The 144179-nt window shown below is 41.0% G+C and overlaps 2 protein-coding genes across 10 annotated transcripts; one reads left to right on the top strand and one right to left on the bottom strand.

Annotated features, from left to right (window-relative positions):
- Positions 1 to 55958: 55958 nt before the first annotated feature.
- Positions 55959 to 74470, bottom strand: MFAP3 (microfibril associated protein 3). 4 transcript variants are annotated; one of them, XM_054487873.2, is made up of 3 exons: positions 74416 to 74470; positions 63392 to 63852; positions 55959 to 60468 (listed from the first exon to the last, which is right to left on the bottom strand). In XM_054487873.2, exons 2-3 carry the CDS (start codon positions 63684 to 63686, stop codon positions 59675 to 59677), a joined length of 1089 nt encoding a protein of 362 aa, XP_054343848.1. In that variant the 5' UTR covers positions 63687 to 63852; positions 74416 to 74470; the 3' UTR covers positions 55959 to 59674. The 4 variants fall into 4 exon arrangements, with proteins under 4 accessions (XP_054343848.1, XP_063521366.1, XP_054343849.1 ...); XM_063665296.1 differs by lacking the exon at positions 74416 to 74470 and adding an exon at positions 74125 to 74366; XM_054487874.2 differs by lacking the exon at positions 74416 to 74470 and adding an exon at positions 70979 to 72229.
- An 11-nt stretch (positions 74471 to 74481) lies between these two features.
- On the top strand, positions 74482 to 129681 carry FAM114A2 (family with sequence similarity 114 member A2). Of its 6 annotated transcripts, none has more exons than XM_054487869.2 (15): positions 74482 to 74570; positions 74992 to 75133; positions 78458 to 78681; positions 79047 to 79146; positions 79543 to 79635; positions 83857 to 83948; positions 85159 to 85293; positions 86107 to 86265; positions 86931 to 87054; positions 108651 to 108730; positions 117012 to 117134; positions 117588 to 117727; positions 124308 to 124380; positions 127207 to 127260; positions 129076 to 129681. In XM_054487869.2, exons 3-15 carry the CDS (start codon positions 78472 to 78474, stop codon positions 129208 to 129210), a joined length of 1518 nt encoding a protein of 505 aa, XP_054343844.1. In that variant the 5' UTR covers positions 74482 to 74570; positions 74992 to 75133; positions 78458 to 78471; the 3' UTR covers positions 129211 to 129681. The 6 variants fall into 6 exon arrangements, with proteins under 6 accessions (XP_054343844.1, XP_054343843.1, XP_063521364.1 ...); XM_063665294.1 differs by having other exon boundaries at positions 74504 to 74570; positions 74992 to 75115; XM_063665295.1 differs by having other exon boundaries at positions 74504 to 74570; positions 74992 to 76699.
- The last annotated feature ends 14498 nt before the right edge of the window (positions 129682 to 144179 follow it).

Raw genomic sequence — 144179 nt, 5'->3', positions numbered from 1 at the left:
AAATCACTATGAAATATGTATCTATTCTCCTGTGGATGAATGTTGGGGTTATTTCCACGGAGCATGCTCATAATCACTAGGATATACTGTCACTCAGGTATGGGTGGGATTCCCTGAGTCTTCTGAGAGATTTGCATCCTTAGCACGTGGGCTGAATGGTATCACCGAATGTATTAGTTTCTGATTGCTGCTGTAACAAATTACTGCACACTCTGTAGCTTAAAACAACACAAATGTGTCATCCAACAGCTCTGGAGGTCAGAAGTCTAAAATGGGTCAGCAGGGCTACAACCCCTTCTGGAAGTTCTAGGGGAAAAATCTCTTTCCTTGTCTATTCTAGATTCTGGAGGCCTCCTGCATCACTCCAACCTCTGCTTCTGTCATCACATCTTCTCTTATTCTGACACCTCTATCTACCTGTTATCAGAACATTGTGATTACATTGGGACTATCCAGACAATCCAGGACAATCTCCCCATCTCAATATCCTTAATCATATCTGCAAAGTCCTTTTTGCCACATAAGATAACATATTCACAAGTGATGGGAATTATTAATAGACCATGGATGGCTTTGTGGGATCATTATTCTGCCCATCACACTGGACTATCTACTAAGTAAGGAATCTTGATGTAATGAACAGAGCCCTGGGGTGGGAATCAGGAGCCTGGGGTTTCAGGGTGGACTCTGCGTTGAGTCACAGTGTGACCTAGGGTGATCCCTCACCTCTCTGGGCTTTGGATAGATATAAAATGAAAAGCTGGACCAGATGATCCATCCCAAAGGTGCCTTCCAATCTCCACTTTATAGGATTCTACAGACAAGCTTTAGGCTTGGAGTTCTACCCAGCCACACTTTTTTTTAACTGCACGTGCTCATGTCTTTCCATCCTCAGGGAAAAGGGAGTGTGCCTCCTGAGAAGATCAGAGAGGCTTACAGCATGTCACCCCCTTCCTCTCTCTTTCTCTTCCTTTCCATCATATGGCCTCTGGGCCTTTCATCCAGAATGTCTTTGAAACTTTGGTATTGTCTTGCCAGTTACCTCAGGTCATACCCTCCCACTTTCAATCTTCCTTTAAGTAGAAGTTTAAAAACCCAATTTGAAAAAAAATAGAAATTATTGCCCACATCATTTCAAGGGCTGGGCTGATCAAGTAGCTCCTTTAGGAGGCAGAGTGCAAAGCTCTCAGGAAGAAGTAACAGAGATGCCCTGATTACTCAGTTCTGATATAAGCACACCTGTTCTTTAGTTTGCATTTGAGGGCTGTTCAAGCCAAGGACTCCCAATAGCTATTGAAAAGAGAAAGTGGGAAACCAAATTGTTTCCTTTTTTTCCCCAAACTGGAAGCCTGCTTTGTTGGAAAGTGAACCAGCAGCTTGTTGGGCCTCCACATTTTCCAGGAGCCAAGCAGTTGATCTTTCCTAGCTGAAATCTTGTGGCTGATCACCTCCTCCATCCATGCTTTCATTGATATAATCATTTATTAGCATCCACATATTCAGAATTATTCAGCACATGCTAGTTAGTGCATGTGTTTGAAGTCAGATATTCATTCGATAAATGCTTTTTAGACATCTATTATATGTTGGGTGCTGTGCCCAGCACTGGGGACAAAATAATAAGCAAAACAGACAAGGGGCCTGGCCTCATGGAGCTTGTACTGATGGAGGAGACATATGGTAATCACATAATCCCACAAAACATGGAATTACAGACTGTGGTAAATGCCATGAAGGAGAAACTAGGGAAGCTGTGAGAGCTGATTACAAGAGGGTATGACATGGTTTAGGGGTTGGGAGAGTCTGCCTTGGGGAAAACCTTTTGAGCCAAGATCTGAAGATCTAAAACCACAATTAACTGGGTGAAGAAGGGCATGTGATGCTACAAGGCAAACTGCTCAGGGAAAGGCCCCAACGCAGAAGGAAGCTGAAAATATTGAGGGCTTTGAAGAAAAGCAGAGAGTGAGTGAGAAGGGTGGGGAAGGAACACAAAATGGAAAGTTTTGGATTTATTTTACTTTATTATTTTTTCTGAGACAAGATCTTGCTCTGTCATCCAAGCTGGAGTGCAGTTATACAACCATGGCTCACTGCAGCTTTGACCTTCCAGCCTCAGGTAATCCTCCCACCTCAGTCTCCCAAGTAGCTGTGACTACAGGTGCATGCCACCACGCCTGGCTAATTTTTAATTTTTTTTTTAGAGATGGGGTCTCCCTATGTGGCCCAGGCTGGTCTCAAACTCCTGTGCTCAAGCAATCCTCCCACCTTGGACTCCCAATATGCTGGGCATGAGCCCAGGCATAAGCCACTGTGCCCTGCCTGAATTTCCTAATTCTGCTATAAAGTCTGTGAACAAGTTAACTTTCAGTGTTCTCATCCATAAAATGGGTACAATAATTCCTTCCTTGCAGGGTGGCAGAAGAACTTACTGAGATAAAGTATGCAAAGTGCTTGGCCCTGAACCTGGTCTACGACAATCTTTGAATAAATGGTAGCAATTAGTTTATGACTGTGTGCAAGGTGCGCTGTTGCTGAGACGTGGGGAGGAGAGATGAATCAGATTGGATCCACGCCTTTGAGCAGCTTCTAATACAATCAGGGAGATCAGCAATAGCTAGTCCATCAGTGTGCTATCAGAGTTTGTCTGCTGAGTGTATTGTGGGAGTCAGGCTCAGAGAAGGGAGTTCTGATCCTGTGGGGAGTCAGGAAAGACTGGTTGGAGGAAGAGGCATCTGACTCACACAATAAACATGAAGCATGCATGGAAAGCAAAGAACATCTTCCTTTCCTTCCTGCAGGAAACCAGGGAGCATCTTTGCCTCGCTGGGAGCATCTGGGAAGCAGAGAGAGAAACAGCTGTGTTCCCTGCCCTCCTGTCGAAGTGCAGGAACTCAGAGGTGTCACTTCTCTTATTAATCCAGCTGTGAGCATTTTTTAGGCCAGCTGTCCCCCCATCCCTGAACCCCTGAGGAATGAGGTGCAGAGCCTCCAAACAATATCATTAAAATGCTTCCCAGGAAGAGACTGAAGCCCAGCGGGTGAGAAGCTGACAGCAGCACTGAGCCATGCCGGTGGAGATAGAGGCTGAGGCTGAGGTGGGAAGTGTCTCCTGTCTGGCTCTGCACCCACTAGTGAGCCAACCTTGCACACATCCCCTCACCTCTGGGCCTTGGTTTTCTCATCAGTAAAGTGAAGATTGACCTAGATGACCTAGGATGATATTTGTTTCCCTGACATTCTATGTTTTTAAAAGGAAACTATGAAATGGCTACACTATCCCCGTGCTAAGATTTTGGGGACCATTTTTTCTGATATAGAAGAAAATTGTAATGGAGGCAATTCCCCAGGTAATTCTGGCTCCCTCAGAAACCTCTTTATATGCAAAATCTGCACAATTGCAAGCTCAGTTTGATTGGGAGCCTAGACTATACCTGACTAGCTAATTCACTTCACTTCCTCTTCCTAAATGTAGCCCTTGCGTTGATATTTCTAAGAAATATGTGATCATGGGCAAGTCATTTAACCTTTCCAAGTCTCTCCTTCTTAAAATGAAGACATTCAACTAAATCATCTTTTTGTAGCCCCTTTGGCTCTCATTTTCTTTGCTCCTGTTTATTCATGGCTTTGATCCTTCTGCAGCTTACTTATCTCCAGGAACAAGTGAGATATGGAAAAAGCAACCCAGGTGGGCTACTGTCTCCCTAAATCTCCTGTCGTGATCTGAATAAAATCATGTGTTTAATGGTGCCTTTCACAGACCAGCAGAATAGCAAAGTACTTTATAAGCACAGGCTTTCAGGCAGGCAGCCTGGGATCACATCTGGTCTCTACCACTTACTAGCTGTGTGGCCTTGAACAAGTACCAATCAATGTGAAGTATGTGTAAGTTTCCTTATCTGTAAAATGGGAATTAGGATGGCCTATTGCTGTCCTAATGAGAGTTAACTGCATATTGCTTAGAGTTGTTAGGAGGATTAAATATGTAGTGTTTTCCAGGAAATTTCTATCTGCTGTAAGAGAAAACATATTTTTCTGATAAACGTGCAACTGACTCTTGGTTAGGGAAATAGGGAGTGGTAGGGATTGTAGCCAAGTAGAGAGTGTATATTCCCTCCAAATAGGGTGGCTTACTCCAGTGACTATAATGTCGTAGGTCCCAGTGTTGCCAGGTCTGATTTTTTTTCACAGGAAACCTGGATTTGTATGTGAAATTGCCTGAATTTTATACATTGGCTTGTATTTTTTTTAATACTATGCAGGACAAATTAAAACACAGCTGTGACCAGGATGTGGCCTGCAGTTTGCCAGTTTGTAACCTTTAATAAGTGCTCAATGAGTGGTAGGAAAAACGTTGATCATCTAATTTAGCTCTCTCAACAACTCCATTTTACAGATATGGAAATTGAGGCCAAGGCTAAGAGACGTGAGATGAGTTCCCCAATGTTACATGGCTGGATTATATTAGAGCCAGGATTTTAACACAGGTCTTTGGACTCCCAGTCTGGTGCTCTTTTTGCTAAGCTACAAGAATCCTTCTGGAAGATCACAGCCTTGATGCTAAGCTGCCTGGAACTGTCTAGAAGCCTCGTGGGAACTCAGGGACTGGAGACACAACTCTCCTCACCTCTTTTCCACATATTTTCCTACAGTACTTGCAGATAACAGTGGTTTGAGGTCATCCACAGACCCTCAACCTATGTGCCTACATGTAATATCTGCAGCTCAACACTGGCTCAGGACAGAGTGTTGGGGAGGGGGGTGCGGGGTGAAGGGGGTGGCAATTCAGAGCTTCCAGGCACCAGAACTGTCTCAGCAGTTCTTCTCGCCCCAAGCCTGCCAGCTTTGCCCACTTTCCCTGAGTTAGAATCACGAAATGTCTTTTAGTTGCAAAGCATCATAAAAGGATACAGGACAAAATAATCCTCAATACAATATAACATATAATCTCCTTTGCATTTAAACACTTGAGCTTTAGCACATTTTTAGCTAAAAATGGGTGGTTGTTTATTTTTAACAAAACAAGATTAGCAAATGAAAATACACTATCATTCTTTTTTTTTTTTTTTTTTTTTGAGATGGAGTCTCGCTCTGTTGCCCAGGCTGGAGTGCAGTGGTGCAATCTCGGCTCACTGCAACCTCTGCCTCTTGGGCTCATGCCATTCTCCTGCCTCAGCCTCCTGAGTAGCTGGGACTACAGGTGCCCACCACCATGCCCAACTAACTTTTTATATTTTTAGTAGAGACGGGGATTCACCGTGTTGGCCAGGATGGTCTTGATCCCCTGACCTCATGATCTGCCCACCTTGGCCTCCCAAAGTGCTAGGATTACAGGCATAAGCCACCGTGCCCGGCCTACACTATCATTCTTATTAGAAAGAGCTGAGCATCATTGGGCTGGGGAACTCCTTTGGGGCGCCTGATATGTCTTTCAAAATCTCCCATTGGGGCCCAATTCTCAACCTTCATTTCCGTCACTTTAAATTCTAGTGCAAACCAGCCCAGCCCTCCTGTCAGCATTTCCCGGCTCTGACAAGCTCTCTGCCCATCAGGAACTCCTCTCCGATCCATTCTAAGAACCTTGTTAGGGGTGACTAGGATGTGTAATGCTGGCAAATTGCTTCTGAAAACACGTTTCCCACTTTGGCAGGAGATGGAACAGGGACTATCCTGCTGGGGGAACGGCATGGCTTATCAGCTTTAGCCCCGACTCCATGTTCTTTACTGGGGTTTTCATAATTTCTTTTCCCTCAATTGCTTCCTCTCAAAGGTATTTGCGTTTAAACAAGAGTTTGCTCCCCCACTGATTATTTTCCCCTTCTTTGATTCCATTGCTAAGGCAGTCAGAGTTGCTGGCATGTTGATGGCTGGATGGGCTCCATGGCAACAGTCAAGGAGTTGAATGGTGTGAACTTCACCTCCTTCCTTTTGCAGATACTATTGGCAGAGTAGGCACATGCAGGAGAAATTTCAAGGAAGTGAAAACGGAACTATTTGTCACCTCTGGGTGTCCTGGGCTTGTTTCAGAAACCTCTGGCTGGATTGAAATTCCTCAGAGAGGAGAAATTCCTGTGAGTGATGTTTTAAAGCCAAATGCACATGGTTCTATCCGGGGAGAATGGTACAAGGAACAGGAAGAACAAGGTTCTAGGGTCTGTGCTGTCACCAACCAGTGGCGTGACCTTGAGCAGAGAGGTGATCTCTGGTTAACTTGGGTGCTTTGCACACTGCTGAGTGAGCTCCCTGAGGGGCTTGGTTCATCTTGCATTCTAGCGGAGGAGTTCAGCATACTAAACATACAAGCTTTGTCGTCAAAGCTGGTCCCACACCTAGGTGCATTATATACAAGGCTTGTGACTTCAAACAACAACTTGATTGTTTTAAGCTGCGGCTTCCCCCAGAGGGTAAAATGGGGCTGTAGCAGATGGAATTGTTCACAATTCTTCAAACCTTCTATCTTCCATGTGATTATGCAGTGCATATATGTGCACAGAAGGAGATTTTCTCATTCAATAGATGTTGAACTTGGCCATGTGACTTGCTTGGGCCAATGGAATGTTATCAACTTGGTATGAGCAGAGGCTGTAGTGTGCTTCCAAGGTTTGGTTTGGTTCTTACATCCTATGATCCACCATTGAAAGAACAAGTACTTTACAGTGTCTGGTCTAAGGAGAAAGAGGACACACATGGAAGATGTGATAACTAGAACCCAATCATCAGCTTGGAGATAATCTATGGCTTGAAACTGAGCCCTTCCCAAACTAGCCTGCAGACCCATGAGCTTGAAAATGAAATGCTTTTTATCGTAAGCCACTCCGTTTTGGGGGTAGTTTGTTATGCAGTATTGTTGTGGCCACAGCTGACTAATATAGAGAAGCTACAATAGTGAGAATTAAAAGAAAATATGCAGGCTGGACATGGTGACTCACACCTGTAATCATAGCACTATGGGAGGCTGAGGTGGGAAGATCACTTGAGGTCAGGAGTTCAAGACCAGCCTGGCCAACATAGTGAGACCCCATCTCTAAAAAATGGTTAAAAATTAGCTGGGCATTGTGGCATGCCTGTAATCCCAGCTACTTGGGAGTCTGAGGTGGGAAGACCACTTGAGCCCAGGAATTCAAGGTTATAGTGAGCTATGATTGTGCCTCTGCACTCCAGCCTGGGCAAGAGAGCAAGATCCTGTCTCTGAAAAAAATAAAATAAAATAAAAAAGAGAATATGCATGTGTTACTCGGATGTTGGCTGTCTCCATGTGCCACTGCTTTGTTCAGTCTGAATCAGCTCCAAAGTAGGATTTTGTATTTGATCAACTCTCTCTGCTCCCAACCCCCCTCAAGTGTAGTACATGACCTTAAGAAGATTTTACTGAGAAGACAGAGACGGCTTATACCATGCTGTGCACAGCAACTTACATCAAATTCTTTATAAACGTATCTTTTTCCCTTCAAAGACTACCCTGGGTTACCATATAGTTATTACTCTCTATCTGTTGACAAGCCCCATGCTCCCTCTGAGACCCTCCTCATCACTCTCTGCATTCTCAGAGGAAGTTAGCTTTAGCTTGCCCCCCTCCAAGCTTGTGTCCTATGTCCATCACTTAATGTCTTGAAGTACAGTACACCCAAGTCCCACAGCAAGTGAGACTTCAGTTGTCCAGATCCATCCCCTGAAATGGTGTAGCAGGTAGCAGACATTATTCTTGCCTGAAGACCTCATGCAGCCTACAAATGGGCAGGACAGAAATGCCAGGTGTTGACTCTGTTGGGTGATGGATGGGAGTTGGTCAATAAGTACCTAATATGGTTTGGCTGTGTCCCCATCCAAATCTCATCTTGAATTGTAGCTCCCATAATCCCCACATGTCGTGGGAGAGACCCCGTGGGAGGTAATTGAATCATGGAGGTGGGTTTTCCCATGCTGTTCTCATGATAGTGAATAAGTCTCACAAGATCTGATGGTTTTATAAAGGACAGTTCCCCTGCACACACTCTCTTGCCTGCTACCATGTAAGACATGCCTTTGCTCCTTCTTTGCCTTCCACCATGATTGTGAGGCCTTCCCAGCCATGTGAAACTGTGAGTTCATTAAACCTCTTTTACTTTATAAATTACCCAGTCTCAGGTATTTCTTCATAACAATATGAAAATGGACTAATATAGTACCTTAGCTTCCTTTTCCTTCGAAGGGGCAACTCTGAAGCATGTTCTACACTGTGTACTTGAGGACCCAGAAGATTTGAGCCCCAGGTACTCACAGCAGTCACCCTCTCAGTAATACACCCAGTACTGCCTCCTTTCCCTTTCCTGTCTTTCTTAACCCACTCCCTTACCATCTCTTCTCCAGATCACCTCCCAAGTAAACTACATGCATCCCGATCTTGGTCTCAGAGTCTTCTTTTGGAGGAACTCAACCTCAGACAGTTGGTGTGTGTGTATAAGTGTGTATGCACACTTACATGTGTGAATGCATATAAGTGTGTAGATGATATTAAGAGTAAGTAGATATTTTTCTTGCTATAAATACTGGCTCCCTCCTTACTTAATGTGGTGTCAGGCAGACAGTTAGCATTCAATACTTGGTGGCCATGATGACCATGATGGTGATAACTTTGGTGAGGGTGAATCTGTATGTACTTGGCATTGTCCCCCAGGAATCTTCTCCATAGACTCTTCTTGCTTGTTGCTTGAACATCTGAACTCATAGGTACCTTTTTTACTTGTACCACTCTCTACCTACCCCCAAGCCCCATTCTCCCTATGAAACCCTCCTCATCACTCTCTGTATTCTCAGATACAGGAAGTTAGTTGCAGCCTCTAGTCTGGCTTTAGTAGTAATAATAACCTATAACTTCTAAAGAATATTTTAGAGTTTATAAAATTAGTTGATATTCATTCATGCACTTACTCATTTATGCAACTATTATGTTTCAAACGCCTACCACATGCCGGGCATTGACCAAGGTGCTGGAAGAACAGCAGGGAACAACACTGGCAAGGTCTGTGCCCTCATGGAACTTAGGTTCTAGTGGCGGAGAGGCACACAACTTAACAGTGAATTAATTTAATTAATATTCCAAGCAAGTATTTAAAAACACATATCTTTGGGAGGCCGAGGTGGGCAGATCACTTGAGGTCAGGAGTTCGAGACCAGCCTGGCCAACATGGCGGAACCCCGTCTCTACTAAAAATACAAAAATTAGCCGGGCCTGGTGGCAGTCACCTGTAATCCCAGCTACTTGGGAGGATGAGGCAGGAGAAACACTTGAACCTGGGAGGTGGACGTTGCAGTCAGCTGAGATCGTGCCATTGCCCTCCAGCCTGGGTGACAGAGTGAGACTCCATCTAAAAACAAACAAAAAAACAAACAGGCAAACAAACAAAGACACATATCTTACAAACAAATAAATAAGCAAGAGCTTAGACCATGGTAAGTGTTACACAGAAAATAGAACAGGACAGTCTGATAGGGAGGGTATGGGGAGTACTTTTTAGGTAGGTGACTGCAGAGAGAACAAGTAGCCAGAAGTTCAGGTATTTAGAGGATGGAGATTATACATTTCAACCTTTTTTATTTTAATTTTTTTAAAGACAGGGTCTCGCTTTGTTGCCCAGGCTGGAGTGCAGTGGTGTGATCATGGCTTACTGCAGCCTTGAACTCCCAGGCACAATTGATCTTTCCATTTCAGCCTGCTGAGTAGCTGGGGCTATAGGCGATGCTACCACACCCAGCTAATTTTTTGTTTTGTTTTGTTTTTTGTATTTTTTGTAGCAGCAGGGTTTTACCATGTTGCTCAGGCTAGTCTTGAACTCCTGGGCTCAAGTGATTCTCCTGCCTCAGCCTTTCAAAGTGCTAGGACTACAAGTGTGAGCCACCATGCCTGGCTTCTCATCTTGGAATCTTAAAACAACTTTGGGTACTTCTTCTTTCTTTCAGGCTTTATTTTTTTCTAATAAGGAGGCTGTGGCTCAGAGAAATCTGATAATTTTCCCTGGGTCACAGAATATGGAACTGTCACAATTGTTTGGAGGTTACCCAGATGGTGTTGCACAGAAGATCTCAGATGAAAACATCAGGAATACAGATGATCTCTCTGTTCACCCCAAACCCCAACCCCCAGTGTTGGGGATATGATCAGCTTTAAGCCAAGTGTCACTGATGACTTCCCTCTCCCTGCTCAGTGTTTCTGGCCAAGACACACAGCAGAAGGAAGGCAGCCCTCACCAGTCTTTCCACAACAGAGCCAGCTGGGTGCCTAGAGCAACAGACGCTGCCTGATCCACAGCAGTGGCCAAAGATGCCAGCTGCCACCTCGCAGTCTTTGGATGATGCAATGATTCAGGGAGGTGCCATTGCTAACTCATTTACACCTCTGTGCTGCATGTCACAGCCACAGAACCGCAGCAAGGGTGCAGAGGTGGGCTTCCACTTCCAGACACTGCCGATGATGGGCAGTGGGCTGGGAAGGCTCATTCCTGCCTGCAGCCAAGCAGGTATGCCCTCCTAGTTCTCAGGTTCTGAGCTTGGAATTCCACAGCTACAACTTTCCTCAGTTTACCACCACTCAGGCAACTAACCAGTGATGCCTGCTGTCTGAAGTTTTCCTTTTTGTGGAAACAGAGGCATGGAGCAGGCAATGACTTGTTCATAGTCGCTGCAATTATAAGCACCAGCTTGAACTTAGGAACTCTTATAAATTTCTGTTTTCAACCAAGTATTGAGTGTCTGCTATGTGTCAGGCACTGCGTTAGGTGCTGAAATCTCACTTCTACTGAGGAAGACAGGAACATAAATGGTGATGAGCATTGCATTAGAAGTGATGCCACAGGAATAGTGTGGGGCCTCTTCAGGGGGATCTGAAGGTAGGGAGACCACACTTCTCCAGTGGTGGAGAGGGCAGACAGGGTGTATGGGGTCCTGAAGGTCTGATGCAAAGGTCATGTTTGAGCTGTTCACTGCTCTTTCCAATAAGATATAGTAGAGTCTTCCATTTATTTAAGCCCATTTTATTTAAAATATTCACTTATTTTTACTTTTAGCTTCAATTTTAAATTTGAGTATTTAATCATGAAAAAAAGAAAAGCATTACCATCAACCTGTGTGACCTGTATCAGGTCTCAAAATGTATCTGTGTCTCAATTTCCTCAAGAAGACTGAATGAGTTTAAATATATAAAGTACTTAGAACAGAGTCCTGCACTACGCTATGATTCCTGCCTTCTCTCTCAGAGGACATCAGTAGATGGAAATTGGGTGTGAATGAGCAACTGCAGCAATTCATGCACCTGCAAGCTCTAAATCCTGCCCCTGGGGGCTGCAGGTGCCACCTCTGGCCTCAGTGAGCTGAAGTCACTGATGAAGCCTGTACCACAATAAACTCTGCAATGTTGTTGTGAGGATCACTGTGGGATATCATTTCAGTGTATGATCATGGTGCTTATTGTTTTGCTCTCTCTCTCTTTTTTTTTTTTTTTTGAGAGGGAGTCTTGCTCTGTTGCCCAGGCTGGAGTGCAGTGGCATGATCTTGGCTCCCTGCAACCTCTGCCTCCCAGGTTCAAGTGATTCTCCTGCCTCAGCCTCTCGAGTAGCTGGGACTATAGGCGTGCACCACCATGCCTGGCTAATTTTAGTAGAGATGGGGTTTCACCATATTGGTCAGGCTGGTGTTGAACTCCTGACCTCAAGTGATCCATCTGCCTCTGCCTCCCAAAGTAGATCTCCTGAGCTCAAGCAATCCTCCCACCTTAGCCTCTGAGAAGCTGGGACTACAGGTGCGTGCCATTATGCCCAGCTTATTTTTGTATTTTCTGCAGAGATGGGGTTCTACCATGTTGCCCAGCTGGTCTCGAACCCCTGGGCTTAACCAATTTTCCTGGCTTGGTCTCCCAAAGTACTGGGACTACAGGCATGCGCCACTGCACCCAGCCTTATTGTTTCTCAAAAGACAAACATGTGGCCTCTGGGTTTGTTGTTTGCTGCAGACCAGCATTTATTTTGTTTGCTAAAACACACATACAAATAAACTAACAAAAAGCCCACAGTGCAAAGCATTCCTACTGAGAGGCAAGACACACATTTAGGCAAATAAGGGGACAAAAATGATCTATCTCAGTCACGTCCAGAACCTGCTGGGCTTGTGAGTGGGCTTGGAGAGGTTCTGTACAGAGAAATGACACTTTGAAGAGGTGCTTGGGCCTTTGGTGTTTGCTGGGAAGCCTGCAGAACAAACTGCCTCCTAGCATCTGATGGGAGGGGCTGGCAAAGGTTATGATAGGTCATCTGTGAGTGGAGGTTTGGATTTCAGAACAGAGCAGTAGATGGGAACTATTATTCTCTATATTTATTTATATATACATATATGTAATTATATATCATTTATTTGCATTTATTATTTATAAATATGTGCACATCTCTTTATCTCTCTCTCTTTCTACATATATATATGTTTTCTCCTGCATGGAAAAATATTATTCCCAAAGAGGGTCTAGCACATTGAAGACCCATCAAGAAACATCTCAGACCAATAGCCAGCTGGTCCCAGGTGTTGGGGTGGACATACACAAACTGTCAAGGAAAACAAATAGCATTTGCCTGGTGCTCGGGATACAGAGTGTCTCCAAGTCCTCCCAGTGTTGGGGAGGCAGGAGGAAGCTCAGGATCTGGCACATGCCGAGGAAAAGATGACTTCCAAACCTAGTTTTGGTGCCCACTGGAGCAGAGTAGATTCTGCAGCTGCTCTGTCTCTGTGCTTTTAAGGATGTCATTGTCCCTTCCTTTCCCTGAGATTTTTGTCTTTTAAAGAAGGCCATCTGCCTAAAGCTACCCTTTAAAATCCTGCTCAGAGTTTGTTAGTTGAATCATACCATTGCTCAAAAACCTTCAACGGTTCCCCAATGCATAGGAATAGAAGTCCAAATCCTAAGCTTGACACCCATAGTCTTCCCTAATAATGGCCTTAAACCCCACCGCTCCTCTACTCCATTTTTCAACCACAGCATGCAAACTCACCAGTATACAAATAAGCCTGTATTTACCACTTCTGGGCCTTTGCAGATACTGTCTACTCTGCCTGAAGGCCTTCTTTTCTCTTCCTTTATCCTAACCTTGTCATTTATATGACCAGATTTTATTTGACTGGCGGATCTATTATATACTAGACATTATTCTAGTGCTATTTGAAATGACCATAGTCGTAGATTGCAGACAGGGCCACAAATTCTTCACTTCCCTGAATCCATGGCCCCTTGGCATGCCCTCCACTTCTGACTCTGGGTTTAGTCATGTGATTTGCTTTGGCCAGTGGGATGTTGGCAAATGCGATGCAAACAGAGGTCTGAAAGGGCTTAAATTATTTTTTCTTGGAAATCTTCTGTCACTGTGTGAATGAGCCTGGACTAGCCTGCTGGAGGCCGAGAAACCTGCGAAGCAGAGACAATCTACCCCAGCTAAGGGCCCTAGACCAATCAGCCCCAAGTTGACCTGGCGTCTGTTCACAGATGCATGCCAACCACAGAATCTTGTGCTAAATAAATGGTTGTTATTTTAACTTACACATTTTTGGTGGTTTGTTGAATACGGTAGATAAATAATACAGCCACCAGTTGTTTTTACCAGTTTAATGCCTCTTACTCTTCTGTTGGTAACAGCAAATATATAAACACCTTCCTCCATTCTCATCTATGCTATATACTTCTAGTGAAGTTGATTCAAACTGCTGCCTCTGACTCTAGAGATGGCCAATCAGTGTATTCCTGGCTACCAGAATGAGCACACGACTCAAGATGGTTCAGTGAGACTAAGATCTAGAATTTTTGTTGGGATTCTTAGAATAATGATGCCACTTTTCTACCGAGATGGCTTGGCTAGGAGAATATAAGCCTCAAGAAGCTAACAGTAATCTTGCCACTGTGAGGGGAGAGCCTGCCTTAGAATGAAGCTAACCACAGAAGAGAGAAGAACTGAGAGACAGAGAGTGAGCCCTGCAGACATCACGTGACTTTGGATCAGCCTGTGCTTGCAGTTCCATCTCTCCTTGGGGTTTTCACTTACATAGGACAACAACAACAACAACAAAAACCAACTCCTATATTTCTGCTTAGCCAGTATGAATGCAATCTATCATTTACAACCAAAAGTTTCTGATGGATACACTGCTCGAATGCTACCTTCTCTAAGAAACTACCTTGTCTCCTAGCAAGAATGGGGGTTCATACAGATTTTTGCATGTGGTCAAGAACACTAATTTCAAATCAGAGACACCTGAGTTCAAATCCTGGGTTTGCCATTTGATAGCTGTGGATACCAGGTAAGCAACTTAATATCACCAAGCCTGGATCAAATGGCTACTTTAATATTAGACACACGCAGGATTGTTGTGAAGGTTACATGAAGCAACTATATGTGTAAATCACTTGGTACACATTTAGCAATTGCTATTATTGTGAAAAAAATTATTCCTTACTTCCTGATGGCAAGAATAGTGGCTTAAATAGTCCTTTATTCCTTGTCATTTTTTTTTTCTGAATTAAATGTATTATGTAGGACTTTAAACACAGTAGAGGCACAACTTTTTATATGTGGGTTCCTTGGGCAGGATAATAAGTTATATGTCCTTTCATCAGAACAACCCTGATCACTTTCTTCCTGGTTATCAATCATCCCAAGTTTGGAAAATGGTTGATTTGGAGAAGGTCGCAAGTTGTAATCTCAATTACCTAGCATAATTTTCTGGTCTTCTCCTTCGGAACCCACTGGGAACATAAAATATTATCTCTGTTAGTAGCATAGCATGGTCCCAGAGCAGAAGCCTGATAAAACCAAATGTGCACTAGTGATACACATGTGACTGTGGGAAGAACACAGCTGCTTGTCAGCAGGGTGGCTATAATGGACATTGGTTTTTGTTGTCTGCTTGTCTCCTTTCCTCCTTCTCTTGAAGCTGCAAGTCAAATTTCATGCAGAAATAACCCTGCTCCATCTCTCAACCAGTGCGATATTGGAGTGGTAGGCTTTCCCCCAGCTCCAGCTATGGGTCCTTGAATCAGGCAAGGCCAGTCAGTGCTTGTCCCACCTCACTGACTCCAGGCCAATTGGTGTGAGTCCTGGGACTTTTGCTGGAACCATTGAGACAAAGAAGCTCTCTTTTCACTGGAGTTGCTAGGCTAGAAGGATGAAGCCAAGAGTTTGTGGTTCCTATCTTGCAACCAAGAGCAAGAGCCTATGTTGGTGTGTGTGTATATACAGGGCCAGGGAGAGAGGGGAGGAAGTGGTGGAGATGGCAACACAGAGGAAAGCCAAGGCAAGAGATGGACTGTCAGGACATGTTTTACTTCCTCTATCCAGCCATACCTGAAGACCAACTTACCCCTAGATTTTTGAGTTACTTGAGCTAATATATTCTCTTTTTTATTTAAGCCAGTCAAAATTGGGTTCTGTCATGGAAAGAATCCTAAACTCCTAAACAACTTCTCTGAGCCTCAGTTTTGTCTTCTGCTAAATGGAGTTTAATAACACCACTTCTACACATATAAGATGTTGAACACAATGCTGGCACATAGTAGTAACTGTCCTCCTTCCTCCGAGCTCTGGGAGCTAAGGTGACTATGCCCCTCTTTTTTACATGCAGCAGCTCATCCTTTGTTGGCCAGATGACTAAAAATTGCTCAGAAGGCTGACAGAAGGGCCAGCAACCTTCTTTCCCTGATGCAAATAGCATCATTTCTTCTGGGTAGACAGAAGAGCTCAGCGGAATGTGTATTTGTCCCTGAGCTCTGGTTTTTGATTGCCACCTGGATGTGCCCAACAGGTAGCCTGCTGTGTTCTACATACCACAGCCAGATGATAAACCTTTGATTTTTGCTGTTCTCTGATTCTTGGGAATAATGAGGTCCATAATGAATTACATCCCCAAGAATAGCTGTAATTGTAACAATGCCAGAGAAAGGGAGCTGGCAAATCGGCCAGTCCTGTGAAATGCGCCTACTTGGTTCCAATCACTCTCTTTGGAATGAGTACCATCCTTATTTGTTTTTTTGTATCCCAAATTTCTAATAAGCAGTGGGCTTTCTGTGGGAAGTGGAGAATAAAAACCAGACATACAGGAGGTTTTATTCTCAGTTTGAGTGCTTTATTCCCTTGTATGTGCAATTTCCCTAGGAATTTGGTCACAGAGAAAAAAGATTTCTGCAACCCCTCTTGCTGCCACCAACCCTATATCATGTCAAGGAATTGACACCTCCCTTACCTGGAGACGCAGAATCATTTGTATGCTGTCCAAGGTGCTGATAAGTGGTACTCTTATGGAAATCGCCAGGGAAGCAGCTTGGCTCAGCTCAAAGGCTGTACTGTCCACAGTCAGGGAGAGGTATGGCTAGGGTTCCAGGTTGCAGGGTTGGTAAGAAGGGGAAGCTCCTGGGCACTCTGAGTCTTTTCTTGTCAGCATGTCTTCTTGGAAGGCCATATTCATCTTGGCTGTCTCTCAGACCCTGGGATCTACACAGAACAAAACAATGAGCAGTCCAGGGTCAGGATGGTAAATATGATTTCTAATACTCAACTGGAATGGCAGGTAAACATAAGCAGAATTAGTACCAATTATATTTAGTAGTTGCCACTATTGCTTATGTATTATGTGTCAGGCACTGTATGATAAGTATGCTGTGTCATTTTCTCATGTAATCCTTATGACAAACCAGTAAGTAGGTACAATTATTGTCCCTATATTTTAGTCAAAAAAACTCCTGGAACTTAAAAAGAAAAAATAGTTTGACCCAGGGCAATAGATTGGTTTTGTCCTCAGGTCTGCCTGACACCACGAGAACCTGACCTTTTAACCATCATGTTCTGCCTGGTAAACGTGCTCAAGGATGGGTTCTGGAATACATGGGAAGGTCAGCCCCTGGCTCATCTGGCAATTAAGAGCAACGCACTTTCTCATGGAGCTTTGAATTCTCCAGCTGTAAAATTAATGGGTTAGCTCTAAGGCCTTGAATTAACCAGGTAGCCCTGTTTTAGTGGTGAGCTCCCTGTCCCTGGATGTAAGCTTGAAGCATAGCTTGGGAACTACATGGCAACGACATGACAGAAGGGATTCAATCACAGGACAGCAAGATGGGCCCACACGACCTTTACTGTTCTTTCTTCTATGAGAGTCTTATGCCAATTTGTCTAAAAAATTGAAATTTTCAAATTTTCAAATTGAAAAGGCCAACGCTTGTGCTCCCTAGGACCTGATCTTGCCAATTTTGAGGCTGCTCTATTTGTCTGCTGCAATTTGCTATGGTGACTCAGCATGAGGCAGGGAGGAGGCACGACAGCCAGTGCTCAGGCTTTCTCCTGAAGATGTTGCTTGGCTAAGGGAGGAGACACTGGGTGGGAGGTCCCCAAGATAATTGCTCTGAATATATTTGTTGCTGATGTTCCCTTTGTCTTCAGCAGGTGCCAGATTTCCCCACCTCTAGCCGAGTTCTCATTTGGTTGAACATCCGAACAAACGCCCATTAGGGAAGCTTGTCACTTTCTTATTTGAGGGAAATGTCTGACGCAGAAGGGCAGGTACCACTTAAAATGTCGAGGCAGCAGTGTAGCTAGCAGGTAAATTTCTGTGTAAAACTCCACTTCCTGCTTTGGAGAAAGGAAATGATGTTAGGATTCTTGTATGGCAGTCAGCCATGAAGACTATCTTGAGCTGGAGAAGAAGGGGTAAATGATCTCAGTAATCTAGAGAGTTCTTTCATCAGTTTAAGATTCCAGTGCTTACTCCCCTAGACCCCCAACATTTCTGGTCTTCATTCAAGGCATGCTGTTCTCCTTCCAAGGCTCCTCTTCATATTCCCCATTAATCAACACTTCTTCCATCATTACCTCCCCTATCTCTACTGCAATGTCCACGTTCCTCTCAGAATAATGTCCTAACTTATCTTCCTGACCCTAACTTCTCTGAATGACAGTCTATTCTGCAGGAAGTCCTCAACATCAGCTTCCCAGCATAGAAAATTTCAATGGTTTCTTGAGTGTTTACAGAAAACAAAAGACATCTCCCCAACAACCCCCAAGCCTAACACTTATGAGTGCTTGCTGCATGACGCCAGGTGCTTCATGCATTAACTTGTTTTTCACAACAGCTCCATGGGGTGGGTACTAATAAGTACATATTACAGCTGAGTAACATGAGGCTGAGATATTAAATAACCTGCTTAAGAGCTCCCTACTTGTAAGCACCTAACCCAGATTTAAACCAAAGTGGTCTGCATTTTTCTCCCACTTTCTTTTATTATTACTCTTCATAGACTATTTTTTAGAGAAGTTTTAGGTTTACAGAAAAACTGAGCAGAAATTATAGTTCCTATATACCCTCTTATCCCCACCTCAGTTTCCCCTAACATCTTGCCTTAGTGTGGTTTATTTGTTGTAAATAATGAATCTACATTGACACATCATAGTCACCCAGTCCATAGTTTACATCAGGATTCACTCTTGGTGTTGCACATTCTGTGGGTTTTGGCAAATGTGTAATGACCTTATACTATCATACTATCATACAGAATAGTTTCATAGCCCTAAAAATGCCCTGTCCCCTACCTATTCATCCCCTCCTTCCTCTCCCCATACTTCTGGCAACCACTGATCTTTTCACTGTCTTCACAGATTTGCCTTTTCCAGTTGTCATATATTTAAAAGCATGCAGTAGTACATAGTCTTTTCAGATTGGCTTCTCTCACTTAGCAATATGCATTTAAGGTTCCTCTGTGTCTTTCTGTGGCTTGATAGCTCATTTTTTCTTCTTCTTCTTCTTCTTTTTTTTTTTTTTTTGCTGAGTAATATTCTATTGTATGGATGTACCACAGTTTGTTTATCCTGGTATATATTTTTAATTTTTACAATCTATAGCTTCCTTGAAGGCACATTACTTAGGCTGAAGTTTCAGATATTTCCTAATCTGACCCTCGCCTTTCATTCCAATTTTATTCTGACCCCACTGTTCCCTGCACATGACCTTCATTTCTCCAAGCTTTTGCTTGGAGAACATTCCAGGAATGTTCAAGCATGGATAGCCATCACCCCACTGCCATACGGCAGGTGGGGAACTTAAGAGCAGACTTAAACCCGTTACTGAATTGCATTTCCCAGGGGATTGGTTTAGGAATGAGAATGTTACCTAGTGGGAACCAATGAAATCTGCATTGAGAGTTCATGAATTTGAAGCTGAGAGGGTATGAGGAGCAGTGGCAGCTCTATTGTGGCCCAAGGGAGAATGTGTCTGAGAACAGGATCATTTGTGGGAGAAATGAAAAAGAGAAATTAGGTCATAAGGATATAATGTGCACCCACAATCAAACTGTATTCATGTGCACCCGTACATTCTTTTTCATTCAAGTGTATTTTGGTTGGGTTTCTGATATTTGCTACTACAAGGACTTGCCAATACAGGTGAAGAATGGTAGGTAGTATAAGAACAGTATGGCTCACTTTTCCCAACAGACCATCTGTGGATTCACTATTCATTCAACAGATATTTATTACATATCTATTATGCTCCACATGCTGCACTGAGTGTTTGCCACTGGAAAGGACTAACAAGAGCTTTTTGAAGCACAGAGATAGTGCATCCATGCATATGGGGGTCCCATCTGCACTTACAAACATTTTTTTAAGCAAACATTTATTGTAGGACACATGGGGTGGTGTGAGGGGTTTTTCTGGGTAGCAATAGCTCAGTAGGCTTACTCCTGACCCAGCTACCTAGAGGCTTTCGGTAGTTTCTAGTTTCTTCCACTCCTGGAAGAATAATGCAGGGCAGGAGTCAACAAAGCCAGACCCCACCACCACTATCACCACCATTGGTGGGAAGGGGTTTCTTCCCCTGCTCCAACCTAGTTCTGATTGAACTTATGGGTGCCTAAAAATTCATCACCTCTTTGTCTGGCTCTACAGAGAATTCAGCCTAGTGAGCAGGTGATGGCAAATGGCAGCATAGAGCTGTTGAATCAGGGCTCACTCAGGCTGTGATGGGGTTGATAGTGCTTGCTGCATCTGCCCATGGCAAATATACTTGTAGCTCGTTTTTCTGAAGAGCACTTCCCTTCAATCAAATATGTGGTGCCGCAATTCTGAAACTTTAACATGCATATGGATTTTCTGGACATCTTGTTAAAATGCAGATTCTGATTCAGTAGCTCTGGGGTGAGGCTTGATATTCTGCATTTCTAACAAGCTCCCCGGTGACACTGAGAGTAGCAAGCATGTAAGAAACAGAACATGAATTTATCTGGGCATATTGCCTATTTTGTCATTGGGCTTGCTGCCTGATTTCCTTAAAATCTCTGATTGTTTCTTATGCTTTAGAGAAATACTTGCACCTGGCTGAGTTCAATTGTAAATTCCACCATTAAGTAGGGACATTTTTCAACTTGCAATATACTCAAATGAGGGCACCTGAAATCAACAGTGAGGCAAACTATTCAATAACCAATTTAGTTATTCAGTAAATATCTGTTGAGCTTCTACAGTTGCTGGACAGTTGCTCTATTTTGGGATAACAGCCATAAACTAGAAAGACATAGTACTGTCCTCTTGGGACTTCCAGTCTAGCAGTCAAGGAGACCAAAACTAAGCAAGCAGACAATCAAATACAATAATTTCAAGTTTTGGTAAGTGCATGGATGGACACTAATAAACGGTTAAGTTTGAGACTAGTGATGGGGAAGGGAGTATTTTAAAATAAGTGGTTGTATTAGTTTCCTATTACTGCTGTACAAAATTGCCACAAACTTAGTGGCTTAAAACAACGTAAACATATTTTCTTACAGTTCTAGAGGTCAGAAGTTCAAAATTAACCTCACTGGGCTAAAGCCAAGGTGTCTCAGGGCTGCATTCCTCTTGGAGGCTCAAGATTCTCTGCATGACATTCCATTCTGCAGGCAGTTCTGAGCAACAGCTTCCCAGCACATAACATTTCGGTGGCTTCTTGAGTGTTTACAGAAAACAAACAACATCTCCACTTCCCCCTCATCCCTAAGCCTAATACTTATGAGTGCTTGCTACATGATGCCAGGAACCACATTAGGTATTAACTTGTTTTTCACAACAGCTCCATCGGGTGGGTAGAAAGAGACATATATTACAGCCGAGTAAGCTGAGGCTGAGAGATTAAATAACCTTCCTAAGAGTCCCCAACTTACAAGTGCCTGACCCAGATTTAAACCAAAGGGGTCTGCATGTTTTTCTCTCTTTCTTATTACTATTCATAGACTTTATTTTTTAGAGAAGTTTTAGGATTACAGAAAAGTTCAGATTCTGGAGGGGAAAATTCACTTTTCCAGCTTCTAAAGGCCACCTGAATTCCTCAGTTCAGAGCCGCTTCCTCACATCATGCCAACCTCTATATCTGCTGTTAAATCTCTTTCTCTCACTCTGCCTTTCCCACCCTCCTCTTATAAGAACTTCTGCAATTACATCAGGCTCACCAGGACAATTCAGGATAATCTCCCCATCTCAAGATACTTAATCACATCTGCAAAGTTCCTTTTGCCATGTAAGGTAACACATTCACAGGGTCTGGGGATTAGGATGTGGGCATCTTCAAGAGGGGGAGTAGGCATTATTCTATTTACTGCAGGAGTCAAGAAGGCCTCTCTGAGGAAGTGGTATTTAAGCAAAAGGCTTAGTACAAGTCAGACATGGGCAGACTAGAGGAAATAGCTTTCCCAATGGAGGAAACAGTAAGAGCAAAGGCCCTGAAGAAGGACGGCGTTTTTAAGTATGCTAGCATAGGGGAGCAGAGAGTCAGACAAGATGAGGGTGGAGCAGCAGGCAGAGGCATGACCCTGCCGGCTGTAGTAAGGGCTTTGGATTTTATTCTAAGTGTGATTAGGAGCCATTGAAAAGCCTAAGCAGGTTATTGCAGTGATCTGATTTGTGTCTGAAGGGGTGACTACTACTTGGCTTGAGCCCATTCTTCCCATGTAGGAATGCCAGCCCAGTGTGGCCAGGTCTTCTGACTTTTCAGGGAAAGGTGCAAATCTGAATATTTCTAATGTTAAACCCTCCATTTAAAATTATTGAAGCTAGCCGGGTGCGGTGGCTCATGCCTGTAATCCCAGCACGTTGGGAGGCCGAGGCAGGCAGATCACGAGATCAGGAGATTGAGACCATCCTGGCCAACATGGTGAAACCTCATCTCTACTAAAAATACAAAAATTAGCTGGGTGTGGTGGCACATGCCTGTAGTCCCAGCTACTTGGGAGGCTGAGGCAGAGAATCGCTTGAACCCAGGAGGAGGAAGTTGCAGTGAGCCAAGATTGTGCCACTGCATTCTAGCCTGGCAACAGAGCAAGACTCCATCTCAAAAATAAAATAAAATAAAACAAAATAATTAATAAAAATAAAACAATTAGCCAGGAGTGGTGGTGGGTGCCTATAATCCCAGCTACTCAGGAGGCTGAGGCATGAGATTCACTTGAATCCAGGAGGTGGAGGTTACGGTGAGCCGAGATCGTGCACTGCACTCCAGCCTGGGCGACAGAGGGAGACTCCATCTCAAAAATAAAAAAAAAAATTATTGAAGCTATATTGGAAAATTTTAAGGCACACACGCAGGTCAGGTTTGGCCAGGAGCTACAGGGACGCCTTCTCTGAAGAGGCTCTGCTACATACTTGCTGCATGACATGGGGTGAATGACCAAACCTTCTGAGCCCCAGGTTCCTGGTTTGTACAATGGAGAATAACAGTGGTTATTGCAGAGGGTTGTTGTAAGGATTCAGAGTATATCAATGAGAGAATACATATAAAATACTTAGCATAGTGCCTATAAGCATTCAATATGCACATATCCATGTATATGTATTTTTTAATTTGAGGGGATTACATGAAAATTGGAAAATAGATGGCCTTTAAAATTGCTTCTGGCTCTGAGATTCTAAGATGATTAAAAATGTCCTTATTAATCAGACCATATATTTAATAGTGAAGTCTTGAGTTGCCTTTCCTAGCCTGGATTTAATTTCCTTATCCAGTATGCATTGTACAGAATGCATGTTTGGTAAGATGACAATGGATTCTAAGACAACTATGTTTGATGGCAAAACCCACTGCAGTGAGGAACAAAATTCTCTGTTGCTGATTACACACAAAACCAAGGAGTAGAGCCCCGGTGATCATGTAGCTAGAGACCCAGCAACTTCTCAGTTTGCTCTTTTCCTCAAGGGCTTTGGAGTTGTGCTTCCGACAATTCATGTGGTTCTTTCCTCCTTTCCACGCAGTAGAGTGGAATCTGGGAAAGGGATGGACATGTGTAGCTCATTGCCTGAATGTGGGCAGGTGAGCTGGAAGCTTAAAGGCTTTTGCTCAAGAGGACATCCTCTGAGAATCATACTAGGTATCTCTTATCTCCAGGACCCAATGCAGTAAAGTATGGAGCAGAATCAGAGCAAGACTGATCCCAGGCAGAGCTCCAGGCAGGAGTGGTTGTCAACAGGCACTGGAGGATGTGCTGGGTTTGAATCTTATCAACCAAGAGCAATTCTTGCAAATGACAGTGACAGATAAATTGCTTGACTTCTTGGAATACCACCCAAGGACACTTGGGCACAGAAACACACCCACGTGCACACAGAATTTTGATTTATCAAGCTTCAGAAAAGTTGGAAAGATAAAGAGCCATCCTTGATACCAACACATCTCTTTCTCTAATTGAACATCCCCAGCAGGAGTCTGAGGTCACAGCACTAAGCCAGATGGCCCCCAATTTTCTGAATCTTACCTTTCAATATCTCTAATAGTGTGAGGAAACTGCACAGTACCATACAGACATCAGGCATGGATTCTAATGTTACTCTTGCCCTGGGATGGCATTCACTCAGTGAGCTTCAGTGTTCAAGACTGACCACTAGGCTTGTTTGTTTGCAAATTGCGGATTGGCTCAAGTTAACTCAGGCCCAAAGGGGATCTGGTGGAAAGCTGTGGGGCTGACAGAATCAAAGGAAAGGTGGGCACCTCAAGCAGGGCTGGCAGAGGGATCCAGGGCAAGAACGGACTCACTCCCTAGAGACTCCATCTGGTGAGTCTGTGCCATGATTTTCAGTTCCTGGTGATTGTGCTCAGGATTTAAATCCCTGAGAGGTTCTCATGGCATGAATTAGCTCTTTCCTTGGCCAGAGAATGGCCAGCACTAACAGGCCCGCCAGACTGCATGCTATGGGAAAGGAAGTTTCTTCAGAGAAACATTGATGTACTATTAGCAATAGAATGGGAAGAAGGCAGGCAAGCAGAAACAACAGATGTCTGCTACAAAGGCCTTGCCCAAAAGAGGTTCCAGCCATCTCTGCTGTCCCAGGTCCCAAGACTCCTAGCACACACTATCCCCTCTTCTTTACTATTAGGTTGGTGCAAAAGTCCTTGTGGTTTTTGCCATTTCTTTTCAATGGCAAAAACTGCACCACCAACCTAATATATTCCCGCTTCTTCCACTTCACACCCTGCACACACCAGGATAGTTCACATGCTGCACACACTAGGATAGTTCACACCCTGCACACACCAGGATAGTTCACACCCTGCACACACCAGGATACCCTTGCTGCCTACCTCTGCAGGGTCCCCAGACCCATGTCATATGAGGCGGACCCTTCTGGATCTCTGCCTATGATGCATCATGGTTTGGTTTAAATTGTTTGACATGGCGTAAGGAATAGGTTTATTGAGGAAATGGAAAACTTACAAAGCCGGTGATTGTATACTTCACAGGGAGGAGCCATTTCTGGGCCTGCAGTAAGGATCTGATTGCCAGTAGGGACCCAGTGGGCCCTGTTCTTCTCCCATTTGCGGCCAAAAGTGAGAAAACAGTCTTTGAAGAGGGTGGAACACATAGGCTACTTGGTGCTATCAGTCCAGAATTATGGGGTCAACCATGTAAAGAAATAGTCTGGGGACACCAGCTGTCCTGCAATACATCTTAGGGTGCATAGAAAATTAGAGTCCTCCCTACCAGGTGAAGGAAGCCAGCAGTCCTGTAGAAAGCTGAGTTGGGGGCAGCCCTTCTGGTGTGGAGAAGGAGGGGGGATCCTGGTCTTAGCTAGCTTGTTTTCGGGCAACCTAGGACAGACAATTCTCCTAGCTGCGCTACACATACCCAACTTATAGTTCCTTCACTGGTACACACTCCCAAGCTCTAATACCCACAAATTAGACATCTTCCATTTCTCTGAACACCTTATTGGGGTTCCCTTGAGAATTTCCCTCTATTTCCTATTTTGGTCTTTATTCATCTCCTCCTAGCCTCATACCCTAGATTTTAGATGCCCATGTTCCTGTCTTCTCTACTGGACTATAGGCTCATCAAAGGTATTTTCCATATGCCTCTTACCTTTGTAATTTTGTAATTAATTAAGTGTTTGATCCAAATAGGCCCTCCATACAACATAGAGTTGATGAAAGAGTGAATGAATGGTTCAGCTGCAAGATGTAAATCTACTCAGAAATGAAATGAGGATGGATCATCCAAAGTAGCTCTCTAAGAAATGTGAGGAGGCGGTATGGATGACAACACTACCAGGGATGGATGAATGGCAGGAAACCTTGTATGGTTTTGGGGGTGGAGTGGTAGAGATGGTGTTGTTGAAAACATTGATTCCCTCAACGAATATTGTTGGTCATCTTCTACACATCGCGCCCTGGGCAAATCCATGGAATATACCAGTGAATAAGGCATTTAGGATCCTTAACCTGAAAATGTAACAGGATATTCTTTAACTTCCTTTAAACCCTTAGAATGAGTTTTCTTTGCTTCACTAAGTCCTTAATACTCCAAGATAAACTGGGCTGTCTCAGATCCAGATTTACTAGTGCATAACATTGAACCAGAGGGAAACCTGGACCAGAAGGTGCCTGTATTTGTTAAAGATTAAAAAAAAATAATAAAAATCTCGTTTCTTTCTCTCTTTTAATCTGCACACATTCATATGGTTGGTCACATGGAAGTTGAGTCAAGATTTGCTCTGCAGAAGCCAATTATGCCAGAGTCACAGCAGGGGGTGGCATTGTTTTGACAGACTCACAGCCTTCAAAATGTAAATGGCTTAAATGTAACATGCCGGCTCTGTGAGCTGTCACTCAGAAAGTGCTCAAACCGTTCATCTGTCCAAAGTGAAGTCTGATCAATTGTTGGGTAGGGGGTCTGGCTTCAGGTCCGTGCCTCTCTTACTCTCCAGCTCTGGGTTTCGGAGAGAGATGGGAGACAGAAGGCACTGGATTATTTTGAAAACCTTAGCTTCATCACTAAGAATAAAGCTTAGAGATTGTAAAGCATAGGGCCCCCTTTTCTACAGATAGTATGGGTGAGGAGCCTTATTAGTGCCTTCTCTAATCACTTTGCTGGTTCAGTTCCCTATCCACCCTCACTTTAGTCACCCATTTGGATTAAGGAGCCCCACAGGAGGGAAGCTCCTTTTCCTATTGGTCCCTGACATATGGAGGGAAAAAGTGGGGATTACACACACCACGTGTCAGTTAGTTTAGGAATGTTGGTTTCTGTTTCACAAATGCATGTTTAAGTCACAGGTGTTTGAATGAGGATCAAGAACTACACAGTTGATTGAATGATTCATTTTTTTAAAAACCTAGACTCATTCCTCATGTCTCAAGCCCAATATCTGCTCCTCTGGGCCCCACCCAGCCAGAATTTGGCACTTGCTGAATACACCCACGCTTGTGTGTACTTCTGGTAAAGCATTTGCTGGCCCATATTATAGTTGTTTGGAAGATCCTTCCATTGTTCATCAGTCCATTGCCTTGAGAATGGGAAGCCCATCTTATTCTTTTCTGTATTCTTAGCACCTAGAAAGTATTCAGTAAATGTCTCACAAATGAAGGAATGAACACTAATTATACAAGTACCTCATAGTATGGTAGTTTTGAGAGAAAGAGGTGGGAAAATTTGCAGGGGTTGGGAGAGTAGAGTAGTTCTGAGAGCCAGAAGGAAACAGAGAGCTAGACAAAGGGAAAAAGAAAGAGGAACCGACAAAAGAAAGGGAAAGAGCAACGCTCCAGGAGGGAGACTCAAACTTAGAAGGAAGGAGGTCAGTGACTTTGGGTATGATTCCAGGAAAACACTGATCAGACCCTGCTGTTCCCTAGAGCTTAGAACTGAGAGTGGATTCCAGTTATCACTACTCTCTGAAGTGCTAATTAGAGGATTAGCTATTGTTCAGAGCTCTTTAGCCACTCTATCTCTCCTAGCTCCATTCTGAAGGGGACGACCTCAGGGGAACTAATTTTCTGTACTGCAGCCCAAAAGCCAGAACACTACTACAAGAGCTGGATAAAACCAGATTTGGCTCCTTGAGATGGTTCACTGGGTCTTCTTTGTCTCTCTGGTTGAAAACCAAGGTTTTTACATCTACTTTGATCATCGATAGGACTGGATCTCTTTCTCCCTACTCAACCACATCTGTCAGCAAAGAGAGAAAGAGATACAGAGAGAGAAAGGCAGAGGAAGAGAAAGGGAGTTTTCATCTCCTATTTACTAGGCTCTTACGGTGTGCTAGCCACCACTCTCAGCAAGTTACGTGTATCGTCTTACTTAATCCTCACCTCAGAGGAAGCCATTTTTAATCACTCTCATTTACAGATGAAAGAACCGAAACTCAGTATAAATGACTTGCCCAAGGTCACATACCTGGTTCTCACTGGAGCCTGTATTTGAAACCAGGATGGTCTGACTCCAGAACCCATGCCATTCACCATGACCCTGCTGAACTATCACCTACCAAAAGACGCTGGTGGGTCTGAGAGAGGATGAGGATGATACACGGCAGCTAAACTGTTATTACTGAGTGTTTATTTTGTGCCCAACATGGCACTAAGGGATTCACACACATTGTTTTATTAAAACTGTCTGACAACCCAGTGAGGTAGGTTTTATGGTTTATCTGTAGACAAGAAGCTTGAGGCCTAAAGAGGTTTAGGGACCCATCCAAGGTTGCCCAGTGAGTTACACAGTGGCTGAACTCAGAATTAAAACAAAGTCTGTCTGGCTCTAAAGATGATGCTAAGGCTGGGAAGGGTTAAACCAGAGGATTTCTTTATTGACTGGAGTTCACTTTGATTTATACAACCTTCCTGAAGGAAGGGTTCTCCAGGGATCTTTGATTCACTCCTCTGCCTTTAGGTAAATAAGCCAATTATTATCTCCTTTCGATACTTGCAGTGGGGCCAGAGATTTTTAAGGGGGTGGTTCAAAGTCACTTAGCTTGGATATTCAGAAACGTGTTTGACATCTCAAGTCCTCCTACGGTTGCTGGGTGGTTAAGAGTTGTCTGCTCCATCTCTCCGGACTCTCTTGGCCTTTCTCCATTTCATTTCCCTAACTGGTGCCCAGTGTCCATTTGCTGTTCCTGGTGCCTGGGGCCCTTATTACTTCTGCCTTTGCAATTTTTTTTGAAGCCCTTTCCCTCACTAGAATTTATCCCTGCTGACCCTATCAGAGGCTGAGGTCAATATGATCAAATTTATTTACAGTTAAGCATTAATGGCATATTATAGCAATCCTTCCAGGTAAGTGCTGCATTAAAAAATACCCCATGTAAACCCTGGACTAATGTTGTACACTACAGCACAGAGGCAGGCAGCCTGAGAAATATTTTGGTGAGGTTGTCTTGCAGGTTAGGCAAAGCACTTGACCTACACATGAAGGCTAGTCTCCCCAACACTTTAGAAACTCCCCAACAGTTTAGAAAGGTCTTCCCTGACAGGGCTTCAGTTGCCTTAATCAGCAAAATGGGGATGGGGACCTCTGCTTGGAAGGAGGGCATAGGGTCTGTCGTTCTCTTGCAGCATTAAGATCAGTCTAATTCCAGAAATCTAATCTGAGGAGGCAGAGACTGTCAGGCAGCCAGAGAAATTAATGAGGAAATTGGAGTAAACACAACTTGTGTCTTGTCAACTTGGGTTAGGAGAAGGTGACTCAGTGCCAGTCTGCAGAGTCGGGCTCTCCATGGTGTGTACACTTGGTGTACGTGCCTCTTTGGAGGCACTGTGTGCTCAGAGCTAATGAATTCAAAGCCATGGATGAGGGCTTAGAAGAGAATGCCTCTACCTGGATAGCTTCTGGAGAACCTCTCATTTACTTGAATCACATCTTAGATCTTCCCTCTGTGATCAAATTAATGAGGAGTAGCACACACACAAAGCTCCTTGGTGTGGGATAAAAAAGACATCATGCTCAATGGGAATGGCAAGAGAGAGAAAGCAGTAAGTGATTGAAGAGCTTCTGTGATTCACTGCCTGGGCATAAGCTTCACAAAGAAGGGTTTCTTCTTTTCTCTGCATTGGGAAATGCGAACATCAGGAATGAGAGAAAATGCCATCTGATCGAGTTCCTTGTAATGGGGAGAATCTCTTATAAAGGATGTACACAGGAGGAGGTGCCATTTCCTGACAAGCCATTTGCTTGAATCGATCAAATATTTTTATTCCTGATTTACTCCTTCGAGGGAAAATTTGCTTGGCAGAAAACAAGTACAAGATGGGTGATGGGGCCTAGTCCATGGGGCTGTGCTTGAAAAGTGGGAGCAGAGAATCAGGGACAGGTATAATTCAGGGTGAGGGTTGTGCAGATTGTCTTAATAACTCTAGGGCTTTTAGTGACCTGGAAGTTGAATTCAAAAGATGCGAGTTGCCTTTTTAATAATAAAGGGAAGGAATTATACCATAGTGCAAGGTTGCAAGTGCAGTGTCCACAGGGGGAAATCAGGCAGTGTAAATGAATAAACTGGGCTGTGTACAGGAAAGTCAACGGGACAAGCCTAAAGATAGATAGTACTTAAACTCAGTGTCTGAGAGTAATAGGGAATGGTGAGAACTATGGGAACTACAAAGCACCTCCACTGTAAGGGATTAACCCTGGGGAGTGGCCGAAAGCACAGGCTATCAAATCAAAAACCTGGATTAGAATTCCAGTTTCCTTCTTACTGGTATTGTGACTGCGGGCAAAATACTTAACCTTATGAAGTGAAAATAGGAGGTCAAAAAACAGCATAAGAAGAATCCCTTGCATTGGCCAGTATAAGCTAAACTATACCATTGTAATAAACATCCGCTGTTATGGGTTGAATTGTGTCCCTCCAAATCCATATGTTGAAGCCCTAATGCTCAGTACCTCATATGACCTTATTTGGGAGTGGGGATGTTGCAGATGTAATTAGTTAAAATAAGGTCATTAGAGTGGGCCCTAATAAAATATAACTGGTGTCCATATAAAATAAGGAAATTTGGACACATGTGCATGCATGCATGTGTATACACATACACACACACACAAAGAATGTCACATGAAGGTGAAGGCTGAGTGTGGGGTGATGCTTCTACAGGCCAAAGAATGCCACACAAATTGCCAGCAAATTACAAGAAGCTAGGTGAAAGGCACAGAACAGATTCTCTCTCACAGCCATTTGAAGGAACCAACGCTGCTGACACTTTCATCTTGGACTTCTAAGCTCCAGAACCGTGAGACAATAAGTTTCTGATGTTAAGCCACTCAGTTTGTGGTACTTTGTTACAGCACCTTTAGCAAACTAATACAGCTACTAAATCCCAATGGCTTGAAACAACAGTTTGCTTCTTGCATATACTATATGCTCATTTTGAGTTGGCAGGGGACTCTACTATTATTGTTGTCATTGAGGTAGAGATGGTGGTGGAGTAGCCACAATCTCAGTTTGAAGCTTCACAGTCCACAGTAGCAGATTTAAGTTCTGGTAGGCCATTCTTCATACCAGATAATTATCTGGACCAGATGATGAACACAGTTAATGTCTATTACAATTAAGAATATCTGCATAGAGAAAAGGAAGATTGGATAGAAATTTTCCAAAAAGTACTGGTTGAGGTGAGGATGTCTGGATTATTGTACTTTTCTAAGTTTTCTAAATTTTTCTATGAAGGACACACATGACTTTAAAGCAGAGAGAAGGCCTTTTCCTTTTCCCTTTTTAAGTAAAACAAAGGTTAGGTCAGTTATCAAAGGTTACCTAGTTAACAAGTGGATGGACAAGAAGAACTTTGACCCAATTTTCTTACTTTTCTTTCTTTCTTTAAAGCAATGGGATAAAGTCAGCATTATGTGTAGTGAAATGTTCTTATCCAAAAGGCTGTATATATAAGATGGACAGAGACACCACCAGGTTGAATATATTGTTGCCTAGAAGACTGGTGATACCTTTGAACAGTAACACTCTCATTTACCGTATATATGTCCATAAGACAACTTCCACAGGGAGGCTGGTTCAGGAGATGCCCGGAGGGGGTGTCTATTCAGGGGAAGACAGTCTGTGGACATAGAAAAGAAGGTAGCTTTTCTATGGATGAAAAATGATGTCTTAGGTCAAGTTCCCCAGAAGGAGATCCTGGAATGATACTGTATTTGCATGTGACTTATTAAGGGAGTGCTCTGAGGAGAAACTGGTGAGGGAGTGGGGTAGCAGAACAGGACGGGGAAGAAGCCAAGCAAAACGTGCTTTTTCGGGCTCCATCCCAGCCTGATCCCATGGGGAGCTCTGGAGTAAAAATTCTACCTTAGACCTGGCCCTGACTTGATGCAAGAGAGCTGGGCTTCCATAGTCCTGCCCTTGTCAGTACTGGCTTTGAATACTTTCAGCTCTCTAAAAGTGAGGGCAGAGCAGATCCGACAGCTCCAGAGCAGGCCTCTGAAGAAAGTCACAGATGTGAGCCATTAGGAGCAGAGCACACAGAAGCTGGCAGAGGGATCACAGAAGGGGTAAAGGGGATCTGAGGGGCACTGGTTGGGGCATTGATAGTGCCCACTACAGATGGGGACTCCCTGAGGACAGAGGTTCTGGCCTTGCAGATGACTTGTGCTTCACAGTGTGTGCAGAGCCTGTGGGAAAGAATTTTAATCAAGACAGAGAACAGGTTCTTAACCTGCTCCTTGCTGGCAGTGGTGGCTTTTGGCCACAGATGTCTCCATCAGCTGTCATTAGGAAGGGCTGACAGATGGTTCAAATCTCTGTGGATGCCTGGGGAAAAAGGATGCGTCGTTTTGACCACGTAGGAATTCTTGACACACACTGAGGAATGAAACATGAAGATGTTGAGTGAGGTCCATGCCCCTATGATCTGACATGTGGGAGAAATTCTTGCCCCTTGCCTTCTCTTACTATAAAGTTTTCCTGAGGCTATATGTGAGGAAGTGCACAGAAAAGGCCTGCAGAGAGTTAGACCTCTGTTCCAATCTGGGCTTTACCACTTACTAGCTGCATGCATTAATCTTCCTGAATCTTAAGTTCCTTACATATAAAATAGGGAACAATTATACCTATACCTATTAGGGCTGTATTGATGAGAGAAATGAAATGTTTTCAAATTTCAGTTTCTTAATCTATACTATAAAGTGTAATAAAATTAATAAATGATGATAACTCCTTCTCAGGATTGATGTGGGGTAAAAGAACTAAATATAGCAGATTAATAGGATAAGTTATTGCATCTGGCCTATCCTGGGCATCCTCTACCCCACAACTTTTTTTAAATGTAAGAAGAATGGGTTTTTCCACTCTTGCTGCTTCTAGTCAGATTACTTTTCATATAGGCTTGGCATCCATTTGCAGTGCTGCACCTTGTAATTTTTCATAAAAATCCTTCTTTTTTTTTTTCCCCAGCCATCATGAGGTATGGCCACAGCTGTCTCTGGGTGAGCAGACACAGAGACCTCCAGAGGGAGAGAAACCCCATCAGAAGGCCTGCTGGGCCCAGGTGGAATCACCATGAATGAGGACATGTCAAGGAACTTATCTTTCTCCTGTAAACGCCTTGGACCAGCCCAGACCTGTTTAATTTCTAGGCAAGAAGCACAAATTGAATCCTGCACCACATGCATTTATCTCCTCACCTTTTTCGGCAGGAATCTAGATAGAAATTAATAGACTCACTCAAAGAGGAAAAGACATAGTGGGTGCAGTGGAGTCCTTTGTCTTTATGGGGCTTGAAAGGGTGCATCTCTAACATGTCTAATTTAATATTGGCTCGAGTTAAAGTATAGTAAATTCCAGGCCAAGAAGAAGAAACTAGGATGCCACAGAATGTTAGAAATAATTTAATTTAAACTCCTTACTCAATAGATAGAGAATCTGAGCTCAGGGAGGGGACGATCTGTCCACAGCCATATACCAAACTGCTGCTGGCTGGGCTGAGGGCTAGGGCATCTTACTCCTGGGCCAGTGTTCTGGGCAGGGCTTCCTATCTCTGTCATTCATTTCTTTTTTTTCTTTTCTTTTTTTTCTTCTTTGAAATGGTTATACTGCAGTGGTGCGATCTCAGCTCACTGCAACCTCTGCCTCCTGAGTTCAAGCAATTCTCTTGCTTCAGCCTCCTGAGTAGCTGGGATTACAAGTGTGCGCCACCACACTCGGCTAATTTTTGTATTTTTAATAGAGATGGGGTTTCACCATGTTGGCCAGGCTGGTCCTGGGCTCCTGAACTCAAGTGATCCTCCCACCTCAGCCTCCCAAAGTGCTGGGATTATAGGCATGAGCCACTGCGCCCGGCCTCTGTCATTCATTTCTGTACCACTGTCATGATTTGTGTCATATTTACACACCCTCTGCACCATTATTAACATGGTCTTAATACCTGAATCGACTCTATTTTTTTATCCTTAAATAAATTTATTTTGAAAGGAAATTGCTGTGAAGAGAAAACAAGGATTGTTTTCCACAAATAAAAGGCGACCACAAAAAATACATGCTATGAAATGAAGCAATACATTTTAAATATATTAAATTTAAAATATAATTTAAAATTTAAATTCAAAATTTAAGTAATTTAGAAGTTAAATTTTAGCAAGGTACTGCTGTGTGTGAAAAGACCGTTCACTCTCTCTGTTAAAAGGGAGATTTGTCATGTTAAAGTGAACTTGAAAGGGAATGGCTTTCTCACCATAGGAGAGGATGTTTCTTAATAAGGTGTTTATGAACCATCTAAAATTGTCTCTCATATCATGAGTGGTCAAGTTGATCAGGAAAGAAAATGTGTTTGCAAACTTCCAAGGAAATGTAATACTTGACACTACTTGGGTTAGAATCCCAACTGTGCCATTTACCAGCCACTGGACCTCCAGCAAGTTATTTAACCTCTTTCTGTCTGTTTCCTTACTCATAAAATAGGAATAATAGTGTGTGTATATCATGGAGTTATGGCAAGTACAAATAAGATATACACATAAAGCCATAGAACGGCACTCAGCATAGAGTAAGCTCTCAGCATCACGTATTATTGTAATTATCGTTATTAAAACTTAAAGTGTTATTATGCCCTAGAGCAGGGTTGCAACCTTTTTCTGTAAAGGGTCAGATAGCACATTATTTTACCCTTTGCAGTCCATACAGTTTCTGTTGCAACAATTCAATCTTCCATAGTTCCAAGGAAGCAGACATATTGCATACATAAATTAATGGGCATAGCTCTGCTCCAGTAAAACGCTACCAGAATAGGTGGCAGGCTGGTTTTGGCTGGTGGGCCATGGTTTATGCTAGAGGCATATAGTTATGTAAAACAAAAAACAGGCCAGATGCTTTGTAGACTATTTTCGAATGAGGTAGCATCATACTTCATACCTTAGCCCAAATCCCAAACTTTTGAATTCAATCCCATGCACCTGAAACGTAGGTTCTAGTCCAGAAACTTTGGTCTCACTATCTGCTATCATCTTAACTGCTGCCCAAATGGCCATGAGAGTAAACAGCTCTTGAACTTGAAGCAGAATAAAGGTTAAAAGCATGGGCTTGGGAATTAGAATGACTTGGGTTTGCGGCTCACCCTGCAAAGGGTATTATTTTCTTTTTACACAGGAGGAAATTGCAGCTCAGTGGGGTGGAGTAATTTGCCCAATGTCACATAGCCAGCAAATTGACATCAGTTCCACAAACATGAAATTTGGTTCTAATCCAAAAACCCTGGGGCCAGCTGCATGTCATCATGATGCTTCCTTTTCTTGTTTCTAATTTCCGTGATAAAGAAGGGGAGAGCTTGAGAAGGATTTAGAGTGGGAAATAATGCTGATGGCTTAGGACAACATTTTGATCAATGGAGGAAGAACAAGGCAGTCCCCAGAGACCGTAAGATATAACTGAAAGAGCACAGGGCTAGATCTGCTTCTGCCCTTACCAGTGAACCCTGGATGTGTACCTGGGCAAATGTAATGATAAGAGGCAGCATTTATTGAGTTCATATGGAGTGCTTTCTAATACCTTTATTTTATTTTCCCTTCACAACAACTCTGAGATTTTAATCCCCATTGCACAGATGAACAAGATGAAGCTCAGAAAGGTCATTTAAATTCCCAGGGTCATAGAACTAGTGAGTGGTGCAGCTGGGATTTGAATGCTAGTCTGTCTGGTTACAAGTCCAGGTTTTTCCAATGCAAAACATCCTCAAGAGTCTACTTTCCTGCCTAGGTGAGTCCACAAATGAAGCTGTACAATGTATGCTCTGTAACTTTAGAATCGGAGGTGACTCACGTTGCAATCTTACCATGTGCTTGGCACTGTGCAGGGCCAGTCCTTCCAAACGACCCTGTGAACTTGGTGCTAATAGTATTCTCTATCAGTAGATTTGGCAACTGTGGCTCATAGACCTTAAGTAACTTGTTCAAAGTCGTTCAGCTAGTAAGAAACAGGCTGGGGTTTGAATCCAGGTCAAATCCACTTCAAAGCCTGTGCTCCTAATAGGATGACCAAATAGTTTGTCACCCAAACCAGGACACTTTTGAGAGTGAAAGGCACTATTAATAATTATGTCAAGACAGCAGGCATAAACTTCAGTTCTTGACTACTATGCTCATCCGAATGGGCTCTCTCTAATCCTCAGACCACCATGAATCATAACGTGGAGAAGAAACCCATTACATCTGGCACCACCACCATTTTTATTACCACAATTTACCTAGACAGCATTGTAAGAAAGAGGTAAAGTCCTGTGGGAATGAGGCATTTTAAACTTGGTGCTTGAGAATTTTAGAAAGTGGTGAATGTAATTGCCTCAGGAGTTGCTATAAGAAGCAGTAACAGGGCAGCTGGGACCCTCCTCACCTTTCCTGCACCCTCTTGACTGCAGGCACTGGGTGGAAAGGAGAGATGGATTAAAAGAGAGCTCCAAGGAAATGGAGATGAATGCCTTTAGATTTGGTATGATAAGAAGAAGGGCATTTCTTAGATACATAAAGAAGACCAGACTATTATCAGGATAGTGCTTGAAAACACACATACCTCTAACCCAGGACTAGTATCACATGGTGGCAATGGTGGTGGTTGTCTCAGCTGTACTCTTGGAGGTGTGCTGGGAGGATTTTCTGCTTCAGAATTCCCAGAATTCTACCTTAAGTGCCTTAACCCTTTGAGTAAAGGTTCATTTCTCTAGGAGATCGGTTTTAAAAAGAAACCACCATAGAACCATTTGAGTCCATTATCAGTCATAAACATGGGGGAGCTTATTACATAGCAGACTTTCTTTTGAATCTTACAGTTGTTTAGGATGTTGGAAAGGTGAGTTTTGACAGAGAAATAGGCATAGGGGAAGCTTTGGGACCTGGGTTTTTGCCCAGAGAAGGCACCTTAGTGTAGGGTCTTGGGTAGCCAGGATCTTAGTGGAGCCTAAGTGGTACACAGCAGAGCAAGAGTACTGGGGAGAAGATGGCAGTGGGAGGGCAAAGTTCACCACTGTAGCATTGACTATGCCAAGTTCCAGGGCCAATGGCTCTGCAGAGAACTAGCAAGGTCATGGGAGTCAGAGTGGTACAAGGCAAAGAGGACAGGGAGCCAGGACCCTGGGGTGCTGAGGCCAGCTCTGTTAATGAGAGTCTCTGAGCAAGTTAATCTCCCTATGATGCCTCATCTACCACATATAAAGCTTGGCTGAAAATGTAATCATCTCTAAGGTCTTTTTCAGCTCTAATACCACATGTGACTCTAGACTGTGCCGCTAAGTGAATCTTGCTGTGCCTAAGTGGGTGGCTTAGAGCTAAGAGGCTCTTGACTGGAGAGCAGGCGTGACCTGAGCCACTGATCTCTCCCCTCCACATTACCCCTTCTCCTCGCCTTAATTCTCTTGATGACCAAGGGAGCTTTTAGCCTCTCCTTCTCTCATTTATCCTTTTAAGCAAGAGAGGAGGGAGGCTGCATAAAGCCTTCCAGTAGCTCTCTCTCTGTCAGGATCCCAGGAGGGAGAAGATCAGAAATTAGCTAAGAGAGAACTGAGAAAAGTTAAGGTCCTAGACTACTAACTGCAGCAAGGATAAAATCTCATCTGGAGATGGCCTGAGGACTGACTACAAAGTCTGAGGGAACACACTGGGTCACAGGGGCTAAGACATTTAGCCTCTTGGTGCTTTGGTTTTTTCATCTTTAATGGGTACACAGGGGTAGACTAATATTTAATGGACATCTATGTTGACAGTAACTAGGCTGGGTGCTTTAAGTGTTATCTCATTTAATCTTCACAACAACCTCCTTTCAGGGGAAATATTATCTTCATCTTTTGGAGGAAAAACCAGCAGTGTAGAGGAGATAAATCACTTGCCCGCTTATGCAGTTCAGTAGTAGTAAAGCTGGGCTGGGCGCGGTGGCTCACGCCTGTAATCCCAGCACTTTGGGAGGCCGAGGCAAGTAGTTCACCTGAGGTCAGGAGTTCGAGACCAGCCTGACCAATATGGTGAAACCCCGTCTCTACTAAAAATACAAAAATTAGCTGGGCATGGTGGCATGTGCCTGTAATCCCAGCTGCTCGGGAGGCTGAGGCAGGAGAATTGCTTGCACCCGGGAGGCGGAGGTTGCAGTGAGCTGAGATCACGCCATTGCACTCCAGCCTGGGTGACAGAGTGAGACTCCTTCTCAAAAAAAAAAAAAAAAAAAAAAAAAAATACAACAACAACAAAAGACGTAGTAAAGCTGGGATGCACACCAGGTCTGCATGACCCTAAGATTCAAAGCTGGTTCACCGCATCCTGCTGCCATTTTCTGAGAAGTCTGATTTCCTCATCCTCCTGACTCACTCAGCAGGCTCTGAGGTGGAGGATGGGGAAGGGAGCTGATTGCCTCGGTCCAAGTCTCATTTATTAATTAGCCTGGCATTTGGGGCAACTTAACCTCTCTGAATTTTAGTTTCCTCATCTATATATAATGGAGGATTAGAATAGTTCTTACCCCATATATTTATTGTGATGATTAAATAAAATTACCTGTAATGGGTTTAAGTGCCTATGGCAAAGGCTCCATAAATTTTAGCTCTTATTATTAATAATATTATTATTCTTTCTTTTTTTTTGAGATAGAGTCTCACTCTGTCACCCAGGCTGGAGTGCAGTGGCACGATCTCGGCTCATTGCAACCTCCGCCTCCTTGTTCAAGCAATTCTCCTGCCTCAGCCTCCCGAGTAGTTGAGATTACAGGCTCCCACCACCACACCTGGCTAATTTTTGTATTTTTAGTAGAGATGGGGTTTCGCCATGTTGGCCAGGCTAGTCTCGAATTCCTGACCTCAGGTGATCTGCCCGCCTCGGCCTCCCAAAATGCTGGGATTACAGGTGTGAGCCACCACGCTTGGTCAATAATATTATTATTCTTAAATTGTATGCAAACAACATGCAAATAAATCCTGTGGCTCCCCTGGATTTGTGGTTGGATGGGGTCTTCTGTTAAATTCCTGGTGGTTTCAAGTGCCACTAGTAAAAGCTAATAAGTCATCCCACTATCATCAGAAAAACCATCCTGATCCCAGTACTTTGGGAAGCCAAGGTGGGAAGATCACTTGTGCCCAGGAGTATAAGACCAGCCTGGACAATATAGTGAGACCCTGTCTACACACACACATGCATTCACGCATGTGTGCGTTCCCCCCAGCCCCCCAACACACAATTAGCTGGGTGTGGTGGTATACACCTGTAGCTCCATCTACTTGGGAGGCTGAGGTGGGAGAATTTCTTGAGCCTAGGATGTAAAGGCTACAGTGAGCTATGATTGTGCCACTCACTCCAGCCTGGGCAACAGAGTGAGATCCTCCCTCTCTGTGACTCTCTCTCTCACATACACACACACACACACACACACACACAAAAGAAAAACCATCCTGACATTTCCACAATTCACAAGGAGGGTTTACAATATTTCATCATTTGATTAATACCCATGAAGTAGGGAACACAGATATGCTGACTACCTTCTTCATATGTAAATCTTGAGTCACACAGATAGAAGTGGGACAGAAATCTTAAAAATTTTTGTAGAGATAGGGTCTTGCTATGTTGCCCAGGCTAGTCTCAAACTCCTGGCCTAAAGTGATCCTCCTGCCTCAGTCTCCCAAATTGTTGGGATTATAGGTGTGAGCCACTATGCCTGGCTCCCTTTTTTTAAAAAAAAATTTCCAAGCCCAGACCTTTTATCTACTGTGTCATAGAGAATAAAACTGGGTGAGTTTTATGGAGAACTGGGTCTCAGTTTTTATATATATGTTATGTATACGTGTGTGTGTGTATATGTGTAAATATATGCATATATATACATATATATGCATATGAATATGTAGATGGCTATATTAATGAGGTGTAGGGAGACCCCCTGAAACTATTGCTATGGAGTAAAAGATGAAATGCTCTTGATTATTGTAAATACAAAATTGTATGCAGGATTGTGTAAAGACAATGCCAGGTTGGACTGCCAGAATGAGCCAACAGCGCTTGATGTGCTTCCCCCTGCAGAGAGCCTATGAATGGATGTGCAGTCAGGGAGGTTTCACATCACCAAGATTCCTATCCCAGAAAAGCAGATGTTCATAGCTCTGGGAATGGAATGCAACCCTTGTGGAGAGCCTATAAACGGATGCACGGCGGGGGTGCCTGTCCATACGGATAAGATAGGGCTATAAATGCCCTCATCTTGCCACGGCTCTTCTAGGCCTCTTTAGGGTTAAGGTGAACTCCCTTTTGAGAATTTCTGGTCTAACCGGTTGTCTAGCTTCACGTCCTGTTTCTATGGATTGTTTGTAACCAGCTTTTGCTGCAACTGTTACTGCTGATTAATAACTTGCTAATCATAGGTTATGGAAAGACTGTGTTTCTGTTTTAAGGCTCTGTTAGAAATTACTGACACACACACTATATTGTAAATTCTTATCTCTGTATACTGTACTTCTACATACAAATGTACTGTACTTCTACATACAAATGTTATGTTAAAGAATTACTTCATCCCCATGTGACCATCTCACCTCATAATCAAACGACCCTAAATCCCTCACTAACCTACCCCCGCCCTCACTAAACTTAATAATAAATGCTGGTATATCCAGTGCATTGGTGACACCATGGGACCAGAAGCCAGTGACCCCCCTGGACCCAGCTCTCACTATCTTGTGTGTGTCTATTATTTCTCAACCTGCCAATCCGCCTAGGAACAAAGAGAGAGCCCCGTCACATTGCGGGCTGCTGGCCAGATCCTGCAATAATGAGGAAAGGGCAAAGAATAGGCCCTGGAACTTTCCTGATTCAGGAAGGGATGCATTCAAGCTAGGCTCCATGTCTGTCTCTCCGCAATTTTTAGAAATTTAATTTCTGGCCTACAACTCAGAGTGACTCCCCAACTTTATCTAATTCAGCTCCTGGGCTGTATGTAGCAGGACCAGGCCAAGTTCATTCCTCTCCTTCCAGCTTTCTCCAGGAACTGGCGTCCATCAAACCCCATTGGGGATTTGTTGAAATGCTCTCACTTTGGTGTGTTCCCTTCAAAAAGCTTACTCAATATGGGCTGCAGCTGATCTCTAGGAGCCAACAGGGTTGGTGTTGAGCACGAGGCTCTGAGGGGGCGAAAATAAACATGTTTCCACGTCCCAGCTGTCCGCTTGACCACCTAGGTGCCCCCCTGCTGTGCCCACTCAAAACTGCTAGGCCTGCTGGCTGTGGAAGAGCAGCTGCCCGCTCTCCTGTCCATTCCACGACACAACAGCGCCCTCTTGTGGCCGTCACCAGCTCTACAGGTACTATTGTCTGGTCTCAGTGGGTTTCAGGGTTTTCTTCATTCTTTCGATTTATACTTAGTGAGCTCTACTGTGTGCCAGGCATGGTCCTAGACACTATGGACAGAGCAGTGAGCAGAACAAAGTCCTTGCTCTCCTAAGGGTGGGCCAGGTGGGCCTGAGAAGTGCCTCATGGCCAGTGTGGGGGCTTTGACTTTTATTCTGAGAAGTCATTGGAAGTTTCTGGGTAGAAGAGTAGCACAATCTGACTTAAGAAAAGAAAAGGAAAAAACCCATGCTTGTGCCTGAGTCCTATCCCGAAAGATTCTGATTAGATTGGTCTGAGATATGGCCCGGAGATTAGAATTTCTAAAACTCTCCAGGTGTTTCTAATGTGCAGCCAAGGGTGGGATCACTCTGGTTTCTGGATAGAGAATGGACTAAAGGGGCCAAGGGAAGAAGCAGGAAGTATAGTTGGGAGGCTATTGCTATAATAGAGGTGAGACGTGTGGCTGGCTCAGACCTCAGTGGAAGCAGTGAAGGTGAAGAGAAGCGGTTAGATTCTGGATTTATCTTAAAGGTCGAATTCTCAAGGTTTGCTGATGGATTGGATGCAGGGTGAAAGAGAAAAGTGAAAAGTCAGGATGACTTCCAGAGCAACTGGAAGCAACTGGAAGGAGGCAGTTTCCATTTGCTAAGGTGGGGAAGACTGCGGGAAGACCAGGTTTCACCAGACAGGGGAATCAGGAGTTCGATTTCATACATGTTAAGTTAGAGATGTCTATTTGAGATCCAAGTAGAGATGCTGAATGGGTGTGTTCAGGAGAAATGTTCAGGCTTTTGGCTGGATGGGATCAGTTAGGGAGGAAGCAAAGATAAAAGAGAGAAGTCCAGGGGAGCCCCCAGGGCACTCCAGTATAGGAAGGAAATAGGTAGAGAGCCAGGGGTGAGTAATGCTCCAGGAACACAAGTGAAAAAGTGTTTTAAGAATGAAGGAGTTGTCAATAGTCACGAGCTGCTGACCGGCCAAGTAAGATGATTACTGAGAACTGACCACTGGAATTAGCAGCATGGAGGTCACAGGAGACCACAACATCATGGGAGGGTTTGGGAGAGGGGCAAGGACCTCTTTGTAGAATGGGAGGAGAAGATTTGGGGACAGAGACAGTAAAAATTCTTTTGCAAAATTTCACTGTAAAGGGAGGGTGTTGGAGAACAGAATCAAGAAAGGTTTTTTTGTGTGTTTTAGTATGAGAGAATTAGTATGTTTATATTTTTGTTGGAAGAGATCCTCCAGCACAGGAAAAAAATGAGTAGATACTGTAATAGAAACAAACATTTATTAAGCACATTTTTATACTCCTGGCACTGTTTAATGCTGCACATGAATTATTTTTCCTCACATTTCTTTCTCACTACAATCCTATGAGGAGGTTTTATTATTTTTAACTTTTAATTTTTGTGGGTACATAATAAGTGTAGATATTTATGGGTTACATGAAATATTTTGATTCAGGCATGCAATATGTAGTAATCATACCAGGGTAAGTCCCCTCAAGCATTTATCCTTTGTGTTACAAACAAGCCACTCATATTCTTTTAGTTATTAAAAAGTGTACAACTAAATTATTTTTGACTACAGTCACCCTGCTGTGCTAGCAAATACTAGGTCTTATTCATTCTTTCTATATATATATATACATTTTTTTGAGATGAGTCTAGCTCTGTCACCCAGGGTGGAGTGCAGTGGTACTATCTCAGCTCACTGTGACTTCCACCTCCCGGGTTCAAGCAATTCTCCTGCCTCATCCTCCCAAGCAGCTGGGACTACAGGCACACGCCACCACACCTAGCTAATTTTTTGTATTATAGTAGAGACAGGGTTTCACCGTGTTGCCCAGGCTGGCCTTGAACTCCTGATCTCAGGCAATCCACCCACCTCGGCCTCCCAGAGTGCTAGGATTACAGGCATGAGCCACCATGCCCAGCCTCATTCTATCTCTTTTTTTTTTATACCCATTAGCCATCCCCACTTCCCTCCGTCCCCCACTACCCTTCCTAGCCCCTGGTAATTATCCTTCTTCTCTCTCTTTTTTTTTGTTTTTTGTTTCTGAGACACAGTCTTGCTCTGTAGGAGATGGGTCAGACTGGCGGGAGAAACTATAGGGAAAGGAGCAGGCCTTCTGAAAGGTCGGAAGGATCTGCATAGCTTCGGGGGAGAATAACTGAAGGCAGCTGTTCTCTGACCCTGAGGCAGAGGGGAAGGAGTAGGTACAAGGGAGTGTAGGGGAATTTATCTTGATTAAGCTTGTTTACTTATTGTTGACCAGGAACTGACCTTTGGTCATCCACCCATGATGTTCCCTGAAAGGGGAACAATAAATGTTAATTACCTACAGGTTGTGTTGGCTCCAGGTTTTCGGCACTGTGCCTACACTGAATAAAAGCAAGCAGCTCCAGCTTCTCGAGTCTGCTCTCTGGCCACTACAGTCAGGCAGTCACCTAGCTGCTCTTATACTGCATACCTGTGTCTGAGTACTCATTTCATCTGTCGGCTAGGGTCTGCGGGACAGACCTGGTATTGCTCTACTGCCCAGGCTGGAGTACAGTGGCATGATCTTGGCTCATTGCAACCTCTGCCTCCTGGGTTCAAGTGATTCTCATGCCTCAGCCTCCCAAGTAGCTGGAATTACAGGCATATGCCACCACGCCCAGCTAATTTTTGTATTTTTAGCAGACCCATGGTTTTGCTACATTGGCCAGGCTGGTCTCAAACTCCTGGCCTCAAGTGATCCACGCACCTCGGCCTTCCAAAGTGCCAGGAGTACAGGCGTGAGCCACCACTCCTGGCCCGTCCTTCTAATCTCTATCTCCATGAGTTCAATTGTTTTAATTTTCAGCTTCCACAAATAAGTGAGAACATGAAAAATTTGTCTTTCTGTGCCTGGCTTATTTTACTTAACATAATGATTGAGGAGGCTCTATTATTATCTTCAATTTATAGACAAGGGAGCCTGAGCTTTGAGAAAGAAACTAACATTTCCACAGACACATAGCCAATAAAATGGGAGAGCAGACGTTCCACCCTGGAATCCCCTTCAGAACTAGAGTCCTTAACACCTGCCCTGCACAGCCCAGCCATCAGCCTTCCAGCATACTCTTTTAAATGCCTGAATTTTTGGTGCTCAGCTAGAAGGGATGAAATGACTCAAAAGACCATCAAAGAAATCGACAATCAAAAGTAATCATGATGACAGCACTATCTTATAAAGTCCCCAAGTGTCTAGAAAAGCTTCCACAATTATTTTGCTCTTTACTCTGTCATCCCAAACACAGTGTTGCTGTTGCACAGAGCTGTTTACTGCCTGGAACAACCTGGGCACTCAACCTGACCATGCTTGTAGTGATGTACATGTCTGCAGGGCACAGCCTGACAGATTCCATTAAACACAACCGCTCCTTTGTTGCCAGCCTTGATGCTCAGATGTATTCCCTACCTCTTCCTCAGACCCACCCCTCTCTGCACTAGGCAGCATGACCTTTCCAGCACAGTGTCTGCAGATGAACACTGCTGGAACAGTCCATATTTTTGGTAAGAAGCCAAAAGAAATAGTAGCTAGACTAAGTTGAATAGTGTCCCCCTATCCAAATTTCATGTCCATCTGGAACCTCAGAATGTGACTTTATTTAGAAATAGGATCTTTGTAGGTATAATTAGTTGAGGTGAGGTTATACTGGATTACGGTGAGCCCTACTCCAGTGACTGTCCATTCTTATAACAAGAGAAAACAGAGACACATACACACAGGGAGAACACCATCCATGTGACAATGAAGACAAAAACTGGAGTGATCCAGCTATAAGCCAAGAAATGCCAAGGATTGTTGGCAACACCAGAAGCTAGGAAGAAGCGAGAAAGGATCCTTCCCTAGAGCCTTCAGAGAGAACATGGCCCCTGTCAACGCCTTGATTTCAAAAGTCCAGCCTCCAGAACTGTGAGAGAATACATTTCTATTGTCTTGAGCCATCAGCTTTGTGGTAATTTAGTATGGTAGCTCAAGGAAATTAACATAGTACCCATTGGTCAGAACTTGGCAGTATACCTGTGAAGGATTTTGTGGTACCCTCATGTGCCAGGTACATCAATCGGTGCTGCACTGGATTGAGATCACCATTAAGAATGCATTAAGAGGCCTGGAGCAGTGGCTTACACCTGTAATCTCAGCACTTTGGGAGGCTGAGGTGGGTGAATCATCTGAGGTCAGGAGTTCGAGACCAGCCTGGCCAACATGGTGAAACCCCATCTCTACAAAAATACAAAAATTAGCCGGGTATGATGGCAGGTGCCTGTAATCCCAGCTACTCAGGAGGCTGAGGTGGGAGAATCCGGGAGGTGGAGGTTTCAGTGAGTTGAGATTGTGCCATTGCACTCCAGCCTGGGCAACTGAGTGAGACTCCATCTCAAAAACAAACAAACAAAAAACCCACCAAAAAAACCCCAAAAAGAATGCATTAAGGAGAGGCACAAAATGATACATCTGGGAGGATCTTTGGAGATAATGTAGTTCAGCTAGATTATTTTAAAGATGTGGAGAGTAAAGTCCAGGTAGGGCAAGGGGCTTGTCCAAGGTCACATGGCCATTTCTAATTGCAGGCCCCATATAGGTTTGGTTCATACTGCATCCTCTGTAACCTGGAATCCTGCTTGGCACCTAGCAGGTGGTAAATAAACATTTGTTGAATAAGTGAATGAATAGAATGCAAATACACTATCTCTAGCTCAGGATTCCTTCAAATAATGTTCTCGTGATACTTGCTAAGAGTAAAATTAACATTACTTGGTTTAAGCTGGCAATTACTTTTCTTTACATACTCAGGCTAATACCTACCAGCTACAAGTTGATTTCATTTTGTTGAAAATGTGAAGGCTTCTTGGAGACTTAGCCAGAGAAAATTTCTAATATTGAAGCATAATGTTTTGTAGTTTTCCCTTTACCATCTAAAAAGGACTTTCTTGTCCCATTGGACATTCCTCTTAATTGCTGAGTTTCCTAAAAAAAAAGTGCCACCTAAAATTAACTAATATTATACCAATCCATTGACTGTAGTTATATTTAGCCTCAGGACTTGGAGATAAATTTTGACCGGTTGTTCACAAGGATAAAGGCAACATAACTAATAGCCACCATTTATTTGGCAACTATGATATGCCAGATATTCATTAAGCACTTTGTTACATTATTACCAATCTTCACAATAAAGGTTAATAACTTTTACAGTATTGATTTTTCCCTTGCTGTCAAGTAAGGCAGCCACCAGCCTTGTAAGAAGCTCTTTTTGGAGACTGACATTAGCAGTGATATGCTCATGGTTTCGCAAACATATAGGAGGATGCTATTCAGAGTTTTGAAACTTTGAAGAACTTATCTTGCAGATAAACTCCTTCAAGTGTGCAGTGACATATCTCCAGAGATGTTTGTTGCAGAGATGTTTGTAAAAGCAAAAGATTGGAAACAAACATCCAAAATGTCCATCAAGAGGGGTTGGCTAAAGGGTACATTCCATTAATAGAATGCCAGCAAGTCACTCAAAAGACTCAAAAGAATGAGGCAGATCTGTGGGTACTGGTATGTAAAAATGTCCAAGATATAGGATCTGTAGAGTACAGTCACATTTGTATAAAAATACAATTATATAGAATATATACAGGAAGGAGGGTGGGAAGTAAAGATGGTATATTATTTGTGTAAAATAAAGACAGTTATGGAGAATATATATAGAAAGGAAGGAAGGAAGGGAGGGAGAAAATTCTTGGAAGGATGCATAAAATACTGAATATATGGGTAGTATAACTAGGGAGCCGGAGGTGGGAGGCAAAGAAAAGAGTGTTTCTTTTTTAACCTAAAAACCTTCTACACTGTTCATATTTTTAAACAATGTGCATGGATTAAATATATAATTTTAAACTGAGTTATTTAAAAATAATAAGAATTTAGAGGGTATGTGACTTGTCATTAACATCCCTGGGGGCTGCAAAGAGACCACAAAGAAACCACCCAAGCTTATTTCTGCACTGATGCTCAGAAATTTTTAAGAAGTTGGCTGTTAGCATAATGTATACTGATACATGAAAGCTCAGGTTAATAACATGCTCAGAATAGACTAGGGATAGCACACTGAACACATTCAAAGTGGAGTTGGCCAAGCTGTTAGAGGAAAGATATTCCAGAGAGCAAATGTTGGGCAGATGGATGGTGCAAGATGCTTCCCAAAATGTTACCAAGTCTCAAAAGGATACAGAAAAATGTAATATGTAACATGAATTCTTAATTTGCAAGGGGCCTCTTTTTCTCTTAAGGAAACATTCATTTCCAAATACTTTCTCCTGCCTTAGTGCTAATGTGTGAGCCATTAGATACTAAGCTATACAGTCACAGAGTGATCCTAATGTTTACTGATTGCTTTCTCTGAGCCTGGCATTTTAGCCCTCACAACAACCTGATGAGATAGGATTTTCACAAATAAGTGAAGTGATAAAGTAGTAAAAATTTGTCTAAGGTCGCTTGGTGAGCAGGTGGGGAAGTCCTCCTTTGACCCTCCTACCTGCTAATAATGTATGTGCATTTCAGCATTCTAGAGAGGGGAGGGTCCCCTAGGCATCATCTTAGTCTACCAGTAGTGGCCAACGTGAGCCTAGGACTCAGGTATCCATTCCCAGTGCGAGTTCTTTCACCCTAACCATCTTCCCCTTAGATCTTCCATATGTATATAGGTGTCTTGGACAATGTTGAGTGGAATTTAATTGAGGATATTACATGTCCAGTAATGTAACAGAACTCCAATAATGAGGTTCCTTTCTGAAACTGGCACTCCCCTAACCTGAATATCCCCTTTTATTTTTGCCCTTTTCCCATGTCCTTGAGCACCATCTGTTAATTCCATAGTCTATGAAAGGTGGGTTACTGAGGCACCACTTACTTTAACTTCATCTAAACCAAAAATATATGTGAAAGCAAAGGTTCGTTAGTTATTTAGCTTTCTTCTAACATATATTTTGAAGTGTAACACTGATCATGTCACTCCTCTCTTTAAAACCATTTAATTGGTTCTTAGAATGAAGATAAATTCCTAGCCTCAGCTTACGAGGGGGCTCTGCAATTGGCTCTGGCCCTCTCTCCAATATGGGGAGCCATGCTGGTCTTCTTTTGTCTGCTCAAATGCACCAGCACCTTCGCTCTTATCTTTTATGGCCTTTGTACATGCTTTTACATCTGCCTGGAACATTCTTCCCCTGAGCATCTCCTTCACAGGAATCAGCTAAAAGACTGCTTCTTTGCGGAGGCCTTTTGCAAGCCCCTGGGTAGGCCTTTGAGACTCTTGTAACACTTGTACTTACTTGATCATGACATGTCTTCCCCAGAAGATTCTGGCCTCCAAAAGGGCAGGGACTACATTTATTACTCTGGGTTTAGTTGTCAGCAACCAGCCTGGCATGTGCTAGGTGCCCTATTAATAGTCGTTGATTAAATAAACGAGAGGAGAGGAAAACCTATACAATACACATAAGAGCTTAGAAAGCCTAATAGTTTTACACATCTATGATTGCAGAGCTTCTCACTATTTTATACCCAGACATAATAACATATGTTTATAATGATGTCCCCAAGTTATCGACAAAGGGCTCTGTTCAGTATGTTGCCAGAGAAGGTGGTACTGAAATTCATTGGAAAATGATTTCCGTTAAAATGTTCAAATTGAAAAATGTCTTCTTCCAATGGGAATATTAACTATCTGAAAAAAACAAAACATTTAGCAAAATACCTATTGATGCCAGATAAAATGTTACTGTATTTGAATTAATGTAAGCTGTATTTATAAATTTTTATATTGTATATGGGTACATTTTATTTTTCTCCATTTTATTTAGTCCTCAGGAGGTTCATGGATAAGAAAATAAATGAAGCTGGGTGTGGTGACTCATGCCTGTAATCCCAGCACTTTGGGAGGCTGAGGTGGGCAGATCACCTGAGGTCCAGCCTGGCCAACATGGTGAAACACTGTCTCTACTAAAAATATAAAAATCAGCCAGGTGTGGTGGTGGGTTCCTGTAATCCCAGCTACTCGGGAGGCCGAGGCACTAGAATCACTTGAACCTGGGAGGAGGAGGTGGTAGTGAGCCGAGATCACGCTACTGCACTCTAGCCTGGGTAACAGAGTGAGACTCTGTCTCAAAAAAAAAAAAAAAAAAAAAAAAAAAAAAGGCTGAGCACAGTGGCTCACCCCTGTAATCCCAGGACTTTGGGAGGCCAAGGCGGGTGGATCACAAGGTCAGGAGATCGAGACCATCTTGGCCAACATGGTGAAACCCCGTCTCTACTAAAATACAAAAAAACCCCCAAAAAACAAAAACAAAAACAAAACAAAACATTAGCTGGGTGTGGTGGCACGTGCCTGTAACCCCAGCTACTTGGGAGGCTGAGGCAGGGGAATTGCTTGAACCCGGGAGGCGGAGGTTGCAATGAGCTGAGATCGCGCCATTGTACTCCAGCCTGGTGACAGAGCAAGACTCCATCTCAAAAAAAAAACAGAAGGAAAATACATGAACTTCTTTCTCCATTAGCTTGTCATTGCCATTTTCAAATGGCTCGCCCATAAATTCCAATATTTTTCTCAAAATAAAGTGGTAAAATCTTTAGTCTTTTATTTTCTTACCCACTTCCTTTGTGTTCCAGAAGAGCAAGTAGTATATTACCTTCATCTTCATCAAGTAAAAAGGTACATTGAGGCCTAGATGCTAAATGATTTCCTTAATTTCACATAATTTATCAGTATTGACCCATCCACTACATCTGATGATGCAACAAATATTTAGTGATTGCCACCTTGGTGCCAGGCTCTGTTTCAGCTGTGGGGAATATAAGATAGGTAATGTCTCTGTTTTAATGGAGCTCATGTTTTAGATGGGAGAAATAGAGAATAAACAAGAAAACAAATAAAAAAATTAATATCAAATAGTGACAAATACTATGATGAAAATAAAAGAAAAATGAAAAAGAGGGTATTAAACCCTCATCCTAACCCCAACCTAAGAACACCTACTTTAGTATGGTCAGAGAGGTGTCTAATGGTAATAACTAAGCTGAAATCTGAATTCTGAATGCTCATAAACCAGTCAAGGGAACATCTGGGGTAGATCATTCAGGCAGAGGGGCAGCATGAAAAAGGTGTTTTGTTTTTGTTTTTGTTTTTGTTTTTTTTGAGATGGAGTCTTGCTGTCTCCAGGCTGGAGTGCAGTGGTGCCATCTCGGCTCACTGCAACCTCCGCCTCCCAGGTTCAGGCAATTCTCCTGCCTCAGCCTCCTGAGTAGCTGGGACTACAGGTGCGTGCCACCATGCCCAGCTAATTTTTGTATTTTTAGTAGAGATGGGGTTTCACCCCATCATGTTTCACAACCGTTTCATGTTGGCCAGGATGGTCTAGATCTCTTGACCTCACGATTGTCCCACCTTGGCCTCCCAAAGTGCTGGGATTTCAGGCGTGAGCCACTGTGCCCAGCCCTGAAAAAGGTTTTAAGGTGGGAGCAGACTTGGTGTGTGTGTTAGAGGAACAGCAAGGAGGCCAGGGTGGCTGGGATATAATGGGTGAGGTGGAGGGTGGTGGGCAATGAGTTTGGACCCATAGGAGAGAACCAGTTCATATTAGCATCCTGTAGGCCATGGCAAGGAGGATGGATTTTCTTCTGAAATTTTTTTCTGTGAGGATAAATACTGTGGTGTATAGGCAGAGGGTGACATGACATGATTTATTACTTTGACAATTCATTCCAGTGGCAGTGTGGGGAATGGATGACCTGGGGACAAAAGTGGAAGCAGGAAGCTCAGTAAGGACCATCAAATAGTACATGTGAGAGATGGCAGGGTCTTGGGCTAGGATGGTATCAGTGGAGATAGGGAGCAGTGGATGGATTGCACATGTTTTTTGAAGTGAGACAATAGGACTTGTGGACATAACAGATGTGGAGAGTAAAGCAACTAGAGTCAAAGATGATGCTTTTTACGTTTACTGAGAGAAGACGGCAGGGGTGAAACTGGTGTATTTTTTTATTATAAGGTAAAGGAATAGGGAATTCTATATTTGATATATTAATTTTGAGATGCCATGAGAGATGTCTGGCCAAGTGGAGATGTCAAGTAGGAAGGGATTAGATCTACAAGTCTGAAAGGCTACATTTGGAGCTGCAATATACCTTTGGGAGTCATCAGTGTGAGGATGGCATTTAAAACTTTGGAAGTAGGTAATGCCACCAAGGAAGAATGCCATGGAGAAGGGGTGGCCATACCTCCCAAGCCTTCATTCTTAATTCTCACATCAACTGATGGACATAGTCATAGACCACAGAACAAGTTCACTCCTTCTGTTCCATTAAATGCAGCAAACATTGTCTTTTCTATATGAAAGGTGCCCTAAGATACAGAATCTACAAAAATAGGTGACTAATATACGATGCCATCTTGTCAAGTTCTAAAAAATTGGTAAGGAGAGAACAATTCTAATGGAAAAGGTAGAATACGTTAAGGTATTTGCAAGGGACTGGGGAGGATCTTCAAAAGATAAATTTGATAAGATAGGATGAGAACAGATCTTGGAGGGTCAAAGAATTAGATTTTTCCTGCTTAGAGAACAGGGCAACATTGAAGATTTCTGATTTCCATGATCAGAGTAACACCTTTCCTTCTGCATCCATGACTAATTCATCCCTCCATGTCTAGCTCAAATCTCACCTAGTCCACAAAGCATTGCCCATTCTCTGCTCACATATTCTTTTCATCTTTAAGTCCTCCTGCATTTATTATCTAGCGCTAATCCATTTAGCACTTGATACACTGACTCTTTCAGATGGTTTATGACAGGAAAGTCTTATTTTCTCAACTGGTCTGTAAATTCATTCTAGGAAGGATCTGACTTAAATCCATAGCTCGGGCTCATGGCTAGGAACATAGCCCTCAAATAATCCCTGCTGCGTTAAGTATCACCTCTTCAGGGAATTCTTCTTTGACCTAGATGAGGCTCTTTTGTTCTATGTGCCTATAGAATCATTTCCTTTAGCACACTGCTCAGTTTTAAACTATACACTCCATGTCACTATGTGAATTGGATCTACTTTCCCATAGGATGTAAGTCCCCAAAGAGCAGAGACCACGTTTAGTTTTGCTTGTGGTTAGTGTTCCCAGTTTGGGTGCAACAAACATCTGCTAAAAATTAAATGAATACATGTGAGCTTAGGTGTTCAAAGGATGAAGGGGCTTTAGAACAGTGGCCTCAGGAATGGTCCAATTGTCTGCTTACAGCTTCTGAAAGAAGACTGAAATCCACAATGAAAAACTGCTACATGAGCGGGAGTGTCTTCTGATGAACTCCCTTCTGCTTACGGACAAACTATTTCCCAGAGGGTGGCTCTTCTATCTGAATGAGGCCCCTTAAAGGCTGATTTGTCATCACTTAGGACACTCAAGTCCTCCCTATGGCATAGCTGAGTTGGAGGCAAAGCAGAGTGTTCCCAACTGTCAGGAAGAATAAGCATGCTGGCAGCAGCCTCAGATCCTCTAGGCAGATGGAGTGACATATGTGTATTTACATATATATATTTCCTAATCAATAGGTTCCAGCAAAAACATGAAAACTCAAGAAAATGATTGGAATTTAAGGGACTCTGAAGGAGTTTAATTCCTTAAAGAAAATTAGGGCCAAGTGCAGTGGCTCATACCTATAATCCCAGCACTTTGAGAGGCCAAGGTGGGCAGATCACTGGAGGTCTGGAGTTCGAGACCAGCCTGGCCGACACGTTGAAACCCTGTCTCTGCTAAAAATACAAAAATTAGCTGGGTGTGGTGGTATGCACCTGTAGTCCCAGCTACACGGGAGGCTGAGGCAGGAGAATCGCTTGAACTGGAGAGGTGGAGGTTGCAGAGAGCCGAGATCGCACCATTGCACTCCATTCTGGGCGACGGAGTGAGACTCCATCTCAAAAAAAGAAAAAAAAAAAAAAAAAAAGAAGAAAAAGGGAGTCAGTGCAAATGTTTTTTTTTTTTTTTTTTTTTTTTTTTTTTTTTAGCTGCAGATGACTTTAGGAATAAAAACTAAGAGTACTCTTGAATGATCAAACTTTCCCCACCAAATATGTAAATCTTCTGTTCCAAATTAGGTACTTCTAGCATTTCTTCTAAGAAATGTATTTCTGGGGCCAGCCAAAAGGAGCTTTGAAATCTTCTTACCATATTTTTGCCCCCCTGCCTACTTCTGTGACTGTCTCCCTTCACTAGACACATTGGCCTACTTCTTCTGTTCCTCCAAAAGGCCGACCTTGCCATTGCTCTTTCCTTTGCCTGGAGTACCCCTCCTAACTTTTGAATGTCTGGGTCCTCATAATTTGGGTCTCAGCACAATGCCCTTTTTGAAGGGGGTTTTCTGACCCCAGTGAATAGATATACACTGCCAGTCACTCTCTGTCACTGTGGAGTCCCTGGCTCGTGGAAGAACACTTGGCACATAGCAGGTGTCAGCAAATACCTGTTCATGAATAAATAGGTTAAGAAAAGCCAACTATGCCCCAGCAGAATCTGATAACCTGTCTGCTGTTTGAGCTACGTGTACTGGAGACAACAGAAATGATGACTTGAAGATTTAGCCTAGCACTTACTGCTCCTGATTCTTGTTTTGTTCATGTATGTGTTCATCTTCAAGGAACATGGTTTGCAATTTTATCCACCACAGAACCACATTTTGCTGCTGTCATTCACGTGAAGCTGACCTTGTCACACACTGTTTGTTACCCACAACCTCCATTTTTCCTCCTTTCTTAATTACAGAAGCCCAAACTTTGGGATAATGTGTCCAGTTAAAAATAAACACGCTCCTCTCCGCAAGCTTTCTTACAGTTAACAGCAGGTAGCCATGTCTCCTAGTTCTGGCCGCTGCATAGCAGAAGTTGGTTGAGGCTTTGGGAAAGCTATCACTTTCTCGATAAAAAGGTACAAACTCAGCTGCTGTGTCCTTTGTCCTTTGACCTTCTACCCTTCTCCCTGTCTGGAATGCAGACATGATACTGGAGGTAAAAGAGTCGTCCTATGTAGCAGGTGCTGTCAGTGCTCTGCCCACAATTCGTTGACAATCACCATTCTATTTACCACAGGCTTCCTGTTGAAAACTCCTGTTCTCTACCCGAGGGCTTTTGCTAGCTACAGAATCATGCTGAGCCTGTAGAATGCAGGCTGAAAGTGGGGGTTAGTGACCCTGGGAGCAGCCTTTAACTAATGACAGATGGTAGTTGGTGGATAAATATCCCAGCTCTTTGGCCTTGAGGTGGGACAACTGAGGCATGAGCTACATACACCTGGGGCAGAGAGCTCCCTGAGGTCCCCAGCGGGACTGAACACTGGTTGCCCACAGCAGTAACCCACTCACTAACACATCCTGTGTGGGCTTTCTTACTTTGCCTGTCTCACTTCCCCATTTCCCTAACTTCCTGGGATCACTTCCCAAATAAACTACTTGCATGTGAACCCTTTTCTCAGGAACTCCTTCTGGGGGAACCCAAACTAAGACATCTTGTGACCTTGAGGATGAAAGCCACATGCTAAGGATAGAAAGGGGTCTAGAAAGAGCCGAGTCCCTGATGCCAGTTCTTAAGTCCCTGCACCAGCCTTGGACTGCCTATCTCTGGATTTGAGAAAAATAAACCTCTTAGCTATTATGATAAGCCACCACAATCAGGTTTCTATGCCATGCAGCCAAATGCAATTCTCAGAGGTGTGGAGGAATTTTTAGTTGACCACAAATGCAAATATAGTCATCAGTTGGACAAGGCTACTAACAAAGCTGATGCTGGCTGCATGACTAGCCCTTTACAGTGTGGTAGATCAGAGCTAACACAGTGTTTGCTTATCGGTTGCTATATTTAATCCTTGTGTTAATTCTGTGAGGTAGTCATTATCAATTCCATTTTACTGAAGCCGAGAAAGGCTGAAGCCCTTGTTAATGTTTACAAAGCTAGGGGTGAAATCAGGATTTAAAGTCCAGCAATCTTTTGCCATAGGGATATAAAGGCTAGATTTTCATTCTAAGGAGTCTGTGGCATTTAAGTAATGAGTCACACCTCCCATCTGTTGCCTTTGCATTCTCCTAACACCTTGTGCTTTTCCATGCCTGTTAACCATCACCACTCTTCACCCTGATGGGACTGCAGACTTTTGCTTCTACCAGAGCTAACCCTCCTGCCCGCCAAATCTCACCATAAACTACACACTATAATCACAAGCTCTTTAAAAATGTACCAGAACTTCTAATCTTTTTTTCTCAAGCTCTTGCCTTTGCCAAAAATGCTTTACTTCAGAAGAGTAAATTGCTGTATTTGGACCCAGGGAGGATAGTCTGGTATCTGCAGGCCTGTTGTGGGCAGGATACCCATCTCACTGTAGCTCATAGCACTGAAAACATACACAGTGCTTAGGTGTAAATATTTGTAAAGTTAAAGTGGATTCCAGTCACACTGGAATCCAAGTTGAATTCAAATTTACTCCTATGCTGGGGGCTGTGGCTCATGATTGTAATCCCAGCATTTTGGGAGGTCCAGGCAGGAGGATTACTTGAGATCAGGAGATAGAAACCAGTTTGGGCAACATAACGAGACCCATCTCTACACACATACACACATAAAATTAGCCATGCACGTTAGCGTGCACCTATAATCCTAGCTACTCAGGAGGCTGAGGCAGAATTGCTGAACCCAGGTTGAGACTGCAGTGAGCCATGATCATGCCATCATACTCTGGCCTGGGCGACAGAGTGAGACTACCCTCTCCCCAAAAAATTACCCATTTAAAATCATTAACATCAAGTTCCATCAATAACATACAAATTTCATCAAACATACAAATGAAACATATGCTATAGAAAATTTCAAGACTATATACTCCATTAAACGTTTAATAAATTATATTCAAGTATGACTTTTTTTAAAAAAGAGACAAAATTATAATGCAAGTATTAAAATGCTGACAATTTAAACATCCTCTGAATCATATGAAATACTTACTTACTTTTGTGAAATGCGTTAGTGAAAATCTAGGAATTTCTATGTAAGGCTGAGCATTTTCAACATTCCTGGCCTAGATGAGAAAACAATGCATTCTCTTACTGGTACTCAGGAAATATTTATACAATACACTTGGGTTCTACTTGCTGGTGTGTGGAGACTAGGCTAGCACCCATGACTGGCTGGGCTCTAGAAAACAAGCATGCAGTGCTCCTGTGCCATCTGGGACCCAAGAGACAAAAGTCTGATCTAGGGTGAAGCTACATGCAGAGGGTGAAGAGGACTATACCAACAGCCTCACGTGTCTGGAGGAGCAAAAGGAAAGCCGTGCACAGATACTGCTTTGACCTTAAAATATTTGTTAAGTGAGGCAAAAAAGAAACCAGGAGTCTTCTCACAACCGTTCCAGGTCAGCAATTTCTCACATATTTCTATCAGGGTAATTGGTAGAAAATATAAATGCGTACTGGCCCTGACTCAAGGCTTAAACCATCATAACATATACATACACAAGTGGGAGGACAGGCAGTTATCAAGCAGTCTATAAACTCAAGTGGGGCATCAGCTCAATTGATACCTGTCTATCTGGCTTCAGCTGGTAAGGAATCATAAAGATGTTCAAATGTTGATTTTTGGTGAATGTATTTCACAAAGCTACCATTTCATAAGGACAATAAGGTTCACTATATCACAATACATGACAAAATTTACAAATGAGATGACAGAGCCATTTTAAATACATTTTGTAAAGGCATTTTCCACTAACTATAAAATCCAGTGAGACAAAAAGATAATTACACTATAGTTACCATCAAGACTTTTAGACTGTAGTTGAAGTTCAAAAGGTTGATTTTAAAAAAAGATAACATGAGGCTTAATTATATATGGAGAGTATTTGATTAGATATAGAAAACATTAGTAAGTGTGGTTTTCTTCCTCTTGAAAACTAGCTTTACAATTAAATTTTGACCTACTTTAATTCCTCATCAATGGCACCATAAGCTGGTACACTCAAAGTAAACCAGTTACTTTGGCCACCAAATTAGGCCACCTCTATGTTTCTAAAATAACTAGGATACAATGGAGTAGTGTGCATTTAGTTACTATACAGTATTGTGCAAACTTACAGATTTTAAAAACACTTCCTCCATTTTTCCAAAGTTCTGTTTCTTAGGATTTTGATTTTAAACACGTCTACCTTAGGGTTCTAAATAATAATGTCTCCCATGAGAACATGTGGGGTAAAATCATTCTCTAATTTGACAAGCTATTTTCTAAGCAATTACTGCAAACCTGCTGTGTTAGGACAGGGTTGAAAGTACTATCTGAAATCTGAGGGATGTTTAGAGGACTGACCCCCAGACAAGGGATTTAAAATTTTTTTTTTGGCCAGGCACAGTGGCTCATGCCTGTAATCTCAACACTTTGGGAGGTGAGGCAGGAGGATCATTTGAAGCCACAAGTACAAGGTCAGCCTGGGCAACAAAGTGAGACCCCCATCTCTACAAAAAATAAAAAAAATTAGCCAGGAAAGGTGGTGCACATCTGTAGTCCTAGCTGCTTGGGAGGCTGAAGCAGGAGGATCGCTTGACCCCAGGAGTTGGAGGCTGCAGTGAGCTATGATCTTGCCACTGCACTCCAGTCTTGGTGGACAGAAAAAAAGTTTAATTTTTCCAGAGAAAAGGGAAGGGAAAAAGTGTTCCATAATCTAGGATATGTTCAAGAGCCTTTGCTCTTATAGCCAAATATATAAAAACAATTTTCCTTAAAGAAATACCAGTCTATGAGCCAAGGCAAGCTTTGGCTAAATGATTGGTTAGCTTTTATTTGGCTCTAGAGGTTTCCATGGAAACAGCCTGAGAGACAGAAAAGGCAGCATTATCATCTTTATCCATGATGCCATCTGATAAAACTGCACATTGATTCATTCATGCTATTCAGAGCAGATGTATTACTTCTGATAAGCCTGGACAAAGGGAGGCACGAGTTTTATCTGGTCACGCTTTGAATTTCCTGTCTTCCCCTGTTTGAAACCTTAAATTAAAATCCTGATAAAACCTCCTCTGAATATTTCCCTCAGGAGCCTCTAGCTGAAGTAATGCTTCAATAATCAGAAGTCAAATGAAGAAACGTGAAGCCCCAAATGGAGGTCCACTGCCAAGTTCTTAAAATTATATGGCACCACGCTTCCTGTAGCTAAAGAAATTGTTCTGAAGAGTATTTACAATTCCATTATATCAGATCTCAGCCAGGCAAGAAATGTCATCATAAGTGTTTATTATATACAGTTGAAGCAGGTGGCATCATCCATCATTTTTCTTCCTCTTGATGTCTAGATCAGTTGTGTGTGTATTTTAATACGGTAACACACCCTCACAATTATCTAATCTTATTTCAGGTTAGTGCTTCTCGGAAAGGCTACAAAAGCAGCCATAGCTCAGAATTATGTATCTAAAGTAAACAAAAATAAAAACCTCAACAACAAAATATTAACCAAACAAGATAAAGACGCATGCAACCTATAGCACCATACTTAAGACCACAAAGGGCAGGAGGGTTGACAGAGGTCTTAAGAGGAATCCAGTTCTGGGTTTTCTCCTAGGATGAGATCCCAAATATAGAACCTATTTGTAGAGTCCAATACTTTTAAAAAGGGAAAGCCTGAGAAATTCTATTAACAGAAATATGAAAATCCATGATTTTCCAGAAGACAGATGATTTGACACTGTTCTTATTCTAAAAGCATCAAAGACGTTATACCTTAGAAATAAACTGCTCACTTTGGAAGATCAGTTGGGAAATCCCTGCCAACCTCAATGAACTAAAATGATGTCTCAGTAAGTTAAAAAGATGATACACCCCCACCAAGGACCAATTTACTCATGGAAAGTAGTTTACAAATGAGCAGTTAGCTCCCTGACATCTGTATAACCATACAGACATGTGCTACATTGAAAAGATTGAATCTTGCACATATCACTATATGCTCCACATGGCAAAACATCTGAAAAACACTCAGATGTTTTTCAAAAACCTCTGTGCATTATGACATTGGTGTGGAAATTTAGATCTCAGCTTAATCCTTTCCAAAAGAAGCGAGTAAAAGTCCCGGGAAAGGTTTACTTAGAGATGAGTGAAGATTCTGGTAATTTAAAGGTGATGGGTTAAGAAGCTATAGAGCTAGAAACAATTTCAGATCTCACCTAATCCCTCATCTTATTGATGGAAAAACTGAAGTCCCAAGATAAGTATCAGATCCAACCAATGGAAGAACTGTGACCAGAGGAGAAACCATGGGACTCTTAGTTCAGTGCTTTTCCGATCATATTTATCTGGGGCTCCTTTAAATCTTAGCATGCATAATTTAATAAAGCTCTAAGGAAAATGACTGAAAAGTATCAGATAGGAAAAATGCTGCCTTCTAATGAAGACTTTGGCAATTCACGTTCTGATGTGCTTAATATTAACAAAGGGAAAACCCCAGTCATCTTTTGGCAAAAATGTTACTTCTTCTAAGAAACAGGTTCCTCTTCTGAGAGCGAGCTGATTTTGTAGGTATTGGGTTACAGCACTGTAGGTTACAGCTGAGAGTTTTCATATGCCCCATCTTTGTAGTTACAGTTAGATTCTGCAGATCCTGTATCATCAGGTGGACTGAAATGACTGCTGCCTTGAGACTCTGTATCAATACTTTTGGTTTCTGACTGAAGGTGGACAGAAACCTGAACCGCTATTTCCTGGCCTTGTTCATTCAGAGAGCCATCATCTGAATCTCCTCCTGGTGAATTACTCCGTCCCATCTCTGGGTTAATGACATAGATGCCACCTTGAGCATTCAAGGCAGGTCTCTCTTTAATTCTTTCACCCAGGTCATCAGGGTCATCCACTCGCACAGCCTCAAACATCTCCTCAACAAAGGCTCGACAGTTTAGAATAAGAGGTGGAAGAGGGACACTTCTTGCCAGTTCTTCAATATAACGAGCAAACTCCATGGTCTTAAATTGTGTGACTTTGGCGAGCTCTAGAGTTTTGGCTGAGGTAATGATGGGGATACGTTTTGCAATCTCGAAGGCCTTCTGAAGTTTCTCAGCCCCTTCAGTTCTAAAGAACTCATTGATGGCCTTCTCAGTCTTGCGAAGATGGCTGCTCATCATGCACAGCCGTGTGACATTCAAGATGAGTGTGATTGTAAAGGCAATCAGGCAAACAATCATGTAATAGACACTCATGTCTCCCGAGGTGAAGATAACACGTAGGGTGACAGAGTAGGAGGCACGAATTGGAGAGGTGACGAAACAGGTATAGAGCCCACGGTCATCAAAAGCTACATTGGTGATGTTTAGGAAGTTATCAGAAACCAACCACTTTCCACCTGATAATCGAACAGAAATGAAAAAAAAATTATAGCAAAAAGATTACTAAATATGCCCGCTGCCTTATCAATATTCCACCTCCTCCTCAAAGTACTTTAACTCAACTGATTTGTTAGATTCTACCGTTTGTTTATATCATGTAAAAAAAGGGCAGACTGTGATGTCCAGAGTCAGAATTTAATTAGCTTGGATCTTAAAAGGAAATCAAGATCTTCCTTCATGACACTAATAATTAACATAGCTTCCTTTTCACTGCTAGACTTCAAAAGCCTTTCTGTGAAACAGGTATGTCTACAAAATGCTAAATGAATAATCATAAAAAAAGCTTATAGTTTATACATATGTGTCTGTCTACATCACATCGCAACCAATACATTTTCATATACTATGAGGGTATGTCTCAGAAATATAAAACAATGGTTTAAAATAACGGTATTTTAAATTTTTATGAGTAATTTTTATTTTCTTCTGTGTGTGCTCACTTTCCATAGTGAACTTATATAACAAGAAGAAATTATTTTAAAAAATCCTAGCAATTTAATGCATTTGTTGAATTAACTGCCTAATCTGGTATGCCTTGCACATATCAATTTTTTTTTTTTTTTTTTGTTAAGAAACTTTTGCTGATGGTGATATCTTGATTTTCTGGCAAGAGTAACTGAAGCACAGGCCAAAAAATACATCTCACAAGTCACGGTAAATGAAAAGCTTGGCAAAAAGAATAAAGTTGCCCTTAAGATGCCTATGCTTCCTTCTATTTTCAACCTAAAACATACTGCCTCTCTTCCACACGTGAAGGTATTTTCATTCAGGGAACATGTATATAGAAGCATACAAGTGTAAGAAAAGCAAAGCATATTAACTACCCATCTTGATTCAACATCCTTCAATAACTTGGCTCTGGCTGCATAATTCCTACTTTTGTGATACATTCCCAAAGCACTCTGTGCTTTAACTATGAAAGCCATTCAAAGATGGGAAGGCTGGGCTAACCTGCAGTGTGCGGATGCATTCCAATGACTAGAGGTGGTGTCCCAGGGAAGGTTAGCGGACTGCTTGTTAAGCATTACTTGACTGCCCAATCTTCAAAATCTCTTTCATCCCCAAGATTCTATGGTTCTGGATTATTTTAGTGGCACATAAATTAGTAAGCACTCTGGATTTTGTCCATTTTCATCATCATCCAAACTTATCTCAATCCTACAGGTATTAATATATTTAAAAGCCATCACTTCACTAATACAAAAAGAGGAAAACATGTAGTTATGAATATAGCCATTTTCCATGAGCTTCTGTTCTATGAACTTAGAGCTATGAAAACGACACCATTTGAATCCAAGATATGATGAACTACGAAGAATCCATTCATCAACCATTGCACTACAACCACAATCTAAACTCTCTAGCTCGCTTGCTGATAATAGCTCAAGATTTATGAACCTTATACTAGACTGACATGCTCTTTAAACTCCTCTCACTTGAGATTCATAAAATTTAATACAATTTTCCAGAGCTGCTGCTGAAAGCATCAATGATAGATGTTAGTGGTTTTCAAAGTAAAGGCAAAATAGAAAAATAAAACTGCCATTCCACTTGGCTGGTCTTGTTTTAACCTAAGGCTTTGTTTATGCAGTCAGTCTACAGTGATGACACTGAATGAATAATTCAGATCTCAGAGGTGTTTGGTCAGGATATCGTAGAGCCCAGAGAAGATAGGAGTCTGGTTCAGTGGGTCCAAATATGGAACCCCAAATCATGTTCAAAGTACACATTCCAGGTATCACTCTAATTCAATAGTTATGTATTTTAAACACGCTGATTAAAAATACTCTAACAACTCAAACTCTTCAATCCCTTGGCGACTAGTCAGTCTATAGATTAAAATATTTAGTGCATATGTCTGAAGGAAGTATCACCTGTCTCCTTTTGTATTTTCCAGCCTAACATGAATAACCAATATCCTTTTATATTTCAAAAGGCTACACTATCTTCCTAACAAAAAAATTTCTGAAAGTGTAGCTTGTGGGAATCTTAGAATTTAATCTTCATCCCTTTGGCTTTTCATGGTGATTTCTTTTTGAGGTCCATTATAACTCAAGTACTCATCAAAAAGATCTTTATAACAGAACACTGGTTAGGAGTAGTCTGGATTAAGATATATTCACAGATCCATGAACAGGAAAATTAAATAAAAATCTGTCAAAAAGTAGACCTTGAACACATTATCACTATGTTTATGTGATTTTTAAGACAGAAACAAAAAATGCAAAAAAAAAAAACAATTCTCTTTTCCAGTAAATTAAGGTATAGAATACAAAAAAAAAAAAAATGAGCTGGAAGGGCTTACAAGTTCCATAGTGCCCTTCTAATTCTCTGAGACCTGACGTCAAAGTTTTATGCACAGACTGATACTCATTTTCAAAAATGTCCTGGATTTCCTCTAAAGTTTATAGTAACTAATTTCAGAGCAAAACTTTTTTATTTATAACAAATTTTCTTAAGTCTAGCCAAAACCCTTCTGGATGTATTCACACAAGGCTGCCACACTGTACTACTGACATAGTAGTCTAGGTGAAGGGTGCTCCTAGAGTTGTGTTGTATACCACCTGTACAGCTGTATGCAGCAGCCCTGATTTACTCTACCTTCAATGAAGAAGAAAACCAACTGATCAGGAGAGAAAATAGCTCATTGTCATCATGTGGACATCTTTTAAATTTACAATGATTCTTTTTTTCTTCTTCTGTTTAAACAATTATAATTACTTTGCTTTTTCTGATAGGTACAACACTCCAGACCTTTTAAATGTTTTAAACTATTCACCTTGGCACCTTATCTTTGAGACTTCTTGTTTAATGTGTTAAAAAATAAGAAGACAGAACAGGAAATGAGTAACCTTGATTAATTATACCCTGACCAGTTACCTCTGCCTCTGCCATCCAGTTGCTGTCCTTTTGAATTGTGCCAATGGACATCTTCATAGTGACTGGCTGTGAGAAGACACTCAATTGAAACGCTAGTTCCCTCTTTGGCTATGATGACATCATCATCTGAGTGGGAACTTGCTGAGAGTTCAAAGCTCGAGGGAAAGGATGCATTGTAAGAACTACGATTTGCTTCCAGTGAAACCATTTGGTTGAAGTCCACATCTTCCAAAACAAAAGCAGCTGGCACAATAATACTTGCCACTAAAGTGAATAAGCAACAATGTAGCTTCATGGGAAAATGGAAGAAAATCTTGTTTTGATTTGGAGAACTCAAAAACTTCTACACTACAGCAAGAGCACAGCGGGTAATTTATTGCTTGGTAGAGAAATTTTCCAAACAAGTGGTAGATCCAGTTATATTTTCTAGTCTTCAAGATTAAAAGATGTGAGTAGAGAACCTAAAAGAAAGCCAGATACAAAGTTTAACCAACTGAGATTCATAATGGGGTGAAAGTGTGTATGTTCCAGAAATGAATAGATGTGAATTAGAATAATTGGTGCTGACATTGGGGAGTAATTAGAGGGAACAGTACCTAAAAATCTCACACAGAGACAGCAGAAAAAGCAATGAATTGGGAAACAGCAGACCTAGATTTTGGTCCTAGCTTTGCTACTAACTAGCTGTACGACCTTGGCAAGCAGCATTCTCTCTGGGTTTCTGTTTCCTCATCTGTCAAATAAGGGACTGGATGAGATAATCTCTAAGGACTCTTCCAGTTCTGAAATGCCATGATTCTATTTCATTCTGACAAATTTTATGCAACAGGGAGCCAATGAAGGCTAAAATATTTATCTTAATGATCTTTTATTTCAACCTGCACCATTACCATCTGTTGTTATATCAATAATGTAAATCAACTGGCATATCATAATCATAACCATGGAGCTCAAAATTTGAGTAATTCAAGTATAAAGATATGTTACATATAAATAATGCAGGGACACCTGAGGTGGGTTGTTTTAACACTGGAAAGAAAACTGCACTTACTGCATACACATAAATAGAGTTATTGACTTCTAAAGCTATGGAACCTCCTTCATGGGCAAGAAATTAGGCAACAGAATTTTCTTTTAATAGTTTCTCCAATACCAAGAGACAAAGTAGTGTATTTAATAGTTTGTAAGGATACCAAATTTCTAGCTCAAACTCTGTAAACTAGCTAAGGGAGGAACTGACATCTTAAGTGTCTAGTTAGTAGAAATGCAAATATAAAACTACAGGGACAGATTGTTAGACACATTTAAAAGAAGAGCAAAATATCATGAATAAAAGGCAAAATAACATCCTAGTCTAAAAGTCTATGTATTTATGATCACCTTCCTGCTAATTTGACTCCCCCTTTAAGCCACCAACTCTCAAAGAAAAAATTCAACTTTTATTTCTATAAAATATGGGATGAAATGCCTAGCTTTATGTCTTATAAAGCCCCAAGATAATTAGTTTTGGAAATGACATTTACTCTCCTTTATATTTATATGAAGGCTGCTTGATCACAGAACATAAAAAGCAATGAATCACTGTATTTTGCCATTAAATATCTCAAAGTCTAAATTACAATATGGTGCAAATGTCATTTAATTTTCATTAGCCCTTGAAAGGATGGTTGAATGGTGACAAATACTTTTCTAAATCTTTAAAATTTAAGGATGGGGTATACAGAGTAAAATAAAAAACCTTCAGACTTTGGCTATACATGACACACTAAACGTGTTTATTTCCATTTCCTCCTAAAACTGCACAAAAAGGACACTAAAGGAAACAAAGACTTAGGCAGAGAGGGGATTTTGGAAGTAATATAATCTAATTGATTCAGTGCACAGTGATTTGCTTCTTACGACATGCTACAAGTTAGTAGGAGAATCTAGTTTGGAATACGGTCTCTTTTTTAAGAGGGGGTGATGGGTAGAAACAATGGAAATAACATTTCTTGAATGACTGCCATAAGCCAAGCACTGTGCTAGGGGCTTGACATGTAAGTTTCCAAGTTCTTTTTCACTACAAGATATACAGCAATCGGAGGACATAATTTTGTACTTTATTCTAGATTAGCAGTTCTCAACGGTGATAGGCTATGAGTGTGCTGAAAAAATGCTCCAGGCTTTCTCCAGAACTTTGATTAGGAGTTCCTATAGCTTCATCCATGGCAGCACTTTCCAAACTTCATTCATTCCTTCTCCTGTCATTTTTTTTTGTTTTTACTATATCCATGAACCAAATTATCGTCATTTCTGCTTTTCTTTTAAATCAACTCATTTTATTTTTACTTTCACATTTATTTAAAAAGGAAACTCTACATCAGTTCTGTGGACAAAAGTAACCATACACATAAACATAATGAAAAGAAAGAAGTGTTATTAGCTTCCAGAGATACTACTGCCTGCTGAAGGCTTTGAGCTGGAGGCTTGCTCTCTCTGTAATAAAACCAAAACCAAAACAAAAAGCCCCCCACAACTCCAGTTTATTTTAATGCCACCTCATTTCTTATCCTGCCATCTCCTTCCTTTCTACTCTTCCCCACCACTGAGTTTGAGATCGGAGGGATACATGTTCATATACTGAACAGTACCTATTGAGCACCTACTATGTGCCTATCTACTGCCCCATAGACACCATCTCGGCCTCCACAAAGCTCAGTCTGGCAGATGATGGACACTAACTACATATATACAAAATAAACTCAATGTTACCCAAGGGAAAATACAGATGCTACAGGAGGACCCAACATGGGGAGTTAATCTCATCATGGAAAGCCTCTGAGAAAAAGAGGTGTGCAGCACCTATTCTTCAGGTGCAGGACCTGAAGAATAAAGAGGAATAAAAATTGGGAGGAAAGCACTCAAGGTAGAGGGCCAGGGGACAGGGAAAAAGGAGAGGGGTCACTGGTCAGGAGTTGTTCACAAAAAACAGCTAAAAAATTGTGGTAAAGACAAGCAGTGGCCAAAAATGCTGCGTCTGATTCCTGATTCTGGAGGGGAACTAACTGGGCTAATGGTGAAACTGGAGATGGACTCCGGAAGCTGCAGTGGCTGAAGCGAGTGAGGGGGATACTCGTCCATGATGAAGAGGTCAAACAACTGAGAGGCTCAAATGTGGGCAGATCACCTGGGGGTATGTTCACATCCCCCCAGGATCAAAGTAGCTAGTGTAGAAGAAATTGGAAAGAAAGGAAATGGACTCGGTCTTCCTGTTCAGACATTCAGGAACTTCAGCAGAATGAACAGCTGTCACAGACGAGGGCTGCAGGGCAATCAGAGTCCTCACCAACACAAGGCTTGGCAAAGCATAACTCCCACATGGAATTCTGCCTTCCCGCAAACTTCCTGAACCTCCTATCAAGGCCTTAGCTATTCCTCCTACATAAATTCAGAGTATAGCTGTATAAAGGATGGCTGCTTCTTCACCCCAGAACCCTCCCCACCTACCATACTCATCTGGCGCTGGTATATGCTGCTCTGTACTACTAGCCAGTCTATCCCATCTCACCTACCCCTTAAGAACAAGGGCTACATTTTTTATTGCTGTACGTCATAACTAGCACATGCTCAATAAATATTGATGGAGATTAGTTTAAATTTGATTCAGTATGTGACAGATCTTTATAAATTGAATAATGTTATGCAACAGGGATTATAATTGTTCAAACTGACATACAGTTACCTATTATAAATTCTCTGAAACAAAAACAGTCAATGCCAGCAATCTTGGAAGACCTTAAAAGTACCTAATTAAAGGAATTCTTCTGACTCCCAACCTGATATCTTCATTTACCATCTTGTCCTAGAGGATAATGGTAGGAATAAAAGATCACCAAGTCCAGTTTCCAAACCAGGTTGAATATCACAATTGTCAGAAAGCTTTTTAAAAACATGGATTCCCAGGTCCCAACCCAGAACGAGTGAGTAAGAAACTCTGTGTTTGCGCCTTGGAATTTATGACTTTTAATTGGGTGTTTCTGAGGCATTGGATTCACGTACTGCATCTAAGGGCCACTAATACAGTTCCTCAATTTCCTCTACAACTGACCTGCAGAATGGTGCTTCAGGCTATTTGAATATTTCCAACGAGAGATATAATCACTCACATTCCATTCTAGATTTAGATTACTCTAGATCAGCAAAATTGAAGGTCTCTAATAAAAGCAGGGTAGCAGAGAGGTTCAGAGTATAGGATTCAAATACGATCTCTGACCCTAACCAGCCTTGCAACTTTTATAAATGACTTAATCTCCCTGCCTCAGCCCCTCATCTTTAAAATGGGCAAAATAACAGAATCTATTCTCACGGGATTATTGCAAAGTCTGAATGAAGTAGTATACATAAAACACAGAGTCTGGCAATGGTAATCACTGAATAAGCTCTATTATTATTGTTCATGGTTCTTTCACATATTGTACTAAAATTTACATTTGATAGTTACATCATTATAAAACACTCAGAATACCATGCAACCATTTAAAAATCTTGGGGGTTGGGGAGAAGGGGACACCATTATGCAATTTTAATCTTAATTTAAAATTTCGCACTTTTCTTTTTCTCATTGCAAATATTTTGCAATATTATGGAGCATATAGGCATTGTAAACTGAGCTTGGATCCCAACCATGATATGACATTGTATGTGTCCTCAGTTTGTGGTAGAGAAGCTTTGTTGTGATCTACTTACCCAACGGCTCCCCTCTTTGAGCCCTATCCCTATCTTCTTGGGCCTAGGAGGAAGACAACCTATTGGCAAAGTAAGCTAATATAATCTTTGTTCTTGGAACTTGGAATTGAGACCCTTGTGGGTCAGGGTCATTTGAGGAAAAGGAGGCATGTGGGGGCTCAGGCAGTCAGGTTTCGGCCACATACAAGAAGCTGTAAGAAAGGACAAGAGGGATGGGGAAGTGAGAGAGTGGGAAGACAGGAAGAGAAGCAGGAGAAAGAGAAAGAGAGACTCATACATGCTGCTTTGGTGCCTGATAGAATTCTGCTTCCTGGCACTCCTGTGACTCTTTTTTTATTTTTTATTTAAAAAAGAAACAACTTTATTTAATTTTACTCAAAATTAAAACCACAAAAGTGAAGATGAATGTGCAAACAACGTAATAAATGGGGAAATGGTTAGGTGGGAGAAAAAAGATTAAGTTCACAAAAAGTGACTGAACTGTGTCTGTGGCTGCCAGGCAATCTTCATCATAGATCTCTATTCTCTTCCTTACACAGTGGAGTGTGGCAAGCATACTGCCCACGTGGCCAAGATTTGTGGTTCTTGTGTTGTACAGACACAGCCATTTGCCTCTACCAGAAGTTTACAGAAACCTACCAGACAGGATTTAGGAAAACACTATAAACTCCCTTAAACTGCTCTTAGGCCAAACATGGCAGAAGTAACCTGGCACACTGATTTTGAGCCACAAGAGAAAGAGGCTGCACAATAGCCTTACACATCCAGTTAATACTGGGCACTTCACTCATACCATGTACATCCTGAACACAGAGGACTTCTGATTTGAGAGACAACAGATATAACCCATTTGCAGGTAACAGGCTGTCCAGCAGCTGTGAGAGAAAACACTGGCAAAGATACGTGTCCAAGAAGGTGACAAAGCAGAAAAAAATAGTGAGGGAAGAACAGATCATCCTTGGCATCAGGGTACTATTATTTCCTCACACTGTCTCCTTTTTGCTAAGTCAGCTTGAATGGTTTTCTGCTACTTGCAATACAAACTGCATTGACTACGACCATTCTGCTCATTCTAGACTAATGACTTTAAAACTACAGCTCAGCTAGGTCAAGGATCCACCGTGGAAGATGAAGTACAGCAGGTGGTGCAAGAGTTGCTAAGGAGAATTAGGACACTGTCCTAGACCCTCAAGAATTTACAAACCAGCTTGAAAGACAGCCCAGAAACAGCTAACTATATCTAAGACAATGTGACTGAAATGTAATTATGCTGTGAATGCAACAGAGAAAAGACAAATGTGTAAGTTTTAGGAATGCAATTCACTTACATGTTTGGGACTTCTTCTAATATTAGGCCTGCATGCTTTGAACATATGATCCTTTATACTATAGTTATTTTAATTTCATTTCCAATCCTTTAATTTTTCCTCACATATAGATCCTCAGATGTAGAATTGTTCACCAAATCAGTTAAGTGGGCTGAGGTCATTAAGGCAGGTATATTAGATGCCATGGGAGACACAAGAGTACATGCATTTGTATTTGGAAAAAATATATATATATATATAATGCCTGCTGTTTTTAATGTAGCAGCGGACATTTGAAACCCAAGAACAGATTTCAAAAAGGAAAACCAAAGTGTCACCTTCTTGTTATCAGTTAAAAAGGGCTATACTATGTTTGTGGATGAAGTTACTCGGTAAAATTTTTTATTACCTTTCCTTTTTTTTTTTTTTTTTTGTGTGTGTGTGTGTGTGTGATGGAGTTTCGCTCTTGTTGCCCAGGCTGGAGTGCAATGGTGAGATCTTGGCTCACTGCAACCTCCACCCCCCGGGTTCAAGCGATTCTCCTGCCTCAGCCTCACAAGTAGCTGGGATTACAGGCATGCACCACCACGCCTGGCTAATTTTTTGTATTTTTAGTAGAGATGGAGTTTCTCCATGTTGGACAAGCTGGTCTTGAACTCCTGACCTCAGGTGATCTGCCCGCCTCGGCCTCCCAAAGTGCTGGGATTACAGGCATGAGCCACTGCGCCCAGCCTATATTACCTTTCTTCAGCATTAATAAATAAAAATGTAATAGATAAGTGTAAGACTCAAGTTTAATCCAACTCCTTTTTCATCTTTTAGGTATACAGAATGTAAGCTTTGCTAGGATCATAAAGAATCAGAAATGTAGATGATTTTACCCCAGAAAACCATGTTGAATATTGACTATATTATTTTAAAAAAACAAAGAGTCTATAGCTGTCACCCCTAACAGATTGTCTTGTTGCTGTCCCTGCCAACTTTTGAGGGAAGAAATATTTCCATTCTGTTCCAGTTTTCAACACAAATAAGGAAGTAATATGGCTGATTTCCGTTCTGGTGACTCAATATTAAGTTGGCCGAGAAAACTGATGTTTGCAGAAATAGTTCTGGGAAAATGTACAGCAGGGAAACACATTGATGCCCAGGTGGTATTTTTTTTTTTAAACTCCAATTATATTGGGATATTAGTGCTTCATTCTCTATAATCAAATGTGTTCTAGGCTGCATTTACAGCTCATCCACTCTTCTCTGCCTGCACTGTCACACTTGGAAAACAGACCAGTTCCTACAGCAGGCACACAAATTGACAAAGCAGCATTCTGAATTGGCAAAGGGGAGAAAAAGCAAATGAAGAGCAGATTGTTAGCACTACCCTATCCTTTGCAAAGAATAAACACAAAGTTGTTCTGCCTAGACTCAAGCATTATTACAGGGATCTGTAACTAAAAAAGGTTAGTGATATTCAAACAGAAATCACTATCTTGAGGGCCATTTACTTAAAAGTTTCTAATTAAAATAGCCTTTATATTCCTATCTTGGAGCTATCACATACCTCATAACTAGCATTTGGTTAGTCTGAGCTCCAACTTCAACATATCTTCTGGCACCCGGCGAAACACCCATATTTATCACAGCTTTGCTTTAAACCCAAGATTATTTCAGTTATACCCATAACTTATATCCTTTTTGCCATAGGTATTTGCTGAATAGCTACTGGATGCAAATGACAAAAACATCAATGAAACAGGCTTAGATTTATGATCTTCCCAGGCCATTTTTTCCCCCTCTATAGTCTGAAACATCTCTATTTGAAACTCAGTCTAGTTAAAACAGAACTCCTCTTACCCTCAGATCTACTTGTTCAGCTTATGAACAGCTTAGATAATAGCCAGACAATTCTTCTAGTTTTGCAGTATCAAAATTGTAAGACAATCACGGCTCAGTGGTTAGGAGAATGGGCTCTAGAGTTAAGGTGCCTGATCCTACCCCTGGGTGAAGCCATAGGCTTGCAAGGCCTTAGTTTTCACATTTATTAAATAAAATAATATTAACAGTAACTGCCTCATAAGGTAGTTTTGAGGATAAGATGAACTAATGTGGGTAAATTATAAATATATGCTATTGTTATTATTCCACCTCCTACATGTTTTTCAGGTAAGTCCTATTGTCCCTTTCCTACGTCATATCCTTTTATCTCACCTGGGTATACCACATTATCCCTTTAATTTCAGAATGGATCTCCTTAACTCCATTTTTACCTCTATGATCTACCCAAACACTGTGACACTCAGAATTGGTCCTAAACACAAATCTGAGCAATTCAGGGTAATTTTACAATCTACTGGTGATTTCTCACTGCCCATGAGATAAGCTTAAAATCCCAATCTGGCATTGTAATTCTCCAAGAATAGATTCAGGTAGCAGAACAGAAAGTCATGAGAAGCCCAGAGGTGCCTCTATGTACGATAATTGCTTGCGGGAGGAATGAATGGATTTAAACATTAAGTCTGGTCTTTAGTTTTACCTCTATCACAAATTAGCTATGATGTGCTCCAGTGGTCTTAGTTTCCTCACCTAGAGGCTGATTATCATTATCATTCGTTTCTTTGCTTAAATCCTATAATCTACCCAGCTTTCCTGCCATGGATGAAAGCCTAAACTACGCTTGTTTTACTCTATTCTCTCTAAATAACTTTTCACCTTACTAGTTGTTCCTTTTGCTTAAAAATCTTTCTGCCCCTTCCCATCAATATCTTTCTGGGGGAAACTGTACCCTCTCTATAATATTCAACTCTAATTTCATCTTATTCAGGAAGCCCTCTCATGCCCACCCTCTCGTCAGATGTTTTTTTTTTTTTTTTTTTTTTTTTTGCTCTGTCAGTCCCCTAGCACATTAAGAGTACGCTATTGTAAGACTTATCAGTTTTCCTCTTAGCAGTCAGTTATCCGTTCAAGACTGTAAGCTTATGAATGACAGAGTCTAAAAACCTTCTGTCCTTAGCACAGGGCCACTGCCTGTGGCAAGTGCTCAAAATTTTGAGTTCAGACACTCATCGACTTGGTAGTGTGAAAGGTGTCTGCTATAAACTTATTAACTTTCCAGAGCTTCAGGCTCTGGAAACTATTGATGGAGAGAGGTGAAGATAAGAAAAGACACCTATCTTGAGTTTTAGTAGGCAGAGCACTCTAGAGAATCATTTGACTGGTTTTCTCACTCTGTAATTTTTAGACCATTTATATCAAATTAATCTGCGGTGCTTGTTAAAGATGCAGATTTCTTGACCCCACAGACTTACTGAATTGCGATCTCTAGGGGATGCCTGGGCATCTGCATTTTTAATGCGCATATAGGTTTACTGATTTACAAATCAACCTCGTATTTCTTTTACTGGCATGATAATCACTGTAATTCAGTGTAATTCTCAAAAGTGTGGTGCAGGAACGCCTGGGTGTCCCTGACACTGTTTCAAAACAAGTTACATAATATTAGGACATATCCCTTTTTCACTCACATTCTCACACAATATGGCGCAATTTTCTAGAGGTTACATGATGATTTATATTGTAAGAGAATGAAGGTACAAGTTACGAAAATCTAGCTGTCTTTTATTCAGCCAGACATTAAAGAGATTTGTAACAATGTAAAACAATGCCATTCTCAATAATTTTTCGTTTTGGAAAATATCCTTTATGGAAATGCTATTTATGTTAACATATAATGAGTTTATTTTAAAATGAATAACTTTTGAAAGTTGTTTTCTAAAATAGTAAATATAGATAGCTATTATAAACAAAAACCCTTTGAAGTTCTCAATAAATTTTAAAAGTATAAAGAAATTCTAAGATCAAAAAGTTTGAGAACTGCTGCTATAATTATCAGCAGCATTTAAAAAACAAGTGGCTTCCCAAGATTCCATACTTTAGCCCCAAAATTCTATGCATTTTCCATTACAACAGAAAATCAGAGGAAATGATCCATTTTATATTTAAGCAGGTTTTTTTTTGTTGTTGTTTTTTGGAATTTTAACAAGCTTCCAGGTGATATTGATGAATCTAAATTTAGAGAACCACCGTCGAAAGCAAACGAAAATATCTGAAGAGTTTTAGAAGTGACAATTACTTTTATCTGGGAATTAAGATGATAATTCCGAGGGCATTAAATGGAGTTGGAAAACATGAGTTCTTAAAAGCTAAGTCCCTTCACCTCTCTGGTATTCAATTTTTCTTATCTGTACAATAAGATTGATTTTAATATCTTCCTAGCTCTGTCAGTCTGGATTTCATGCATTTTCACTGCTCAAGGGCAACAGAAGAGCTGCATCTTTCTGATGAGGGCCCAGGAGTAATCTTAAAGTCATAAATCAGATCATGTCATTCATCTGCTTAGAAACCTTCGATGGTTTTCCACCGGGTTCCAAATAAAAATCAAACTCTTTATCCTTGCTCATAAGCCTTACAAGGTTTGGGCTCAAGTCCCTGGCCTCATCTCTCTCAATTCTCACCTTGCTCCTTTTGCTCTAGCCAGTGGCCTTTGTCTTTTCCTTGACTTTGCTAAGTTTGTTCCCACTATATGGCCTTTGCACGCGCTATTCTCTCTGCCTGGAATGCTCTATTCCAGATTTTCATACGGCTTATTCCTCTCTCACTTCGTTCCATCACATTATCCAGTCTAAATCTGTTTACAGCACTTACTACCACCTTAGATAATCCTGTTTGTTGACTTGTTTATAATCTGCTTCTTGCACTGCTTGAGAGCAGGGCCCTTCCGTTCGTTGACTGATGTGTCCCTGGAGCCCAGGGCAGTGCCTGGCAAGTATTTGGCTCTCGGTAAGTGTTCGATGACCGAACTCCCGCACCCAGGCCAGACTTTCAAAAGGATGGCAAACATTTTCGCCTCCTGCACTCCCGACCCCAAGCCACAGGCTACGACTCACGCCTCGACGCTCCTAGTAGCCCCCTCGCAGCGACCCCAACCATGCCTTCACCTACCCGACAGCCGTTTAGCTCCTTCCGGCCTCAGCGGCGGCTTAACCCGGAAGTTTTCTCGGACACACCGGCCCGCTTCTGCGCTGAAGGAGCACTTCCGGGGCAGTAGGAACGCCGAGTCGGCTGTTGTGGCTGTGCCGAGGGTGGCGGTCGGATAGGTGCGGAGCTTCCTGGACGAGGCAGGAGGGGTGCGAGGTTCAGGGGCAGGGCCCGGGCAGCCGGAGTCGTTAGGGAGGCGGTGACCTGACGGTGGGCGGCGGACATCTCGCGGCAGGGTCGAGGGCTGTGAAAGCGCTTTAGTGATTGAAGCGCTACGTTTGTGTGAGGAATTCTTGTCGTTGTCAGCGCCTGAGAACTTAGTTGGGAGCGGACGTTTACATCGGATCTCTCGTTTGGGACCCATTCTTGGATGTGGGAAGAAGTGAGAGCACATGTTTGCTCATCTAGAGACAGCCGTATTAATAACGATAGGATACAAACCATCACCACACCAACTGATAGCAGCTGTTAACCTGTGGGCGGTTACATGCCGGTCACTGTTCCAAGCCCCTCACATGTCGCGTCATTGAATCTTTATAGGGACCCAGAACCCCACTTGACAGATGAGGAAACGGAGAGGCAGACAGGTGACCTGACTTCCCCACAATCGCTGCAGGACAGGAAGAAAGTCAACTCCAGAGCCCGTGCTCTTAGCTACTAAGCTGTACTGCTCTTCATTTTGGTAAATGGGACGGGGGGAGTGTATAGATACGTAATATGCATGTGTGTGTGTAAGCGTATGGGTTTTTATTTCTTAAAAATATGGCTCAGCCGTATTTATTTCCAGTTATTGGAATCTTTCTCCTCCAGTTGGGAAAATAACTGGAGGAGAAACTACAATTATTTCTACACGCTTACTACACAATGCCTGGAAGACTTACAAAAACACTAAATAATGCAGTTCCACGTACTTGGTGTTTATTCTTTTTTTTAACCTTTCTCCTAGATTATGAATGAGTTGAGGAAAGAGATGGTACAGTCATTCTAATAACGATAGTAATGATAATATAAACAACCATCACCATAAAAAATTATCTTCTGGCTTAGCTCAAATATCTGGCACAAATGAAAGAATAGAGATAAACAGTGTTTAATATTTTAGTAAAGGGACTGTTTTGGAAGGGCATGGTGGCTCACGCGTGTAATTTTAGTACTTTGGGAGGCTGAGGCAGGGGAAGATTGCTTGAGGCCAGGCCTAGGGTTCAAGACCAATCTGGCCAGCATAGCGAGACCCTGTCTTTAAAAATATATTTTGGAGTATGTCCTTTCAGTCTTTCATGGAATTATATGAATTTATGTAATATGTGTATTATATATTCTACATATAGTATACTGTATATATTTATGATGATGATAATGATGTGTTGCAACCTGGAGAGAGCATAAGGAAAAGACAGGAAACATTTATTCATATACACAAAACATTAATTAAACTTTGTGCGAAAACTGTCTCGTCTTTCCTATTAGATAGGCCCATGGAGTGAATGGCTTACATTAGTTCTCTATCTCCACAGGTGTTGTGGTACTACTTGGTACGTAGTAGGTACTCAAAAAATGTTTGAGAGTGAGTGAATGGCTACTTCTAAGTTGGTTTGTATGTCAGTGAGTAGTTGTATCTGGATTTTTTCTCTACGTGTTTTGGAAATGTATAATGTGTTTAAATTATATACCCATATATTCTGAACTCCATAGTGTTGTCTTAATATACCTTTCTAGCTTCATGCCTTCCCATTGTTCTTCTCTCTGCCATGGTAACTACTCCCTACTGTAACTATCCATATTCCATACTGTCAGACCTCAGGCCTTTGGCTGTACCTTCATGTTGTTTCCATATCCTTGAATCCTGTCATTGGCATCATCATCTGTCAAAATCATAAGCTTCTTTTAAGGCAGGTGTTGCCAACTCAGATGCCTACAGAGGTTAATCAGGTAGCATAATTTGAGTGAAGTGGATTTGTGTGGGGGATTGTAGGAAGCTGGAGAGCAACTGCCCCAGCTAAAAGGGCCCAGCAGCTATTTGGCACAAGCTGGTTATTAAAGAGTTGAATGTGGGCCCAGTGTTGCTAGATATTTCAATTTTACAAGTGAGAAGTTGGAAGCCTATATTTTTATATGAAGTCTGATTTTTAAATGTTGGCAACTAGTTTTTGCAAAGTTTAAATTCTGTGCAGGCCAAATAAAAACATCTGTAGGCTGGATTTGGCACTCAAATTCCCAGTTTGTGACCACTGCTCTAGGCTTATTTCAGGTACTTTGTTCATGAATTACGTTGTCTGTTTCTAATGGAGTTGTGTTTTTTTTCAGCATTTTGTGTGTTGGATGGTCTGGCAGGGATGTTTTAGCATTTTGTGTGTTGGACTGAATGTAGCACCTGTTATAGTGCTGCATCCAGTCTGCCTTAGTTTTAATATGCCTTTCTTTTCGAATACATTAGAAACATTTTGATAGCATGGGTTGGGTCTAATTCTGCACTTGGTACATATCAGTACATACCTACAGCGTGTGTGTACATATGTGTGAGATGTATTGATTTCTACTCTGATAATCCTTGATTATCCTGGAAACTAGTGTGTGTTCTTTGTAGAGACACCAATAGTATCTTGGCTTTAATTGCCAAAGAGCTCTACATCTGGAAGGAATTGAATTGAGTAACATTGGTATTCAAAACTTGATCTGAGATAAATCCTATCTGATGGCTTAAATTTCATGATGTCCTGGAAAAATTGAGGTAGGAATGATTAATAACTAATAAGATTTTTAAGGACAATAAATAAAAGGAAAAATTGATAAATTATACCTCAATAAAATTAAAGACTTGCTCTGAAAGGCCCAATGAAAACAATTAAAAGATAAGCTACAGACTGGAAAAAAATGTTTGCAAACCAGATAGTATACAGAATATATGAAGAGCGCTCAAAACTCAACAGTAAAAAAAAATCTCATTAGAAAATGGGCAAAAGATACAAAGATATTTCACTGACAAGGATATACAGGTGGCATATAGGCACATGAAAAGATGTTCAACCTTATTCGGTCTTAGAGAAATGCAACTTAAATCCACAATGAGATATCACCACACAACTGTCAGAATGGCTCAAATAAAAAATAGCGACAATGTCAAATGCTGACAAGAATGCAGAAAAACTTGATCACTCATACATTGCTGGTGGAAATGTAAAATGGTGTAGCTAGTCTGGAAAAGAATATGGCAGTTTCTCATAAAACTAAACGTGAACTTAACCATATGACCCAGCAATTGCACTCTTGGTCATTTACCCCAGAGAAATGAAAGCTTATGTTCCCCAAAAAACCTATACATGAACTTTCATAGCTGTTTTATTTATAATAGTCCCAAACTGGAAACAATACAGATATCCTTCGATGGATAAATGGGTAAATTGTGATACATCTATACTATGGAATACTACTCAGAAATAAAAAGGAAGGAATATTGGTACAACTTAAATGGATCTTGAGGGGCTTATACTGAGTGAAAAAAGTCAATGTGAATAGGTAACATGCTGTATGATTTCATTTATATAACATCTTAAAATTGCAGAATCACAGAGATGGAGGACACCTGTCCATCAGAGAGATCAGTAATTGCTTTGGGTTGGAAGGAGTGTGGGAAGTGGTTATGGCTAAAAAAGGATAGCACACGGGATCCTTATGATTGAACTGTTCTGTATCTTGATTGTGGTGATAGTCACACGAAGCTGTACATGTGATAAAATTTTATAGAACTAAATACAAATGAGTGCGTTTAAAACTGATAAAGTCTGAATGAGATCAGTGGATTGCATTGATATCAGTTTCCTGGTTGTGATATTATATTTGTGTAAGTTTTACCATTGGGGGAAACTGGATGAAGGTGTATGGGATCTCTGTATTATTCCTTATACTTGTATGTGAATCTATGATAATCTCAAACTAAAAAGTTTAAACAAATACTTTATACCAAAGAAGCCTATACAAATGTTTTTTTTTTTGGCTTTTATTTTACCAGCTGATGTTCTGATCATGTCAGATAAAGATGATATTGAGACTCCACTGCTAACTGAAGCAGCCCCCATCCTTAAAGATGGAAACTGTGAGCCAGCCAAGAATTCTGAGTCTGTTGACCAAGGTGCCAAACCAGAGAGTAAATCAGAACCTGTAGTTTCCACTCGGAAAAGACCAGAGACCAAACCTTCCGGTGACCTTGAGACTTCAAAAGTTCTCCCTATTCAGGTATCACAGACCACAGACAAAGTAGGGTATCTATTAAAATATTAGGATTAAAAAATGTTGGGGCTAAAAGAAATTTGGCATAAATACCAATTTACAATTGCTCTTATTTCTTTCTCTTTACAACCCTAAAATACAGTCTTTTCAGTTCTATAAATGCCTTTATGAATAATTGCTTTTGCTATGTGGTACTTGCATGCTGATAGCATATATCTGCTGTCAAGCGATACATTTCTTTAGCTAAATAATATGTATTTGTTCACCCTTGCTTTTGGTTAATAATTAGATACCTTGTCTGTACGTTCTGATTTTCCTCTAATTTTTTCATTTTTCTTTGCCTTTTGTTTTTCTGCCTACTGGGAAATTAGGATAATGTTTCCAAAGATGTACCCCAGACCAGATGGGGTTATTGGGGGAGCTGGGGCAAGTCCATACTCTCCTCAGCCTCGGCTACAGTAGCCACAGTAGGTAAGATCATCAGTCATTTAGTTATTTTTGTGTGTGTATATATTTTATACAGATCTGCATTGCATATGACTTGGTTAAAATTCTTCTTCCTTCCATGTTTACTCAAAGGCTTTATAATTTGAGGATGCATTAGTAATGATGGGCTGATATATACTGCCACTAGAGTTTGTAGCATTTCCTCATTAGAATATTGAAGTCTAGGAATTATTACTGTGAACTTATTCTTTGGTGATGATGAATCAATTTTTTTTAAGGAAATAGTGCCAAGATTAGTTGTGTATTGTCAAAATAACATGTCTTGTGGTCCTAAATGATTTTAAAAATCTTCAAGTTTGATTTTTGGTTTGTTTCTTCAGTTTTGGTGACAAATAGCAAAAAAGTTATTTTTCTCATTAGGACAAGGTATTTCGAATGTCATCGAGAAGGCAGAGACTTCCCTTGGAATCCCTAGTCCCAGTGAAATTTCAACTGAAGTCAAGTATGTAGCAGGTCAGTATATGGAAACATAAAGACCTAGAATTATGAATTGAAATGGAACAGTGGAACTAATTTTTCAGTAGGTATTTATTGGACATCTGATACTCAGGGCATCATGGGACTGTAGTGAGAAAGAGGATTTAGAATCTTTAGCTCCCAGTTAGACATCTATGTCCTTTAACCGCTTATGTGTCCCTTTACTTCACTTTCCACATCTGAAATAGAATGATATTTTATATCTCAAGTGACTGTTATAAACATTTAACAAATAAGGCCACGAATATACAACATAAAAATTGCTTAGCATTTTGCTTGGCATAATTGAATAAGAGACTAATAAGAGTTAGCTGAATCAGTCTGTTGTGACACGAGAAAAATATTTTAATGTATTGTTTTGGGGGTATATTCTTTTTGTGTTCAGATTTTTATGAAGACTACGTTTAATTCTAGAGTCTGGCCTTGATCGGACAGAAACCTACTCTCAAACTGTGAAGGCTAGAATTATAACCAGAAATCGAGAGGGCCTGGGACCAGAAAATAGGAATCTTTTCAAGGCCTGGTTTGCATTCTTCATCTCTCATGGGCTTTATTGTCTCTCACTCTTGTTTCTTTTTGCTGATCTGTCTCAGTTTTTTTCTTGAAGCAGACTGACTTGCGCTGCTTATTTTCCTTAGCTCCAACTTTATATTGAATCCTGGCATCAGTTATTTCCACTTCTGAATTCCTAGGTAAAAGAATCAGTCTAAACTTGGGTCGTATGTCCATGGATCACTTATGGCCAGGAGACAAGTCACATGTATAAACATGGCTGCAAAGGACTATGTATGTGAATTGGAGGCACTGTTCTTAGTGATGCCTGCATCAGTTAAACTATTTTAGCTGCAAGTAACAGCATGTGTGAATGAAAGTCAATGTATTTTTCTTACTTAAGGACTCTAGAAGTAGGCTGTTCCAGAGTTAGTTTAGTGGCTCAATGATGTCAAGGTTCGGGGCTGGCTTCTCTACAGTATTCTTTGTTGATTTCTTTATAGTTTCTTTATGGTTGCCCAATAATACTGCAACTCCAAGTATGGTGTTCTAAAATAACCATGCTCAAAGTCAGGAATGAAGTAGATGGGAAGTATCATTTCTCCTCATGCATCCCTCTTTCTTTAAAGAGGGGAAATGTTTTCCAGCAGTCCCAAGCATGTTTCTTCTCCAGTGCCATTTCCTAGAACAGGATCTCATGTTCTTGATGTAGCAGCAAGAGATGCTGAGAGAGTGAGTTTTGGGCATTATCAGAAACCTCAAGATCAGGATATGGGTTTAGCAGCCAAGGAAAAAGGGGGTTAGAAATGGCTTTGAATATGTTAACAGCAGCATCTTCATGACACTGAAAGATATCTACCATAGAGGGCCATGTTTTAAGAAGGGCTTTGAAAAACTGGGTGAATCCAGAAAAGAGTGAGCTAGATAGTGTAAGTCAAAAAGTACCTGAGACAGGTCTCAATCAAGTTAGAGGTTTATTTTGCTAAGTTTGAGGATGCACCTGGGAAAAAGGAACACAAACCACAGAAACAATCTACCTTCCATACTTTTTTTGAAGAGGGTATGGTGACTTCAATATTTAAAGTAGGAAGAGTGGGCTGTAGGGGAAAGAGGAAGAAAAGAAAGGGGAGGGTAGATAACAGGGGCAAGTGGTTGCCTTCTTTTGAATCTTTGATCAGTGTTCATTGAATCCACGTTTTACGTGTAAAAGGAAAGAGCAGAGGTAGAGTCAATTATGTATTTGTCTTATGCTCAGTAAATTGGCAGTTTACATGAGATAGAGTAAACGTAGAGTAGCTACCTGTGGAAACATCTGGCCTTCTGTCTGGCCTTTCTGCTTAGGAACAAAAGGAAAGGCAGTTTTTATGTAACTTAGCTTTCAGCTTAACTGTTCCCTTTGGCTTAGTAAATTTGGGGTCCTGAATTTTATTTTCTTTCACAATAGTGAAATGTTTAGAATTAAAGTCTTATAAGAGAAAGTCTTATAAGAGATATTGAATCTGGTAATCTGGAGAAGGGAGATTGGGAGAATATCCTGGTCTTTTTCTGAAGACTAGCATGGAGAAGAGGATTAGGTTTATTATTCATGGTTTATGGGGAGAGAACTAGTAAGTAGTACCACTCAGTGGAAGTTATATAGAGTTAAGTTTTAGTTTAATAAAGAGTTTAACAGGGAGAACTTTCCAAAATTACAATGGACTGCCTTTTGATACTAAACCGCTTCTACTAAAGTTCCTGAGGAAGGAGGTTAATTCCTCTGCCAAGGATGTGTCTTGTAGTCAACATATATGTTTTCAGAATTTTGAGATGAGCATAGGCCACTGATGGAAATCATTGATCATCTATTAGGGATTTTCTTGTCTTCCTTTAAAGGGTGCTATCTTCTGCTTTCCTTTTGTCGGCGGGCAGTTAAGGTATTTGCAACTTAAATTGATGCTTTAAGGCTTTTTTTTTTTTTTTTTTTTTTTTTTTTTGAGATGGAGTCTCACTCTGTCGCCCAGGCTGAAGTGCAGTGGTGCGATCTCATCTCACTGCAACCTCTGCCTCCTGGGTTCAAGTTCTTCTCCTGCCTCAGCCTCCCAAGTAGCTGGGATTGCAAGCATGCGCCACCATGCCTGGCTAATTTTTGTATTTTTAGTAGAGGTGAGGTTTTGCCGTGTTGGCCAGGCTGGTCTCAAACTCCTGACCTCAAGTGATCCTCTTGCCTCGGCCTCCCAAAGTGTTGGGATTACAGGCGTAAGCCGCCGTGTCTGGCCAAGGCTTTTTGTAAAGCTTGTTTAGGGTGAGTCTATAGTGGCCTTTACTCTAACTAAGTACTGTTTATCTCTACTGTTAAGGCTTGACTCTTCTGAAGTCTCCATCTTAATTCCCAGGTGTTTAATATAAAGTCTCTGCTTTGGTGGTTGGAGGTCAAATGTCTCTCAGCCTAGCATGAGCTCTGGGGATTGCTTAGCTTAGAGCTCCGTGGTAGTTTTTTGTACAGACTTGTGGAGGCTCCCAGTGCCTCAGCAGTGCAGTATTTAAGCAAAAACACCTAAAGATGTCTTAGGGCATGCCTATGTGGATTCTTAGAACTCTTTAGCTATGTAGTTCCTCCTCTGTGGTTTTCTGACCTGCAAATTCCGATTGCTTCAGCATTCCCAGATTCCAGTCTCCGTTTCTTCCACTCAAACTGATTGCCATGCCCTACTTGGGTTTCTCCTCCCTCTGTCATGGCCTGGAAAGCTCCTCTATACAGAAAGCCAAGCCAATTGTAAGGTTTACTTTGTTTTTCTTCTTGTGTGAACCAAAGTCTTGTACTGCCTATTGTCCTATGTCTGAAGACAGTTGCTTCTTATATATTGTCCAGTTTTTCAGTTGTTGTGGCAGGAGGGCATATCTAATACCAGTTAATCCATCATTGCTAGAAGTGGAAGTCCTCTCTATAATAGAGTATTTGATAATACTGAAATTATTTGGTATAATGGTTGTTTTCCTATGTGAAATTTTTAAGTTAATAGATTTTTTTTTTGAAACATACCCGTCTTTGTAATATATGTCTGTTTGATTTCTACTAATCATAATTTTCTAGGATAAAATTTAAAATAGACTGGATTTTTAAAAATCAGGTTTATCAAATTATAATTTACACACAGTAAAATTTATTCTTTTTAGGTGTACAGTTTTATATGTTTTGACTAATATATATACTTCTGTTTATACTGTGTAATCATAGTACACTGTGATTATACAGATATAGGAAACATTCTATATAGAATGATCAATACAGATATATAGAATGTTTCCTATATCTGTATTGATAATTGAGACATAAGAATATTTTTATTACCCCAAAAAGGTTCTCTCATGTCCTTTTGTAGTCACTCTGTTCTCCTTATTGTCAGTTCTTAGCAATTACTGATCTGTTTTCTGACCTTATAGTTTGACCTTGTCCAGAAGATTATATAATTGGAATCATACAACATATAGGCTGTTGTATATATTAGCAGTTTGTTTACAAAACTGGATTTTTTTTTGAAATGAAAATGAAAACTGCCTATCTTAACTTTCATTTTAAAATAAGCAAATAGTTTAAAATGATAAAAAGGGCTAAGGCCTAGTGTGTAGTAAGCAGGATTTAGTTTTAAAAAATTCGCATAGATGCTAATAAAGCATAAGAGTTAAGGGACCTTCCCTTCATGTTTACACATCCCCTCTCTCTTGTAGGAGAGACAAATGCCAAAGAGAATGAAAACTCCTCCCCAGTGGCTGGGGCATTTGGTGTATTCTCGACCATCTCTACTGCTGTTCAGAGCACAGTAAGTAAAAAAGTGCAAGGTGGCCTGTTCTTTTCCATTATTAGAATGGGTTTGCATATCTTTCTCTCTCTTTTCTTTGAACAGCCATGTGGACTGATTACTTTTAAAGGAGTCCAAGCCACTGAAGATCAGTCACTTTGGTCTTATGGGTGGAGTGAATGCTACTTGAAAACTTTCATTAAAGCAATAAGGAAGAAAGTAGGAAATAAAGGAGTAGCAATAAATAAGGGAGTAGGAGTTACAGAGAGGCAATGTACATATTATTTTATGGATTAGGAATTCTTAATTTGGTGGCCCTAAAAAATGTCTACTTTACAAAAATATTTTTCTCCTAGTTGCATCTTTTAGGCAAAGGGGAAATGTGATCTTTATGACAGATATTTGTGAAACTATATATGATTAAAAATATTTGTAAGAGGATTATCTAGGAAGCTAAATATCTTTGCTACATGAGGATAGATAGCTAGTTTTTTTTAAAATTTTAACTTTTTATTGAAATATACATACAGAAGAATGAAACAATAAGTGTTGTTTGAATTTTCAGTGTGAAACACCCAGAGTAAGAAATGGTATTACCGTACATCAGATCTCCCCACCATCTTGTGTTCTCTCCCAGTTTTCTGTGTCTTCTGCTCTCCCCCTCTCCTGCACCAAGACAACCATAATCCTGACTTCCACCATCATAGGTTAATTTTGCCTGCATTTCAGCTTTACATAAGTGAAATCATATATAGTATCTAACTTCTTTCATACAACATTATATTTGTATAATTTACCTATGCTGCAGTTTGTGTGTTAGATTTGATTTTCTTTGTTGTATTTCATTGTGAAGCTTTGTCACGTTTTATTTATTCATTCCACAGTTGGTGAGCATTAGGGTAGTTTTCAGTTTGTAGCTATTACAAACAGAGCTGTTATGAACATTTTTGTGCATGTCTTCTGATGAACCTCAGTACTTATTTCTGTTAGGATGTAACCACGAGTGGAATTGCTGGGTCATGCAGCTGTAGTAGATATTGACAAACAGTTTTCTAACGTGGTTATACCTATTTACATTCCCACAAGCAGTGTGTGATTGTTTCATTTGCCTTACATTCTTGCCAATGCTTGGTATTGTTAGCCACTATTTTTATTTAATAAATACATAATAAAAATGCATAAAAATATGTTTTCTCAATATTGTTGTAATGAGGTTGCATGTATTTTCTAGGGAAAGAGTGTTATAAGTGGGGGTTTGGATGCCTTAGAATTCATTGGAAAAAAGACAATGGATGTGATAGCAGAAGGGGATCCTGGATTTAAAAGAACCAAGGGTCTGATGAACCGAAATGCTACACTATCTCAGGTACTGATTATCCTTACCTGTTTATTTCCTGTTTCTGTTTTGATCTGTATTTTTGCCTTTGTTTACTTGGAACCTTGTTAGTGTTTTCTTTTCAAGAATTTTCAATAATGTTTATTCAGGCGTTTTTTTTGAGGGATCAGGGATCGGTGAGAGATCTACTGCTAACAAAAATACCCAGCTCTTTTTTCCTCCTCTTTCCTTTCTGCAGGAGCCTCCCATCAGTGCAGTGCAAAATGCTAAATCCTGTCAGGGTTTTTTGTTTGTTTGTTTGTTTTAATATTTAAATCACTTTCAGAGAAACACCTGGTTCCTTGGGTATGATTTGCGCTGTCTAGGATCAAATTATGTGGCCAGGCACGGTGGCTCACGGCTGTAATCCCAGCACTTTGGGAGGCCGAGGCAGGTGAATCAGTTGAGGTCAGGAGTTCAAGATCAACCTGACCAACATGATGAAACCCCGTCTCTTCTAAAAATACAAAAATTAGCTGGATGTGGTGGTGTATGCCTATAATCCCAGCTACTTGGGAGGCTGAAACACGAGAATAGCTTAAACCCGAGAGGCAGAGGTTGCAGTGAGCAGATATCGTGTCACTGCACTCCAGCCTGGGTGACAGAGTGAAACTCGTCTCAAATTATGTGTGATCATTTTTCTTTCTGCAGCTCCTGAGCCTACCAGATTTGAATTGCAGTGCCAAGAATGAAAGGACAGTCCTCTGTACTGTAACCTGTCTAAGCTTTGCTTCCTTCAATTCTCAGAACTCACCCTTGAGCTCTCATTGTTTGCTACAGGGTAATGCCTCCATCTCTTTTTAGGTTTTACGAGAGGCAAAGGAGAAAGAAGAGATACGGACCTCCAATGAGGTTACCATGGAGACAGACAAGAAAACTCATTATGGGCTACTCTTTGATGAATTTCAAGGCCTTTCACATCTAGAAGCTCTGGAGATGCTTTCCCGAGAAAGTGAAATAAAGGTAATTCCAAGCCAAAATCTCAACTGGAAAAAGTCTTCAAGTAAAAGAATGCTGCATAGTTTCTTTTCTCTTTGTACATTTGGAAGATGAAATGTATTTTTTGTTAGAGGCTTGAGATGCCTTGGAAATACTGCCACAAAATAAATTTAAAAACTAATGTTTGATTGAACTAATTGCTAAAAGTAGAATTAGTCAAGTATTATTTCTTTAAATTTAAACAAAAAAGACAGATTAACAAAGAGGTCTTAATAGGACATGTGTTATTTTTCCTTCGTTTTGGTCTTTTTTTTTTTTTTTTTTTTTTTTAGTTTCTTTGGCCTAGGCTGCCAAGAAACCTGTTGACTTGAGCTGCCAATTTGTGTACAGTTACCTGTTAGCTTTTAATTGATTTAAGATTATCTCATTTTTCTGTGATTTCTAAGCTGTTGTTAAACACTGATAATTTCCAGGAATTTCTGGTTGGTATTACTTTTAGAAGTACAGAGTCTCCCTACCTTTCTGTCATAACCAGCCTCTTGTGTTAAGGTTCTTAAGGAATAACTTTTGCTGGCTGATGAGCTCATAATTTTGACTTCAATATTATCTTTTTATAGTCTCTTCCCTATTTGTGAATGTTTTTCTTTTCTTTCATACTCCTACAACATTTTATTCTTGTATCCATTCAGGTGAAATCTATCCTTAATTCTCTGAGTGGAGAAGAATTAGAGACTCTAAAAGTTGAATTAGAGCAACTCAAAGAAGCATTTTCTCTAGCAGAATTTTGTGAAGAAGAGGAAGAAGAGAAAAAAGGTAATATGAAAATTTAGTATCTGAGTGGAGAGGATGCAGTGTGTTTGTATGCAATGCATTGCCCTTGAAATAAATTATTTACTCTTATTACACTGGCTTGATTTTACTTTTTCAGTGAAATTTTTTATGCAAATTCTCTGTGTAAAATTCTCTGCAGCCTTGCACCTGACTAGGCATTGATGGGGGCAGTTGGCCTTATGCCCATGTCTCCCTACCTCCTTCCAACCAAACTCTTTGTGGCTTCTCAAGGTCTAATCTTGCAACTCACATCTTTGCCTATTTTTGCAGTTAGAAAGCTGTTCTTGTCAGATTCTTGCCTCAGTTTGACTGGTCATTCATACGAGCTTTTATATTCCTAGGTACTTTAACTCTGCCTCTCTGACTCTTGTAACCCCTGATTCTGTCTTGAATTGAAGCATGCAGGATGGCAGTTATCTAAAATGTGGGTGATAGTTTGTCTTTTTTTATTTTGAAAACTCTTATACCATATTTTAATATCTGCATTTCTCAGAAAATGTAAATGTAGATATTATGTATATTTGCAAAATTATCAGGGAATGAGATGGGTCAGGAAATGAGATGGCTGACATAAAGTATAATTGCCAGGCAACTGAATATTAAGTTCTAAGGGTTGTTTTATTAACATTTTAGCTGGAAATATTTCTAAGATATACACTAACTGACCTTTTTTTAAAAAAAGTGGAATCTGATGAATACAGTTTTGCCTTTTCTCGATGAAATAATCAGTTCTAAACATTAAAAGTGAATGGAAAAATTCTGTCAGGTTTCATTAAGACATAGGGCCAATCACCCATGTAGTAGGTTAAATCAATGATGAACGAAGTGTGGTCAGTAGACCCTTGAATTCCCAAAACCCTTTCAGGGAGTCTATGAGTCAGAACTCTGCATCATAATAGTAAGATGTTGTCTACTTAGGAATTTTTTAAAAATTATAATGATTTTTTTTTCTGCTTTGGCATTTGTGCTGATGGTGAATAACAATGATGCATAAAATTGCTGGTGCCATAACATGGATCAAGATGTTAGCAAACTCTACTAGTGTCATTGCATTTTCATTGCCATGCATTGGCAGTTAAAAAAAAAAGTGCCAGTTTTATTTAATCTTGTCCTTGATGAAGCAGTAAAAATTATTAATTTTATTAAATCTTCACCTTTAAGTATGCATCTTACAAATATTCTGTGTGATGCCTACTGAAGTATGATGGTTGTCTCAGGAAAAGCACTTACATTATTTGAGTTGTGAGCTGAACTACGTGCTTTTTTCATGGAATACCATTTTTACTTGAAAGGATAACAGTCACAGAGACTATTCAGAATAGGACAATTGGTACACATTTTCCTGAAAATGAATGAAGTGAACCTTTTCTTCAAGGAAAGCAACTAATTTATTTGTGAGTCATGATAAAAATTTAAGTGAAGGTTGAAACTTTGTAAAACATATTTGCGGCTGTGGTGAGCTTGACAGCTTCCCAGTGCTTATAGACTCTTCTGATGAAATTGATGGTGATCATATTTGTTAAAATAACACTTTTTGATATTTTAACAAGGAAATGTGTCAGCATTTGGAAAATCTGCATAACTCAGAGAACCAATATTTTCTAAATGTCAAATCACCATGGGTAAAAGACCTAATGGATTTTAATTTCGTGTACAAAATTTTATGATATGGTTTCAGGTACATTGCAATATAGTTCATTGCAACTAATTTTTAAGAAACGACCACTTGTTGAGTTTTAATGTGGTATTAAAGAATATTAATAATGATCTGAAAAGGCTATTAAAATACTTCTTCCCTTTCCAACTATGTATCTTTGTAAAGTTGGATTTTCTTCATATACTTAAAGCAACATAACAGACTGAATATAAAAGTAGATAAGAGAATTTAGCTATCATCTGTTAAACTAGATATTAAAGAGATTCAACCCTGATGGCACTGTTCTCACTAAACTTTTTCTTTTTTGAAAAATACAGTTTTTTAAAATAAAAAGTATGTTTATGTTAATAAGTAGTGTGGGTTTACTGTTTTGAATGAATTAATAAACACTTTGTTTTAGCTTTATATAAATACTTAAAACTTTTTATATGTATATGTATAAAACTTACACTAAAAAAGCTCTTTAATATTCTCAGCAAGTTTTACAAGAACTACAAGGTCCTGAGATGAACAAGTTTGAGAATTACCAGATTAAATGACCTAAACTGCAATGCTTTTTAGAAATGTCTCTGATGCTTTTTAGAATTGTACATCTTTATTTCTTTCTGTTCATTTATCTGTTCATCTTTTGCTTCACTGTTAGCTGGCTTCTGATATCCCCTGAATCTCATTTGGTTTTCTATTTCTAATCTGTGGGTGAGAAACCAGGTAACTAATTTTATTTGAGATATCTATTAAAAGCAAAGAGCGCCGAGTGAGTGTCTTAGAGTCTTTCTTGTGACAGGAAACATAAAGTTAACTGTGTGGATTCTCTACAAACAGGGACTTTTTTTTCTTTTTCTTTTTAAATCAGTTAAGGAGAAGAAATATACATGTATATCATTTATAATTACGTAGTTATCTTTACCAGTGCTCTTTGTCTTTTGTTTTTTTTTTAAATTTTTTTATTTCCATAGGTTATCAGGGAACAGGTGGTGTTTGATTACATGAGTTAGTTCTTTACTGGTGATTTGTGAGAATTTGGTGCACCCATCACCCGAGCAGTATACACTGCACCCAATTTGTGCACCTGAGCAGTATACACCACACTCCCTTCCCATCCTTTCCCCCTGAGTCCCTAAAGCCCATTGTGTCATTCTTAAGCCTTTGCATCCTCATAGCTTAGCTCCTACTTATGAATGAGAACATATGATGTTTGGTTTTCCATTCCTGAGTTGCTTCACTTAGAATAATAGCATCCAGTCTCATCCAGGTCGCTGTGAATGTGTTAATTCATTTCTTTTTATGGCTGAGTAGTATTCCATCATATATATATATATACCACAGTTTCTTTATTTACTCGTTGATTGATGGGCATTTGAGTTGGTTCCACATTTTTGCAAGTTTGAATTGTGCTGCTATAAACATGCATGTGCAAGTATCTTTTTCTTTTCTTTTTTCTTTTTTTTATTTATTAGTATACTTTAAGTTTTAGGGTACATGTGCACAACGTGCAGGCCTGTTACGTATGTATACATGTGCCGTGTTGGTTTGCTGCACCTATCAACTTGTCATTTACATTAGGCACTTCTCCCAGTGCTATCCCTCCCCCACCCCCCAACCCCACGACAGGCCCTGGTGTGTGATGTTCCCCGCCCTGTGTCCAAGTGTTCTCATTGTTCAGTTCTCACCTATGGGTGAGAACAAGTGGTGTTTGGTTTTCTGTCCTTGCGATAGTTTGCTCAGAATGATGGTTTCCAGCTTCATCCATGTCGCTACAAAGGACGTGAACTCATCCTTTTTTATGGCTGCATAGTATTCCATGGTGTATATGTGCCACATTTTCTTAATCCAGTCTATCATTGATGGACATTTGGGTTGGTTCCAAGTCTTTGCTATTGTGAATAGTGCTGCAATAAACATACGTGTGCATGTGTCCTTATAGCAGCATGATTTATAATCCTTTGGGTATATATCCAGTAATGGGGTCACTGGGTCAAATGGTATTTGTAGTTCTAGATCCCTGAGGAATCACCACACTGTCTTCCACAATGGTTGAACTAGTTTACACTCACTCCCACCAACATTGTAAAAGCATTCCTATTTCTTCACATCCTCTCCAGCACCTGTTGTTTCCTGACTTTTTAATGATTGCCATTCTAACTGGTGTAAGATGGTATCTCATTGTGGTTTTGATTTGCATTTCTCTGATGACCAGTGATGATGAGCATTTTTTCATGTGTCTATTGGCTGCATAAATGTCTTCTTTTGAGAAGTGTCTGTTCATATCCTTTGCCCACTTTTTGATGGGGTTGTTTGATTTTTTCTTGTAAATTTGTTTGAGTTCATTGTAAATTCTGGATATTAGCCCTTTGTCAGATGGGTAGGTTGCAAACATTTTCTCCCATTCTGTAGGTTGCCTGTTCACTCTGATGGTGGTTTCTTTTGCTGTGCAGAAGCTCTTGAGTTTAATTAGATCCCATTTGTCTGTTTTGGCTTTTGTTGCTATTGCTTTTGGTGTTTTAGTCATGAAGTCCTTGCCCATGCCTATGTCCTGAATGGTATTGCCTAGGTTTTCTTCTAGGGTTTTTATGGGTTTGGGTCTAATATTTAAGTCTAATGCATCTTGAATTAATTTTTGTATAAGGTGTAAGGAAGGGATCCAGTTTCAGCTTTCTCCATATGGCTAGCCAGTTTTCCCAGCACCATTTATTAAATAGGGAATCCTTTCCCCATTTCTTGTTTTTGTCAGTTTGTCAAAGATCAGATGGTTGTAGATGTGTGATATTATTTCTGAGGCCTCTGTTCTGTTCCATTGGTCTATATTTCCCTTTTGGTACCAGTACCATGCTGTTTTGGTTACTGTGGCTTTGTAGTATAGTTTGAAGTCAGGTAGTGTGATGCCTCCAGCTGTGTTCTTTTTGCTGAGGATTATCTTGGCAATGTGGGCTCTTTTTTGGTTCCATATGAACTTTAAAGTAGTTTTTTCCAATTCTGTGAAGAAAGTCATTGGTAGCTTGATGGGGATGGCGTCGAATCTGTAAATTACTTTGGGCAGTATGGCCATTTTCACAATATTGATTCTACCTCTCTATGAGCATGGAATGCTCTTCCATTTGTTTGTGTCCTCTTTTATTTCGTTGAGTAGTGGTTTGTGGTTCTCCTTGAAGAGGTCCTTCTCATCCCTTGTAAGTTGGGTTCTTAGGTATTTTATTCTCTTTGAAGCAATTGTGAATGGGAGTTCACTCATGATTTGGCTCTCTGTTTGTCTGCTATTGGTATATAAGAATGCGTGTGATTTTTCAACATTGATTTTGTATCCTGAGACTTTGCTGAAGTTGCTTATCAGCTTAAGGAGATTTTGGGCTGAGACGATGGGGTTTTCTAAATATACAATCATGTCATCTGCAAACAGGGACAATTTGACTTCCTCTTTTCCTAGTCAAATACCCTTTATTTCTTTCTCTTGCCTGAGTGCCCTGGCCAGAACTTCCAACACTATGTTGAATAGGAGTGGTGAGAGAGGGCATCCCTGTCTTGTGCCAGTTTTCAAAGGCAATGCTTCCAGTTTTTGCCTATTCAGTATGATTCTGGCTGTGGGTTTGTCATAAATAGCTCTTATTATTTTGTGATACGTTCCATCAATACCTAGTTTATTGAGAGTTTTTAGCATGAAGGGCTGTTGATTTTTGTCAAAGGCCTTTTCTGCATCTGTTGAGATAATCATGTGGTTTTTGTCGTTGGTTCTGTTTATGTGATGGATTACATTTATTGATTTGCGTATGTTGAACCAGCTTTGTATCCCAGGGATAAAGCCGACTTGATCTTGGTGGATAAGCTTTTTGATGTGCTGCTGGATTTGGTTTGCCAGTATTTTATTGAGGATTTTTGCATCGATGTTCATCAGGGATATTGGTCTAAAATTCTCTTTTTTTTGTTGTGTCTCTGCCAGGCTTTGGTATCAGGATGATGCTGGCCTCATAAAATGAGTTAGGGAGGATCCCCTCTTTTTTTATTGATTGGAATAGTTTTAGAAGGAATGGTACCAGCTCGTCTTTGTACCTCTGCTAGAATTTGGCTGTGAATCCATCTGGTCCTGGACTTTTTTTGGTTGGTAGGCTATTAATTATTGCCTCAATTTCAGAGGCTGTTACTGCTCTATTCAGCGATTCAACTTCTTCCTGGTTTAGTCTTGGGAGGGCGTATGTGTCCAGAAATGTATCCATTTCTTCTTGATTTTCTAGTTTATTTGCGTAGAGGTGTTTATTGAAGGGGGTGGGTCGCCCCTTCACACCTGTGGGTGTTTCTCGTTGGGTGGAACGAGAGACTTGGAAAAGAAAAAGACACAGAGACAAAGTATAGAGGAAGAAATAAGGGGACCCAGGGGACCAGCGTTCAGCATATGGAGGATCCCACTGGCTTCTGAGTTCCCTTAGTATTTATTGATTATTTGTCGGTGTTTTTCAGAGAGGGGGATGTGTCATGGTCACAAGACAATAGTGGGGAGAGGGTCAGCAGACAAACACGTGAACAAAGGTCTTTGCATCATAGACAAGGTAAAGAATCAAGTGCTGTGCTTTAGATATGCATAGACATAAACATCTCAATGCTTTGTTAAGCAGTATTGCTGCCCGCCTGTCTCACCTCCAGCCCTAAGGCGGTTTTTCCCTATCTCAGTAGATGGAACGTACAATCGGGTTTTATACTGAGACATTCTATTGCCCAGGGACGGGCAGGAGACAGATGCCTTCCTCTTGTCTCAACTGCAAGAGGCATGCCTTCCTCTTATACTAATCCTCCTCAGCACAGACCCTTTACGGGTGTCGGGCTGGGGGACGGTCAGGTCTTTTCCTTCCCACGAGGCCATATTTCAGACTGTCACATGGGGAGAAACCTTGGACAATACCTGGCTTTCCTAGGCAGAGGTCCCTGTGGCCTTCCGCAGTTTTTGTGTCCCTGGGTACTTGAGATTAGGGAGTGGTGATGACTCTTAAGGAGCATGCTGCCTTCAAGCATTTGTTTAACAAAGCACATCTTGCACAACTCTTAATCCATTTAACCTTGAGTTTGACACAGCACATGTTTCAGAGAGCACGGGGTTGGGGGTAAGGTCACAGATTAACAGCATCTCAAGGCAGAAGAATTTTTCTTAATACAGAACAAAATGGAGTCTCTTATGTCTACTTCTTTCTACACAGACATATTAACAATCTGATCTCTCTTGCTTTTCCCCACATTTATAGTATTCTCTGATGGTAGTTTGTATTTCTGTGGGATTGGTGGTGATACACGCTTTATAATTTTTTTATTGCATCTATTTGATTCTTCTCTGTTTATTAGTCTTGCTAGTGGTCTATCAATTTTGTTGATCTTTGCAAAAAATCAGCTCCTGGATTCATTGATTTTTTGAAGGGTTTTTTGTGTCTATCTCCTTCAGTTCTGCTCTGATCTTAGTTATTTCTTGCCTTCTGCTAGCTTTTGAATTTGTTTGCTGTTGCTTCTCTAGTTCTTTTAATTCTGATGTTAGGGTGTCAATTTTAGATCTTTCCTGCTTTCTCTTGTGGGCATTTAGTGCTATAAATTTCCCTGTTCTACACACTGCTTTAAGTATGTCCCAGAGATTCTGGTACATTGTGTCTTTGTTCTCATTGGTTTCAAAGAACATCTTTATTTCTGCCTTCATTTTGTTATGTACCCAGTGGTCATTCAGGAGCAGGTTGTTCAGTTTCCATGTAGTTGTGCGGTTTTTAGTGAGTTTCTTAATCCTGAGTTCTAATTTGATTGCACTGTGGTCTGAGAAACAGGTTGTTGTGATTTCTGTTCTTTTACATTTGCTGAGGAGTGCTTCCAACTATGTGGTCAATTTTGGAATAAGTGCAATGTGGTGCTGAGAAGAGTGTATATTCTGTTGATTTTGGGTGGAGAGTTCTCTAGATGTCTATTAGGTCTGCTTGGTGCAGAGCTGAGTTCAGGTCCTGGATATCCTTGTTAACTTTGTGTCTTGTTGATCTGTCTGATATTGACAGTGGGGTGTTAAAGTCTCCCATTATTATTGTGTGGGAGTCTAAGTCTCTTTTTAGGTCTCTAAGGACTTGCTTTATAAATCTGGGTGGTCCTGTATCGGGTGCATATATATTTAGGATAGTTAGCTCTTCTTGGTGAGTTGATCCCTTTACCATTATGTAATGGCCTTCTTTGTCTCTTTTGATCTTTGTTGGTTTAAAATCTGTTTTATAGGAGACTAGGATTGCAACCCCTGCTTTTTTTGCTTTCTATTTGCTTGGTAGATCTTCCTCCATCCCTTTATTTTGAGCCTATGTATGTCTTTGCACGTGAGATGGGTCTCTTGAATACAGCACACTGATGGGTCTTGACTCTTTATCCAATTTGCCAGTCTGTGTCTTTTAATTGGAGCATTTAGCCCTTTTACATTTAAGGTTAATATTGTTTACGTGTGAATTTGATCCTGTCATTATTATGTTAGCTGGTTATTTTGCCCATTAGTTGATGCAGTTTCTTCCTAGCCTTGATGGTCTTTACAATTTGGCATGTTTTTGCAGTGGCTGGTACCAGTTGTTTCTTTCCATGTTTAGCGCTTCCTTCAGGAGCTCTTGTAAGGCAGGCCTGGTGGTGACAAAATCTCTCAGCATTTGCTTGTCTGTAAAGTATCTTATTTCTCCTTCACTTATGAAGCTTAGTTTGGCTGGATATGAAATTCTTGGTCGAAAATTCTTTTCTTTAAGAATGTTGAATATTGGCCCCCATTCTCTTCTGGCTTGTAGAGTTTCTGCCAAGAGATCAGCTGTTAGTCTGATGGCCTTCCCTTTGTGGGTAACCTGACCTTTCTCTCTGGCTGCCCTTAACATTTTTTCCTTCATTTCAACCTTGGTGAGTCTGACAGTTATGTATCTTGGAGTTATGTGTCTTGGAGTTGCTCTTCTTGAGGATATCTTTGTGGTGTTCTCTGTATTTCTTGAATTTGCATGTTGGCCTGCCTTGCTAGGTTGGGGAAGTTCTCTTGGATAATATCCTGAAGATTGTTTTCCAGCTTGGTTCTGTTCTCCCCATCTCTTTCAGGTAGAACATAGATTTTGTCTTTTCACATAGTCCCATATTTCTTGGAGACTTTGTTCATTTTTACTCTTTTTTCTCTAAACTTCTCTTCTCACTTCATTTCATTAATTTGATCTTCAATCACTGATACCCTTTCTTCCACTTGATGGAATCAGCTACTGAAGCTTGTGCATTCGTCACATAGTTCTCGTGCCATAGTTTTCAGCTCCATCAGGTCATTTAAGGTCTTCTCTACACTGTTCATTCTAGTTAGACATTCATCTAATCTTTTTTCAATGTTTTTAGCTTCCTTGCGATGGGTTCAAACATATTCCTTTAGCTCGGAGAAGTTTGTTATTGCCGACTTTCTGAAGCCTACTTCTGTGAACACATCAAAATCATTCTCCGTCCAGCTTTGTTCTGTTGCTGGTGAGGAGCTGTGATCCTTTGGAGGAGAAGGGGCATTCGGTTTTTAGAATTTTCAGCTTTTCTGCTCTGGTTTCTCCCCATCTTTGTGGTTTTATCTACCTTTGGTCTTTGATGATGGTGACCTACAGATGGGGTTTTGGTGTGGATGTCCTTTTTGTTGATGTTATTCCTTTCTGTTTGTTATTTTTCCTTCTCACAGTCAGGTCCCTCAGCTGCAGGTCTGTTGGAGTTTGCTGTAGGTCCACTCCAGACCCTGTTTGCCTGGGTATCACCAGTGGAGGCTGCAGAACAGCAAATACTGCAGAACAGCAAATATTGCTGCCTGATTCTTCCTCTGGAAGCTTTGTCTCAGAGGAGCACCCGGCTGTATGAGGTGTCAGTCGGCTCCTACTGGGAGGTGTCTCCAAGTTAGGCTATACAAGGGTCAGGGACCCGCTTGAGGAGGCAGTGTGTCCGTTCGTGGATCTCAAACAGCGTGCTGGGAGAACCACTGCTCTCTTCAGAGCTGTCAGACAGGGACGTTTAAGTCTGTAGAAGTTTCTGCTCTCTTTTGTTCAGCTATGCCCTGCCTCCAGAGGTGGAGTCTACAGAGGCCGGGGAGTCTCCTTGAGCTGTGGTGGGCTCCACCTAGTTCGAGCTTCCTGGCTGCTTTGTTTACCAACTCAAGCCTCAGCAATGGCGGACGCCCCTCCCCCAGCCGTGCTTGCCGCCTCGCAGTTTGATCTCAGACTAGCAGTGAGCAAGGCTCCGTGGGAGTGGGACCCGCTGAGCTAGGTGCAGGATATAACCTCCTGGTGTGCCGTTTGCTAAGATTGTTGGAAAAGCGCAGTGTTTAGGTGGCAGTGTCCTGATTTTCCTGGTACGGTCTGTCACAGCTTCTCTTGGCAAGGAAAGGGAAGTCCCCTGACCCCTTGCGCTTCCTGGGTGAGGCGATGCTCCACCCTGCTTTGGCTTGCCCTTTGTGGGCCGCGCCCACTGTCCAACCAGTCCCAGTGAGATGAACCAGGTACCTCAGTTGGAAATGCAGAAATCACCCATCTTCTGCATCGATCACGCTGGGAGCTGCACATTGGAGCTGTTCCTATTCAGCTATCTTGGAACGGACCCCTCCAGGGATCTTTTTCATATAATGACTTCTTTTCCTCTGGGTAGACACCCAGTAGTGGGATTGCTGGATCACATGGTAGTTCTGCTTTTAGTTCTTTAAGGAAAATCCACCTCTTTCCATAGTGGTTGTACTAGTTTACATTCCCACCAGCTGTGTAGAAGTGTTCCCTGTTCACTGCATCCATGCCAACATCTATTATTTTTTGATTTTTTGATTATGACCATTCTTGCAGGAGTAAGGTGGTATCACATTGTGGTTTTGATTTGCATTTCCCTGATCATTAGTGATGTTCAGCATTTTTTCATATGTTTAGGGGCCATTTGTTTATCTTCTTTTGAGAATTGCCTGTTCATGTCCTTAGCCCACTTTTTGATTGGATTGTTTGTTTTTTTCTTGCTGATTTGTTTGAATTCATTGTGGATTCTGGATATTAGTCGCTTGTCAGATGTATAGATTGTGAAGATTTTCTCCCACCCTGTGGGTTGTCTGTTTACTCTGCTGACCTTTTTGCCATGCAAAAGCTCTTTAGTTTAATTAAGTCCCAGCTATTTATCTTTGTTTTTATTGCATTTGCTTTTGGGTTCTTTGTCAGGAAATCCTTGCCTAAGCTAATGTCTAGAAGGGTTTTTCCAATGTTACCTTCTAGAATTTTTATAGTTTCAGGTCTTAGTTGATTTTTATGTAAGGTGAGAGATGAGGATCCAGTTTCATTCTCCTACATGTGGCTAGCCAGTTATCCCAGCACCATTTGTTTAATAGGGTGTCCTTTCCCTACTTTATGTTTTTGTTTGCTTTGTGAAAGATCAGTTGGCTTTAAGTACTTGGGTTTGTTTCTGGGTTCTCTATTGTGTTCTATTGGTCTATGTGCCCATTTTTATACTAATACCATGCTGTTTTGGTGACTATGGCCTTATAGTACAGTTTGAAATCAGGTAATGTGATGCTTCCAGATTTATTCTTTTTGCTTAGTCTTGATTTGGCTGTATGGGCTCTTTTGGTTCCATACAAATTTTAGGATTGTTTTTTCTAGTTCAATGAATAATGATGGTGGTATTTTGATGGGGATAGTGTTGAATTTGTAGATTGCTTTGGGCGGTGTGGTCATTTTCAAAATATTGATTCTACCATCCATGAGCATGGGATGTGTTTTCATTTGTTTGTATCATCTGTGATTTCTTTCAGCAGTGTTTTGTAGTTTTCCTTGTTAAGGTCTTTCACCTTCTTGGTTGGGTATATTCCTAAATATTTTTTCTTTTTTTGCAGCTATTGTAAAAGAGGTTGAGTTCTTGATTTGATTCTCTGCTTGGTCACTGTTGGTGTATTGAAGAGCTACTGATTTGTGTACATTAATTTTGTATCCAGAAACATTGCTGAATTCTTTTATCAGTTCTAGGAACTTTTATCAGTTCTAGGACTTCAGGGTTTTCTAGGTAAACAATCATCAGCAAACAGTGACAGTTAGTTTGACTTCCTCTTTATCGATTTGGATGCCCTTTATTTCTTTCTCTGATTGCTCTGGCTAGGACTTCCAGTACTGTGTTGAAGAGGAGTGGTGAGAGTGGGCATCCTTGTCTTGTTCCAGTTCTCAGAGGGAATGCTTTCAACTTCTCTCCATTCAGTATTATGTTGACTGTGGGTTTGCCATAGATGGCTTTTATTACATTGAGGTATAAGTCCCTTGCATGCCGATTTTGTTGAGAGTTTTAATCATAAAGGATGCTGCATTTTGTTGAATGCTTTTTCTGCATTGATTGAGATGATTTATGATTTTTGTTTTTAATTCTGCTTATGTGGTATATCACATTTATTGCCTTTCATATGTTAAACCATCCCTGCATCCCTGTATGAAACGCACTTGATCATGGTGGATTATCTTTTTGATATGTTGTTGGATTTGGTTAGCTAGTACTTTGTTAAGGATTTTAGCATCTATACTCATCAGGGATATTGGTTTGTAGTTTTCTTTTTTGGTTATGTTCTTTCCTGGTTTTGGAATTAGGGTGATACTGGCTTCATAGAATGATTTAGTGAGGGTTCCCTCTTTATCTTGTGAAATAGTGTCAATAGGATTGGTACCAATTCTTTTTTGAATGTCTGGTAGAATTCTGCTGTGAATCCATCTGGTCCTGGACTTTTTTTTGTTGGTAATTTTTAAAATTACCATTTCAGTCTCACTGCTTCTTACTGGTTTGTTCAGGGTATCTAATTCTTCCTGATTTTTTGTTTTGTTTTGTTTTGTTTTAGTGGATTTTTTTTTTTTTTTTATGAAGTATTTATTGATCATTCTTGGGTGTTTCTCGGAGAGGGGGATATGGGAGGGTCATAGGATAATAGTGGAGAGAAGGTCAGGAGATAAACACATGAACAAAGGTCTCTGGTTTTCCTAGGTAGAGGACCCTGCGGCCTTCTGCAGTGTTTGTGCCCCTGGGTACTTGAGATTAGGGAGTGGTGATGACTCTTAAAGAGCATGCTGCCTTCAAGCATCTGTTTAACAAAGCACATCTGCACCGCCCTTAATCCATTTAACCCTGAGTTGACACAGCACATGTTTCAGAGAGCATGGGGCTGGCGGAAAGGCCATAGATCAACAGCATCCCAAGGCAGAAGAATTTCTCCTAGTCAGAACGAAATGGAGTCTCCTATGCCCACCTCTTTCTACACAGACACAGCAACAATCTGATCCCTCCTTCCTTTCCCCACACTTCCCCCCTTTCTTTTCAACAAAACTGCCATCGTCCTCATGGCCCGCTCCCGATGGTCGCTGTCTCTTCGGAGCTGTTGGGTACACCTCCCAGACAGGGCAGCCGGACAGAGGCGCTCCTCACCTCCCAGACAGGGCGGCCGGGCAGAGGCGCTCCTCACTTCCCAGACGGGGCCGCCGGGCAGAGGCACTCCTCACTTCCCAGACGGGGCGGCCGGGCAGAGACGCTCCTCACCTCCCAGACAGGGCGGCCGGGCAGAGGCGCTCCTCACTTCCTCCCAGACGGGGTGGCAGCCAGGCAGAGGCGCTCCTCACTTCCCAGAGGGGGCCGCCGGGCAGAGGCGCTTCTCACTTCTCAGACGGGGTGGCCGGACAGAGATGCTCCTCACTTCCTCCCAGACGGGGTGGCGGCTAGGCAGAGGCGCTCGTCACCTCCCAGACAGGGCGGCCGGGCAGAGGCGCTCCTCACTTCTCAGACTGGGCGGCCGGGCAGAGGCGCTCCTCACCTCCCAGACGGGGTGGCCAGGCAGAGGCGCTCCTCACTTCCCAGACGGTGTGGCGGCTGGGCAGAGGCGCTCCTCACTTCCCAGATGGGGCAGCCAGGCAGAGGCGCTCCTCACTTCCTCCCAGACGGGGTGGCGGCCAGGCAGAGGCACTCCTCACTTCCCAGACGGGGCGGCTGGGCAGAGGCCCTCCTCACTTCCCAGACGGGGCGGCCGGGCAGAGGCGCTCCTCACTTCCTCCCAGACGGGGTGGCGGTTGGGCAGAGGCACTCCTCACCTCCCAGACGGGGCGGCCAGGCAGAGGCGCTCCTCACCTCCCAGACGGAGTGGCCAGGCAGAGGCGCTCCTCACTTCCCATGTGGTGTGGCTGCCGGGCAGAGGCGCTCCTCACTTCCCAGGCCGGGCAGCCGGGCAGAGGCGCTCCTCACATCCCAGACGATCGGCGGCCGGGCAGAGATGTTCTTCACTTCCTATATGGGATGGTGGCCGGGCAGAGGCGCTCCTCACTTCCCAGATGGGGCGGCCGGGCAGAGGGGCTCCTCACATCCCAGACGATGGGCGGCCAGGCAGAGACGCTCCTCACTTCCTAGACGGGTTGGCGGCGGGGCAGAGGCTGTAATCTTAGCACTTTAAGAGGCCAAGGCAGGAGGCTGGTAGGTGGAGGTTGTAGCGAGCGGAGATCACGCCACTGCACTCCAGCCTGAGCACCATTGAGCATTGAGTGAGCGAGACTCCGTCTGCAATCCCAGCACCTCGGGAGGCCGAGGCAGGCAGATCACTCGAGGCCAGGAGCTGGAGACCAGCCCGGTCAACACGGCGAAACCCCGTCTCCACCAAAAATACAAAAACCATTCAGGCGTGGCTGCGCGCGCCTGCAATCCCAGGCACCCGGCAGGCCGAGGCAGGCGAATCACAGGAGCCCGAGGCAGGGAGGTCGCAGGGAGCCGAGGTCGCAGCGAGCCGAGATCACGGCAGCATAGTCCAGCTTCGGCAACAGAGGGAGACCAAAAAAAGAAGGAGAGGGAGACTGAAGAAGGGAGAGGGAGAGGGAGACCGAAGAAGGGAGAGGGGAGAGAGGAGAGGGGAGAGCTAATTCTTCCTGATTTAAGCTAGGAGGATTGTGTCTTTCCAGAAATTTATCCGTCTCCTCTAGGTTTTCTAGTTTATGCGCATAAAGGTGTTCATAGCAGCCATGAATGATCTTTTGTATTTCTGTGGTGTCAGTTTTAATGTCTCCCATTTCGTTTCTAATTGAGATTATTTGGATTTTCTCTCTTCTTGGTTAATCTTGCTAATGGTCTATCAATTTTATTTATCTTTTCAAAGAATCAACTTTTTGTTTCAATTATCTTTTGTATTTTTGTTTGTTTCAGCTTCATTTAGTGCTGTTCTGATCTTGGTTATTTCCTTTCTTCTGCTGGGTTTGGGTTTGGTTTGTTCTTGTTTGTCTAGTTCCTTGAGGTGTGACCTTAGATTGTCTGTTAGTGCTTGTTCAGACTTTTTGATGTAGGCGTTTCAGCTATTTAACTTTCCTCCTAGCAGTATCCCAGAGGTTTTGATAGGTTGTATCGCTGTTGTCATTCAGTTTGAAGAATTTAATTTCCGTCTTGATTTCATTTTGACCCAGTAATCATTCAGGAGCAGGTTATTTAATTTCGATGTATTTGCATGGTTTTGAAGAGTTGATTTCTAGTTTTATTCCACTGTGATCTGAGAGAGCGCATGATATGATTTCAATTTTTTTAATTTATAGAGGCCCCTTTTGTGGCCTATCATATGGTCTGTCTTGGAGAAAGTTCCATGCACTGTTGAATAGAATGTATATTCAGCACTTGTTGGATAGAATGTTCTGTATATATCTGTTAAGTCAGTTTGTTCCAGGGTATAGTTTAAATCCATTGTTTCTTTGTTGTCTGTTTGGATGACCTGTCAAGTGCTGTCAGTGGGGTGTTAAAGTCCCCCACTATTACTGTGTTGCTATCTATCTCATTTTTATTTTATTTATTTATTTTTTTGAGACAGAGTTTCGCTCTTGTTGCCCAGGCTGGAGTGCAATGGCGCGATCTTGGCTCACCGCAACCTCTGCCTCCCAGGTTCAAGTGATTCTTCTGCCTCAGCCTCCCAAGTAGCTGGGATTACAGGCATGTGCCACCACGCCTGGCTAATTTTGTATTTTTAGTAGAGATGAGGTTTCTCCATGTTGGTCAGGCTGGTCTTGAACTCCCGACCTCAGGTGATACACCTGCCTCGGCCTCCCAGAATGCTGGTATTACAGGCATGAGCCACTGCACCCAGCCTATCTCATGTCTTAGGTCTATTGGCAATTGTTTTATAAATTTGGGACCTCCAGTGTTAGGTGCATGTATGTTTAGGATTGTGATATATTCCTGTTGGACACTGCCTTTTGCCATTATATGATGTCCCTCTTTGTCTTTTTTAACTGCTGTTGCTTTAAAGTTTGTTTTGTCTGATAGAAGAATAGCTACCTCTGATTGCTTTTGGTGTCCATTTGCATGGAATGTCTTTTTCCACCCCTTTACCTTAAGGTTATGTGAGTTCTTATGTTTTAGGTTAATCTCTTGAAGGCAGCAGATGGTTGGTGAGTTCTTATCCTTTCTGCAATTCTGTGTCTTTTAAGTGGAGTGTTTAGGCCATTTACATTCAACATTACTTTTGAGATGTGAGGCGCCATTCCATTCATTGTGCTGTGTTGCCTGTACACCTTGTTTTTTTTTTTAATTGTATTTTTGTTTTATAGGTCACGAGATTTATGCTTTAAGTAAGTTCTGTTTTGATGTGTTTCCAGGATTTGTTTCAAGATTTAGAGCTCCTTTTAGCAGTTCTTGCAGTGCAGTTCTTGTACTGCTGGCTTGGTAGTGGAAATTCTCTCAGCATTTGTTTGTTTGAAAAAGACTGTATCTTTCCTTCATTTATGAAGCTTAGTTTCACTGGATACAAAATTCTTGGCTGATAGTTGTTTTGTTTGAGGAGGCTGAAGATAGGGCCCCAATCCCTTCTAGCTTGTAGGGTTTCTACTGAGAAATCTGCTGTTAATCTGTTAGGTTTTTCCTTTATAGGTTACCTGGTGCTTCTCTCTCACAGCTCGAGGTACTTTCCCTTGTCTTAACTTTAGATAACCAGATTACAATGTGCCTAGGCGATGGTCTTTTTGCGATGAATTTTGCAGATGTTCTTTGAGCTTCTTGTATTTGGATGCCTAAGTCTCTAACAAGGCTGGGGAAGTTTTCCTCGATTATTATTCCCCCAAATGTGTTTTCCAGACTTTTACATTTCTCTTCTTCAGGAATGCTGATTATTCTTAGGTTTGGTCGTTTAACATAATCCCAGACTTCTTGGATGCTTTGTTCCTATTTTCTTTTTCTTTTGTCTTTGTTGGAATGGGTTAATTTGAAGACCTTGTCTATGAGCTCTGAAGTTCTTTCTTCTGCTTGTTCAATTCTGTTGCTGAGACTTTCTACAGCATTTTGCATTTCTGTAAGTGTGTCCATTGTTTCCTGAAGTTTTGATTTTTTTTTGTTTATGCTATCTATTTCATTGAATATTTTTCCTGTCACTTCTCATATCATTTTTTTGATTTCCTTAAATTGGGCTTTGCCTTTCTCTGGTGCCTCCTTGATTAGCTCAATAACTAACCTTCTGAATTCTTTTTCAGTTGAATCAGGGATTTCTTCTTGGTTTGGATTCATTGCTGGTGAGCTAGTGTGATTTTTGGGGGTGTTAAAGAACCTTGTTTTGTCATATTACCAGAGTTGATTTTCTGGTTCCTTCTCATTTGGGTAGGCTGTGTCAGAGGAAAGGTCTAGGGCTCAAGGGTATTGTTCAGCTTCTTTTGTCCCACGGGGTATTTCCTTGACGTAGCACCCTTCCCCCTTTTCCTAGGGATGTGACTTCCTGAGAGCCAAGCTGTAGTGATTGTTATCTCTCTTCTGGATCTAGCCACCCAGCAAGTCTCCCAGGCTCCAGTCTGGTACTGGGGGTTTTCTCCACAGAGTCCTGTGAACTGTCTGTGTGGGTCTCTCAGCTGTGGATACCAGCTCCTGTTTTGCTGGAGGTGGCGGGGGGGTGAAGTGGACTCTGAGAGCATCCTTGGCTTTAGTTGCTTAATGCACTATTTTTATGCTGGTTGGCCTTCTGCCAGGAGGTGGCACTTTCAAGAAAGCATAAGCTATGGTAGTATGGAGAGGAACAGGCAGTGAGCAGGGCCCTAGAACTCCCAAAAGTATATGTTCTTTGTCTTCAGTTATCAGGGCGGGAAGGGCAGGGTTAGGTGTGTCTGAGCTCAGACTCTCCTTGGGCAGGTCTTGCTGTGGCTGCTGTGGGGAATGGGGATGAGGTCCAGGTCAATGGAGTTATGTTCCTAGGAGGATTATGGCTGCCTCTGCTGTGTCGTGCAGGTTGTCAGGGAAGTGGAGGAAAGCCAGCAGTCACAGGCTTTTCCATGCAACCCAAAGGGCCAGTCTCACTCCCACTGTGCCTGCTCCCCAACCACACTGAGTCTGTTTCCAGGCAGTGGGCAAGCAGGGCTGAGAACTTGCCCCAGACTACCCACCTCTCAGCTGTGAAAGCAAGTAGGACTTTCATTTTTCCCCTGCTTGTGGAGTCCACACACTGGATTCATGCCCTCTCCTGAGTTCTGGTCAGGAGACTTCTCCATCAGTTCAAATTGTTACGAAGTTCAGCTGGAGGTTTCCTTCTCCCTGTGGCCTTTTCCCAGTGCCTCTGGCCATCCTCCCCAAGGACCTCTGTGAGGCAAGGTGGAAATTGCTTGCTAGGGGACCCAGCGAGCCCACAGGGGTTTTCCTACTGCTTCCTCTACCCCTGTATTTCACTTGGCTCTCTAAATTGACTCAGCTTCAGTAAGGTCAGATTCGTCTCCTGTAATCTAGACCCTCAGTTTCCCCAGTGGGGTGTGTGTTCTGGGGCGGATGATCTCCCTTCCCACTTCCACACTATTTGGGCACTCACAGTATTTGAGATGTCTCCTGGGTCCTGCAGGAGCAATCCACTTCCTTCAGAGGGTGTATGGGTTCTCTTGGCTTTCCTAATGTATTCCTGTAGTCATTCTGGAGCAGAAGTTTACGATGCGAGCCTCCATGCGCTGCTCTGTCCATCCAAGTGGGAGCTGAAATCTCTTCCTGCCTCCTGTCCACCATGATCTCTCCTACTTTTAGGACTTTTTCTTTTTTGTTTCCATTTGTGTTCTGCATTGTGTCCTAAGAAGTCAAACTGGCTGGCTATATAGCATCTTACTAAATGATACCTTATTCTATGTAAAGGTACTTGTCCTGATTGGAAAATAGTTCTTGAATACAAGTTTCTAAAGCTGCCTTGAGATATTGAGAAGGCAGTATAGAATGGTGAATAAAAGGATGGGTTTTGGAATTAGACTTGAGTTCAAAATCAAGATCTGCCATTTACTAAGCCATATGACTTTGGGAAGTTACCTAACACTGAGCTTCTGTTTCCTCACCTGTAAGAAGAGTATGCTAATTCCTCTCAAGTTATAAGGATTAAATGAAATACTATATTTAATATGTGGCATATAGTAAGCACTCAACAAATGTAGCTGTTATTACTTTCATTATTAGGGCATAAATAAATAGGTAAAAATATGCATTTTAAAAGTCTTAGCAGAAAACCAATAAATTAATTTTGATTTTCTTAAGTTGCTCCATTGTTCCTAATTTCCTAATCAAGCCTTGACATGACAGTCCTCAGTTATTTATAAACTTATTTGTTTGTAGTGCCATTAACAGTATTTGTTCAATTTACTCAACATCTGGCTTTGCATAGTAATCAGAAATCTCAGTCTTTAAATACCATTCAGAGAACTCCAAGTAGTTTTCTAAACAGATGGATTTGTGTCTATGATATTTTTTTCTCCTACTTGTTCACCAGAGATCAGAACTCTGAAAAGATAGCACTGGATTCCCCCCACCGCTCACTGTGCCCCAGCCTTCCCCAGTGATTTTGGTTGAGAATGCAATAGTGACCTTAGTATTTAATTATGTCTCTATGAAGCTGTTTTTTTTTAAAAAGTGGTGGTATCAGAGGGGAGAGAATACCATAGAACCTGGTTCTGGTGATGATGTTGGTTATCTTCATTATCCATGAGCATCCTGGGCTCTTGCACCTCTACCATATGTACCTGATTCCTTTTTTCAGAAGGAGTCTTCCTTCTTGGAAGACTTCAGCCCCTCTCCAGAGTCCCTCCAAAGCACTAAACCAGTCTCTTTTCCATCCTTACACATTTTTATTCCAATGCAATAACTACTTTTTTCTACTCAAGTCTAAAGAGTAGATGACGGTAATCTTCAAAATTTTTTTATCACAACTCTAAGCAGTGTTTCACATTCAGTCATAATATGTGGGTATTTGGATGTTTATAAATTATATAATATGTAAATTCATATAAATTATATGTGAATATAAATAATTTATATGTAAATTATATAAATTATATGTACTACCATAATAATGTATAATTTACATTCTAAAATATACCCTAAAATAGAATTTTTAATAGAATGAGATAAATCTTTATAAATAAAAAGTCCATTTTTTTTCCTGCCCTCCATTGAATTATTTTGTGAACCTTTTTGGGTATACGCATCCCATTATGGATTCAGATTCATCCCTTGTATCCAAATTATAAATTACTTGAGAAAACAAAATGTCTACCTAAATAGTAGGATATTATTAGCAGTTGTTTAGATGAGTTATGTAGGAAGAGTTGTATCAGTTAGTGAGATCAGCTTTTCCCAAACCTTATTATACCTGAGATCACTAAGTCATTTAATTCTCTGCCTTAAACACCAAGAGAGAGGGACAAAAGGATAGTGGATGGAGAGAGAAGAGCCAAGATACACTGTTTTATTCCTGGGAATATTAGGGAAGTTGCTGAGTATGAAGCAGTAATGATTTGCCCTGGCAAACTATAGTGAATTAAGAAATATTCTATAGACTGTAAGTAGATTGCTAGAAGATTTCTATGTACAAGAGTTCTCTTCTGCCTTCCATGTTGCAGAGAAGCCTTGGGCTGGACCACAAAGTGGGGAGTGTATAGGATTCAGATGAGTGGAGAGGGAAAGAGCATTTTGCACTGATTGGATTTGCTAATTGCTTTTTGATCTTGAGTCACCCATTTGCTTGTTTGTTTCTTTGTAAGTGTTCCTGGTTCTCCATCATCTTTCACAAGACTAACTCCAACAGCTTCCTTACCATCCTTCCAACATTCTGGAATCCCCTTTGCTTCTCTTCTTTTTATTTTTAATATGGATGCATGATGATTGATCCTCTTTTCTTATGCACCATTTTCTCTTACCTGGATCCTGGATTATTGCCTCAGCCTGCCTCCCTTCTTTTCCACCTTCTAATCCATTCTTCACCCAGCTGCCAAAGTGATCTTTCTAAAATTTAAATGTGATTCTGTTTCTGCTTAAAACTATTCAGTGGTTCCTCACTTCCTCATTATAAAGTTTGAATTCTTCACCATCGATTATATGGCCTTTATTATCTGGATCTTACCTTTCTAGCTTACCCCTTCTCCCCCTTACATTAGATACTCTCAATCATATTAAACTTCTTGCCATACTTTCTTTCACCTTTGGCTGTTTACATTTGTTTCTCTGCCTGAAACTCTTCATGTTCTCCTGGCTAACTTGTACTCAAGTTTGATGTCCCAACTTAAATTCCACTTTCTTGGAAGTGCATGTACAGTACTTGCTTAGTCTATGCTGTCACCATTTCTATATTCATGCTCTGGATGTAATGCAAAAAGCACAGCACAGGATTTGGACTGGAAGTAGGAAGACTAAGGTTTGACTACTAATCTTTGCTATGCAGTCTTGGGGAAGTCACTTAATGTTTTCAAGCCTTAATCACTTCATCTCTAACATGGAATAATGGCACTTTTCTCTCAAGCCCATTGAAGCATTTATTGATATAATATACATAAAAGGATTCTATAAGCACTAAAGCACCATGCTTATGTACATTACTGCTGCTACTATTGTTATTACTACTACTGCTGCTGCTATTACCACTCCTCTCCTCTTCCTCCTTGCCTGCCACCTCATGATCCTCAGCAGTCTTTCTAGAGTGTTTATATGGGACTTGGTTTTTTAGGGGATGAAGATTTTACCAAGGACATAACAGAGCTGTTTTCCCAGCTGCACGTTTCCTCCAAACCAGAGAAACTTGCCAGGGTAAGTTATTGCTTTGTGGTGATTTTCATTATTTTACTTGTAAGAATGTAGTGGATAAAGAGCATAAGATTATAAATTCCTGGCAGAGGTGTCACCAAAATCGAGGGTATATTCTCATTATGCCCAGAATTGGGTTCTGCATCTACTTGCTTTCTGCTCCTCCAGGTTAGTGTGTTGAACCCACATCTGCCCCACAACACGTGTCCCATCCTCACCTGTTTTCATTTGGGATGCTTTGCTTATCTGAAAGCTTAATTTAGTCTACAATGTTAGTCATTAAAAGTTGGCAGTGCTGACCAGCCTCATGATTCCAATGGGTGAGCCTCTGTCGAGGACTCTCTGTTCTCAGGAGTCTGAATGATTTAGAGATGATATGTGGCCTTGCCCATAGGGATTAGAGGTTGTCATTACCCAGAGCCCAGTGACTCAGATAATGACTATTTGTCCGGAAATGAGAGAGTATTATGACCAAGGCCCTTATTTTTGGTGCTGATTCTGGAACTATTTTCTTATATTTGGAATGTGGAGAGACTTTAATCAAAGCTCAGAGTAGGTAGGGAGGTTCTGTGGCAAGTATAAGCCAGTGTCTGCTCTTGGGACACTGTTCACTGGGTCATGGATTGCTTGCTACCTCTTTACCCACCTCTGCCAGTCTTGAGAAGCATTTCAGGACCAGTCAGCTGCAGGTGCACATTGTTTCCTGGCCAGGTAGAGGTGAGAGCTATTGCATAGTCAACCCAGTCACCTTGTCTCCATCCCCCAGGGCAAGGAATATGATGTTTGGTGTGTTATCCCACTCTCCTATGCCCATCGAAAATGCTGCATTCTCTGAGAAAGCTTTTTTAGATCATCCTAAGGCTGCTCATCTCCCTCACCTCTACTGTAACACTTTACTAAAGCACTTTTGATCTTATAGTGCTTTTTATTTTGGAAATAATATCAAACTTAGAGAAAAGTTACAAGAGTAGCACAAACAGTATTTGTATACCTTTTATGCAAATCCAATACTGTTAATATTTACCTCATTTGCTCAAACATTTGTGCTTTCACGTATGTTCTTTCTCTGTAAATACATGTATACACATATAGATAAACACACATTATTTTTGTAACTATTTGAGAGTAAATTGTAAACATTATTGCTCTTCTAAATGTTTCAGTATGTGTCTGCTAAGGATAGGGATATTCCCTTATATAACCACAGTATAGCTATCAACTTCAGTAAATTTAACATTAGTACTTTTGTTGTACTAATTTGTTGTAATCTATTTTCCATATTTCAGTTATATCAGTTAACCCAATAATGTCCAATAATATCAAACTTTTTCCTCTGCCACTGGAGCCAGTACATGATCACGAATTGTATTTAGTTGCCATGTACTTTTAGTTTCCTTTAATCTAAAATTGTTCTTCAGCCTTTTTTTGTCTTTTTGTCTTTTATGACGTTGGCGTTTTTGAAAAACAAGCTTTGGAGTTTCTCTAATGCTTTCTCATGATTAATGTCAGTGTATACATTCCTGGCCAAAATACTCCATAAGTGATGGTGTGTCCTGCCCAGGGTATGACAGCTAAAGGTACATGATATCCATCTGCCGCTTATTGGTGATGTGTTGTCTGATTTCTTTCTGTAGAGTTAAAATTTATTTTCCTATCTTGCTAATAAACTTTCTGTGAGGAGATACTTTAAGACCATACAAATATCCTGCTACTCATCATAATTTCTCTCCTAAATCTAGCATTTATTTATGATTCTGGCACCAATATTTAATGTGAAGATTTACCAGTTGGCTTTCAGCATTCTAGAATAGTCATGACCTCTCCTTTCTCCTCCATTTTGTTCTTTTTTTATTTGTTATCGGTATGCTTTCATGGAGTTCTGCTTTTTCCCCATTGGCTTGTAATTCGTCACTGTCCTTAATTATTTTGATGTTCAAATTTGTCTTTCAAGCTGGCTCCTAGGTGGCATGCCTCCATCATTTTTGGGCGCTTCCTTATTTTCTGGCATAACAAGATATTCTAGACTCATCTTATGCCTTCTGTGCCCCAGCCCTGCAACCAGACATTTCTTTGAGAAAGCATGATTCATTCCTTTTTGGTTTTATAGACCAAGACCTAGGTACTAAGTGTACTCATTGCCACTGGTGTGGCTTTGATTCTATGCTGTCAGCAGAGCTACAAAATATACTCAGGTACATATACACCTATATGTGTTATGTATGTAGATACATATGTGCACATGTACACCTATATGTATTTTAGAAATCATGACTTCACACACAGTATAACTCCAATTTTAGTCCATCCCTACAGGGTTTTTCCTTGCCTTTCCCCATTACACATTTGTATCTCCCTTCTACAGTAGGAACCTTGTCTCCCAACAATATTAGCACATTTCCTTAATTATGAGATGTATCTGAAATGGTTTTATTGCTTTGCCTATACTATAGATTGAGTATCCCTTATCTAAAATGCTTGGAACAGAGAAGTGTTTCAGATTTAAGATTTTTGTTTGGATTTTGGAATATTTGCGTACACACACAAATACACACAAATACACACACACACACACACACACACATACACATATAGTGCTGTATCTTGAGGATGCAATCCAAGTCTAATTACAGAATTCATTTATATTCATGTATACCTTATACACATAGTCTGAAGATAATTTTATGCAATATTTAAAAAAAATTTGTGCATGAAACAAAATTTTCAATTCATTTTGACTACAACCCATCACATGAGGTCAGGTGTGGAATTTTTCACTTGTGGCATCATGTTGGCACTCAAAAAATTTCAAATTTTGGAGAATTTTGGATTTTCATATAAGGGATACTTGACCTGTACTATAAAAGTAACCTACAAAAAATTGTTTTATTTGCTGCCCTATGTGTTAATTTTATTTTTGAATATGTAGAGTATTAATATGCTTCCAAAAATCAAACTGCACAAAAAATATACTCAGGTCTCTCCGTCCCACTTCCCTTCCACTCCATTCTCCTGTTTTTATAGGTATTCATCTTTCTTGTTTCTGGCTTATCCTTCCTGAGTTTCTTTTTGTAAAGATAAGCAGATATATTTTCTTGTCTCCTCTGATGGAAAAGTCAACATACTATATTTGTTCTTTAGTGCTCTGCTTTTTTCACTTAGCCTTGTGCATAGGTATTTTTATAAATTTATTATAGTTTTTAAAAAATATGTGTATCTTACCTCCTATCCTGAAGCTTAAATTTCTTGAAGGCAGAATCTGTACATACCTATTCCTTAAAATTCCAGCTCTACTACCTAATATTTTCTGTGTGACCTTTAGCAAATTGCTTGACCTCTGTGAGCCTCATTTTTTTCTGTCTGTGAGGTGAGTTGTAATAATGTAGGGTTCCTGTGAGGTTTAAATGTGTTCACACACAAAAAGCTCTTACAAAGGGCCTGGCTCATAGTAAATAAATGCTCACTGTTGAGGGCTCCACAGAAGACAGCCCAATGTCCTCTACATGTAGCTGTTCAATAAATATACATATATGTTCAATAAACCTTTATTATGCTTAGTAATTTGCTAGGTGCTAGGGAAATAATCATGAAAAAGACATAGTTTACATGCTTAATGAGAGATCACATTAATACGTATTTTTGTAAGACCAGTAACTCCTTATCTGTCTGGCAGTTCTTGCCATTCTCTGAAAGCAATCTTCAGATTGTTTAAATTTTAGGCATTGAGACTGAAGATGTAGATTGGTTAAGGATCAAGGCCTTAACCATTGGCCCTCAAAAGATTTATATGGCAGGCTGTGATGTAGGGGAAAGAGCACTGAATTAGGAGTCCGGGAATATGATTCTATGATTCTGATTCTTGTTCTAATACTCACATGTGGCGTGGCCTGGGGTAAATTCATTTTCTTCCGTGGGCCTCATTATTTTTCTGTTGGAAATAAATAAGCTTTTGGAGAAGCCAAGTTCAAAGGTACCTTTTGAGATCTGCAGATCTCAACAAGTGGGAAGTTCCAGACTGAATTGTGGGCATGGATGACATTAATAATTTTGGGAAAGGATAATAAATTACCTTGAGTTGGCACAATAGTTCATGATGATTTCACTTAATATATTTATTACAAGAGAGGTCACTTTGGGTATGCTCTATGCCTACTAAAATATTTCCTGGCCAGGCGCGGTGGCTCACACCTGTAATCCCAGCACTTTGAGAGGCCGAAGTGGGTAGATCACGAAGTCAGGAGTTCAAGACCAACCTGGCCAAGATGGTGAAACTCTGTCTGTATGAAAACTACAAAAATTAGTCAGGCGCAGTGGCAGGTGCCTGTAATCCCAGCTACTCGGGAAGCTGAGGCAGGAGAAGAGCTTGAACCAGTGTGGCAGAGGTTGCAGTGAGCTGAGATCATGCCACTGCACTCCAGCCTGGGCGACAGAGTGAGACTCCATCTCAAAAAAAAAAAAAAAAAATCTCCTTCGGGTATATTAAATTTATGGTATCAGTTTTTTCTTTTATGTGGTCTATCACTCTCCATTTTTCTTTTTTAATCTCAGATAAATTAATCCTTCATTTTTTTACTCATTTTGTCTCTTCAAAGATATTGCAAAGAATTTAACATATTGTTTGTATTATTAGTCAACTGTCATGATTCTTTCCAGCCTCATCTCTCAGTGTTCTCTACTGTAAATCTCACTACTCCAACCTAATTTTCTGTCACACTCCCCATCCTCTATATTCTTCCTTACTGGCCTTTGTTCTGTTTCTCAGGTGTACCAAGCTGATTTCCCTGTGCTTACAACTCTCTTTGCCTAACTATTTGTATGGCCAATTCCTTCAGATTTCAGCTGAAACATAACTTTTCAGAGACCCTTCCTGATCACCCAAACTCAAGCCACCTTCTACCCATACTTACCATTACTCCATTTTATTTTCTTTATGTATGTTTTTGTTTGTTTGCTTGCTAATTGCCTTATTGGGAGAAAGAAGAGCAGGCTCCTAGTTTGTATTATTCACCATTGAATCCCCAGCGCTGGCACAGTGTTAGTATATATTTGCAATAAATGAATGAATGAGTAAAATGCCTGTATCCTATATTTTGGTCTTGCTAGATAGCTCACTGTTTGCCTACACACTTTGCATTTTTCTGTTTCCAAGCCTTTATATAGTCATGCTGTTTGGTGTTTTGAATTTGAGAGGTTAATGCTTAAGTAATGGGAAGGTATAGATCCGAGTTAGATTATTCCTGAATGTTTTTGTGGGAGGATATAGGGAAAGAACCCTACAGTGAAATTCTGGGAACACAGGTCTGCTTTAGCTCATTCAGGTAGCCTTGGGTGTAGCCCCACTTACTGATCCTTCAAGGCCTAACTCCAGTACTGTATGTATAATAAAACCTGTGTTTCTCAGTTAGAATGACTCTCAGAGTCTTCTCTGGATTCCTGTTACCTCATGACAGCTTTGAACACATTCTGTGTATGTAAAGTTAATAAAGTAGATGGTAATAAACAGTTTCTGAGAAACCAGGACTCTTTCACTTGCAAATGACAGAAACTCAAGAAACTTAAAAAATAACAGAAACTAATTTAAAAGAGGGGAATTCAGTAGCTCAAGAAAATAGAAAATCAAGGAGCAGAACTGGCTTCAGGCATGGCTCTATTCAGGAACCTATCTCTATCCCTATCTGTGTCTTTCGGCTCGCTTCCTTTTGTTTTGGCTTCATTCTTAGGGAAGCTTTTCCATATGGTGGTAAAATGACCATTGGCAGCTTCAGGGTGGGTGACTTTTTTCCATTTCGGTAACTCCTACTGAAAGAACATTTCTTTTTGCTGATAATTTTACCAGATGTCCTGGGACTGATGTCCATTGATCTGGCTTGGGTTACTTTTTAATCTATGAACCACTTACTCTGTGGACAGGGGTATTAATATTCTCAGTAGCTAAATCTGAATGGTTTTCCAACTTTTGGAGCCAAAAGATGGAAGCAGCTGCACCCAGGTCACATGAACTAAGGAGAATCTAGAACCTGCCACCAAAAGAAAGGAGATATGGATGCTGGTCATATCCATATCCAAAACAGTAGATGTTCTTCACAGTGTACTGGACACTGGGTGTGCAAAGCCAAATAAAACACTCTCTAGCTATCCTATAATACATAGTTTAGTTAGGAAACAGATAATTCTACTATATTTGGTTAAGTTCTGAATTTAAGTTACCTGAAAGAGATGATGTCTGGGTAGAGGATTGAAAGAACAAGTACAGTAGAGGTCATTCTTACCAGAAGATAAAGTGGAAAATGATAAGAGATGAGGCTGGAAAAGTAGGTAGGGTTTAGGTCGTGGAGACCTGTTACATCATGTAAAGAGCATGATCCAGTTGATGAGGAGCCATTGAAGGAAAGAGGAATGGTCAGCCCTGGGCTTAAGACAGATCACTGGTAGCATTATGGAAGAGAGATTTAAGATAAACAGATCAGAAGCAGAGAGACCAGTCACAAAGTGAATCTGAACTCAAGTAGTGGTAATAGGGAGGAGGAAGACGGGAAGAGGATGATGAGGGGCTTGGATAAAATCAGACCATCTTGGTGATTGGTTGGAGAGGAAAAAAATCTAAGATGGCCCCTATATTTTTGCTCAGGTGACTGGTACCTGGTGGCACCTCTAAAACTTTGGGAAATAAAAGAGGTTGAAAAATTTGGGGTAAGAAGAGAAAGGCAATGAGTTCAAAGTTTTTACTTGTTGTATGTGTGATGCCTGCAGAGTATTTTGTCTAGCAGGCATTTGGAATAAGTTTTCAGGAGAGGTCAGGGCTAGAAATAAGGATCTAAGAGTCAACTGCAGGTTGAGGATAGTTAAAACCACTGGCATAGGATGGATGGAGAGGGAATAGGATGAGATGAGTAAAGAGTGAAGGCTAGACCTCCAAATAATATGGGCGTTTAAGAGACTGGCCAATTAGGATCAATAAAAGATACTGAGGAGAAATGATCGTAAAGGTCAGAGGAGGACAGAAGAAAGTTGGGGTTACAAAAACCAAAGAAAACTAGATTCATTATCAGGAGAATGGATAAATTGTGATATATACAATCATGCATTGCTTAATGATGAGGATATGTTATGAGAACTGCATCATTAGGCAGTTTTGTCATTGGGCGAATATCAGAGAGTGTACTTACACAAACCTAGCTGATGTAGCCTGTTACACACCTAGGCTATGTTGTTTAACCTATTGCTCCTGTACAAAACTGTACAGCATGTTACCATACTGAATACTGTAGGCAGTTGCAACACAATGGTATAGAAAAGGTACAGTAAAAATACGATATTACAATCTTACAGGACCACCATTATATATATGGTCTGTTGTTGACCCAAACATCATTATGTGGTGCATGATTGTATATAAAATGAAATACTACACAGCAGTTAATATGAATGAACTAATACATGCAACAACATGGATAAATCTAACAGACATTATGTTGTGCTTAAGCCAGACATAAATTAGAATGAACTTATATTTCTATTTTTATGCATTTTAAGATTAGGAAAAATTATTTATAGTGAGCAGAAGAGGGGTTGTCTTTGGGCAGGAGGAGGGGGACATGGTTTGAATAGTATTGGTTAGGAAGGGACATGAAGGGACCTTCTAGGGATGAGGAAATATTCTATATCTTGTTCACAGTTTCATAGGCATATGCACATATAAACATTTCTTAAGCCATACTCTGAAGATTTGTGCACTTTACTGTATGTAAATTATACCTTGGTTTTTTAAAAAGCTGATTAGAGGCTGGGCGCAGTGGCTCATGCCTGTAATCCCAGCACTTTGGGAGGCTGAGGCAGGGGGATCACATGAGGTCAGGAGTTCGAGACCAGCTTGGTCAACCTGGCGAAACCCCGTCTTTACTAAAAATACAAAAATTAGCCGGGCGTGGTGGTGGGCGTCTGTAATCCCAGCTACTCGGGAGGCTGAGGCAGGAGAATCGCTTGGACCCAGGAGGCAGAGGTTGCAGTGAGCCAAGATTGTGCCATTGCACTCCAGCCTGGGCAACAAGAGTGAAACTCTGTCTCAAAAAAAAAAAAAACCTACCAATTAGAGAATTTCAAAAAGGAATGATGGACCACAGTGATAAGTATTGCTGAGACTAGTAGGATAAGGACTGAAAAGCTAGATGGTATGTTCAGGTAAGAACAGGAGCCCTTACTTCTAGGAGGCTATTGTGTTCCTGGTAGGTGCACAGTAATTTTGGTAAACTGAATTGAATTGTTGATGGCCAATATTTTTCTTATTTAGGCAAGAAATACCGCCCACGAATGGATCAGGAAGTCTCTGACAAAGCCATTAGCAGAGAATGAAGAAGGAGAAAAACAGTCGGAAGCAGAAAATACTGAGCAAGTCAACAAAAATTCAATAGAGGTAGCCAAAGCAACTAAGCCTTTTTTGTTTGTTTTAGTAGATTTGAAATGTATCACAATCAGGGACCCAGGCTCCTATTTTTACACTGCTATCCATAATTTCAACCTTGTGATCTAGGATTGTAGCATCTTAGATCCAGACTATAAGATTAAAGGAAGAGTGAAGAAAAAAAGAGCGAAAGGATGCACGTGTGTTTTGTCATGAGGAAGGTTCCCAGAAACTGCCGCCTGACACTTGTTATCTAAATCATTTGGCCAAAACTTAGTTACTTGGTCACACCTGACTTCAGGGGAGCCCAGCTGTAAAATTACATCACTACTGTGGAAGAAGAAGACACTCTTTATTGGAAGGCAACTATTAGTCCCTGCTACAAATCCTGTAGTATGAGAGAAGTAAGGTATCTTTCCACCAAATGTTTTGTTTTGCTATGCTTTGTTTTGTTTTTCCATCCAGGATATCCATGCGTTTGCAATCCGGAGCCTGGCTGAACTGACCGCCTGCTCAGTTGAACTGTTCCACAAAACAGCTGCATTGGTTCTGCATGGCAGGAAGCAGGAAGTGACAGCCATACAAAGGAGCCAAACTCTTTCCCAGTAAGTGTAATGAGAATTCCTCTAAATGATGCAAATTGCAGGAGTTTTCTTGGCCTGTTTCCAAAGTTTTATAAACGTCTCTCTCAAGAAACCATTCACGTCACACCCATCCACATATTAGATGGTTTGTTCATTTTGGTTGTTTCTTTCTTTTCATTGAACCATGATAAATCAACATTATAAATCTGCCCTTTTTATTAACCAACTCATGCTCTGAAAACTATTTCTTTACAGATTAGTTTTAATAGGAATGGAATTTGGTATAAGTGAAAACAGAGAAGAGTTCTAAGAACCTCAGTTCTTAATAATAGTTATTATTGAGTGCTAATTTTATACCATTCCAAGTGCCATGCTAAGGGATTTGCATGTATAATTTCTAATTTTTGTAACTCCAAAAGTAAGTAATTAGTCCAGTTTTAATCATGAGAAAATGCAAACTGGGGGAGTTAAATAATCTGTCTGTGTTGTATGTCCTGGGATTTAGACCCAGGTCTGACTAAGTGTCCTGAACCCATTCTTTTTTTCTCATTATATTGCTGATTTGTACAAAAATTTTTTAAAAATAGTATAGATAATCATAGGTAGGGAAGAAAAAGCCCAGTAGTTTCTAAGCAAATGTCCTGATTAAAATAATGAGAATTTTCATTGGAAACAAATGTATAAGAGTGCCCATTGTTAGAACTGGGAGGGGCTGTCAGTCTTCTGCAGACTTCCTCTTTACTTGCACCATCACCATCCCACTACAGCATCCCATAATAGGGGGCTCATTTGTCTTCTTGAACATCCTTAAGGATGAGAGACTCATAACCCTAAAAGGAGCCTGTTCTGTGGAAAAGAGGCTATTTCTGCTACTTGTAATGTTCTTTGAAATGGGGTTCACTCCCTCTCTGAATTCAAGTCTACTCAAATGCCACCTTTTTAGAAAAGCCTTCCTTCACCACAAAGTCTAAAATAGCAACTTCCACCATTCTCTGTCCTTTTACTCTGCTTTATTTTCTTAGCTTATATCACCACGTAGTACTTACATGTATATGAATATATATGCATGTATATGTATACATATGTGTGTGTGTGTATATATGTATATGTATACAGTCTCCTCCTTAATTTAGCAAGTAAGTTGAAATCCATGAAAACTGGGACTGTCCTTGTTCACTGATGTGTTCCCATTGCTTGAAAGACTTTAAGTAAATAAAATCTGGTACACACAAGACTTTAGGTAACTATTATTAAAGATGGACTAATCACTTACTTTTGGAGTTGTTGTAAAAATTAGAAATGATACATGTAAATCCCTTAGCATGGTGCCTGGCATATAATTAGCACCCAGTAACTAATAACTATTATTAAGAACTGAGAATTAATTAATACATATTTTAACTTTTCTTTTTTTTTTTTTTATTCTACTGAGCTTGAATTTTATTTATTTATTTATTTATTTATTTATTTATTTATTTATTTATGACAGGTTATTGCTCTGTCACCCAGGTTGGAGTGTACTGGCATGATCACGGCTCACTGCAACCTCCATCTCCCAGGGCTAAAGCGATTCTCCTGCTTCAGCCTCCCGAGTAGCTGGAATTACAGGCACACACCACCACACCCGGCTAATTTTTGTATTTTTAGTAAAGATGGGGCTTTACCATACTGGTCAGGCTAGTCTCGAACTCCTGACCTCAGGTGATCCACCCACCTCAGCCTCCCAAAGTGCTGGGATCACAGGCGTCAGCCACTGAGACTAGCCTTTTTTTTTTTTTTTTTCTTTTACTTTTTTTTTTTTCTTTTACTTTTTTTTTTTTTTTTTAATTTATGAAGTATTTATTGATCATTCTTGGGTGTTTCTCGGAGAGGGGGATATGGGAGGGTCATAGGATAATAGTGGAGAGAAGGTCAGGAGATAAACACATGAACAAAGGTCTCTGGTTTTCCTAGGCAGAGGTCCCTGCGGCCTTCTGCAGTGTTTGTGCCCCTGGGTACTTGAGATAAGGGAGTGGTGATGACTCTTAAAGAGCATGCTGCCTTCAAGCATCTGTTTAACAAAGCACATCTGCACCGCCCTTAATCCATTTAACCCTGAGTTGACACAGCACATGTTTCAGAGAGCATGGGGCTGGCGGAAAGGCCATAGATCAACAGCATCCCAAGGCAGAAGAATTTCTCCTAGTCAGAACGAAATGGGAGTCTCCTATGCCCACCTCTTTCTACACAGACACAGCAACAATCTGATCTCTCCTTCCTTTCCCCACACTTCCCCCTCTTCTTTTCAACAAAACTGCCATCGTCCTCATGGCCCGCTCACGATGGTCGCTGTCTCTTCGGAGCTGTTGGGTACACCTCCCAGACAGGGCAGCCGGGCAGAGGCGCTCCTCACCTCCCAGACAGAGCGGCCGGGCAGAGGCGCTCCTCACTTCCCAGACGGGGCCGCCGGGCAGAGGCGCTCCTCACTTCCCAGACGGGGCGGCCGGGCAGAGACGCTCCTCACCTCCCAGACAGGGCGGCCGGGCAGAGGCGCTCCTCACTTCCTCCCAGACGGGGTGGCAGCCAGGCAGAGGCACTCCTCACTTCCCAGACGGGGTGGCCGGGCAGAGGCGCTCCTCACTTCCCAGACGGGGCGGCCGGGCAGAGGGGCTCCTCACTTCCTCCCAGACGGGGTGGCCGGGCAGAGGCGCTCCTCACTTCCCAGACGGGGTGGCCGGGCAGAGGCGCTCCTCACTTCCCATATGGGGTGGCGGCCGGGCAGAGGCGCTCCTCACTTCCCAGATGGGGCAACCGGGCAGAGGCGCTCCTCACTTCCCAGATGGGGCAGCCGGGCAGAGGCGCTCCTCACTTCCTCCCAGACGGGGTGGCGGCCAGGCAGAGGTGCTCCTCACTTCCCAGATGGGGCGGCCGGGCAGAGGTGCTCCTCATCTCCCAGACGGGGCAGCTGGGCAGAGGTGCTCCTCACTTCCTCCCAGACGGGGTGGCAGCCGGGCAGAGGCGCTCCTCACCTCCCAGACGGGGCGGCCGGGCAGAGGCGCTCCTCACTTCCTCCCAGACGGGGTGGCGGCCAGGCAGAGGCACTCCTCACCTCCCAGACGGGGCGGCTGGGCAGAGGGGCTCCTCACTTCCCAGATGGGGCGGCCGGGCAGAGGGGCTCCTCACATCCCAGACGATGGGCGGCCAGGCAGAGACGCTCCTCACTTCGTAGACGGGGTGGTGGCGGGGCAGAGGCTGTAATCTTAGCACTTTAAGAGGCCAAGGCAGGAGGCTGGTAGGTGGAGGTTGTAGCAAGCCGAGATCACGCCACTGCACTCCAGCCTGAGCACCATTGAGCATTGAGTGAGCGAGACTCCGTCTGCAATCCCAGCACCTCGGGAGGCCGAGGCAGGCAGATCACTCGAGGCCAGGAGCTGGAGACCAGCCCGGTCAACATGGCGAAACCCCGTCTCCACCAAAAATACAAAAACCATTCAGGCGTGGCGGCGCGCGCCTGCAATCCCAGGCACTCGGCAGGCCGAGGCAGGAGAGTCACAGCAGCCCGAGGCAGGGAGGTTGCAGCGAGCCGAGATCATGGCAGCACAGTCCAGCTTCAGCAACAGAGGGAGACTGAAAAAAGAAGGAGAGGGAGACCGAAGAAAGGGGAGAGGGAGGGGGAGGGGGAGAGGGAGGGGGAGGATATTTTAACTTTTCTAAATGGAATGTAGGATCTTTTGAGTATGATGTTGTCTCCTTAAAATGTATTTTAATTATTTTCTATTTGATTTAACTTCAACATATGCTGCTTTCTAGAGGATTTTGTAGAGAAATGTTTTTCTAAGGACTGAACTTCCTTTTTATGTAGCATGAGTGCCTGCTCAGATGGGTCTTCTTATACATCAGGTAGCTGATTTAGGCATACAGTAGTACCCCCTTATCTGTATGGGTTATGTTTTAAGTCCCTGTTGGATTCCTGAAACTGTGGATAGTACCAAACTTGATTGCTGTCATTTGGAACACATTTCCATTCATGTCTTCCACCCACAAATTTAATGCCTTTTCCATCTTTTTAAAAAGTATTTTACTGATACATAATATATATATATATGGGGTATATGTGAGTGTTACATGCATAGAATGTATAATGATGAAGTCAGAGTATTTGGGGTATTCATCACCTTGAGTATTTATTATGTCTATATGTTGGTATCATTTCAAGTGCTCTACATTACTCTGAAATATACAAAATATTATTGCTAAATATAGTCACCCTATTCTGCTGTCAAACATTAGAATTTATTTTTTTCTATCTAACTGTATGTTTGTACTCATTAACCAACTTCTCTTCATCTCCACCCACTCACCTACCCACTTTTCCGCATTTCTGGTATCACAATTGTTCTGTTCTCTATTTCCGTAAGATCATATTTTTTTAGTTCCCACATATGAGTGAGAACATGAGGTGTTTGTCTTTCTGTGCTTGGCTTATTTCACTTAACCTCGTGACCTGCAGTTCTTTCCGTGTTGCTGCAAATGACTTTTTTTTAGGTAGCTGAATAGTATTCCATTATATGTGTGTGTGTGTGTATATATACATATACATATATACACACACACATATATATGTATATACAGACACACACACTCACACACACCACATTTTCTTTATCCATTTGTCAGCTGACTTAGGTTAATTCCATATCTTTGCCGTTGTGAATAGTGCTGCAATAAACATGCAGGTGCAGGTATCCCTTTGATAGAATTTATTTATTTATTTTCCTTTGGCTAAATACCCAGTAGTTTGGTAGTTCCATTTTATTTTTTGAAAAATCTTCATACTGGTTTTCATAGTGGTTGTACTAATTTACATTCTAACAATGTATAAGAATTCTCTTTTCTTGGAATTGTTGCCAGCATCAATTTTTTTTTTGTTTGTTTTTTTGAGATGGAGTCTTGCTGTGTCACTCAGGCTGGAGTGCAGTGGCGCAATCTCGTTCACTGCAACCTCTGCCTCCTATGTTCAAGTGATTCTTCTGCCTCAGCCTCCTGAGTAGCTGGGATTACAAGCGTGCACACCACACCCAGCTAATTTTTGTATTTTAGTAGAGACAGGGTTTCACCATGTTGGCCAGGCTGGTCTCAAACTCCTGACCTCAAGTGATCCACCTGCCTTGACCTCCCAAAGTGCTGGGATTATAGGCATGAGCCACCATGCCCAGCCATTTTTTGTCTTTTTAACAATGATAGCCATTCTAACTGGGGTGAAATAATAGCTCACTGTGGTCTTGATTTGCATTTTCCTGATGATTGATACATCAGTGATGTTGAGCATTTTTTCGTGTATCTGTTGGTCATTTGTATGTCTTCTTTTGAGAAATGTCTATTCATGTCCTTTGCCCATTTTTTAATGAGATTTTCTTTTCTTTTATTGTTGAGTTCCTTGTATATTCTGGATATGAGTCTCCTGTCTGATGAGTAGTTTGCTTTTTTCATCTTACTCAGTATATATCACACACTGTAACTATAAGTTTTGCAGTTAGTGGTGCAACAGCAAAACTAGCATGATTTCTTTCTCCTTCTCACAGTTTTATGGATAGAAAATTTGTTCTTATTGTAGATTTAGCTGCCTCAGCATATATTTTTGTTTTTCTTACTAAGTGAAGATCTTTCACGTTTTCACTTCAAGGAAGCACTTTATAGCTTCTCTTTGGCATATCTGAATTGCCAGCATCACAACTCTTGGGCTTTGGGGCTGCCTTAGCCCATTTAATGTTACTATAACAGAATATCTGAGGCTGGGTAATTTACAAAGAAAAGAGGCTTATTTGGCTCATGATTCTGGTGGCTAGAAAGTCCAAGAGCATAGCAGTGGCATCTGCTTGACTTCTGGTGAGGGCCATGTACTGCTCCGCAACATGGTAAAGAAGCAGAAAGACAAATGGGTGTGTGCAAAGAGACCAACGTGAAAGACTGGACTTGCTTTATAACTATGTGTTCTCTGGGACCTAATTTATTCTCCCCAGAGTGAGAACTCACTGACTACTGTGATATTGCATTAATCTGTTCATAAGGGCACCTACCACTTGGTCCCACCTCCTAATACTGCCATATTGGGAATCAAATTTCAACATGAATTTTGGAGGGGACATATCAAAACCATAGCAGGGGCCATAATTAGGTAAAATAAGGGTTACTTGAACATAAGCACTGTGATAACACAACAGTCAGTCTGATAACCTAGATGGCTAATATTAATAGCTGACTAATGAGCGGGTTCTGTGGATATGCTGGACAAAGGGATGATTCATGTCCTGGGTGGGATGGAGAAAACAATGAGAGATTTCATCACACTACTCAAGATGATGTGCAATTAAAAACTTATGAGTTATTTATTTCTGGAATTTTTTATTTATTATTTTCAGATCATTGTTGACCAAGAGTAACTGAAACTGCAGAAAGTGAAACCACAGATAAGGGGGGGATACTGTATTTACTCCCTTGAAAAGCTTTCTTCTTTCACATTTAGTACCAGGAGTGATTTGTTCTCTTCTGACAATTGTTAAATGTAACTTATTTTTTTAAAAAAAGAAAAAAGAATGTTTCTGACTTTTCCTTTCTTTCCTAGGATGACAATTGTGTTGTGTAAAGAGTTGTCCTCTCTGTCTAAAGAGTTCACCACCTGCCTAACAACTGCTGGGGTAAGAATTCATGCCTCTTATTGCAGTAGTGTTTGTCTGGTTTCTTTAGCAGTTTAAATGTCAGAAAATTTGCTCACTTTAAGTGTACAATTCAATAGTTTTTAGTTTTTAGTATATTTACAGAGTTGCGCAGCCATTTCCATAATCTAATTTTAAAACATTTTAATCAGCCTTCCCCAAAACTCGTGCAATCCCCATTCCCTTTCACTCCACATTTCCCCAGCCGTAAGCACCATGAATCTGCTTTCTGTCTCTATAGATTTGGCTGCTTTACATCTTTCACATAAATGGGATTAAACAATATGTGGTATTTTGTGTTTGGTTTCACTCACTTAGCATAGTGTTTTTGAGGCTTATCCACATTGTAGCATGTATTAATACTTTTTATTACCAAAAAATCTGTCTTATGGATATATATCACATTTTATTTGTTCATCAGTTAGTAGACATTTGGATTATTTCTGCTTTTTGGCTATAATGAATAATGTTGCTGTGAACATGCATGTATGTTTTTATGTGAATATGTTTCCATTTCTCTTGGGTAGGGGTAGATAGCTAGGAGTGGAATTGCTGGGTCATATGGGTGATATGGGTCATTAAGGAATTGCCAAACTGTTTTCCAAACAGTTTTACATTCTCACCAGCAGTGTGTAAGGGTTCCAGTTTCTCCATATCCTTGCTAATACTTATTATTGTTTGTTTTTATTTTAGCCATCCTAGTGGGTATGAAATAGTATCTCATTGTGGTTTTGATTTACATTTCCCTAATGTACATCTTTTTTTCTTTCTTTTTTTTTTTTTTGAGGCAGAGATTTGCTCTTGTCACCCAGGCTGGAGTGCAATGGCACGATCTCAGCTCACTGCAACCTCCGCCTCCTGGGTCCAAGTGATTCTTCTGCCTCTGCCTCCCAAGTAGCTGGGATTACTGGCACCTGCCACCATGCCCAGCCAATTTTTGTATTTTTAGTAGAGACAGGGTTTCACCATGTTGGCCAAGCTGGTCTCGAACTCCCGACCTCAGGTAATCCACCCACATTGGCCTCCCAAAGTGCTGGGAGTAGTACAGGCGTGAGCCACCGTGCCCAGCCAATGTTGAACATCTTTTAATGTGCTGGTTGGCTATTTGTTTGGCTTCTCTGGAGAAATATCTATTTCAGCAGTTTGCTTGTTTTAAAACTTGGGTTGTTTGTGTTTTTATTATTACTTGTAGGAGTTTTTTTTTTTTTTAAATTTTCCTAGTACAAGTTTCTTATCAGATTTTTGATGGGAACGTATTTCTCCAAGTCCATGAGTTGTCATTTCGCTTTTTTGAGCGTGTCCTTTGCAGTGAAGTTTTACTCCTCTGTTTTCTTCTAAAAGTTTGGTTGTAGCCCTTACATTTATGTCTGTGATCCATTTTGAGTTAATTTTTGTGTATGGTGTAAGGTAGGGGGCCCTACTTCATGCTTTTGCATATGGATATCCGTTTGTTCCAGTACTATGTGTTGAAAAGACTGTTCTTTCCTCCATTAAATTGTCTTGGCTCCTTTGTTGAGAATCAGTTGGCCATAGATATATGGGTTTATTTCTGGACTCTGATTTTTAGTCCATTAATTTGTATGTTTATCCGAATGCCAGTATCATATCGTTTTGATATTGTAGTTTTGTAGTAGGTTTGAAATCAAGAAGTGTAAGTCCTCCAACTTTGTTCTTATTTTCAAGATTTTTTGACTGCTTGGGGCCTTGTGCATTTTCATATGACTTTTAGGAACAGCTTGTCTATGTCTAATTCTAATTAATTTTTGTTCTCTTCTGTTTATGAAGTTTTCAGTATTTTTTATGCTATCTTCTGAGACCTATAATGGAAATATAGACCTTGATAAAATTCAAACTTCAGATTTTGACTCTGGTTTTAAAGAGCAACTCTGTACTTAGACTATGGCAGTACTCACAGTATGCAGTTGCCAGCTGGTGGGAGAGATGTAGTTAAAGCTAAAGTCCTTTGGGGATTTTAAAAATTGGAATTGTAAAAATTTATGAAGATGTGTGAGCTATGGAAGATGATTTGAAACCAGTAATAATGAGTTAGGATAAAATCAAGGGCATTTTAAACAAGCAAATGAAAATTACTTTATAGTAAGTATATCAGTGTCAGTGTAGCAGCAAAATTACTGTGGGTTCTTAAATTTTATTTATTTATTTATTTTAAAGCTCTAGTCATGAACAGTACATTTGTTTTAATTAAGACCATGGCCTAAGTTAATTTTTTAAAATTTGAGTTTAGATTATTCCTGTAAAGGGTAATCTTTTGGTACAGCTTTACTTTTCCCTGTAGTATTTTCTTGACAAGAGGATCTGGGTTTCCTGAAGTTAATCTTATAAGGCCAAATCTTTCTGTGTGTTCCATAAAGATACTTTAAGCCAGCATATAAACTATAAGATGCTGACACATACAAGTATTAAATTTACATTATTTATTTATAAGACTTTTCTAAACAGCCTGTGTTAAAGACCGTTGAGTTTTTTGAGCACATGTTCCATATCTACATATTTTGTTTTAAAATGGTTCTAAGGTTTTGTGGTCAAATGAAGATACTTTTTAATGTCAATAAAAAGTTATAAAGCAATACACTATCAATATGGATAGCACAGAAAGATATTAAGAAGGAAGTTTAAAACACTTACAATTTCACTTTCTAAAGATGACATTTTGCTCTCAGTCCAGACTTCTATGCTTATATTTAATATTTATATACGGGTGTGTGTGTGTGTTTTAAAGTGTGATTGTACTCCACTTACTATTATTTAACCTACTCTGCTCACTTAAAAATGTATTCTTTATTCCAGGTCAAAGAAATGGCAGACGTCCTTAATCCATTAATCACTGCAGTATTTCTAGAGGTTAGTAGTAATTGTTTTTTAAGTCTCTGACTCCAAAGGTATTACGTACAAATTAACTCTTATGAAGCCTTTTGTTTTTGGCTTTTTTATTTTTTTCACCATATTGGTAGTTTAGCCATATTGATGTAGATATGACCAAAATAGTGTATATTTGATGTGCATTCCTTCCTTATTAATTACAAAGCATACAGTTGAAGCTGCAGGGTACTGGAAGAAGCAGTAGATTGTCATTACTTAGTACTAATCCTTGACAGCTTAATGGACGGTTCACAGTAATGAAACACCTTCTGAATACCAGCTGGTAAACATGAAGGGCTGAAAATTACAAACAGGTAAGCACTGCTTCCTAAAGGACTAAAGTTTATGCAGAGGTTTGTTACAAAACAAAACATGTTGTCATTTCCTTGCCAGGAAATCATGCTTTGTTTTGTCAGAAAGGTAGTGTTTACATTATCCTCATCATTCCATTAGATTTGAGAAGGTAGATGGTTCAAGTCAATGGAAAAGAGGATCCTGTGACTGATTATATTACCTCCCTATGTGATGTTTTCTGGATTCCATGTTTTAAGAACTCTACCTTGTAAACTAACTGTGCAAACAACATAGACTTTTTGATGATTTGTTTAAAACATGTTTATGTAAGTCTGGGGGGAGAAAATATATTTGATAGTTAAGTTTTAGATGTTAATTGAAAAAATGTTTTAACTACCGAACTCTTACTTCTCTAGTTTTAAATTCTTTTGACATTACCATCAAGGAAATTATTTTAATTCTTTAATTACAGAGTTTTAATCGAGTAGTCAGGGAAACTATTTTGATCGTTTTAATAATTTTTAAAAATATAAGTTTGTGATTTAGTAAATGGCAGAGTGGTGCAGTAGAAAGGACTCTGTAAACCAGGAGCCCCGTGTTGCCCTGGATCTTCCTTGATTTGTTGTGTGACTCTGACAAACTTTGTTATTTTCATGTGCAACATAAGAGATTTAACTAGATGATATCTGAGGTCCCTTTTGTGTGGGAAATTGAGTATTAAATGTCACACTGAATTTTAAATAGGAGTACTTGCCATTGATAAATTTTAAAAAGGTAATCTCTCTTGATATGGGCTCCCTATTATTTTTAGTGGATTTTTTTTTCATACAGATTTGAAACACTCTTGTCTTCGAAATTATACATTTTTATCTTAATGTAATGAGCTCTCTGTTGATAGTCTTTTGAAAGGTGAGGGCTTTTCAGTATAAATGAAGTCCAGCAAACTGAGGGTAATGATTCTCTAACACTTCTGAAAAATGTTGTTCAAGATAGAAATATATCTATACTATCATCTTTGAAAGCGGTATATGTTGAAAGATGTTTATGTGTGTGAGCAGTTATTGTGCTCACTGATCACATTGAGTCCATGGAAAAAGAGCTATCATAATGGGCTAGAAATTCTATAGGTGTAGGATTTATAGCCTTCTGAAAGCCTCTTTCAGTAATTGACCACAATATTGTGACAGACTCTACCCCACTCAATAAAGGAATAAATAAGCTTTGAATGCCAAGTCTGAGCATGTTGCCAAAGAAGAGCTACCATTTCTGATGGGCAAGTTGGACAAAATGCTGACATTCTCTTTTGGTGCTCATATCTTCTTAAGAGCTAGATTCTTCTCCCTATAATAGAGTTTACCAAAATGGCCAAGTCACTGCTCTTATTTGCCAGGCTATGAATTCAGTTAGATTACAAAAATTAATCTGTTCCTTTGTTGTCTTACAGTATATCTTCTCTTTTAAATAACTAATATTTTCTTTTTCTTGTTTTTTCAATCCTGGCAGGCATCAAACAGTGCCTCCTACATCCAGGACGCCTTTCAGCTACTCTTACCTGTGCTAGAGATCTCTCTCATTGAGAACAAGATTGAATCACACAGGCATGAGCTGCAGGGCCAGAAGCCTTTGTTAGAACATTGAAGAATGGAGACGTTGACCTGGGACTTGTGACAGCCAAGGAATGCCACCTTATTCTGGCTACTCCTGCAGAAATCAAGAGTGGGGTTATTTTAGTATATAAAAATTCAGGCAGGAAAGATGGTTTAAAGAGGAAGATTGTTGCCTTCAGTGTTTGATTGAAGTATTCAGGTCCTCACAGTATTCTTTCCAGTTGTAATTCATAAATTATTTGAAAAGAAACTTTTGTAGAAAGTCCAAGAATAATAACTCTAGATAAAGATTAGTGGGACACTCAGGCAAAAATGTTGGTCTTTCTTTGACATGTTGCAAAATGTTATCAATTTTGTCATGGATATAATTTGCAGCCCATGGATATAACTGGTTGATAAGCCAGAGAAAAATAATTTAGTGTTCTAAAATTCATGGCATGTGTGGTTTATTAATGCCATGTACTTTCTCCTTTCTGGAATAAAATCTATGGCTTTAAGAAAACAGCATATGTAAACTGTGATGATTACCCTTTATCACATGAATTCTTGGAAATAGAAAGTTTCATCGGCTTTTTAAAATTCTTAGTAGATATTTGGCATTGAGGAGAAACTTGTAAACTATTATAGCCACATGAATTAACTATAGCAAAGTGCCCTTTTTCTTCAAATTCCTCGCCCTCCCCAGGATGACATACTTCATGTCATAGCTGAACCCTACTCTACTGGATTCAAGGCCAGTAAATGCAATTTAGAGAAGCAGTTTTATGTTTGCAGATATTCTGAGTCTCTTCAGGATGTGTTTCGTGTCTACCGTATATGCAGGATAAATTCTTTAACAGCAAACTCCAAAGGAATGTTGAAGCTGTTTTAGCAATGAGATTTTTTTTGTTTGAGTGTTGAAGTGGGCCATAGTCCTTTAGAAATGATGTTCATTTATGATAGGATTTAACTTCTAAGGCACAGTTTATTTTTTCCTCTTTCCTTTTTGTTTGTTTTAATGTATTCTTTAGCATGTTTTTGATATAACTTTTATCCTCCAGATCTTAAGCTTTCTTTTGCTCTCTTCAGCAATTTAAGAGACTATTAAGCTGTCATCTTCCTAAAAGCTATTTCGGTATCCACTCTTTTTAAAAAAATTCTCCAACTTTGTGATTTTTAATGATTAAGGTAATTTGTTAGCTCTGCCCCTCATCTTCTAAAACCTTTGTAATAAAATGTATTAATCATGTTATTTGATCCTTTCATTTACTTTTGTAAACACGAGCCCTAATATCTTACTTAGACCAAAAAAAAAAAAAAAATAGCAAAGCAAAGCCATAACATAGATTAGTATAAAGACTGTTTCTATGTAATCTCCTTCTTTGGGGCAGGAGTCAGTTAGTAAGCAAGGAAGAGAAATAAATTTGGTTTAAAAAGGTATACCAACAGCACTACAATGTTACTCTGCCTATATTCTGTCTTAATATGATCAGAAAGTTTTTGAATATTCCTTTTTAAAGACAAATTTCACCCTTCCCAGCTTGAATATTTCTGAAGTTTCAGAAAAACAGTTGCCTTCTGGTTACAAAGGCTGGTGTCACCAGTTCTGAATTGTTGCCTCAAGCTTGGTTGATGTGTCTAAACCTGTATCCCTTGAGGGCAAAGTTTAGAAACTGGTCACTCTGCCTACTGTCTGTTCAGCCTCTTGTACAATGGCAGTTTGGCAGCTTTAAATCCTTAACCTAGAAATGTATTTAAGGTTTTTCTTTCAAGAAATGGGGTATACATATGAAGGAGAGAGTAACAACTCTTTTAATACATCTATTCAGATTTCAGCACTGAATTTGGCAAATTTTAGATTAGGTCTCACATAAAGTAAATATGACTCACTAACTCTTTTTTTCTCATCATCTTCCCCACCCCCCCATATATATTTATTTATTTTAATGGAGTTAGGGACCACTAGTGAAATGATGAAAGGCCCAATTCTGAGTAACAATTGTCTACTCTTCACATAAAATATACTGAAAAAGAATTAAGGTTCCTTGATCCAGTAGACATAGAGAAACATAAACATTCATGACAGATGAGTAGGTAAATTCAGGGATCACTTTGGAACTTGCTGGATTATGGTGATGGTTTTTGGATAGTATGTGCTTCATTATTTTATTTGGGGTAGTTACAGTGTTGTAGTTTTTTGGTAACAGCTACACTTTTGGTACTATTTTCCTTTTAAATTTTTGGTGTCTAAGATTTACCACTAATTACTAATATATGCCTTTCCAATTCACTTAAAACCTTAATAAGTGAAATGTTCAGGTATTGCTAGGGTAAATGCGTCTGTTCCTACTATTGAGATTTTAAAAGGCTGTGATTAAGAGAGACTTTATTAATTTGATCTGAAAGAAGTAGAAACCTCTATGAAACAATTTTTATTTTCCTTTACATAATACCTTAGAAATGTGTTAAAGACAAGCTATATTTTCCTTACTTGCTTTTCATAGTTTTTTTATTATTATACTTTAAGTTTTAGGGTACATGTGCACAATGTGCAGGTTTGTTACATATGTATACATGTGCCATGTTGGTATGTTGCACCCATTAACTTGTCATTTAGCATTAGGTATATCTCCTAATGCTATCCCTCCCCCCTACCCCCACCCCACAACAATCCCTGGAGTGTGATGTTCCCCTTCCTGTGTCCATGTGTTCTCATTGTTCAATTCCCACCTATGAGTGACAACATGTGGTGTTTGGTTTTTTGTCCTTGTGATAGTTTGCTGAGAATGATGGTTTCCAGTTTCATCCATGTCCCTACAAAGGACATGAACTCTTCATTTTTTATGGCTGCATAGTATTCCATGGTGTATATGTGCCACATTTTCTTGATCCAGTCTATCATTGTTGGACATTTGAGTTGGTTCCAAGTCTTTGCTATTGTGAATAGTGCCTCAATAAACATACGTGTGCATGTGTCTTTATAGCAGCATGATTTATAATCCTTTGGGTATATACCCAGTAATGGGATGGCTGGGTCAAATGGTATTTCTAGTTCTAGATCCCTGAGGAATCGCCACACTGACTTCCACAATGGTTGAGCTAGTTTACAGTCCCACCAACAGTGTAAAAGTGTTCCTATTTCTGCACATCCTCTCCAGCACCTGTTGTTTCCTGACTCTTTAATGATTGCCATTGTAACTGGTGTGAGATGGTATCTCATTGTGGTTTTGATTTGCATTTCTCTGATGGCCAGTGATGATGAGCATTTTTTCATGTGTTTTTTGGCTGCATAAATGTCTTCTTCTGAGAAGTGTCTGTTCATATCCTTCACCCACTTTTTGATGGGGTTGTTTTTTTCTTGTAAATTTCTTTGAGTTCATTGTAGATTCTGGATATTAGCCCTTTGTCAGATGAGTAGGTTGCAAAAATTTTCTCCCATTTTGTAGGTTGCCTGTTCACTCTGATGGTGGTTTCTTTTGCTGTGCAGAAGCTCTTTAGTTTAATTAGATCCCATTTGTCAATTTTGGCTTTTGTTGCCATTGCTTTTGGTGTTTTAGACATGAAGTCCTTGCCCATGCCTATGCCCTGAATGGTATTGCCTAGGTTTTCTTTTAGGGTTTTTATGGTTTTAGGTCTAACATGTAAGTCTTTAATCCATCTTGAATTAATTTTTGTATAAGATGTAAGGAAGGGATCCAGTTTCAGCTTTCTACATATGGCCAGCCAGTTTTCGCAGCACCATTTACTAAATAGGGAATCCTTTCCCCATTGCTTGTTTTTGTCAGGTTTGTCAAAGATCAGATGGTTGTAGATATGTGGCATTATTTCTGAGGGCTCTGTTCTGTTCCATTGATCTATATCTCTGTTTTGGTACCAGTACCATGCTGTTTTGGTTACTGTAGCCTTGTAGTATAGTTTGAAGTCAGGTAGCATGATGCCTCCAGCTTTGTTCTTTTGGTTTAGGATTGACTTGGTGATGCAGGCTCTTTTTTTGTTCCATGTGAACTTTGAAATAGTTTTTTCCAATTCTGTGAAGAAAGTCATTGGTAGCTTGATGGGGATGGCGTTGAATCTGTAAATTACCTTGGGCAGTGTGGCCATTTTCACAATATTGATTCTTCCTACCCATGAGCCTGGAATGTTCTTCCATTTGTTTGTATCCTCTTTTATTTCATTGAGCAGTGGTTTGTAGTTCTCCTTGAAGAGGTCCTTCACATCCCTTGTAAGTTGGATTCCTAGGTATTTTATTCTCTTTGAAGCAATTGTGAATGGGAGTTCACTCATGATTTGGCTCTCTGTTTGTCTGTTATTGGTGTATAAGAATGCTTATGATTTTTATACATTGATTTTGTATCCTGAGACTTTGCTGAAGTTGCTTATCAGCTTAAGGAGATTTTGGGCTGAGACGATGGCTGTCTCTCAGACCACAGTGCAATCAAACTAGAGCTCAGGACTAAGAAACTTACTCAAAACTGCTCAACTACGTGGAAGCTGAACAACCTGCTCCTGAATGACTACTGGGTACATAACAAAATGAAGGCAGAAATAAAGATGTTCTTTGAAACCAACGAGAACAAAGACACAACATACCAGAATCTCTGGGACACATTCAAAGCAGTGTGTAGAGGGAAATTTATAGCACTAAATGCTCACAAGAGAAAGCAGGAAAGATCCAAAGTCGACACCCTAATGTCACAATTAAAAGAACTAGAAAAGCAAGAGCAAACACATTCAAAAGCTAGCAGAAGGCAAGAAATAACTAAAGTCAGAGCAGAACTGAAGGAAATAGAGACACAAAAAACCCTTCAAAAAATCAACGAATCCAGGAGCTGGTTTTTTGAAAAGATCAACAAAATTGATAGACCGCTAGCAAGACTAATAAAGAAGAAAAGAGAGAAGAATCAAATAGACGCAATAAAAAATGGTAAAGGGGATATCACCACCGATCCCACAGAAATACAAACTACCGTGAGAGAATACTACAAACACCTCTACGCAAATAAACTAGAAAGTCTAGAAGAAATGGATAAATTCCTCGACACATACACCCTCCCAAGACTAAACCAGAAAGAAATTGAATCTCTGAATAGGCCAATAACAGGCTGTGAAATTGTGGCAATAATCAATAGCTTACCAACCAAAAAAAGTCCAGGACCAGATGGATTCACAGTCAAATTCTACCAGAGGTACAAGGAGGAGCTGGTACCATTCCTTCTGAAATTATTCCGATCAATAGAAAAAGAGGGAATCCTCCCTAACTCATTTTATGAGGCCAGCATCATCCTGATACCAAAGCCTGGCAGAGACACAACCGAAAAAGAGAATTTTAGACCAATATCCTTGATGAACATTGATGCAAAAATCCTCAATAAAATGCTGGCAAACCGAATCCAGCAGCACATCAAAAAGCTTATCCACCATGATCAAATGGGCGTCATCCCTGGGATGCAAGGCTGGTTCAACATACGCAAATCAATAAATGTAATCCAGCATATAAACAGAACCAACGACAAAAACCACATGATTATCTCAATAGATGCAGAAAAGGCCTTTGACAAAAATCAACAACCATTCATGCTAAAAACTCTCAATAAATTAGGTATTGATCGGACGTATCTCAAAATAATAAGAGCTATCTATGACAAACCCACAGCCAATATCATACTGAATGGACAAAAACTGGAAGCATTGCCTTTGAAAACTGGCACAAGACAGGGATGCCCTCTCTCACCACTCCTATTCAACATAGTATTGTAAGTTCTGGCCAGGGCAATTAGGCAGGAGAAGGAAATAAAGTTTTTTTTTTTTTTTTTTTTTTAAAGCATAGATATCCAGGTTGGCAGGCTTCTGAAATGTGAAATTGTAATTTTTATAGATGGCATTACTATGAATCTGAAATCAGTGCTAGGTGTACAAATGTGAATTTTTCAGTCCTGTAATCAAAGAACAAGATCTTGTGGGTTCCTACTGCTGAAAAAGGATGCTCTCTTTTGTACTTGTTTTTAATGAAAGACCTTTTTGAGGGAGAGCTATTTTATAGGTAGTTGCTATTGATATCTCCATTTGAGAAATAGACATTTTTCTGTATTTCTAGAGGTGTTCTGAATTTTAAACCTGAATTCTTCAGTTTAGAAAACCCAGAATAAAATTATACCCATAGTGGGCACTCAACAAGTGTGATATTTCACAAATGTCAGAGACTGAGATATTTTATTATCACACACACTGAGATGTGTGTGTGACGGAGTTTCACTCTTGTTGCCCAGGCTGGAGTGCAGTGGCGTGATCTCGGCTCACCGCAACCTCTCCCTCCCGGGTTCATGTGATTGTCCTGCCTCAGCTTCCCGAGTAGTTGGGATTACAGGTGTGCGCCACCATGCCTGGCTAATTTTGTATTTTTAGTAGAGACGGGGTTTTTCCATGTTGGTCAGGCTGGTCTCGAACTCCCGACCTCAGGTGATCCACTTGCCTCGGCCTCCCAAAGTGCTAGGATTACAGGCATGAGCCACTGTGCCTGGCCCTTTTATTATTTCTTAACAACACAATATGATATCTCTTTTCATAAAAGACTTAAAAAGCATTTGAGAAATGAGGAAGTTCTAAAAATAAGCCTCTTAGTTAACATGTCATAAAGGCCTCTGGCAACTGTATGAAGAGAATTTTGGAAACTTGCCCACTGGTCTGACTTTCTGACTATATCCTTGATGTTCCTCAAACACTAGTTCATTCGGTCCTCCCTAGTTAACTTGAAGCCCATCTTTCCCTGTTACTGTATTGTCCAGCCAAATCCCAAAGGCCCTTCGTGTTTAATTATCATTTCCCCAGTCAAATCCTAAAGACAATTTAAAAAAAAATCTGAATATTCTCTCAACTCATTTGTCCTTTGAGCTAAAAGCAAAGAAAGATTCATTAGAGCTGTCACTTCACCCTCACAAGTCAATGTTGAACTTACCAGACATTTAAGTGTCTGACTGGCCTACCCTTATAAGAACAGATACAGAAAGTGCAAATTGAGTGAAACCATCATCTATTTCTACTTGTGTCAGTCCCACATTTGCCTCTTTCTGTATACATTAGCCATTCTGTGCTCTCAGGCTAGTTATAAAGCTGTTCTGTATAGTGGAAATAGGTGATCAAAGTATGATTTCACAAATCACATAGGTTATTTCCATAGAGAATGTTGTAGCTTCACAATGCTTAAAGAGGGGGAGAATAATGAGAACAAACCTCACAGGGAATATACTGTATAGAAGAGGTATGTTAACCATATAGTAAGTGAGTTCCAAAATTATTAAAAGTCCAGTTGCTCAATTAGGATAGGAGCAGACCTCTGTGGAGAGTAAGTCTAGTTAATGTTTGAGATACACCTTTCTACAAGTGGTTTTAGGGGGAAGCTGGCTTGACCACAGTGGAGACACATGTGACAGATGAGGTCCCTCTAGGGCCAGTCTTCAGAGATTAGCACGAAGGCTACAGGGTGTCATCCTGTCACAGGATGACAGAGCACAGAGTCTGAGCTCTCTGTGTTTGGAGAAGTGGCTGACAAGAGTGTAGCTCTGCCTAAGCTCTTCTGGTGTCTGTTAAACTCTTGAGTGTATATGTATTTTTGAAGTCCAGTAGTTGAGATCGGTAACTTGGTAATTCGCATATGGGGAGTCTGATAAGGTTTAATGTAACAGTCCCAAGGGGAGAGTGGCTCACACCAAGTTCTCACATATGGAATCTGATAAAGCATCATACTCTTGAAGGGAAGGAGGATTTCACTCCAAAACATCAAATGGTGTAAAAAGCTATATTACAAAAGAAGTCATTTTCCCAACTTGACTGTGAATGTACCAATATGTTTAATTTTTTAAAGTGCATTTGTAAGTTGGAATGGAGGTAGTTTGCTACGGAGTTTCTACCAGCCATCCTCACCTGGGTAACTGCTGCAGTGACCTTGGCAGTTTCAGCCAAACCTGTTTAAACCTGAAGTGTCTACATAATTTCTGTAGCTGCTTATGTCGGAATTGTAGGACTTCTCTTAAGTGTTCAGTACAATTGGGTCTTTACTTCTCACTGGCATATCATTGAGAGCAATAGAAACTGCAAAATTAGCTTGTATGTTCAAGCAAACATTCAAAATAAGAATTGAATAGTATGCAGTTATTAGTATTCGGTAAATCAACAAACACTTAAGTACTTTTTTTTCTGCATTTATATTGCTTACCATTGAGTTCCCAGCTTCTGACATAGGGTCTGGCATGTAGTAGGAAATGTTTGTTGACTGACTGAAAGAAAAGGAAAAAATAAAGGAAAAAAAGGAAGGAGGAGGCAGGGGAAAAGGAACTAAAGCTAAAAGCAAAGCAAAGAGTGGCCTACTGTTTTGCTACCTGGCATGTAGTAGGAAATGTTTGTTGACTGACTGAAAGAAAAGGAAAAAATAAAGGAAAAAAAGGAAGGAGGAGGCAGGGGAAAAGGAACTAAAGCTAAAAGCAAAGCAAAGAGTGGCCTACTGTTTTGCTACCAGCAGAGAATATAGAGCTGGAAGGGACTCCAGAGTGTATATGGTTGAAACTTCTCATTTCACAGCTAGGGATGTTGATGCTTCATAGGAGGAAGTGACTCTCCCAAAGTCACACTGTTGGTAGGAGGCTCAGCTGGACCTGAACCCAGGTCTTCTGATCCCTGGCGTGGGGTTCTCTATGTTATACCAGAATCTTACTGGGGTTCTGCACATATACTAAGAGGTTACTCCTTCCCAGACAACTGGGTTAAGGGCTGGGAGAACAAAATGCAGAATATGTGATTCCTGTCCCAGAGGAGCTCACACTCCTGCCAGTGGCTGAGCAGTCTCTGCATTGTAGCTGCAAAGCCCTCTGAGAAAGTGAGGTAAGAGACCAGCAGGACTTGTTTTCTGGTCACCACCCTGCTGTCCTATTCTGGACAGGAACTGGTCCAGATAGGGTAAAATTTAAAAAACCAGCAGAAACCAGCAGATGGTGACAAAGGTGATCTCTAGTTGCCCTGATTGCTCATTGGCGTAAGACACTCCCACCAACCCCATGACAGTTTACAAATGCCATGGTAACAACTCAGAAATTACCACCCCCTTTCTAGAAATTTCTGAATAACCTGGCCCTTAATTTGCAGGTAATTAAAAATGGATATAAATACAGCTAGCCAGCAGCCCACAAGTACCAACTCTGGGTGCATTGCCCATGAACCCTGCCCTGCAAGGAGCAGTACCATTCAATAAATGATCACTGTCTAACACCACTGGCTCACCCTTGAGTTCTTTCCTGGGTGAAGCAAAAAACCCTCCTGGGCTAAGCCCAGTTTTGGGGCTTGCCTGTCCTGCAACATGTAGCAACCACAAAGGGATGAATACAGCAATCAGGAGGCAGTGACCAATTCAGCAGTAAGACGGTGGAGACAGTGGCAATACAGATTGGTGGAGAGGCAAGATGGCGAGAGATGGTGAGAGATGGTGACTGACAAGGAAGTGGGAGCCAGCAATCAGCAGTCAGTTGGATAGTAGGACGGCAAAATGGAGAAATGGTCATCAGCACTATGGTGATCAAAGCTGCAGAGCCAAGGGCTCTTTTAAGAGCCGTCTTTCCTGGGAAAAGCCAAAAATGCTCCTGGGCAATTTTGGGGCTTGCTTGTCCTGCAACAACAAGAAGTGAGACAGCTGCTTTGTTGTAATGAATTGTGGTTGAGTTGGATGGACGTGTCCCAAATCTGGTTGTGATTGTTGAGTCAGGTAAGCATTGCAAATGTTTGTAGATGCATCTGTCAATACCTTCAAATTGCTACCTTTGGTGATTGATGTGTTAAGGGGCCAATTTCTGCTGTGTATGGAACTACAGAATCATCTACTGTACATCAGCCACCGGTTGTTAAAAGAGGAAACTAACATGTATAGAGCAGTTTGAATACCAAGCATCATGGGGTACATTTTTCTTTGTAATCCTCACAACTGCTCTGTGAGGCCAGGCAATGGCACTCCCAGTTTATGAGCTGCCAGGAGGGTGTAGAAGTTAAGAGCAAAGACAGGCTCAAAAAGGAATCTCAGCTCCCTCATCTTCCAGGCCTGTGACCATGAGCAAGTGACTTACTCCCTTAATTCAATTTTGTTATCTCTAAAATCAATCTCATAACAACACTTGTTTTATAGTTATTGGTAGGATTAAACAAAATAATCTACATAAAGTGCTTAGAAGAGTGCCTGCCACATAACAAGATGAGCTTATGCTCATGAACTCATAAGCACTATGCCAGGCATTGTTCTGAACATGCACTACGTGTATTAGTTATACGTATTAATTCAATCCTCACAACAACCCCATGAGACAGGTACTGTTGACATGCCTATTTGTAGATGGAAAAACTGAGGCATAGAGAGGTTAAGTAACTTACCTGGGGTCACAGAGCCAACAAGTGGTAGAACCAGGATTTAAAGTCAGGCAGCTTGGTACCAGAGTTCCTGCTTTTCACCATTTCATTGCACTGTCGCTATAAGCTGTTGGTAAAGAAACCTCAACAACTATTAGTTATTTTATTATGATGAGTATGATAGAGATTCAGAGGGTTAAGTGACTTGCTCAAGATTTCACAGCTATACATGGCAGAGCCCTTGCAGTGTGAGTCTAGGTTGTCTGGTTCCCTAACTCATGCTTGTTGTGTTGTATTTCTTTAAGGGGAAAGGCTTGGGAGGTGCCTACTTAGAGATAAGTGTCCATGGGGGAGCATCTGGACAGAGCATCTACAGCCACTAGGAGTTGGCGTAGAAAGGACAGTGTGGTGACAAGTCATGCTTGCCACAGCAGGAACAAGGGCTTCAGTCAGGTAGGAGCGTCTGTATCAATTCGTGATCAGAAAGAAAAGAGGAGTACACGAATGTTCTTAGCAGCTTTATTTGTAATTAATAGAAGATACTATAGTAAAAGATGCTTTATTTGTAAGAGCCGCAACCAACACAGATATCTTTCAGCTGGTGAATTAAACAAACTGTAGTACATCCATACCGTGGATTGCTCTCAGCAATGAAAAGGAATAAACCATCAATACATGCAAAAACTTGGGTGAATCTCAAGGGAATTATGCTGAGTGAAAAGATCCAATTCTAAAAGATTACATACAATATAATTCTATTTATATGGCATTAAAATGACAAAAGCTTAGAAATGGAGAACAGATGAATAATTGCGAGGTGTTAGGGATGGGGGAGGAGGTAGGGTAGGTGTGGTTTTAAAAGGGCAACAGGAGGGATCCTTGTGGTGATGCAGTATCTTGACTGGTGGTGGTTGGTAAGTGGACACATGAGCCTACACATGTGATAAATGTATAGAACTAAATGCGTGTGTGCCGTGCACACATACACACCATATAAATAAGTACTATTTATTTATATAAATAAATTTCTTACATGCATGCACACGCACGGACACACACACACCGTATAAATAAGTACTATTTATTTAATGACACCGTAGTGTTGATGACCATTTCTCCATTTTGCCGTTCTACTATCCAACTGACCACCGATTGCTGGCTCCCACTCCTGAGGAATCAGAGTAAGAGAGATGGATTGTATCAATGTCAATATCCTGGTTGTGAAAGGACACTTAGTTTTGCAAGCTGTTATCATTGGGGGAAACTGGATAAAAGGTACACAGGATTTCTCTGTTTCTCATAACTGCACAGGAATCTGCAATTATCTCAATTATTTCAATTATTTTTAAAGGAAGAGGAGGTCTTTTGTGCCAGGGATCCAAAAAGTCAAGCAATGTGGCCCACTCCCCAGGAGTGGAAACAAAGACCTAGTGGGTCCTCTGGTCCTTGTGAGTGTCCCTATCATGAGCACCCAGAAGCAGGAATGGTGGCAAGTGTGGCTTAGACTGGCTTCTCTCAAAAAGCAGGTACTTTGGTAGCCAAAGTGAGATGAGAGGAGTGCAGGAGTTTGAGAAGGTTTCCGGAGGGGTTCTGTCATTCTTCATTGAAATCCACCAATTTAGTAGAAAGGATGGTTATGGAATTCTGTTTCCAGCATCATTAACACCATATGCTGCATTAAACAGATGAAGGAAACTCTACAAATTAAATGAAAGTTGCCCAAGACAGTTGAATACTAATTCTGGCTCCACCCCTACCTCACAGGATTTATACTGAGATACTTTCTATCTGTTAATCATGATAACAGCTAATATCAACTGAGTAGTTACTACATGCCAGTCCACTGTGCTGGAGGTTTTAAATACATTATCCTATTTATCTTCACAATAGTCCCACAAAGATGGAACTGTTCTTATCTCTGTCTGCAGATGAAGACACTGTGGCCTGCAAAAGTTAAGACATCAGCCTGAGGTAATGTGGTGCGAGGGTGGTAGAGTGGATTCAACCCCTGTTCTGCCTGTGTGCATAACCACTGCACTAACTGCTTCTCAGTTCTCAGCCATAAAAAGAAGAGACTGAGCTAAAGTGGATTCTTCTTGGTTAGAGTGATGTTGATCCAGTTAGCTAATTCTGCCCTGAACTTAACAGGAGACAGTAAAGAAATAATTTAAGAACTCCCAATTTTGCCCTATGGGGAAGAAGACAAACCTGGGCAGGTTGAGGGATAGAGGCAGCCAGCACAGACAGGGTAAAGGAATGATTGTCACCCTTTGAAGAGATGTGACTTACTGAGGATATCCTGTTATATCCTGATTGGATGTGAAAAATAAGCCCACTCTCTCCAGCAGAGTTCAGGGTCTCTGAAGAGTTCTGTTGGTTGAATGCTTGCCTTGTCTCTTCATTACCTAAAATACAGTAAATGGGAAGACAAACTATCTGTGAGCTTGCTCAGTCAAATTCACAAAGAGCCCGCCTGGAAAGGCAGCTGGTCCTGCTAAGAAGTCACAGGAAGGAAACCAGGTCAGGACGCACCAAAGACAGAAGGTGGAAAAGAGATGCCAAGAGCCAAATTAAGAGGATAGAGAATCAACAAACACAACAACAAATAAAAACAAATATTGCCAAAGGTTTTGTTTTCCTGCATCTTGTAGTTCCTTGGGATTTAAGAAGGAGACTGGGTGGTTCTTGCTGCTTCTGTATCTTCAGGGTTGCATGGCCACTCAAATGGAATTGGGTAAGGGACCATTGCCACCTAGCATAGGCAGCCCCATCAGCTGTCAGTGATCATTTAAAATCCACTTCGGCTTGTAAGCTTTTTCCTGCTCATTTTCCCTTAGGAAGCAGAACAGCAATATGTTTAAGAGTGAGCTCTAGAGCCAGAGAGCCTCAGTTCAAGTCCCAGTTCCACCTTTTGTTGCCTATGTGCCCTGCTCATCCAACCTCACTGCACCTCAGTTTGACAGTCTGTAAAATGGGATGGTACCAACTCCACCCCATCAATGTTAGCTATAGTTGATTATGACTATAAGATGGCGGAGGATATTCTGAGACCCCAAAGACTTCCTCATATTCTGCCAGGAAAATTTGTGTCTGTCTTGATTGTGTGGCTCTGGGGCCTCCTGAAGGATGAGAGGAGAAGTTGGACTTCTTGCCTTAGTTTTTTAGCTTTTCTTTCTCAGCCTCAGTTTCCTAATCCATAAATGAGAATAATAACATCCACCTCTGTTTGCCTTGTGACATCCTGGACATCTCTTAACATAATGTATATGGAATTACTTTATGGAGAATAAGGCCTGGTGGTGAGGACTAAAATTTTAAGAGATATTCTTGAGTAAATGATGACCACTCTGAGGCTGTGTTCTCCACTTTAAAACGTAAATAATAATACCTGCTTCCAAGAGTGAGGATTAAGATGATAAAGCCCTTGGAACATGGTACCAGTACATAATCTGCTTCTCCCACCCTTTGCGGTCCCCACCTGTGATCATGTTTCCTAGTTAAGGAGTCCTCGTTTGGATTTCTGGGTTGGCAGTGTGAGAGGGGAGTGTGGTTGTCAGGTGAAGTAAGCCCATGACTAAGCCTCATTCTAGCCACCTCAGCCAGTTTGAACCTGCAGTATTATGGTTATTTCCTTCATCCTAGAGTCGGAGCTACTGGTTGGATCCTATCCTCCTTTCTCCCTGACCTCCTATTTTTTTGTCACTATTTGTCAATAGTGAGTTTTGCTTACATATTTGATTTAAAGAATGGCAGGAAGGGATCTGGGATCCTGAATAAAGCATTTGGAGGCCAAATGATATTCCTGTGATCACTAGGCTTCTCTCAAGTCTCTTTCTTGCTACTTCCTCAAAGAAGATGCAGTCACTTGTATTTCCAGTACCCAGTGCATTCACTCATGCATAAGCAAATAATGAATACAGTGAAAACAGCCAGCTTCTGGCCAGTTCTTGCTGATGCAGGCAAGGTCAGATGGTGTCTAATAGCCATGGTACCACCTTTGATTTGTACCAGATTTGTAAAGAACTTCCACATAAGCATTTCCACTCCTATTTTAACGCGAGGCAACTGAGGTCCCCAGGAGTCAAGATAGGGACCAAAGTCACTCAGCTAGTAGGCGACGGTGCTGAAATGTGCACCTTGTGGGTTTTTTTATGAGGCCCACTCAGCTTCCTTCAGAGAGTGGAATCTCACACAGTGGATGAAACCCTCGTTTTAGTGGACCAGGCAATAACTTCTCAGCAGACAGTAAAGATATTTCCTGTTGTGAGGGCTTTGCCTTCTTCACCCGGGTGAGAAGCTGACCCTAGTGTGAATAGCGATGACCTTGATTGTGGTTACAGGGCTCTGGAGGGGCTCCTCACATATGCAGTTGCCTGACTTCCTATATATAGTGCAGTGTTAAGATCATGAACTCTGGGATCAGATTGACCTGAGTTCAAATTCTGGGTAAGCTACTGCCAGCCATGTTATCTTGGGCAATATACTCTCAAAGCTGTACTTCTCTTATAAAATGGAATAAAATGAACACATATCTTACAGGAATATTATGGCTGGCTACTCAATTTGTAGGCTCCAGGGCAAACCGAAAATACGGAGTTTTTAATTCAAAAAGAGAAGAAGGCAGGGTCTGGTGGCTCATGCCTA

The sequence above is a fragment of the Pongo pygmaeus genome, chromosome 4 (genome assembly GCF_028885625.2).
Source record: "Pongo pygmaeus isolate AG05252 chromosome 4, NHGRI_mPonPyg2-v2.0_pri, whole genome shotgun sequence".
In the NCBI taxonomy this organism is placed as follows: Eukaryota; Metazoa; Chordata; class Mammalia; order Primates; family Hominidae; genus Pongo; species Pongo pygmaeus.
Note: the sequence above shows the minus strand (reverse complement) of the source record. Positions and strands in the feature narration are given on the sequence as shown.

Coding starts and splice junctions, on each gene's coding strand:
- MFAP3 (XM_054487873.2), bottom strand. CDS start 63,686: ATGAAGCTACATTGTTGCTTATTCACTTTAGTGGCAAGTATTATTGTG. Junction 60,469..63,391: donor ACTGGATGGCAGAGGCAGAG/GTAACTGGTCAG, acceptor TTCGATTATCAG/GTGGAAAGTGGTTGGTTTCT.
- FAM114A2 (XM_054487869.2), top strand. CDS start 78,472: ATGTCAGATAAAGATGATATTGAGACTCCACTGCTAACTGAAGCAGCC. Junction 86,266..86,930: donor CCCGAGAAAGTGAAATAAAG/GTAATTCCAAGC, acceptor GTATCCATTCAG/GTGAAATCTATCCTTAATTC. Junction 127,261..129,075: donor TCACTGCAGTATTTCTAGAG/GTTAGTAGTAAT, acceptor CAATCCTGGCAG/GCATCAAACAGTGCCTCCTA.